The 133,455-nt window shown below is 34.1% G+C and overlaps 11 protein-coding genes across 15 annotated transcripts; 8 read left to right on the top strand and 3 right to left on the bottom strand.

Moving 5' to 3' along the window:
- Positions 1-16,725: 16,725 nt before the first annotated feature.
- On the top strand, positions 16,726-18,286 carry LOC116768022 (probable ribosome biogenesis protein RLP24). The gene is made up of 3 exons (XM_032658641.2): positions 16,726-16,885; positions 16,969-17,291; positions 18,064-18,286. Exons 1-3 carry the CDS (start codon positions 16,805-16,807, stop codon positions 18,230-18,232), a joined length of 573 nt encoding a protein of 190 aa, XP_032514532.1. The 5' UTR covers positions 16,726-16,804; the 3' UTR covers positions 18,233-18,286.
- Positions 18,287-18,882: 596 nt separating this feature from the next.
- LOC116768004 (neither inactivation nor afterpotential protein G) lies at positions 18,883-22,785 on the top strand. The gene is made up of 11 exons (XM_032658615.2): positions 18,883-19,053; positions 19,375-19,577; positions 19,668-19,886; positions 20,034-20,246; positions 20,347-20,510; positions 20,606-20,766; positions 20,880-21,001; positions 21,321-21,504; positions 21,827-21,968; positions 22,228-22,389; positions 22,607-22,785. Exons 1-11 carry the CDS (start codon positions 18,927-18,929, stop codon positions 22,737-22,739), a joined length of 1,830 nt encoding a protein of 609 aa, XP_032514506.2. The 5' UTR covers positions 18,883-18,926; the 3' UTR covers positions 22,740-22,785.
- A 1,286-nt stretch (positions 22,786-24,071) lies between these two features.
- On the top strand, positions 24,072-25,096 carry LOC133319372 (retinol dehydrogenase 11-like). Its single transcript, XM_061523502.1, has one exon. The coding sequence runs from the start codon at positions 24,169-24,171 to the stop codon at positions 25,054-25,056; it is 888 nt and encodes a 295-aa protein (XP_061379486.1). The 5' UTR covers positions 24,072-24,168; the 3' UTR covers positions 25,057-25,096.
- Positions 25,097-25,992: 896 nt separating this feature from the next.
- LOC116768018 (retinol dehydrogenase 13-like) lies at positions 25,993-27,192 on the top strand. Its single transcript, XM_032658636.2, has one exon. The coding sequence runs from the start codon at positions 26,064-26,066 to the stop codon at positions 26,976-26,978; it is 915 nt and encodes a 304-aa protein (XP_032514527.2). The 5' UTR covers positions 25,993-26,063; the 3' UTR covers positions 26,979-27,192.
- Positions 27,193-51,699: 24,507 nt separating this feature from the next.
- Positions 51,700-55,465, top strand: LOC116768023 (pro-resilin). The gene is made up of 2 exons (XM_032658642.2): positions 51,700-51,967; positions 54,631-55,465. Exons 1-2 carry the CDS (start codon positions 51,950-51,952, stop codon positions 55,096-55,098), a joined length of 486 nt encoding a protein of 161 aa, XP_032514533.1. The 5' UTR covers positions 51,700-51,949; the 3' UTR covers positions 55,099-55,465.
- Positions 55,466-60,140: 4,675 nt separating this feature from the next.
- LOC116768002 (chondroitin sulfate synthase 1) lies at positions 60,141-92,076 on the bottom strand. Its single transcript, XM_032658612.2, has 6 exons — positions 90,852-92,076; positions 65,852-65,992; positions 63,592-63,772; positions 63,083-63,240; positions 62,403-62,604; positions 60,141-61,951 (listed from the first exon to the last, which is right to left on the bottom strand). The coding sequence occupies exons 1-6, from the start codon at positions 91,611-91,613 to the stop codon at positions 60,801-60,803; spliced, it is 2,595 nt and encodes an 864-aa protein (XP_032514503.2). The 5' UTR covers positions 91,614-92,076; the 3' UTR covers positions 60,141-60,800.
- Positions 92,077-95,495: 3,419 nt separating this feature from the next.
- On the bottom strand, positions 95,496-99,173 carry LOC116768007 (uncharacterized). Its single transcript, XM_032658621.2, has 2 exons — positions 97,439-99,173; positions 95,496-97,039 (listed from the first exon to the last, which is right to left on the bottom strand). The coding sequence occupies exons 1-2, from the start codon at positions 98,921-98,923 to the stop codon at positions 96,914-96,916; spliced, it is 1,611 nt and encodes a 536-aa protein (XP_032514512.1). The 5' UTR covers positions 98,924-99,173; the 3' UTR covers positions 95,496-96,913.
- Positions 99,174-99,459: 286 nt separating this feature from the next.
- Positions 99,460-108,081, top strand: LOC116768011 (poly(A) RNA polymerase gld-2 homolog A-like). Of its 2 annotated transcripts, XM_032658625.2 has the most exons (9): positions 99,460-99,808; positions 99,879-100,144; positions 101,555-101,698; positions 101,903-102,199; positions 102,435-102,566; positions 102,772-102,900; positions 104,556-104,670; positions 104,810-104,934; positions 105,349-108,081. In XM_032658625.2, the coding sequence occupies exons 2-9, from the start codon at positions 99,892-99,894 to the stop codon at positions 105,483-105,485; spliced, it is 1,332 nt and encodes a 443-aa protein (XP_032514516.1). In that variant the 5' UTR covers positions 99,460-99,808; positions 99,879-99,891; the 3' UTR covers positions 105,486-108,081. The 2 variants fall into 2 exon arrangements, with proteins under 2 accessions (XP_032514516.1, XP_032514517.1); XM_032658626.2 differs by lacking the exons at positions 99,460-99,808; positions 99,879-100,144 and adding an exon at positions 101,065-101,226.
- A 3,016-nt stretch (positions 108,082-111,097) lies between these two features.
- LOC116768001 (zinc finger RNA-binding protein) lies at positions 111,098-121,744 on the top strand. 4 transcript variants are annotated; one of them, XM_032658610.2, is made up of 19 exons: positions 111,098-111,247; positions 111,425-111,561; positions 112,324-112,505; positions 113,149-113,287; positions 114,029-114,086; positions 114,415-114,794; positions 115,294-115,589; positions 115,810-115,929; positions 115,996-116,070; positions 116,255-116,443; positions 116,668-116,753; positions 117,122-117,338; positions 117,423-117,546; positions 117,958-118,052; positions 118,870-118,965; positions 119,342-119,494; positions 120,005-120,100; positions 120,477-120,582; positions 120,894-121,744. In XM_032658610.2, the coding sequence occupies exons 1-19, from the start codon at positions 111,195-111,197 to the stop codon at positions 120,962-120,964; spliced, it is 2,673 nt and encodes an 890-aa protein (XP_032514501.1). In that variant the 5' UTR covers positions 111,098-111,194; the 3' UTR covers positions 120,965-121,744. The 4 variants fall into 4 exon arrangements, with proteins under 4 accessions (XP_032514501.1, XP_032514502.1, XP_032514500.1 ...); XM_032658611.2 differs by having other exon boundaries at positions 113,993-114,086; positions 115,387-115,589; XM_032658609.2 differs by having other exon boundaries at positions 113,993-114,086; positions 116,255-116,431.
- A 1,401-nt stretch (positions 121,745-123,145) lies between these two features.
- LOC116768024 (immediate early response 3-interacting protein 1) lies at positions 123,146-123,904 on the bottom strand. Its single transcript, XM_032658643.2, has 3 exons — positions 123,714-123,904; positions 123,457-123,558; positions 123,146-123,289 (listed from the first exon to the last, which is right to left on the bottom strand). Exons 1-3 carry the CDS (start codon positions 123,799-123,801, stop codon positions 123,234-123,236), a joined length of 246 nt encoding a protein of 81 aa, XP_032514534.1. The 5' UTR covers positions 123,802-123,904; the 3' UTR covers positions 123,146-123,233.
- Positions 123,905-126,615: 2,711 nt separating this feature from the next.
- LOC116768009 (snRNA-activating protein complex subunit 3) lies at positions 126,616-129,538 on the top strand. The gene is made up of 6 exons (XM_032658623.2): positions 126,616-127,133; positions 127,222-127,438; positions 127,748-127,852; positions 128,050-128,211; positions 128,394-128,576; positions 128,826-129,538. The coding sequence occupies exons 1-6, from the start codon at positions 126,715-126,717 to the stop codon at positions 129,150-129,152; spliced, it is 1,413 nt and encodes a 470-aa protein (XP_032514514.2). The 5' UTR covers positions 126,616-126,714; the 3' UTR covers positions 129,153-129,538.
- Positions 129,539-133,455: the final 3,917 nt, after the last annotated feature.

Genomic DNA, 133,455 nt, shown 5'->3' with positions numbered 1-133,455 from the left:
CTAAAATATACGAATATATATATTGTAGCCCAGTGTCACATCTTAAATGTGCAAGCTATACAGTTTATTATTTACAACTTAATCTCCGCCAGTATATCAGGTTTTAGGTAATTTTGAAGAATTAACAAATCGAAGAGATCATACGTTAAAATCAATAATAAATCAGTTTCAAAGGGCTCGTGTTGTAAAAGTGAATATTAATAAAGTTCACGATACTTACAGTGAATTTAAATTATACCTGACATGAGATTTAAGTCATGAGTAGAATAGTGTGTATAAGAGATTTTATATTGATACTTGTCAAAATAAAATTATGGACATTCCTGCGATGGACATAGTTTGTTATTATAAATTATAATATATTAGTATGGTAGATATATTACTGAAATCTTTTAAAATGTCGCCTGTCGCCTTTATTCCATCAGACAAACTCCTACGTGTTTTCATCACACAATAATCAAAATGTAATGCCTTTATTTAATAAAAACAGAAACTATCACAGAATTAATTTTATTTTAAACTATCAATTTTAATTTTATTCAGACAATAGTAAATACATATCAAGCATAAAAGCGATATGAGAGACATATTTTATTAAAATGTGATTATTTTATGATAAATAAATAATCAGACGATAGCGTCCGCTAGGAGAGAGAAATAATTGGTACGTTTGGGAAATATAACGAAGTGATTGTTATGCGCATAATCCGATAAAGTATGCAGCCTCCGACTGATACATAACAACATGCCTACAATAATGAGATATACAACGATTTAATATATATATATATATATGAAATAAAATCTGTATTCATAGCCTTTATTTATCAATAGAGATCCCGCTTTGATGTGTCGGTCAATATTATAAGTTCTGATTATTTTTTCTATTGCTATTTAAATATGTTATGTCAAGTCATGTATTTGTTAATAAACAAGATTTTTTATAATCACATTTTGGAATAGAAGACTGGGAACAGCATAGTATTGGAACAGTCTGCCTGCGTCTGTCTTTCGTTCGAGTTTAAAACTTTTTGGGAATTTTCAACAAAAGGGTGATAAGCTGATACTGAGACAGTGTGTTTACCACCTACGATTTCATTTCCACCTTCCAACGAATAAAATGACAGTCAAGCCTTATGCGGTAGCCCTATAAAAAAAAATTGATACAGAAAGGACTAGGAAAACAACAAACCACACGCGTACAATAATGATTGAAATATAACGTCGCCTTTATATGTCGGACAATTTACTAACGTGTTAAAAGTATAAGACGGTTGTTGACGAGAGGAAGACAGCTTAGTCCGTAGTCTTAATAAGGTATAGGCAGAAAGTCCACGAAATCTGGACATGATCCAAACAGACGTTAAAACACTGCAAATAAAATGTAGCTCCGTCAAAGTTGTTGTGGGTTCTAGGAAGACTATTGTAATTTTATAAATAGAGCCACGGACATTTATTTTTATATTGCAGATATATAAAAAAAAATAATTTAAAGAATTCGAAGATCGATGTTGTAAATGCTACAGACACATGTGCTCGCTTGTAGATCAAGTTTGATATAAATACGAAGGTTGCTATATCTACTATACCTTAAAATATATCTCTACTCAATTCGTAGATTAAAAGCTGATTTATAAACAATATACATACGTTTAATATAGACAAACGACATTTATATGGTACCATAGACTGTCATCCCACACACAAGCACATGCTCGCACGCACACAATCATGTACTAAACAAACTGGCGGTAGTGTTCATTTCGGCGCAGGCGCAACTCCGTGTAATTACGCACACCGATAATATCAAACGCGTTTAATATCGTCTCGGCCAGGGTTGACACCGTCTAACAAAATATATATTTAATGATACCCTCGTTATTAATATCATATATCAATTATTTTTAAACCTATGCTATTTATTGTTTATACTGAGTTAGTCATAATTATATAGTATTTATAAAATCTGGTTTACCACAGCTCGGAATCTTTAATATTTCTTAATGTAGGACGCTTTTTTTAGTATCTGTATCTTTCAGTAGTGGCTCTGAATGTAGCATTATTTACAGAATTACGATTAATATTCTTTTGTCTCAACTTTACGGACCATTTTGTCTTTCTCTATCCCTTGGACACTTCGGACTCAGCGCGTACCAATTTTATCTATTTTAATCATCTTCGACCTACCGCTTTTTTAACCTTTGTTTCTTAAACTTATAAAATGGAGACGATATACTTCCATACAATTATTTCATTTCCAGAACCAACAGTCCCATTAAATATGATAATATGGAACGTTCTTCATTTGTACGCGTCAATTTAAAAGTTAGCTAAATAAATTAGGGCCCGATAACACTGCCTGACTTTCTATTCGGCTTGATTGGCCGGCGTATAAATAAAACAGATATATTTCAGCACTAGACACCCCGCATTACTTGAATACTCGGACTGATAAAAACATTGTTACCGGACTATAACGAACGGTCCGGTCTCTTAATGATCTTGAATGTATTGGATAATAAAATTATTATTATAGTTATATAGGTTGTCACGCATTCATTAACGATAATGAAATTTATTTACAAGTATTTTACAGTTTATATATAAAATAAATATTATTTTTAATTTATTTATTTTCACTTAAATTACATTGTTGACGAAAGCTTTAATAAAACCTTTTTTTATAAAAATACAATCATTAGACAAAAAATATTTACTGACTGCGTCGTTCTCAAAGTCATATATGTATGTTAGATCCTTTTAAATATATGTGAAGGTGCATAGAACAGCATATAATTATGTACAGTCAGTAGAATACTTTATATAAACTTAAACAATTGACTTGCACGGTTGTACACCTACTTACAAATCCAGTATTCTGAATAAGTGAAACGACAATCAAAACATTTAAAGTAACAAAATAAAGTTGTATTATTTTTCTAAATGCCTGCTGTATAGAAGACTAAGTTATAAATAAACACGCCACCCCTGATCAGTTTGCAATCATGATTCGTGATTATGAACATCCTTCTACAGCCGACATGAATATTTCATGAGAGAGTCTTGTTAAAAACGCGTCAATCTCCCATTCTGTTGGTTTATCGTCTCCGCAAATGATAGTGTACTTAACATTACACTTGCTTATTCACATATTGATGTACAGTTAGATTAAACATACTTCAAATATAATATTAGATGTTGTTAGAGAGTTTGAGATGTGACGAACGAGCTCGCCACTGGTGATCTTTTTCTTTCGGAAATATTTATTTAAATATGGAGAACATTCAAGGAAAGGATTTTTTAACAACGTTTAACAATTACAGCTGTTTTTTACAGTATAACTTATAGTTTTTGAGTGAAATATATTTTGTAATCCTTTCTAGATTTAAAAACAAATCCTTTTTTTCTATTTATTATTACCTCATAACAACTAGTCAAACTATTATGTTCTAAGCTCAGAGATAACTTCAAGCAGAATATTTATAGGCAGATTCGGCTTATCAAGAATACAAAATCTATAAAATCCTACCTCAGGCTAATTATAATAAACGCTACATGGAATTATAAATCTGGAGCTAGTTAAATAACAATATCACAAAAAGGTTACTTCCAGGACGTTCCGCTGAGAGTTGATGACCTTGAAATGGCTATATGTATTTTATCGTTACAAATCTGAGGATAACTAATATATAATAAGCAACTTTAATGTGCAGATAAACAATTCAACACAATATGTTCCCCTGAACAAAGTAACGCGATTCTGTTGTTCGTGACAAAAAAAAACTGTACCTAATCATAAACACTTTGACAAAGCAAAAGTTAGCTCTCCAATATTAAATAATAAATATGATAGTTAGATAGATAATTAATATGATAGAACATGAAAAGGAATTTATTTATGAGAGCCTAAGTATCTCGCCTGTTAGCTTTTAAGACGGTTTTAATTTAGATTCAATATAAATTAATATGCAATGAGATTACCGGCCAGTCAGGTGCGAACGGGTTCCGTGTGACAAGTCAGCTAAGTGAAGACGAAAGTTTACGTGCAAGCCCTTCGCTAAATGAATGAACCTCTCAAACTTATACACTTAACACAGTTTATACTTTGCTTATTACAATATTAATAGATAGAGGAGGGATATTATAAGTCCAGAATTATCCCCGGTTTAATCTGTACCTTGTTTCTTTTAAAGATTAAATTCGTTTGATTTGATCTGTACATTTTTACTGTATAATTTAATTATTTACCAGATATATACATAACTGTCACTACGCAACTTTATAAAAATAATACGATATTTCTGTAGAGTAACAGTTTCCTATTATTTTCTTTATAACACTTACTTTTAACATTGATATTGTTTTATCTAATTATAATTTTTAAACACCTTAATAAGTGTTTTATTTATCCAAATATATGCTAAGATATTGTCTAATAGACGTGATATATCAAGCTTTCACGATTTCCGTACAACAAGTCGTTTGTATAACTATACGAGTATGTATAGTATTCGTGTTTCATGTATAAATAGTATATGTATGTATATCTATTTTAAGACACCCCACCAAGTACCAACTGTTAACAACATAGCTTATATCGCGATCATCATTTATTTGTCATAAAGATTGCAAATTAGCATTAGTGTTCAGACGAAGACAGATCATTGGCATAGTTTCAAAGACAGCATTGACCGGTTCATCTCAGATATTCCGCTACTATTTTATTGTAAACTAAAATAAAAATAATTTAATTACGTTACATTCGCGCCGTGTCGCTTCATTGTTCTGGCTTTTAGAACATTATTTCTGACTAGCACTTCTTTGAGACTTTTAGGCTTGGTAACAGAGATTAATAAGACATTATAATTAAATATTTAAGTAATGTTAAATTGAATTTTATATAAACGGAGACGAATAAAGAAAGAGAACTTTATCAAGAGCAAGAGGTTTTAAACTTGCGTCTTTATGCTTACTGAAGTAAATAGACGTTAAATTATTTTTAAGCTTTATCACACATTTCGTTATCAAGAGACTGAGACCAACAAAATCATAATTTTATGTGTATCCACATAACATAAACAAAGTCTACAGTTGATAGAACCCAGGAAGAAGGATTTTATTAGCCTTCCGTTGACGGACGAGTTATAGGTCTACCTGACACTAGCGAAATCCACACACCAAGGGACTGTTGAAGATAGAGAAGAAACCGGAGTATAAAAGTTATTCAAATAGAAGGTACTTAGGATTTAATAATATCTAAGACTGTCGCGAGTATTCATTTAAATGAAACTAATACTTTTCGGATTATACAAAGCAAATTTTATTATTTTAAGAACTACATAATCCCGACGTTTCGGTTACTTTTCAGCAACCGCGATCACGGGCAGACGAGATGTGAATTTTACTTAGGATTTTTCATACTCTTTTTCATGAAACAAAACTCACCAGCAACAGCTACCAGACATGCTGCTCTATGAAATCATGAGACCGGCATGACATGGCATAGCTTCACCAGCTGCGATCTATTCATAGGCTAAATCCATATTGTAGGATATTACATGACCAATAAAATTGTATAGAACAACAATAACCGTAAAAAACTGTTACATGTAAACAAATCATCATTGATCCCAGCCTATACAGCATGGCATCACGCTGGGACACGTTTATTGAGAACTTCGGTTACCACTGACCAGTTCTAATATAGTATTTATTGTATGTTATACCCGTACAGAACCAGATCATCCAGTCTGAGAGACTCAACGGGAATTTTACAGCCAACTTGATAAATATTAAGAGATATGGAAGTCCAGGGGGAGACGTTTAATATTAATACAGATAACAACATGAAGATATCAAATATTTAGCAGAGAAAAAGAATTCTCTTACACATGTTATATGGAGAAAAGTGAATATTCACATAACATGCCTCCTTACAAAATAGTCACGAGATAATTATATATTAAAGAGACTAAGTATTAGACGCAAATAGTTTGACAGATTCCATTAATGAAGGCTCAAGCAGTTACCAGAGGTTATTAATAAGACTGGATATATTCGGTGTAAGACAATGTTTTCTTTGGACTTTTTTGTATGCACTTAAGTATTAATTCTGTCTCGTTATCCCTTGTAATATCATTCGTCTGACCGTAAAGGTGCGTTTGAATTTGTTCAACCGTTTTTATATTAACCTGATCAAATAGACAAACGAATACTATGAAGCACAGATAATATATAATAAATTAAATTAATATAAAATAAATTAAAAAAATAAAAGGATGTTTTTATGTAAAATTAATATATATAATTACATTCTCTTGTACTAGTACAGTTTTTTTTTAAATTAGAAAATCGAAAATGTAGGAAGATTTTATGATGCATAATCTTCAATCATTCAATCTTCTTATAGAAGAAAATATAAACTAATAGATAAATAAACTCAAAGAGCAGGTTGACATAATATTTATTGACAAAATATTACAAGTAATAAAAAACGTTGCATCATACAATACTTACACATATTTCGTAGAAGAACGTAAAAATATTAACCAATTATAATATCGTTGGCAGAACCTTCAACAACAACGAATATTTATTGAGAGTTTGTTAAAAATATATTTATATATATATTTAAAAACACGTCATTAAATCAAAATTTATTACAGCCGTATTAAATTCTCAGCTGCGAAATATATGACTGATAATATTTAGAGACAACATCAAAGGAACTGCCGGCTCGTTCTTGTGTTTGTAAAACTATTGTTCTATATTAATTCATAGTTCGAAACAGATTAAAAAACTATTTATAAATACTCTTCTTAATAAAGAAACATACATTTATATCAATAATTAATAACGTATAATAATGACTGACTTTGTATCAGAGGGCGTCGAGAAAAATATGATTACGGTTACTCTGAAAAATTTGCTAAACCATTCGCTTTTTATGACCTAATAACTTTGTGTTGGTATAGTACAGTATTATAATTTAAAATACACAGGACGCGTGTTATATACAACGACGTCTCCTTATATAAATTATTTAATATCTATAAAATCTGAAATGAAGTAACATTGTTGAGGGCCACATGTTTTGAGTAACCTTATTGCGATCCGTGTGAACCTTATTAAAACAAGAAAAGACTCAAATTTCTTTAAAGTAAATTGTTGGTATATCTTTGTATCATAATTATGAATCATATAATATGTTACTGCACTCTAATCTCTTTAATGTGATTGAAATATGTCTTCAGATATTTTTATCTAACTTGTAGTCTTAATACCCCTGAATCGGACAACACACGAGGAAAACATATTGATAAAGTTAGCTAGAATGTCGTTTTTTATTCCTCCCTATGGATTATAATAATATATTTTAGGTACTACTATAGCGAATAAAATTTCTAAAAGTCTAAAAAAGTACCTGTTTCCTATATATATATATATTTATTATATCCGACAATACATGATTTGTTTTGATTTTTCACTTCATTACTTACTTGTAAATAATTCTATTCTATAACAAGATCGGCTCATAGTTACATGTTAATTTAACGTAAAACGTATCGAAAACTATTTTAAATCGCGAAAACTTCAAAGAAACCCGTTGAATGTTTTATTAAACAGTCCTGTGTCACAACTACGGTTCTTACATTGGCCACTGAATCTAGCAGGAAGTGTTAGACATCTTAACTTTTCACTGCCAGCCAGCCGAAGGAGGTAAACAACGGTACAGTTGTCGCAGACTGGCTTTTGCTTAACACATTTCACAATAAAAATATTAATAAAAATGTAACAGAATAAAATTTCTAAAACTGTTATAACGTAAACGAATTAATTCAAATACAACATTTAAAACCAGAATCATGGAATAATTCAACATAATTCGCAATCGGTCTAATTTCTAAACGCTTATATTAAAATATTCTGAACGTTTATTGTAAATGAAGTAGATATATTCGAGAGCTGTGTCGAATATATCGTAAGAAATGCAGACAAAATACATTGCACTAGAAATAAAAGTTGTGCTAATTGTGACCGCTACAATAAAATGGTTGATATATGAAGCGAGCTCCACTCGGAAACTAATTAACGAGACGGCACCGTCACAACATTGGCTAATGAAACGCTTTTACCTGACTCTTTTAAAATTTTGAATAGTTCACACACTAAACATATCTTATCTCGAACTTTTGTTCGCTGATTCGTAATTTATACTGCAATGCTATGATTTTATTTTTAATAAAACAAAAAATGCAAACGTCAATCCCATTTTCTTTAACATTAAAACACTTGGTATTCAAATACAAATTCAAAAAGCCAGATCCTTTAAAAACAGCGTATGTACGTACACACATGATTTGTCAGACGATGTATTACTAATTCAAACCAAGTATTTCTTTCACGATTGTACATAGAAAGTTTCTAAGTAGTATTTACCCTCTTTAATGAAGGACTGTGTACTGTTTACGCTTATTAAGTAGAGATTTTGAGCTACCATCCGATATTCCTTCACTCATGACGTTTGTTGAAAACCATAAACATAACTGTGTGTTAATATTGTCTCCGTCGCGAATAAAGCCTATATAAACTCACCTTTAACTCAAACCCAACATCGACTCAAGTAATAATCAAATAATATATTTTTTTATTATTAAGAAACAGAATTACTTAGACTTTAATTCGCCGAAGAAATAACCCTATACTAATGCCATGTTAAACTAAATATGCAGCTTTAAATACAAACAAACATTGCTCCATAACAACTCCATCCCGCGACCTCCGGGTTTTTAATCACAGCCACTTTGCCAAAAACGCCATAGTGTCACCCAGCATATATCTTGCATAATGTACGTTGCAAAAGATATATCTTAAAGTCCCTTAAAAGTTTTCCACGTCAGCCCGGTGAGTCCGTTCGTTATAAAACACCAACAATGTTAATTGGACACATTCGTCACATTTTTTATCTAATTAGCTGCGTTTATATAATTTATTCAATATTAATTTCGTCGTGTTATTTTCGTGTTGTAACGTATACTGGGCTTGACAAGAAACACAAGAATATTAAGCGATGTGTTCACAGGTGGCGTTTCTGAGAAAGTTTTTATAAGTCTTGCGCTACAAATCTTTTTCAGTAAAAATATATGAATTAAGCCTTAACTAACCTTAGACATACTTTTCTTATATGAATTTATGGACCTTTGTATTAATTTGAAATTGGGGTGACTGTTTTATCTTTGACATATGCAATGACTGTAAATATATGTAGTGATGGTATAAGCTGTTAGTTTTATACTTTAGTAAGGTAATTTTCTAACATTAATTTTGATCATCTCCATCGGTCAATTACTCACGACTCCAGTTAACACGTTTGTGCACTTAACAAATTTGACTATTACAGTTAGTTATAGCGACCATAGCCGCAGTATTAGTGGTTATTTAATTCAATTATTATTTTAAGTGAGAACGTTAACCTAGTTGGTTGCAAATGAGAAATAAAATTTGTCTCGAAGCTTGAAAAAAAATAGGTATTAATAGGTTTAAAACCGTTACTAACATAATATATATCTGAGATAATACTTTGAAGATGACAAATATAATCAGTGTTTAATCAAACGCTCACTTCGTGATAGTTCTGTTTGTACCAAGTCTGAACTTCAAATATTCATGCAAATAACATAGTTATCTTTCATGTTGTCATTTCAATATTTATTATATCTACTAACATTAAGAACTAAACTTAATTTCAATTAATGTATTCCTTTCGTATAGATCGTTTGTTTGCTGTGTGTCCCTCCTTATTTAATATTCCACCTTAATAATCTCACTGTTAACATGATATCAAACAGTACTCACGACTTGTTTTATACAGTCAAATAATTTTTGTTATAAAATAGGATTTATTGAATAGAAATTAAAATAGTAATTAATTGAACTCACCCTATATAATTAATATATTTAATTCAAACACGAACTTCGTTAATACCAACCGCGAACTGAACACTGTCAGACGGTCACTTCACAGGGACACACACAGCATCACACAGCACAGTAAACGTCGAGTCTTTGACAGTCAACTGAACTGAATTTCGGAAAAACAGTTGTCCGGAGCGAGCGCGCGCGCTGCGTTCGTACCTCCAACTGAGCTTCCCAGTTCCCAAGCGAGACCTTTCAATATCTTTTTCATTTATTTTGAAACCCGCTTCTTTTTTTATATATATAACACGAACGCCGCTCTTAATTTGCGGATGTCAAACATGACAGGATAATCCGCGGTTCCTAAAATTGCTGTTTTTCGCGAAAGCGTAGCGTCCGTAAGTGTGGAATTCGCCTAACATAATTAACTCTATTAGTATGTTAATGTTTAATTCAGAGACCGCTAATAACTTATTAATATAGTATATAAAATAAAGTATATAATATATGTATCTACGAATAATTTATAGCCGTATGTTAAAAAAATTTAAATGAATCGATTTTTCGACAAAATCATGAATCGCTATTCCTTAAAGAAATATCGTCCGTCAGTGAAACATTTATTATGCATGGAAAACAACATTTTGTTTTCTCATAAGAGAAAGAATCTTAATTAAAAACATACTAGCGTAACGTATTGTTATTTTAATTAAATTCTATCTGGTCTTTGAACTAAAAAAGAATTCACAAATGTGAAGTGTTAGTAGTAGGTAGACTTTAAAATCTATGGAGAATTATTTTGTATTTCAAAAAAAGAACACGTTTGCGAAAAAGAGAAATGGAAAATATCATTTGAATATTAAAAAAGCCTTCCATAAAAGGCGTCAAGTCAATCAAGAGGCCCCTGAAGGCAAACCATTTATTCGCGATTTATTAAACAATTTAATCTCTAAGTCTTCGTAATAAAGACTATATATAACTCTGTTAACGGTGCCAATCTGATTTATACCCTTAAATTGCAGCGCTGAGTGCTCTATTGAGAAAAATATACAAATATGATATATAAGTTTATTTTGAGTAATTCGACTTTCAAGTTGTTTTCATTCAGAAGAGGTTTAGGACAAATAAATATTGATAATAATGCTTTTAGGAAAAAATGTTATCTCAAGAATAGTTTAAAGACTTCTACTGTATATTAAATAATGTATTTTATTTTCTGTATCGTCACCCGACTTATAGGTTACCTTCGTAATGAGTTACAGACGACGTTGAAAAGCTGTTTAAAATTTGTTTTACAATCACGTTTATATCGAGCCTGACTTCGTTTTATAATAACGTATGTGCACAAAACAGACTTATTAATAAAAAAAAAACTGTATTTGGAAAAAAGAATTACATAACGACCTCAAATTAACGTCCAGTCGTAAGTAATTTGATGATTTAACGAAAACTATTGAAAATTCCCGCTGCAAGCCACGTAATAAGAGAGTCTGTTTTAATACAGTAAAGATGCGTTCATACAATCATCTTATTTTCGCATAACTGTTGAAAACATTAACATTAAAGCTAAGAACCTTACTCGTCGGTATATGGTAGAAACGCGCAAAAATTTATTCGTCAATATGGCTATAATCAGAACATGCTTCGGTACATTATTAAATAACTTTCACCAAGTTTATTGTCTTCGATAGCATGATCTAAAATCACGATCACCCAACCCTTGGATGAACGTGGTAATACGAGCGGAGTGTCGTAGTCATTATTGCTAGTTTTCAGCCAATTTCCAGAGGAAGCCATCCTTACACAGCAGACGATTCATCACCGTCTCGATTCCACTCGAAATACAATTCAATGATCATATCTATAAATTCCACGTTAACAGCAAGGTCGCTGGCTGTAACCCATTTGTAAAGCGGATCGGATAGCTTGACCCATTTATTGAGGCGACCAACGTCACCTCGGAACCTCCTTCTCACGTTACCAGGTTTATTATCTGCGTCTCTGAGGTGGTCGTCACGAAAATTAAACAAATGAAATTTTTTATTGATTAAAGCTCATTTAACTCTGGCTTACTCGCATGGAGGTTGGGACTTTTTATAATTCTATCTAGTCCCATTGTACCCAATTCTATGTATTTAAATTTATTTTCCCATTATTAACTTATTTAGTTTATATTTTAATAAAGAAGCAATTAGAGCTTTATCATCTAAAAATAAAATAAGGAAATTAAAATAAAATTATAGACTCATATTACATCGAAGTTATAATTATCATTTAGTTTTTTAATATTAAAACATTTTTTAAAATTATTCACTACGGACTTATTATTTATATAATATTGAAATGTTGCCAGCCCTGTGTTATGTATAAATAAACATATAAATTTATTGTAATAGCTTTCAAAAGTTATGTTCACACAGACACGACTCTTATTATATTTGATTTTATACAAAAAAAAAATATACATTCATAGGAAATGTGACTCGTATAAAGCAATCATATACATCTGTATCTTTTAATTTGGAAAAATATTACTCACAAAGTAAGAACCGCTGCTATAATGTGAATTCATTATCGTTACAGCATTCTGTAAACATACAACATACATGTACACGGTATATTAAACCTTGTCAGCACAGATAAGTACAACAAACGGTTGTTCGTCTGTCCATTGTAATAAACGATAGTAATTTTAATACAAATATCCGAGGTGACTTTAAATATTTCTATCCAAATACAGGGAAGTCCGTGTAAAAACTGTAGTATATAAAAGTTGTCTTAAAGTTAAACATACCCACAGCTTCTTAAATTGATTTTTAATAGATAATAAACTATTTAATAGCAATAACACTCGTACACTAACACTTGGCAATGAAATTATATTACGCATTAATTTTCACATAAATCATTAGTTGTTTTTAGTTTTACTGTTACACATTATATATAATACTCTCAAGTATCTGATTAGTAGAAAGAATTAAAGATATATTCATTTAAGAAGGTAATGCTTTGAGATGAAACGTAATAATAGAATTTGGGTAAAACAAGATTTTTTAATTATAAAGTTCATTTCAGTAATAAATGTTATCGAACTATAATATAAGCAAAGAAACTCCTGTGCTAGAAGTTTTAATATATTTGTAGTAATAATTAATATAGCAAATATTTTTTACGTACATCTGTTACGAACTAGTCTGAAACTAAGTCCAATGCTGTCAGTAGTGTCGGCAAACGTTTAGAAAGTGAAGGAGATCAGCCCTCAGTGCTCCTTGCGGTTAATGACGCATGTACAATCATAAATTATGCGTTTACAGATTACTGTATCGTTTAAACTATACGAGACGGATACCACACGATATATCGTAACGTATATATTAGACTATATTTATTTAATTTCATACAATATATTCAATAGCAACTAAACCCTTTTATTACTAAGAGGTGAACTATTTGGTCTCCATATATATTTTGCTCCCAGGGTACATCCGTGTCGTTACCTGTAAAGTGCATTGTAACGCTACTTCAAAATGCGTTCAAATCAACTAATGCCGCGCTCACCGTAATGCACTGTTTTGTTACAAATCAGCTCCTTAACGAGACTACTTACTTTCCTTTATACTCATGAATACTATAAATAATTGTACAATGATTCAAATATTTTTGGGTTACACTTAAATGTGTAGTATTAAACAAGCTCGGTTTTAAATTGACTGGTTAATGTTGGTACTAGCCAGTTGAAGGTATGCTACTAGATAGTTCCGTAAATTACGCTAATATTTTACAGATACTTAATAAATATGATTTTTTTTAAATGATTATCTTTTCCCACTGAGTTTGCATTATTTTGCACTGATCCATAGGCTATCAGAAAATTAACTCAGTTAATAATGTGATAACGAATAATTGTAGTGTTTGTTTTTAAAAACCACGTTGAATGTGATACTGTAGCAGATCATAGGCATTTAACTTATATAATTTTCGTTGAATTATTTGATTAAGGGTACTTTAATCTTTAAATTATAATAAAATAACGGGAATAATAAAGGGAAAGAATTTTCGGACACTATACCTATAGTGTAAATAAATTTTTCAGTAAGTTAATTCGAGCCAAAGCTGGGATATGAGCCTCTGCTTCCCTGTATTGGGCCGTATACCTCTTACTCCGGGATCGACAGTAAAACGACGTATGTTAAATGATCAAAATAACTATAAGACACAATATTCATAAGATAATAATAAGATATAAAAAAACGAGAAATTTAGTGCCTTTCAAAGAATTAATTTCAGTACTATTTTAACAGTCTTTGTACAAGCAGGTCGTATGTAATTCCCAAGTCACTGTCTCAGCGGACACTATAACTTAATGTGTCATTGTAACAAGCATCACTCTGTGTACATACATCTAATATTCATGTGAGCGGTAATCCGTTATTTGGCGTGAGCAGATATTTCAGACGGCGCCTCTGGATCATTGTATCTTAGATGCATCCCAAATCGAATTCTTTAACGTACATCTGGATATATAAATGGACGCCATTATTAATTCACAGGATTCTAAGCGATAAAACTAGTGCATTAACGACCGTAATGCCATGTCCACATTAATCAAAACATGTATCTATATCAAACCTGTCAATTGAAATGCAAATGGCGTCCGATGGGCTCGTCACCTTGTTTGTCACATTGACGGATCAAGTCGTATTTTTACATGCATAATAACGTAAGTTTTGCGAAAGAAAAAAAAAGTGCATTACATTTACATGAAGCGCTCTCAGAATGTTTAATGTAAATAACTGCAATGAGAAACGATACTGCATTCCATTTTGTGGGAAATCGGACTCATTCATTCCGATCTCATTCACTGCTGTTCGTGTGAACACTTATAGTATTCTTAAAGATATTGTATTCTATTTACACTAATGTTATTTTTGTAAATGGTAACTCAGGATCTTAATTTCAACTCAATATCAGAATACACCGACGAAGGATCATCGGAACTAAGATACAATTTCTTATTCTTGACCACACTGCTGCTTAGTAGGATAATTTAATACTACAACATATAACAACGCAATAGCGGTTATATTTTGCAAAAGGTAGAAACAACGCCCTATATCATATGCGAAGTTTTAACGCGTGGGAGAAAATAATGGAGCAGAATTATTAATCACAAAATAGCATAAAGCACTTTGGTTTCGTCTATCTTTTTATATCCAAACTTCTTTTAATATAGTTGTCCGTAAAAAGTATAATGATTGATAATGGAGAAAATAATCTTCAAGCTGAACAACTCATAGTTAATATATTAAAAATGATAGAAAAGATGTAACTGTTTTCAATCTTACTATTAATGTTATTGAAATGCAAACGCCAGTTACACGGGCGTTTAATATAAATTTAAATTGCTTTTACACTTTATCATTCAAGTGAATATGTTTGAACATATCATCAGTTAAAGTAACGTTCAACCGTGCGTCACACGTCGTTCGACTGGAAACCTAGTTTTGATATTCATAATACTAATTTATGTAAAGATTATAACTTATTAAAACATTATTATGTAACATTCAACTATTACGCTTTTATTTCATACGACATTACAATTATAAAAAAGAAAGCGATTGATGACATCTGCGGATGCACAATCATTAACACTTGTGTGGTCATCATTAACATTTACTTAAATAAGAAGCAAATTACATCCGTTAAATTAATTTAGGTAGATAGAATTATAAAAATAATTAATATAGCCATTAATTATAAATATATTATATATTAACATGGAGTAATTTAATTAAAATTCACATCACAAAACACAAGAGATAACTTCTTGATAAACGATCTTCAGATATCACGGTCGCAGATAATATTATCATATGCATTAATCGGACCACCGGCACTGATTAATTAACATTTGAATTAGCCCACTAACAGCCGAGTAGGAATATGATTTGAGTTTAATTGTGACTTATATTCGCATTGTGATTCAACGAATGAAACAAATGTGATATTGTTCAGCCATGATGGTTTATGTCAAAATAATTATTCACAGATTCAACAATCAACATAGTGCGAGCGAATATAATCTATATAGTATATATAATTTGGATATAATAATTTCTATGCTTTGTATAACCGCGTTTTGTTTAAAAAAAGCTCTCTAATGTACAAATTTAATAATTAACACTGTTCGTGGTTCTCATGAAAACGATTTAATTTCTACTTCCTCCCATGTATGTGGTTAAAACATTGTTACTTTTACAAACCGATTCATGTAAGCAACGTACATTCAAATTTACCGACACTCTCCTTAATAGACCCAAATATAGGAGAAACATTACACAATATTACATAATTATCTCCATAAGGTAACAGTATTTGTAACGGTCTATTTGAAGAATACAAATATCTTATATCAAGTGTACTTAGCTGCTTCAAGTAATTAGACACTTAACAACCAACGTTCGGTGTAAACATGCCGGTATTTTAGGAAAGCTATAAATCGGGCAGTCAACTGAAAAGTTAAATTACCTATCTATTTTGTGGTATTTCGGCTTACAAACTTCAAACTTGTTTAACTACTTCGAATATGATAACGATATCATAGTACAGGTACAAGCGACATCTCTTGTTGAATAGAATAGATAAATATAAAAAAATCACCAAAAGATGGCTCTCTCTCTGATAAAAATATGTGTGTTTTATAACAAGAATACTTATTTGCAAGAATAATATTAATTTATACATAATATATATATTTTTAAAAGAAAAAAAATTAGTAAAAACTTGTTACGAACCAATAAATGGCAATAGTGACTTAAAGTCAGATGTCAGCCATATTAGTTCTTTCTTGACGTGCTGTCAAACAAACTAAACAGCACGTGTAAAAATGCGTATTGAAACTTGTTATTTCTGTTCATCCAGGATATATCCTGGTCATGGTATTCAATTCGTGAGAAACGACTGCAAGGTAATTTATATAATTGTTGAAAGAGACTTCCGGTTACGGCGTTTAATATAGCTCGGACATACAACCAACCTGTGTTTATTTAGATTTTCAGATTTTGTCGATCAAAGTGCCATGCCGCGTTTAAAAAGAAGAAGAATCCACGTAAGACCAAATGGACCAAAGCTTACCGTAAAACTGCCGGTAAAGAATTGGCGATCGACCCGTCATTCGAGTTCGAAAAACGCCGCAACTCCCCATTGAAATACAACAGGGAATTATGGGCAAAAACAATTGAAGCTATGAAGAAGGTCGAAGAAATTAGACAAAAGAGATCAAATAACTATATCATGCAGCGACTAAGGAAAGGCCGTGAAGTCGAGTGGCAAAGAGATGTTAGAGAAGTACAGAGAGATATATCACTTATCAGGTATAACAACATATTTCGTAACATAACACGTATATTATAATATTATAAAAATTATAGACATTAACTAAACAAAATTCATTTATTGATATATTTAAAAGTGACTAGAATTTAAATACTCATTCCCTATAATAAAATACAAAATATCTCATCACTTTTCTGAAGCTGTTCATTTATAAGCAAACTTGAAGTTAAGCGGTTATTTAAAAAACAAAATATTTTCAGATTAAACTGTTACTTGAGGCTGAATGTGTTTACTCATATTATATATATGAATAAAAATAAGTTGTAGGCACATCTGCTTTGAATTTTAAAATATTTATGTCTTAGACATTCCGACATAATTAAGAAACAATGACTACATCTATATGAAGTTGGTAAATTTAAAAAAAAGTGACCATTATCAATATATGTTGAGCAATATCTCTTATACATATAAATACTTTTAGCTATACAGACAAAGTTGTAGACACCAGCTAATGTATTACTATGATGCAAGAGTACTTTTTATTGTATTAATTTTAAAAATCCATCCATTTTTAATAATATTTTTAATTAATATATATAATCAATGGAAATATAAACAATGTCTTTATACATACATTTATTTTAAATTAACATTTCGTGTGAAAGAAAAGCTGGCACAGTGTGTGAGGATAATAATTTTGTTGTAAACTATAACAAAAATATTAAAGACATTGTCATCATAGTACCTTGATAACATTTTATAGCAATGTGAATTTTAGTTTTTATAATTGGGCAATTTGTTCTTCAGGTCCCCCGCGGCTGGGCTCAAACAGAGACAGGCACAGGAAGAGATGGAAATTGAACCCGAGACCATTGAAGTGGTTGATGCTAAGGGTCGGAAACAAGTCATTGAAGCACCCGTTATGGTGCCGGCCACTGGAGATATGATCGAAGACGGAGGGGATGTTGAATTATAGAGTACAGTGTTGAAAAAATCTAGCGATAATATTAAAATAAAGGAATTGAATACCTTCTTGTATTTTTTTATCCCTAACATTAAAATCAGAGAACTTATAACTTGTGGTTTGCATCTTCTGATACAAATAATTTTATGATTATTTTAAGTTTGTGTATTTTTTATATTAATTAAATAACAGTTCCATAACGATCATCTTGTGTTATTTTGATAAAGAACATAAGTACAGGACCTTTCATAGTAGAAGAGTTAGCAAACGTTTTGTATGAAATGTTTGCTTCGTATAAATAAAGTATCGATTTTCGCCATAATACCCTAATCCCCTTAGGTTCCCTACAGGAGTGCTCAACATTTTGAAATTTACAAAACCATTAAACAATTTTAATTCTACTAAAGATTGCTGATAATGAAATCGCATAATTTAGACTATTGGCATGTTATTTAGATATTATACACAATATTTTCAGTATCATATTTTATTAATATGAACCTGTAAAATAAATAAAAAAATATTGTTCAAATAATAAGTATATTTGCACGTAAAACACGAACGTCATTTAAAACATATACGAGGTGATTTTTGAACCAAGAGGTTTCAGTTCTCTATTTAATTCAATTAGTGGCAGCGTGGATCACGTAGCAGTAAAAGCAGTCAATGTTCTATAAACTGTGGTGATGGCTTGATTTCAACCACAATGACGCTGTATACATTATTTGTTAGTGTTTTAGTTGTATGCGTGTCTTATCTCGTGTATCAAAAATACTCCAACGTAAATGTCAGCTTTGTACAGAAACCCGAAAAGCGATATGATTACATCATTGGTGAGCTAATTTAAACATGTGCCTGACCCACATTGTTATATAAATTGCATAGCTTTTTTTGTGATGGAAATTTATCCATTATTTATTTAATCAAATCAAATCTGGAAAAGTTCATGATCTATGTTTTAGCCTTCGCTAAAATAGTAGGCGTTCGCTAAAATCTATTGATTATTATTTTTTTATTACGGAATTAAAGTGCTACGAGAACTGTCCAAATATTTTTGTAACGTGGCCCAAAACTGATTCAATTAATGTCATAAAAATACTTGAACTTTTCTCGTATCTATCCTCTATACTTAGGAACGTTTTGTTTCTATTCAGTCGGCGCCGGCACCGCTGGTTGCGTTCTGGCTTCCCGACTATCTGAAGATCCAAACGTCAAAGTGTTACTTATTGAAGCTGGGGACCACATGGGTTATTTCACTAAAATACCACTGACCTCAACTGCCGCACAGCTAGGACCTAATGATTGGTCTGTACGAACTACGCCACAGAAATATTCCTCCTTTGGGCTCATTGATCGGGTATTTTATATAGTATACACTTATATGTAATTAAAAATGTGTTACTGGGTTCTCATTTATAATTGTTTAAACTGTTATCAAATATTTTAGACCCAAATAATCCCACGCGGAAGAGGTCCAGGAGGATCTGGACAGATAAATTTCCTGCTTCACGGATTTGGTTTACCCGAGGACTACAACCGTTGGTCCCGCTTGGGCTTTAAGGGGTGGACGTTGGAAAACTTAAAACCATATTTCATTAAAGCTTTCGGGACCTACAAAAGCGAATTCGACTCAGATATGTGTCCACCCAAAGGACAATGTTCGGAGGTATTTATATTAGCTCAGTAAAACGTAATACGGTGTAAAATCCAACTTAGTCTAAACAACTATCTATAACGTAGTTCTTCCTAATGATAGACCAGATTTTTAAATGCCAAAAAATTATAAAATATTATATCATTTTATTTCCTAAAGGCTCCGATGAAGCTGAAATTGATCGATGACAGTAACGAACTGATGACCATCTTTAAACAAGCCTCATTGAGTCTCTCTGACAAAACAACACTGTTTAGAAGAGCCACGGCGTCCATTAAGGGAGGATCAAGATATCAGACATACAGCGCCTATTTAAAACCAGCACTCAAAAGACCAAATCTACATGTCCTACTTAAAACACAGGCAATATCAGTAAGTTTCAGTATTCACATCTTTTATAGTCATCGGGAACTATTATCTTAACGTATTCATTTAATCTGAATAAAGACGAATCAATTGATTGCACATATAGATACGTTTCGAGGATCAGAAAGTTTCGTCTCTTTACATTTTGGAAGACCATCGAAATCTGGACAATATATTTGTAAACAAAGAAATAATACTTAGCGCCGGTTCCATTAAAACACCACAAATCTTAATGCTGTCTGGTATAGGACCAAGGAATTTAATGAGAAGGTAAATCTCAAATATTTCTTTTACAAAAATTCCCTAAATATTTTTCCCTAAGCCAATTATGAATGTAATAAAAATATGTATGTATATTATTTTAGGCTAAGGCTAGAATTGGTCTCAGACAATGAGTTCGTGGGTCGCAACCTGCACGATCATTTTAATGTGCCTATCTATGTCAGCATAAAAAAACCTATCAGTATTACTTTAGCCAAGGTATTTAGTGCCAGTACCCTTTGGAATTACTTTTGGAACGGAGACGGTAAGTAAAGAAGATTTAAATAAACAGATGTCTTTAACATGTTAAATAAGTTTTAAAATAATGGCCAAAATTTACATAAAAATACTGACGGTTTGTTTAATTTTTGTTATTAGGTTATTTAGCCTTTCCTCCTGTAGCTGGTGTGGAATATCGTAACTCTTCAGCTCTGATGCTGTTCTCAATGGGATCTTCCAGTGAGAGATTGTTACGAGACTTATCCAACTATAAACCTCAGGTATAATACACACAGAATAACACGTAATTAATAAGTTGAGTAATTTTAATATTACTTCAACGGATTTACTCCTGTGTATCATATTTCATACTTAAATATGAGCGGATAATTTTATCATGTTTTGTGAGGATTTTTTTTATGAATATGTAGGTCTTCTCTCATACTGGTCCTAAATAATGAATTAAAAAAATATTTTTTATAAATCATAACCCTGGAGGTAAATGTTTCCTAAAATCATTGACAGCAGCAGTAAAACAAGTTAGTAACTTCAATTTATAATCATAATTATTTAAATCTTAAAGCTTATATAAAAGTACAGGTTTTCCGTGAAACATTTCCGTTCCACAACGACACCAGTAAAGAAGGCTTCATGTGGCTGGCGTCCTGTGTGTCACCTCGGAGTCGTGGTCAAGTTACAGTCACGGACCCGAGCACTAGTGTTCCGCCGGAAGTTGACCCTAACTACCTTCATCGAGAATATGATGTACGATGCATTATTAGAGGTGATTATAATTACATCATACATACAAGATTACATAGGACCTTTTTAACAATTTTCAAGATGTTAGTTAAGAGAGAAAAAAATGTTTTCATATTAAAGAGTTGAAATTCCTTTACGATTTACGTTATAACATTAATACAAATTTTATTTTTGATTTCAAACTTTTTAAAAGTTTAGTGCAAAGCAAGTTTAGTGCAGTAAAAAAGTAAAGGACGATTAGAATGGTGAGGCGTGAGAAGATTTCTTCAAAGTTTTTTCTTGTGTTTAGGGCATTCATATCTGGTCAAACACATGTTCAATAACATTCATACATATCTTTGTAGCGATCAGACGAGCGGAAAGATTGGTATCGACAAAATCATTCCGAAGTATCGGAGCGAAAATCCACTGGCCGAGATCAGAGCGCTGCTTATCGTTGTGGACCTACACGAAGTTGGAGCAACTCGGACTGAGGCGAAGAAAGAAGTTAGGAAATGCTCTATTACTTGCTGTCTGAAATTTACTAGTTGAATCTCTATGTCGAAACGTTAAGAAGGAAAAAATATTATTGATTTTTATTAATCAAATTAAAAAATTCTTTAGTTTTAATATGGTTTCATAGGGTACAAGAATTATTCATCTCTGTGTAGCTCGGGGTCAAACTATTTACAGCTACAGATAATTTGTGGCAACATCTTTTTAATCTTAAAAATTTGAAGATTTTTATGATCCTCAATCTATAAAGGATAAAAGTACCAGGAGAGAAGCCACGCAAGGAGATACCAAAGCAGAAGCCTCGGAGTCCCCCTGACGCGTACCTGGAGTGTATCATCCGGGAGGTAGGAGTGACGGGACACCACGCGGGGGGAACCTGCGCCGGGGGAAGGGTTGTCGACGATCTGCTCCGGTTAGTGAAAACTACACGGTATTAAGCGATAAGTTTGCATGCTTAAACTAATTACGGAGCTTTACCTGTTTTTCGTTCATTGAAACCCACGTTCACTTTACTATCATTTGCGTAGATTTCGACTTATATGATAAAACAACTTTATTGAACATTATATGATAAAAACTTCACTATTAAATTAATAGAAATTTATTTGAGCTATGTTTTAATATTTCAGTGTCAAAGACGTCGAAGGTCTCCGTATAATGGACGCGAGTGTTTTTCCCGCGCCAACATCGCTGTATCCAAACTCAGTAATAGTCGCGATGGCGGAAAAAGCAGCAGATTTAATAAGGAATACTGTAACGTAGATGTTTTTGATGTGTTCTTAATTTTTAATATCAATAGAGAGGTTTGTATCAATTTAGTTGTTTAATTCAATCAGCCTTGAATTCCATATATTAATATCTTACTCACAAGGTTGCGTTTGTGTTGAAAGTAATTAAATAAAAAAATATACATTTACTTCCTACAAGCCCAACGTGTTGGAAAGTTGAATTATTACGATCACTAAAACTCATTAAGAATTTTAAAAGCTTGATTCAATGTATAAAATGTGAGTTTTTCTATCAACTGATTTAAAATTAAGTTTAAATCATAAGTCTATTTACATTTCGTAACACGATTCGATTGATTAGTTTCAGTTGAGTTTAGAAAAACGTACATAAATATAAAAAATATCTTGTGTCCATAATAAATATATTATTATTAGGTTAAATTCAAATTCACGTTTAGTCTAAAATATAATAATTGTATAGAAAATGAAATAATGGACTTTTTTCACTATTTACATAATCAGACAACAACAATATATAAAGCCTTCTTTCGGTGGTACTAATGAAATTTACTTTTAAATGTATGAGGTATTTTAGTTTAGAGCAAAACATAAACAACATTTAGTTAGGGATCACATTGTACAACCTAAATCCCTATTATATTTTCATTGTATCTAATAACGACTCACGATGACTAATAACAATTAAATTATTTTTAAAACTGGCTTTGGCCAGTGTATTTTCATAGAATGGAATTTATATGTAGAAAATTCTTGAACCATAGTTTTATTGATGAAAACACTAGAAGCAATATAACAACACATAACATTATAAATTGTTTAATTAAGTATCAAAGAACTGCGTAAAATAGTGTCATACTATTTGTTAGATATTTTCAATCCTCATGCTCCTCGTATCATCATTTTAATTCCCATTAACATTTTTTTATATATTACTAAATTAGAAACAGACTACCGAATACAAAAAAACCTAATATCAATGCACAAAAAAATTTAAAAATACTTAGAAAAGTTAATGTAATTAAGAACTCTAAGCGATTCTTAAGACGATTAAAATCAAAAAACGGTACACTTAACTTCCCAGGTTTATTCAATTGTATATTATATATACATATATATACATGTATATATGTGTGTATGTATATACATGTTTATCCTAAATATTTCAACATTTTTAAAGCTTGAGAAAATATAAAGCAATTTGTTTTATATATATATTACATTTAAATATAAAGTTAATAATTAGTGTCAGGCAAAGGTGAAGAAACTGATCGAACTAATACCTACAGAAGTAATTTATACTAGGCGCAGTCAGAATATAAATGAAGACTACAATGGCGTCCACATGTAGTGAAACAATTATAAACAAGTTAGCATTGAATAACAAAGTTCCTGTATCTTTTAGTCTTTCGATTGACTTTGTGGTGATAATATTAAATAAAGTCATGTGTGATACAAATGTTCGTCTTGATGGAAAGGTCGCAGTCGTCACTGGGGGTAGCTCTGGAATTGGATACGAAACAGCTAAAAACTTGGCAAACAAAGGAGCCAGGGTCATCATAGCCAGCAGAAATGAAACTAAATTGATGCGGGCTAGAGACAAAATAGAAAAGATATCAGGGAACGGAAATGTGTCTTACAAGCTTTTGGACTTAGCTTCTTTGACATCAGTGAGGAGTTTTGTAAGCGACACCATCAACACTGAAGAAAGGTTAGACATTTTAGTCAACAATGCTGGGGCTGTGGGACTCCCTGACAGATTGACGGAAGATGGCCTTAATCTTACCATGCAAGTAAATTTTTTTGGTACATTCCTACTGACGTATCTATTGCTGCCTCTGTTAAAAAGTTCAGCACCGAGTCGAATAATAAACAGTTCAGCGTCGTCGATGTACGTCGGACATATCGACTTCGAACAGTGGAATGATATTGAACGATATACTCCCATTGAGGTACTGGCCAACTCGAAACTAGCAGTGACTCTGTTTAGCGCAGAATTAAGTGCAAGGCTAAAAGAATACGGGGTGTCTGTGAACACTTACGATCCCTTTGTTGTTAAAGATACTGATATATTGGATAATCTTCCAAGTTTATTAAAAAATATAACCCAGCTATTTGTGGATATTGTTGGACAACCCAAGGAAGACGTTGGAAGAGAAATCGCTTACTTAGCATCCGATCCACAGTTTGAAAAAGTCAGTGGCGAGCATTATAAATTCTGTAAAAAGTGGATAAATCATTGGTTAGTCGATGACAGGCATCTGACGAGAGAATTGTGGGAAGTTTCAAAAAAAAATGTAAATATATCTACTAGTGAAGATTGGGAAACATGAAAAATATTATCAAATGATGTATAAAGATTTATTTCATTAACCAATTGTTTTTCTTCTATTATGTTAATTTAGTTTTATAACGTTTGTTACAAACAGTTTCCGAAGGTAACCTACAAATTATACAGTAGCTTCAGAAACATGTAAAGTCAAACAAAAATTTTTCATTGATTAATGTTTGAATATAAAAAATGGCATAAATTTCTGATGAATATATAGTTAAAAGCATATATAAATAAAACTATGATTATTTCTTTTAAATAAAACTGGATAAATTTAGAAACATAAGTCAAGGTCGTACAGATAAACAGTTTTAAAGAAATTAAATACATTTATAACTCTACTATTTTAATATTGTTTTGGCTAATTTGAAAGTTAGAGATATTTCTGCATAATGAAGATGACAACAAAAAATAAATGATCTAAAAAATCTTGTGACCCTGAAGTTTCAATCTCTAATGATTTACTTTACCTTGAATGTATAGACATTTATTTATCTGCTTAATTTAGAAATTAATGATGACTTCCGAATACCATACTCATATGACGTTAATTCAATTCAGCCTCCTCGTCTTCAAGGAGTTTATCCAAATATTCATAAAGTCCTCATCCAACGACCTGGATCTAAATAAGAATTAGTAAAAACATGAAGTTCATAAAGAATATTAAAACGTTTGTAAAACTTAAAAAATTTAATAGACATCCGAAAATACACCAAAAAATTAAATCGACATCACCGAAAACACGCCTCTATTTTAATTGAAAATAATATAGTTGGAACAGTAGTGTATTTGTCCATAAACTTGAAATACAAGCCATAGTAGAAATATATTAGTTTCAATACAACTGGTTTATTTGCATTATTAAGCATATATTTAGATTTTGTCATTATTAAACATTTTTAAAGTTAGACTAGTTCGTAGTTAACAATCTCACCAAACTTCTTATAGTCAAGTTATATAATAAAAGTCAGTGTTATTTTTGCTGTCTGTGAACACGGTCCGGTTGTGATGCGGGTCCAGGACGACTTCGCAAACTGTGAGAACAATGTTCGTATGGATGGACAAGTGGCCATCGTTACTGGAGCTACTGCCGGCATAGGGTTTGAAGTTGCCAAAAATTTTGCGAAAAGAGGAGCCAGAGTCATAATAGGCAGCAGGAACCCTGCTAAAATGGATAAAGCAAAAAACGCAATCATACAAAGCTCTGGAAATACGAACATTTCAACCAGAAAACTCGACTTCGCCTCTTTAAAGTCTATTCGAAGGTTCGCAAGTGCAATATATATGAGTGAACCCAAATTAAACATACTAATCAACAACATCGGCGCCCTCGGCTTACCAGATCGACTGACGAAGGACAAACTTAATCTGATGATGCAAGTTAACTACTTTGGGGCCTTCCTGCTAACCTTCTTACTATTGCCTTTATTAAGGACTTCAGCCCCGAGCAGGATCGTGAATGTGTCGTCTATAACTCTACTTCTGGGTCACATTGAACTCGATCATATGAACGATGTTGGAAGATTTTCAAGCTTCGGAATGTATTGCAACTCAAAGTTAGCAGATATATTGTTTACTGTTGAAATGAACAAACGGCTACGAGGCAGTGGCGTTAACGTGTACAGTATGGACCCCGGGCTGAGTAAGTCTGAGTTCTTCAGAGATTTTAACGACACAACCTTAAGAAATGTTTTTAATGCAGGCATGTTGTTATTGGGACGCGATTTAGATAGGGTTGCTACAATGCCAGTGTTCTTAGCGACAGATCCGAGAGTCCAAAATTCGAGCGGTAAGCATTTCAGAGACTGCGCTGAATTCTACAGTTCGTGGTTTGCTGAAGACGCTGACTTAACTCGGAAACTGTGGGAGGAATCAAAACGATTAGTAAACATCACCACTCAAGAGGACTGGGAACTTAAATAGGGAGAAAAGACATCCCACAATCAAAGAAACAAACAAGTAGGCTTTATCATTAATTAAATAGTGTCATTAAAATGTTTTTAAAACATTATAGACTACGTTTGTGTTGTGTTTTATAATAAATTATATTATCATAAAATAGTATATTAGCGTAAGTAACATGTTTAAATTATATTTAAATAGGTATTTATAGTTATTAATTTTATAAGGTAATAGTAGTACCACATACCAACATGATTTTGTTATATCAAGAGAAACAACTCCTTGTGTTATACAAGCATAATTTTAACTGTTATTTCTCAATGCATGAAGTGTGAATAAATAGAATGAAAGTAAACTTTTCGTGTTTTTTTTCCCAGCATAAGGACGAATCGTCCTGAACGACACTATACAGCTATACAGTACACAATCAGAATTTACTGTAAATACAGCCGAATTTATAATTTGCCATGGCAAATTTCGTCAATATAATACTGTGCAGAATACTATCGGATGCTGAGACGCCATATCGCTGATGTTATTGTATAATTTCATAAGAAACCTTCCTCTCATACGAGAACTCAGCGATTCATTTAGAAGAAAAAATATTAGTTAATTACTGCGCCAGCGACTGCATAAGCCTGAGGTTCACTTAACTAACTTAACTCTTTTTTTTTACTCCACCTTGACTTATTACTTTTATTTGCGAACCGAATGACATACACCTCTTTTATTCGTGGAGCGTGGATATTTACATTGCTTATCTTTAATCGTCATATTGGGTAGACAATTACACAAACGAACTTACCAACCAACCACCGTCTTGGATTCTTCTGCTTCGGTATAGTCCGCAAATTATAGTCTTTCCCATGTTCCGTGTACAGACAAAGGTTCGTACCAATATCACTATAGATACATACATTGCTGAATATTGTTCTATAAATTAATTGATGTATGTATTACTTTGACTGATAGAAGCTTTGTATAAAAATATAATAAAACTATGAATTTAATTTATTAATATTAGTAACACTTTATTTTATTTTTGCAGAAAGACATTGGACACTGTAATAGTCTATTTTCATTAAGAGTTTTTTGGACTGGAAGCATCTTGTGTCTTCCAATTTGAATTTTTTTTTTTGAATTTTCTATAATAGAGATATTCTTAATTTATCTAAATACACAGTAATTATGTTCGCTCATAACTTCCTTGCCAGTTAGTACAACTGTTTGGATACACGTGACATATCAAGGCTGAATAAGTTCTTTTGGTCAAATTACAAGTAAGATTGTAAACACAGTCCGGGAATGATCTGTGAATATTTTATTTTATTATGATGCGATTTTAATTTGTTATATTTTTTGTTTCTGTTCGCTAACATCTTTAACAATACGATACATAAAACTACTATTTTTTGTGTCAGCTTTTTTGCAAATTATTTTTAAATTACATGATAATTTTATGTACCAATTGATATAAAAAACCTTAATGACCATGTACACTTCTCCATCAATCTGAATATAATAAATTTCGTAGGGCATATTAAACTGAGGGATAAAAAAATCTCGTCAAAACCAGATTGAAACCTAAAATGATAAATAAAAGATTGTCTTCGCTTCACTTTATACTTTGAACGAAAAATCAGGACCTAAATCTTACAAGACCTAAGCCCTCCTGAACAACAGAATATCAGTTTCTGTCCACAGATTTCCAAGTCAACATCAAACAATCTCTACGTGTCAAAAGTAAAGAAAAAATTATTGATTTTTTTTCATAAAAAACATAAAAGTATGATCAAACCATAAAAAATGTTATGCATAATAATTAAGTTATAATAATTATTGTTATATATTACTGTAGTAATAGTTTTGTATATATTTACAGAGCTAATCTATCTGTCACTTGCATCTCATTTTTATAAAATTATGTTAAACTTTTTTAATCACTTTGCCAAATGTTAATAATTTCTTTCATTTTGCAACCAGGTCTAAATTTCTCAACTAAACAAAGAAAAACGTCTATTGAGCTACAAAAACAAAAATAATTCAATCTTAATTTTTTGATCCATAGACCATAAATACAGTCTGATATAATAAAACACTATCTATCTCGTAGATCAATCAAGAAAATTGTAACATTATTTAAACCTTACATTGATAGCAATAAAGTTAAAATTAGCATGCTCAATTTAGAATTGCTGATAGCATATGACTAATAAATAATAAATAATTATATAGTGGGTCTTTTTTGCCGCTGAGAATTACGTTCTGGGTAATGAACTGCCAACTGTTTTATAGATCTCTCCATACTTTTCTCGCGTCTTCATTGTTTGAGATAGTTGAGGCGATTAAAAAATAGGTTTTGTGTTTTTCTAAATGATATTTAGATTTTCCATTTTGTGACCTGTTCTGCCTTCATTGACTTGTTTTACAGAAGCTGTACACACAGTAACAAAGTAAGAAGGCCAAACATACGGATATATTAAAGTATTTTATTCGGCAAGTCGAGAATGCTAAATATAGAACCATGCAATCAGTTTAGAGATGTAGAACGACTGGTTAGACAGGAGTTTTTTTTGCATACCATTACCGCTAAAATGACGCACCTTAATTCATAATTAGTTCCTAGTACTGCTAAATTCTAGAAATCATACGTGAAGCGGTTAGTCTTTCCGTACCCACAGTAAACAGAGAAGTAACCACAAATCAGCGTTCCATAGTTTTTGTAAAAGGAGGCACTAGGGCTATAAAATCAAACGTTAAGCTTTACTGAATCCTTAAAATGGCTCCGGGTTAGACTGTAATGATGGATAATTATGAGAAACAATACAAAATCCCAGAGGATATTTATGAGTTGGCGTCCAGACCAGTATATTTCTGATTTTAAAGCGCGTGCTGTTAATAGAGCTTTCGGTTCCTTGGGAACCAACATCGTCAATGACTATGCCATCAATGATCAAGGTATCTCACAGTATTTAAATAAATTTGTAAGTTAAAGAGGACAATGCGCCTTCTATAATAATATGATCAAAAGTTTCTTGCCATATATTTTGAAGAGAAATGTTTATCGTAGGCGCTTTTCCTCCAGCTTACTTTACTGCAATGATGAAGACTAGCATGTTAGTTTAATATATATGTAGGATTGAATACAAAGTCGTTGTTTTTAAAAATCATGACACCAGAATTAGTTACGTCATAAATGTCTAGTTGTGTCGGTCTTGAGCCTTTTAAGCTTTTGAAAGACACCTTGAAGGTTTTTCGGCGATACCTTTATTTTGAAGAGGTCCGACGACTGCTACTACTCTAGTAAGGATATATATAAACTGTACCCTAGTCCCTATTTTTTCCAATAAACAATCATGGTTGTGACTGGGCGTGATCGCAGGTTGCTATGCATGTGAAAGGTAATAGTTTTATCCACCCTTAATTATGAATTAAGCAAATACTGGGTAAATATAAACTAACTAACTTACTAAACTAACTTGTTGTTCTTTAAATGTAAAGAAGAATAAAAGCATGCACAGGCTGCAATACCATCCGCACCACCTTGACAGCTGGCAAGTCAATCACAGTGCGTTTCAAAAGAAACTTTCTGCCACGCACCACTACCCTGTGGAATCAGCTGCCCCACGACGTAATTCCGCTTCAGTAGAGCTTGGAATGCTTCAAGCAGAGAGAGTACCGTTTTCTAAAAGGCTGGTAACGCACTCTGGAGCCTTCAGGCTCCACGAGTGTTCATGGGCGGTGATAACGGCTTACCATAAGGTGGCTAGCCTGCTCGTTTGCCCCCTATCAAATATAAACAAAAATCTTCAATGAACCTTGTAAATGTAATGTGGATAATTGTTTTCTTTGAACAGACTCGACTAGTAACTCATCTGTCATGATCTCAAGGACTGTGACATTTTTCTTTATTTATAAAAGAACATCATTACCAAAGTTAACTACTGAAGCAGAATATATCGAACAACAGAACAATTAAAAAGAAAAACAAATCGAAAAATAAAGTTATGACATTAATATAAAATCATCTTATCTTACGTTGAAGAGAGGGGGGTCTCGTCAACTATTACGAATTTATTTTTCTGAATGAAACAAAAAAAATGTATACTATTTTGGTCCATTTAATACAGATTTTACATGCTTAAAATTTAATCTTAAGCGTGATCGTAATACGTTTAAGTTCTTTCCCTGTTTCGATTGATTTCTAGTCTTAACTAGTAGATAAAACCACTAAGCATTTTTTTTTACAATAATAATCCAACGCGTCTACGTAAGAAACCCACATTTTGAAAAATGTATTCTGTACAACAATGTAAATGGGATGTATTCCGTATAATAAAAGGGAATATGCATAAAATTTAAAATGGCCTAAAATATTTTTTTCTCGAATAATTAATATCGTCATATTATAATGAAAAGGTTTTTTTCTTATTTACTGATTATTTAAACCCCTAAAATAATATGCAAAAAGTGCAAAATAAGTTTTTGTGAAAAAAATAAGTAATTTAAACGTGTATTCTTGTGTGAAGTTTAGTTTAGATTTGTAGTGAATTTATTTTGTGAAAACACAATCCGACAATCTACCTAAAATAGATGCATTTATGATGACAGCATATTTTGCATCTAATCAAGATTTTTCAAGCAGTGATCAGAGGAGTAAAAGCTGCGAGGTAATTATTATCTTTCATAATATATTTAAGACCATAATATATATTTTTATTCATAATCGCACACAGCAGTTTACTTATAATACACCAAAACAACCTACACATATCCAGTTGTCAATAAAATTACTCTGAAACTTTTTATTTTTCGTCTATAAAATAATAATAAAAACATTTTTTATTATAAAAGTTCACCGAAGTATAATCACTTCGACTTTGTGTGTATCCGAGATAAATATATTATGATTTAATGTTTATAAATTGATACCCTAGTTACGTGGACTGTTTTTGAGTTTTTATAAGTACTTTTCTATTTCAGGTCTTAACGAGAATCTTACGGTGATTCAGCAGTTGGATACGTCCAATTAAAACGACATGGAGACATATGTGTTGTTAAGTCATAAAAATTTCGTAAAACTACATCAGGAATGTAGTTTTTATAGAAAGTTATAGCTACTGAACATTTCTTATACGTTAGGTTAATTTTAAACCGAATTTTTTAATGTTCAATAATAATAATAATAGCTTTATTTTATTCCTTACAAACTATACAATTTAAATATTTTGGTTGTGTTAGTAACTGTTTGCTTATCCTAATTAAGTAAGGACCGCTCTGGTGGTAAAAGCCTCCTCCATTTCTCTCCAAATGTCTCTATTCTTGGCTACTCTTGCCCAAATTATTCCAGCCGTGGCAACTATGTCATCACTCCGTCATTTGACCGGCCTGCCTTTGCGTCTTTTTTTTTGTATAGCGTACCAATTTGTGACAATTTTGGACTATTTGTTCCCTGGTGATCTTTGTCCAGCCCACTGCCATTTTTGACTCATTATTGCTTTAGTCATGTCCTGTACCTTGGTGATCTTTCTGATGTTTTGGTTTCTCACTTTGTCGCTTAGCTTTAGACCCAAAAGACTCCTTTCCATGCTATGTTGGCAAACTTTAACTTTGTGAGTCTGTTTAGCTGACATCGGCCATGTTTGAGAAGCGTAGGTGAGACAGGGTACCAAACATGTCTGCATGGCTTTCGTTTTTAGTGAGACCAGAAGACTGCTCTTGAATATCTCTTTCATTGCCCAGTATTTTTACCATGTTATATTGATTCTTCGTTCTACTTCTTTATCATTGCATGACTTAAAATATATTAAATGTCCCAAGTATGTGTAGTCTCCGACGTATTCAATTTCTATTGACTCTCACTTTAGCGGTATAATTTCATTATTTGTCATTGCCTTAGTTTTCTCCTGGTTAATTACGAGACCTACTTTTCTGCTCTCTTTGCTGAGTGACTCTATCATGTACTCCATTTCCTTTGGGTCTACTGAAAGCAGTATTACGTCATCTGCGAATCGCAAGTGCGAGAGACGTTTGCCATATATTTTTAACCCTCTATCTTCCCAATCTAGTGTTCTGAAGATCTCTTCCAGTTCCGCAACCAATAGCTTTGGAGATAAAGGATCAACCTGCTTCACTCCCCTTCCAATTTGAAAGGCTGAGCCACACTTACTGATTTTAATTCTAGCTTTACTCTTATTGTAAATCTCCATCAATATATTGATATAATCATTGTTTACTCCGAGCCTTGATAGAGCTCGCCCAATCGCACTATGGGCTATAGAGTCAAATGCTTTCCTATAATCATAGCTAATGCAAAACTTACTTTTTACTATATCACAAACTTACTGGAATAAATGAAGTATGCTAAAATTAAAATAGTATTCACAACAATCTAAACACGATTCAGGTGATATATTTTCCCTTCTCACCACCTTATACCACCGTTTTCGTATTTTCGCATCACTTGAAATACGAAAAAGCACTTTGTCGGGTGTTTTTTCGAATAGTATTTGTGCACTCCGGTACTATACAATACTTATAAGATAATTTTTTGGCTTCCTCCATGGTTTTAAAGTTATTAAAATTATTAATATGTACGAAGTAACTGAAAAGTTCACAGTAAAGACCCACTGGATGTGTCGTGTGACGTCACACAAAACGTGCGGCGTTTCAACTGCTCAAATTTTGTCAATGTTTTAAATTCCATTTTTAAAAATATCTAGAGTATTTTAAAGCCTATTTTTTCTCTACGTTATAAAGTAGTAAACTATTAATTTAAAACAAAAAAAAACATGAATATCTCCTATTGTAGGTACTTAACAAAACAATTCACCTTATGTTTTACTAAAATTAATAACATTGATGAAGTGGATGATTTGAAAACAATTATAAATATTTCACTAATGACAATTGAAACTAATAGATAATAAACGAATACACAAAAAGGAATATCTTTAAAAGACGAGCCTCTCGCTGTTACATAGTATATATTTTATTTACAAAACGAATTGATGATCAATGTTTTTGCTCATTAAAATGTCGTAGGTGTCAACTGACTTTATAAAAAAAGCAAAATAAATTTTCTATTAATACTTTTAACACATCTAAAGAAACTGTCAGAAGAAAATTTATTCCCTGACAAGTAAATAACACGAATTCAACATTTTTAAATAAGCTAATATTCTGTAAAGTCAATAACTCAGAGTATTCCGAGTGCGGTTTGTTTATTTGTGATGCGCAAATCATTATGTCAGTCACAGTGATCTCACTTCCGCGAGAATTACGCAAATATATTACACCATGGTAGGAGTCACAAGATTTAGATATTAAATAATGCATATTCAACGACGAACCGCACATACTTATAATATTCTTTCTATAAATCTGAGCTTAATGGTGAAGCTTCGTGCTGGGGGACAAAAATAATAATATACTAATTAGATTTTACAAGCGACCCCACATAGAACTGAAATCGCTCGAGCTTATCATTTGCGGTACAGCCGTGGAGCGCTAAAAGGATTCTGTGGGGAAACGGGAAAGTTCTTCGCCGCCGTTACTGCCGTATGCATTTCTAATATTTCTTACATACAATTCAACTTTGGTCTATTAGAATTCATATAACAACACCAGGACTTTGAAGAATATTTAAACAAATATTTAACTTAATCAAAACAAACAGATTGTGTAAAAAGATTTTTTAAATATTGATTTCTTAATTAATAACGAGTAACGTTTGTCTAACACAGTAATGGATGACCAAATTTCAATTAAATAGCAAACAGGTTTTTGTTTTCAGATTGTGTTATTCTACGTTGAATCATATAGTGCAGAATCTGGGATTATCCTTGGTAGAAGGTCATGATGTCAAAGGTTTTGTTAACACGCACAGTTACTCAGGGTTACACTTCTTTCACCATTTGGAATAAATATGGCCGAATTACGTTGATGTATAATTCATTTTCCACCTGCATTTCACAGTTGCTGGTGGTTCTATTGACTTAGACGTTTAATTGCCAATAGCCCTATAAAAGAAATGTAATAGAGAAAAACAACAAGTTCCACGGGCTATTCTGATCACGGAAACAAAAGAATAGTTACACGAGTAGAAAACGTTTTATGTGGTAGCTAATATAATTGTCGATGGACGCACGGCGTGTGACACCGTCTCGCTGAGCTTACATGGCGTCTATATCATTATCACTCAACTGATGCAGAAATAAGTTCCTGCACGGTCAGAGATTGCAGCGATCCCTTTTCATATCGTCTCCTTGAATTTAACAAATCAATATCTTAACACTTGACGAACTCGAAACATCATTGCGGCGATGTTTTTAGTATATCATTTTCTAGTTGCAGCAACTAAATTCATTAGATTAAATATTTTATAATTATTATTAATTATTAATTAACGCTCAATTGTCACTAAATCTTACAACTAATCTCACCTCTAATATAGATACTCATATACTTGAGCCTTATCCGACTCATCGAGTCTAATTATAGTCAAGCACCTGTCTTAATAGAAATTTACAATGAAAACGTAGAAATATTTGTAATGAGTAATCAATCAGGCTATTGTTGATAAAGTTATAAATACGAATTTAATCAGTTTCACACATAACAGAATAATTTTCAATACCCTATTAATGTTATCAAAACTAATAATAAATCACAAGAGCAATGGACTTACTAATAGGAATTATGAATTTGAATTTGTATCAAATTAATAGCCTAAAATTCATGGAATTTGGGAAGCGGGAGTTGATACAGCTTCAACTGCTGTAAACGGATTAGGAACTTGCATATTGAAATGATAGTATATATGTCAAAGTGTGTTGGAAGTCAAAAATCACGGTAAAAAAATGTGATTATATTTTCTCATAATGTCCAGGGTCCTTCGGAACAGGGTTTAATGTAATGAACTTAACTTTGATTACAAATGAAAAAGCGGCGTCGCTTTAAAAGAACTATATCAATAACATTTGTATGATATATTATGAATATGGAATAAAACTTAATATAAAACAAATACATAACTATACAGTCCTTGGATATATTAATGGTTATAACTAGACGATTATTTTCTTTGTAAGAAATAGTCACAAAACAGTCGTAATGTAACAGATCGCCTTGAACATTTTAGTTCAACGTGTTAAAATGCAAAACGAATCATCCGATGTTGCAGGTTACATTAAAATTCATCCTAAAGAAAACTAATGGCCGCCAGCAATTTAGAATGCTGACGGCTGTAGTTCACACGTCACACATTACCGAAACAATAGCTGTGGACTCGCAGGCCGATTGATATAGGATCATTTTATCTAACTATATTAAGTTAACAATTCAACGGTCTTACTTTAATCCAAATATCAGGATTTAAAATTCAGATAGTAAAAAAAATCATCTAATTATTACGGCACATGTTTTTATGATATCAAGTTTGTTTACAAACATAGTACGTAGTGAATCCCTCAGCAGAGGTCATATGGAAGCAGGCTGCAAAGGTTATTGTGATATAAGAGAGTATCAAACATGTAATTTTCTAGAAATAATTTTTCTTAACTTTTATTATATTGTTATACCTGACACGATAGCTGTAACGATGACAAATTAGAATAGTTTTTTAAAACTACTCTTCTGTATTTTGATTCTTTATTATATTTTCGTCTTATAATAAATCTTTACAAATATAAGTTTCATTAAAAAAGTGGTTATAATAAATCTTTACAAATATAAGTTTAATTAAAAAAGTGGTATTGAACTAGGTATAGTTCAATACCACTTTTTTAATTAAACTTCTGAGATATTTTACGTACTAGACGTCATTATTACATGTTTGTTATTCAGACTAAAAACAAACCGTTTCGCTTCATTAATACATAAATTACCTCATGTATTAAAAAAACGAAGAAACCGTTAGTATTAAAGTTGTCGAAATCAAAGCTTACTAAGGTTACTCAACAATTTCGAAAGACGCTGTGTTTTATTTCCAAGAGTAATTAGCGATCATTACACGACAATGGTGGGAAGCTCTCTTATACTCTTATATAATCCTTATCTTATCTTTTTGTTACACAATTCTGGACATATGAACAGCTGGGTTTCATTGCGTCCCTTATGTAGACTTCAGAAATTATCTCATATTAACATCCACATCAATACATCTCTTCATTATTCCCGTAAATTTTCTGCAACGGAATGAATTACGTCTCACTTTATATTTAAAATGTTTAAGATTTATTGTCACTTAAGTTGAAAATGTTTTGTTTGTTAATATACGAAAATAATTTTTAATTATAATAATGTATGTTACATATATGTCAAGCTGCTCATGAATATAATAAACTCGGCCACGATTCTCTTTCTATTAATTTATGATCATATATCGACAAATAAAAAACTGCAGACAGTTAATTGAATACGTGATAAGACTCGGAGGTTACGAAGAAAAAAATGTTTGGAAATCAATGAATTTCGTGTCAATTGCTATAACGATTAACTTTTACTTACGCGTTTGTAAATTAAAAGGTTACGTATAAAGGAGGCCATGGGAGCACGTACATCACGGATATTAACGCACACCAATCTCAATCTTAGGTTTCATTGGAAAAGCATCAAAATTGAAAAACAAGGTGTCATTCATATGTGAATATGCTCCCTCCGTACGTATAAATAAGAATGTCTTCTGAACATCACGCGTTCGCAGATCGCAGTAATAGAAAAATATTTTCTATACAAACTATTAATATTATGATAACTGGCGTTGAAAGCATTTGGTTGAAGACGTTCGAGCACAATTAATTATAATTAAATGTATCCGATACAGACGTATGAAATACGAAGTCGAATACACGATGTCATAAAATTCTTAACTTTAATATTTAAAGGTTAGGACGATGATGACTAGCGATCATTGCTTACTCTAGATTCAAGAACGATTCAGATCATACAAGGAGCTGAGCACCACAGACGATAAGGCACCAAGTCAGTCACAATCAGACATAGGAAACATCACCTGATATTAAATAAATACACAAGGAACAGTTCAAATGACTAAACCTGTTTAATGCGTATTTAAACATACGAACCGATGTTATAGTCGGCTAATTACACCTCCATGGTGGGACCAACAATAAACGTATTACTAAATAGTTAGCCTTAAATGAGTTTGAACATACCATTCTTAATATTGTGAATATGACAACAATTAATGACTAGTGAAAGACAAGTTATTATTCCGTCGAAATGAACAAAAACGAAATACATTATTAACTAATAGATTAAGTATATAAGGCAGATTGATTTTTAGTCCCTTAATAAATACAAACAACTAAAAAGTAAGGTGAAAGAAAAAAAATCCATATTTATCGTTGCTTAATATTTATATTATCTCTTCTAACTCCACTGGCCCTGCTTGTTATACCAATTTTTTTACCAAAACCCTTGATAGTGTCAACAGTAGTAATCCACTTCGTAAATCAATAGATCACCATATTGTTATTGCATATAGCCTCGTGTCAAACTCGACTTTCACTGTCATTGATAAAAAACCTCTCCGTATTAAAATATATAGGGTTTTCCAATAGGGACGCTTGAACTTTGACAGCTGATTGCGGCCATGTTGTTTGAGTGACAGCTGTCAAATGCAGTGTGTTATATTCATTCCGTCCTCCCAAACCACCATGGCAGGTTACAGTGTCGAGCAGCACGTGCAAATCATAAAATTGTTTTATGAAAATGGGTCTTCAGTTCGAGCAACGTTCCGCGCACTTCGCCCGTTTTACGGTCGCGATGATCGTCCTGCCGAGTCGACTATCCGTCGATTGGTGGACAAATTCGAGTCAACCGGGTCAGTTAACAATCAGCCGGTTCCCGTGCGTCAACGTAACGCGAGATCTGCCGAGAATATCGCCGCTGTGCGCGACAGTGTCCTCGAAAACCCGCGGCAGTCAATTCCGCGTCGCGCACAGGAACTCGGCCTTTCGCAGACGACAACTTGGCGAATTTTGCGTTGTGACTTGAGCCTGCACCCGTACAAGATCCAGCTGACCCAAGAGCTCATTGTTAATGACCATAGACAGCGCCGTGTGTTCGCTGACTGGGCATTAGAGCAGTTGGAAGTTGACGCCGATTTTGGCAAAAAAATCATCTTCAGCGACGAGGCGCATTTTTGGATGAATGGCTATGTCAACAAGCAAAATTGCCGTATTTGGGACGAGACCAATCCACACGAGGTTCACCAAGTGGCAATGCACCCGCAGAAAGTGACTGTTTGGTGCGGATTTTGGGCCGGAGGCGTGATTGGTCCGTATTTTTTCGAAAACGATAATGGTGTGGCCGTCACCGTCAATGGTGAGCGATACCGGTCGATGATAACCAACTTCTTTTGGCCTGAAATCGAGAATATGGATCTGGACAACATGTGGTTTCAACAGGACGGCGCTACGTGCCACACAGCACACGCTACGATGGAAGTTCTGCACGAGCAATTTCTGGACATGGTCATCTCGCGCGGAGGCGACGTGAACTGGCCACCGAGATCGTGCGATTTGACCCCGCTGGACTTTTTCTTGTGGGGTTTTCTTAAGTCGCAGGTCTATGCCAACAAGCCGCAAACCACCGATGCCCTCAAAGTCAACATACGCCACGCCATCGATCAAATACAGCCCGATTTGTGCGCCAGAGTCATCGAAAATTGGACCTTTCGTGTGCGCGCCACCAACCGAAGCCGTGGCGGTCATTTGAATGATGTCATATTCCATACATAATGGGGTCGATAGACCTTAAAAATAAAAAAAAAATTTCGCAAATATCTTTCCTACATGTATTTTTTTTGCATTTCAAAGATCAAGCGCCCTTAATAGAAAACCCTATATATGTCGGTTTCACTCAACACTATAGTGGTTCGTCGTTCAAAACTTCTTCAAATCTCTATCCCCTTGATCGTCTGTATTAGATCTTTTGAAATGACAAAGAACTATGAACGGGAAGTATAAGAAACAAAGATGTTTGAGAATACATAAAAGGACATTAAAACTGTGTGCTTAGTCTACTTCAGTCTTAGTTTTTCATTCATAAAACTTTGCACATTGTATTAACACAGATCATTAAACGGGTAACTGAAAACTTTTCGTATGCAGTGCGGCGATTCAAGCTTGGAATAAGTACACCATAACAAGGCGTATCCCGCTTTGTTCGTATCAAAAACAATACGAACAGTAGTCCTTTCACTGAAATAGTCTTTGAATTAAAATAAATTCACACTTGGCAGTCAATTAACCGACAAAGCCACTGATTATTTAAGTGACAATACACTGATAATATACAGCTAGTAGCGTTGTAATGACATATCAATTTATGTATTCATCTCGACATAGTTAAATGTATGTACATAAAAGATTCAATAAATATAATAAGATATATGAATATGTCATGTGCACGCGTGTCATATTATGACATGATATAATATAAAAAATTATTATTAATATTAGTGAAAGTTAGTTTATTGCAATACATAAGTATTTCGTAATACCTACAGCTATCATATAAACGGACAATTTCGAAGTTAACCCTGTAATGTTTTATCTGATAGTTTGTTCGTCGTACACTCAGAGAGTAGTGAATCGGTTTTGGGGATACGCTTTGATTTTTTTAGAACAGAAAGATTTTAAAATAAAAACAGTAGAAGAGAGAAGTAAGAGACTTTAAAAACTTAATCAGTACTATGTACTATGTTATAGTTAATATGTAGGAATATATTATACTTAAATTCATATATCAAGATATTTAGCACCAATGAACTTATGATAATAATAGTGAGTATTTAGTTCTTTGGTTATACATAATTGTATATTTTACAATATTTCATATTCGATTAGAAATCACAGTTTCCTTGTTAAAAAAATATTAATTAATAAAAAATAGATACGACTTTTATTTCATAAGTCATAAATTTTTATAAGTCTGTTATAAATAAAGAATAAAGCCTCATAAGTTTTACATCATTTGAATGATTAACAATAAAAAAAACTTAAGAAACGATTACAACATTCTCTGTATACTGGAAACATAACGGTTATAGGTAAAACTTTGAAGATACTTCGTACTGGAATACCACATACTGGATATATATTGAATAAACTCAAAATACTAGTCTGATATCTTTACGACAATCTAAACTTCTAAAGGATCATTCAAGACAATTTTCGAACACCCTGTATAGATGTTTCGATGTAAATAATTACATTTATTTTAAAATAACTAATTAAATCATTAAGAGAGGCCACGACGCTACCTCGACCCGATACTTATACTATTAACTAAAATAAGAATGTTACAAACAGTGTTTTGTAACAGAACACAGAACTCGCAGCCTACATCAGAATATGGAAGATAAAAAAGAATGACCCGTCTCATGAGCTTTGTTTGGCAGAGATTCCATTCTTATCATTCCATTTTTTTAATTATAATTTTAACAAAACCATATATTTTTGTAATTTTCTTAACGGTGGTATGAACCATAAATATCTCATTTACTTTTAAGTTTAAATACTTTATATAATGTTTAATTATTTCCTTTTAAGATAAAAATCAGAAAACTCTTATGAAATCATAGACGACTTCAACATTATGGAAAATCAATCTTTTGTTTTGATAACACTTGATAAGCACTTACGAAGCCAAGGACTATGAAATCGTCGAGTGCATGTCGATAGAAAGGAGACCCGTGTGAAGATCAGAGGCAATTCACTGTTGAAAAGTGAACGTACTCTAATGACACGGGCCTTGGAACGTTTAGAACTTATCTGTCTTTTTTATTTCAATAAGAACATATCACAAAAAACACTTTTGTTTAGTTATCTTTATATAATTCTGAAAATCTAAAACAAAGGTTGCTAAACACATAGCTTCGGTTGCCAAATCAACTCTAAGGCGCTAACATAAAAATATTTCCACAGACAACAATTGCGATATTTTATATAATTAAATATATTACAAAATATTAATATTTATACCAAACTAATATATTGTTATTTCTGCAATTCGTTGCTTTCGATGTGTTAAATTTTATTTTATAGTTCATAACAAACGCTATCATTTTATAACCGTCCCAACACGTGTGACGGTAGACGCTACTCGTCGTAAGTCGTTGCTCAACTTCGTAGACCGTGAAAAGAACTCTAATGTTACTGATTGTGCAATTTTTGCGGTTAGTTTTTCAATTATATTAATTTTATTTTATAAAATTTCAATCGACAATTTTTTTTTTTCATAAATAAAATTAGTGACTGGTTTTAAATCTTTGAGAATGGATGATACAGTTATTGTTCATAATGATAATATTTCAAATTTTTAATTAATGTATCAAAACATTAATATTATACTTCAAACAAGCTATGTCGGTACTTTTAAATTTATAGGCTTAGTTTTAAAATGCATTCGGTGACAATTATTCACACAATTTATAAGATTTAGATTTCTTCATAAAGACAAAGAAATAATCAGTACATTTTCGATATATTTTCAATCTCAATGATGTGTGACGTGTGCTGGACAAACAAAAATGTTCCATATTTTATAAATAGTTCAAAAGGTCCTAAACATTTTACAATCATTTAATTTATAAGGATATCCCTATACGATTTTATGGAAATCTTGCATTAATAAATGCTAACGCAATAGCAAAACCGACGTACTAACTTACACATTAAACATGTTTCCCGGTCAATATACGATTTGTTAACTCTTATATATGTTATGGAGATTAGTTCCTATAAAAAGCTATTTATATTTATATTATATATTTAAACTGTTTTCAATATAATTACGAACGTTATGTTTAGAGAATGTCTCAATGCAGAGGAGACAGTGTCTATTGCAGTACAGGTCGTGCATCGAATCCTCGTCGCCACGGTCAGCGGGAGGTCAGTTTTGTAACAAGCGATGTAACTCAAACATTTGAACTCGAACCCAAGGTCAATGGGAAGCCGTTAATGGAATAAGCATTCGAAATACAAAAAGTATTTGAATATTTATAACGGATTTTAAATTCCATATATTCTCCTTTCCACAAAAGCAATAGACAAAGCGGGGCTAAATATGTTTTGATTAGGCACTCTCAGGGAAAACTTACGTATCATGTCGCAGATTAAATTAATATATGAAAAAATAAATTTTCAGAGTAATAACAATAATAATATAAAATTTCCTTGACAAAGATTTGATTCAACATAATATTTCTAAATGTCCTACGCGAGGCTTGATCATTTGCCGCTTCTTTCATTAAGGTTACTAAATACGCACATATCAAATATTGTGTAAAATATCTCAATTGTGTTTCTAAATTTCAGTTACATTTAATTCGTATTACCATATAATTTATCACTTTTATTTTTTACTACTCTACCATAGACGATATGTTATGGAATTCTTATAAATTTTCTAGGACAGAACAAACCTACCCACATACTCTTTTCATTGTAATATTTAGACACATGTGTAAAAGAAATAGTAATATTTAGTAACCCAAGTGAGTCGAAATATGCTAAGCAGTTTGTACTGAATAGTCTTAGCTTTAATATTAATGAATTTTTGATGGTACTAAACTCCTGTAAACGATTGTAATGACGGCTGACGTAATTTTTTATAACTGTAAAACATATAGTGTGCTATTAACATACACTAATAGTTATTGTCATTACTCAAAACAATAGTTCAAGTAGAAACTTTTACACAACTACCCGCCTTCTGAATACGTGGCATTGAAAATATATTCAAAGATATTTATATCAGATACTCCTGTTAATGTAGATATTCTCGTCATTAACTACACAAAACTTATCGCAATTACAAATTAGAAGACTAGTCTTCCAAATCCGCTAATAGTATTTACTAATAACAGTAGTGTTAAACACTAAGTAACTTCAAATCCCGACTAAATATCTAGTCTGCACTCGCCGACAGAGAATACGAATTAATCCCAACTTATAAATGTGAAAGCGTCACTAGCTGTCGTTACTTCATGTCAAAGAAGATTTTAAAATTTTATACCGAATTGATTGAGAGCCGGATGTAATTATTCGTTAATGGACGATATGTGTCTGTTAAAAAGTTATTTATAAATAACGTAAAGAAGCAACAAAAGTCACATTAATTTTTACCTTCATTTTGAATGTTTATTGTAATTTACAAATATCTAAATGGTTATATCTCAGACACGTTTACAGCTGCTTGTGAAGGATGCGATTGCTAATAGTGTCTTGTGATACATAAAAAACAGGATGTTTAGTTTAGCGGTTAATGTGTACTGTGACGTCATCTAATATCAAGTTACTACGTGAATGTACACACGATATATTTACGATATTCTGTACGCTTAGTACAAGTTAATATTAGTTTATATTCCTAGTATACACGGAGCGTTACCAGTTATTCATTCAGAGACGTTTTATTTCGAGTCTGAAAAGGACATATTATTATAGGACGTATTATGTGTGACTGCATTTAACTATTTTGCTTTTCCAAGAATTTAATCTTTGTTATTGATTTTTCTTTTTTTATGGATTCGCGGAGTTAAAGAACTTCAAAAGAATCCAAAAACAATATAATAGTTGTTCTCCTAATTTATTTTATTTATTTATTTATTTATTTTTCTAGTTTCTTAATTTTATTTCATAGAAAATTCCTTCTTTTAAGATAAAGAATGAGACATGTAGATCTTTTACCTACTATATCCAAATTCTATTTAATAAAACAATATTCTTTTAAATAATGTTCAATAATAAATAATGATAAAACTAGATTTATGTCCATCAACGAATTGTTTTTTTCTAAAAGTGTTGTAAATTTAATAATATTATTTAAAAGTAACTTAACATTTCTGAAACTTAATGTACTTCAATCATAAATCAAGTGTTTTAAAGAAACTTCTTAAATAATAATAATCGTTTAATAAACCGATATGTCTACAAGTCTTAAGTTGCTTATAGTTTATACTTATTTACCAACTAAGACCTCTCGGCTCGGCTCACGTCACTATATTAAATGATTGAATTAGTGCCTTCTGTGCTAATCAAATATTTTAACGTCGTACCGATTAAGGTATTCACTGCCTAACCTTACTTCATTCGATAATTTTCCATCCAATGCCCTTACTATGTGTTTAACTGTTTACTATAAACGCAGCGTCCATTTACAGCACGTAAATTGTCTTAAAACTATTTGAAGGTTTACGGTTCGTCGAGTAATGGAGCTGAGATTATATGAAGAGGTTTCTGAAAGAAAAACTTAAATTATTATACGTTAACTATATTAATAGTTTTTCAAATAGATATGTATAAATAATTATAAAAGTTAAGCATCTTCTAATTTGTATTGAGGACTTAAAGGTGAGAATTATTTTGGAAACTAAAGAATGGTTTGATCTCACTTGAGCGGGTCTTTGCATTCCCTTAGATCATATATATATATATATATGATATTTTGTTTATAGTCATTCATATTTCTTAACGAACTTCAGTGACTGAAACAATAAGGCCGTGTATATTAAAGTAATAAATAACATTTTATTAATATGTGAATCTGTGTCATGTCTCCTTTAAAACTGTGTGAACATAAATCATCACGGGAAGGCGGAGTTGTTTATCTCCGTATAGATAGTCTTCCTTAATTATTATATTATTGTTGATTTACAGCTGCTGGCCGTATATTAAATTGCATTAATTGCACCAGTAAATCAAAATGTTCGTCTAATAATTTTCAGATAAATATCGGCGATATTAAAGACGAATGTTTAAGTTAAAGAGTAAAATCAATAGCAAATAACTGTCAATATCATAGCAAATATTTTGGTATATTACAGGAGAAAAAAATCTTTATATATTTTTTGGACCAACATGTCATAATGTATGCCCTTTTTTTTGCTCTAAGTTTTTCAATTGAGTAATATGTCTCTTTATATCAACTACCTAATTGTCCTATATGTATATATATTATCTATGCTCATAATACAATCATATTTGTTTTTTATTTACAAACATTTCTACGATGTTTGTAAATTTATTAAAATATACTAAGAACCAGATCTAGAAGCGATCGAAACACATTTCTCAATATAATTATTTATATTAGGTAATATTAAATAATAGTCTATATGGGTGAAGTTTATTGTTTCTGTCAAATCTAAATTTAAAATAAAACTCAAAAATGACAACATTTAAAGTTTTCAGTAGGTATATTGTTACCGTTTTTTTTCGTTTATTTTTTGTGCACACTATACATTTATTATAAGTGTTTTTTAACCGTAATTTTGATTAATGTATATCTTGTACAACTGTCATTTACAACTATTCAGCTACGATAAAAATTATAATGAGATCTAAGACTTTCGCGAGTTTTATTCATTTAGATGAATGGGCAGACATCACATGTCGTCTGCCCGTGATCACGGTTGCTGAAAAGTAACCGAAACGTCGGGGGCACGTAGTTTTTTACAAAAATAAAGCACGCGTAGTATATCCGAAAAATATTAGTTTCATTTAAATACAATAAAAATTCTAGACAATAATCATTAGTATTCAAATGCAATCATAAGAGATTCTAAAGACGTGCTATTATATTATTCTTTGAAAAATGACTGTCAAAGAAGTTTTTTTTGGTAAAAGTAAAATTGAAAGTTAATTAGCAGGTGTTTAGTAATAGACGAATATCATCACGCTGGTCATGATACGGCAGAAACTTTGAGTTTTACATAGATATAGACACTTACATCTATTAAAACGTCTGTACATTTCAATATTTAAAGATTTAAATATAAAGAAAAATTAGGATTAAACTTGCACGAATAAAATCTATTTCAAATGTGACAAATATGTTTTTGTTATTAAAGTTATATACCAAATTAGCGTCACCTCAGATGCCATTAAAACCTCTCTGTACGCCATAAACCCGTACGACCTTTGGCCTTTCATGAGCGGGATCGTGGTTCTCGCAAGTCCACGAATGATATTGCGTCATCACCTGACCATAATAAGTAGTGACCGATGGAAATAATTTGAAGCTCTCGTTAGTTTTTTGGCGAAATTCGAGAGCTAATGCCACAGCTGTGATTTACTGAACAGACATCACGAATGCACTTCCTCTGGTTGGGCCATGTGTGGAGCGTAAAGTATTTAATAGGGTTAAGCCACTGAAATATTTTTGTTAATATTTCTTAAGCTATAAGTTAATCATTTGACCTATATATCTGACGTCAAAAGTAAGCTGACATACACCACCATTCTGTCTTCTTTGTAAGTAACAATAAAGTTTTGGCAGAGTATTCTTTATAAAACATAGCAATTAGTGAAAAATATTCCAAGTAAGCATATTATGAAAGAGGATATATGAAATAAAAATATTTAACAATTCGTATGATCGCCATGAAGAATGTACTGTTACTGAAACATTATTACAATGGCTATTAAATTTTTTGGGGCAATTGCTTTTCTAATGTTAGAGCATTATTTTTTAATTGTACATCTCGGGTCTAGAATGTAGGTTGTTTAGTTAATGGATTTAAAATGAACTCAAAAAGCCTTTCTATACATTTAGAGAAGAGAATTAAGAAATTTTCTAATGCTAAAGCATAAAATTTAAAACAAAATTCTTAAGATTAAAAAATGTGTGCACAAGAAATCAATATCTTTTGTTTTCGCTGTTCACCCTAGTTATTGATTTTTATTTATAAATTCAACTGTTTATTAATACCAGATTACTTAAGAACACGCTAATTCAACAAACAGCCGTAAAATGTTAGAAGAGATTATTTAGGATCCCACGTGTCTTTAAAATTACATGAAATATACAAATTTTCTTCATATTCTTTATTAAGATTCAAAATATATCATCACCGGTTGGTCATATATTTTTTTTATTTTTTTTTAAGTCACATCGTTGTAGCGTAGTAAATTTGTTTTTTTTTTTTTTTAATACAAGATGGACGATCAATTTATCAAAAGTTACTGTTAATTTAAAAATTTTACATGATGGTCGAAAGTTGTATAATTTTAAAAATTAAGAGTTTTTAAAATAAATCTTTTTAAACCAATGTAAACATAATTTGTTTTAATATTTTTTGTCTGTGTATAGTGTGACGGGTTCAGAATGAGGACATGAAAAATATGGCAAGTTTTAATTACAATCAAATCAAAAATAAGTTTCTAAAATGAAGGGGGTCAGGTTTGTTACTATACTCGCAATTATTCCGGAAATTATGACAACAAATACCTCATGGTATTTAATACTGATACACTTATGATATTTTAAGAGCACGTACTGTTTTCTTAAAATATATTATCCATAAGTTAATTTACAAATCTATTTGCTACGCATTCACAATTTGGTGTCAAAGTAACTAATCACAGAGAAACGAAAATCAACGATAAAAATATTCCATTGAAACCTTGTCCGATTATAACCTATTGGCTTACTAGAACTGTATATTTGTTCATATTAGAGTTATTTTATTTTATAAAAAAAGACTATTTTATATTGTAAATAAAACCGTACAATTAATTTTAACAATAACGTTATTATTGAAATATTACGACAACTATATTCGTTAAATATTTTTTTAAGCTATGGCTTCACTCGCACTGGAAGACCTTAGTTAAATATAATAAGGGCAGCCCTGAAACTGTCATTTGTATTTAGGTCATTTTTATCTGTCAAAGTGTCAAGCTAAACGTCAAACAGAATTAACTGAACGGCTAATGTTACTTGATTTTTGTAGAGATACTCAAATATCAACAATCAATAGTATTTTCACACTATACCTCATATTAATTGCAATCAGAAATTTATACTGGTATTGAATCATCGATTGTAAAGTTTATTCTACTATAGAATTTTTCTGAAACTTATTTAATGTTTATTATAACTTATGAAAGGAGGTATTTCGTTAAAAAACGGTTTTCTTAGAATTTCATAAACTGTGCCAATTCGTGCATTTTATTTGAAGATCTTTCGTTTGTTTATAACTATCCTTATTATAATCTCTTATAAATCATTCATTCATATTATATTAATAGAAATTATCGAATAAATTTCTGACAAAAATTTAAAAATATGCAAAGAGATCTCATAAATGCTAATGTCCTTTCTAATTATAGTGTTGAAACCGCTTTTGTTCCTCCATCGTAAGGCTTTTATGATATTATATATAATGTTCATTAAAACGATTTGCAAAATACAAAGAGAGTAAAGGAACGGACAAAACTTGTTTAACGACCGTTCAATGTGAACTGTTTTAATGTCAATATTTCATTTGTTAGTGACGTATTGACAGGTTCGCTCTTTGACATCGTTTGACATCGTTTACGCCATAGTTATTAATGGTCGCTGATGGTGTATAAATATTAGTTTTTGATTTCAATTTAAACTCACTTTAACACATATACTTGTAATCCGACCAGAGACAGTTTTATATATATTATAAAAAATATATAAATATTTCTTGACTATTAAATAAAAGTAATATTTATTTTCGGATTATACTACGAGTATTTTATTATTTTAAAAAACTACATCCCGACGTCTCGGTTACTTCGAAACAACCGTGATGCTCCGTGATGCTCCGCTCTTGCAGACGAGATGTGAACTCATCTCTGGCGTCAATTTACCAAATATGGTGTCATTAAATTATATTTATATAAATATAGTGTCATATAGAACCGTCGGCTGGTTTTATGTCTTATAATTAGATTGTGAGATTTATCATCTCACAGACTAATTATAAGACAATAAAAATATATATATATGTAATAAAAAAATACTCTAATTTCAATGTATAGACATAACGCACTTTATCTTATCCTCACAGAGATCGTTACTTCCTAATGTTAGTAAGGTTAGTATGAATTTATATCAATTAAAAATACTTTAGTGTTTGCTATTAACGTCTGAATACAAGTTTCTTCGAGTTTATTATTTACCGGTAGTTAACTAATGTTACTTATGTTAAGCGTATTACAAATGGGACGGGTCACATCCATTACAACAAAGTCTATTGTAACCCTCACTGAAATATCAATATACGAGAATCTTATTTAATACATTTTAGACACTGATTTTCAAATGACTGGCAAGTGTCAGATTCAGAGACTTCTTGCAACATCGCAACTAAAAAAAATGCAGTCAAATTAGAAGGTCATCGCTGTAACTCTTAAAAAATAACATTTTGTAAAATTCTCCCGCGGTGTCGCTCTAACGTTTCTAGTTTTCTGTCGAACTTATCTATTTAAAATGTCTGAGATAAGAACATGGAAATTTCTTCGAACTTTTATTCGAGTCGGCTCGGATAATTTTGTATAATCGCATAATAAATACGAACTCATGAATATTCGGTAAAATTTCATTGACATTGCTGATAAAATCAGAAATTATAAATAAAAATTATATAATTGTTGTTGTTTTCTTAAGGCTAAACTAAATGATATTTCATTTAAATGATGACTTTCACCACTTATGTTTTTTTACGAAGTTTCGTTGAGTTTCTCCCGGGCCGATGCTAACATCGGCCTAGCATAGACTAATCTAACTCTGATCAAATTGTTACTTTAATTTTTAAACGGAAACTCTCTTCCGTAACGACTCAAACCCGAAAAATTGGTCTAAATTTTAAGGATCCTATTTATTAAGCTTTTTTTAAACCGACCTTTCAAGAGAAATAATCTATAGTCTATGCTGTTATTTATCCAAAAAATAGTGTTTATGCATTTTATTTTAAGATAACAAAAAATATAACGTAACTTAAGAAATTGTTTATCTTAGAAAGATAGACTTTACGAAGTAACTCGCGTAATAACATCCCTTGGCACTGGTTAACAAGCAACAGAATTTTATAAAAATACAAATTTTATTTGTTGTAAATATTATATAAAAACAAGCATAATAATGTGATCATGTACTTCTTACCTTGCTAGACGTTTCGGCCAATTCTCACTGGCCGGTCATAAGATGTTATTAAAAAAATATTATTTCCAAAACATATTGTTTCAGAGCCAGAGGGCACGCTTCTTAAAGAAGTAAAACCATTGCTTTATAATAACCATATCTAATTACTGTCGCAACGATATCTGAGTTGGTTGCAAATGAAATACACGCGAAGTACAAAAAGTATAATCCATGTTGTAAATCAATATTTCTGTTCACGTAAGTCCTATGAGTCAAGTAATGAAATAACTCCGAACAGGTCTTCGTTTGTCGTTAACGTATAGTTAGTAGCCTATTGGGTTGCAGACTTAGGTTACCTAGAATAATTACTGGGTTCCGGGTAGGCGGTGGCTTTGTACAGACGTGTGTTTTAAATTTTAGTCTTGATTGTTTTACTTTAAAACTCGGTTTGGAAGGTAAAGTAGACTTAATTGTATTTAATTGAGAATCACGTTTCTAAATTCAATGTAAGGAGACCTAGATATTTGTAATGAGATATGTGAACGGCACAAAATCGTGGTTAAAGTTCATAATTAAGCTTAGGACTCATTTGGTAATTGCCTCGTATATGTGATCTGCATCTGATTGAGAAAGTTTAGTAACATGTATAGTGTTTATTAAATATAATAGAGTCTGTACTAACTTGTACTGGATGAAAAAATGAACAAGTTGCTGAAATTTACTTTCAAAATTAAAACTTTTACGGGCATTGTCAATGAAGTGAGATGCATTTCTATGTTTTATATAGTCTTCTTTCTTAGAACGAATGTTTCCGTAATACATCGATGTGGGCTACAACCTTCTGATACAACCAATGACCCTTTACCAAAAATCAGCAAAAAAATCGCATGGTGCCCTCCAATTATACAAACTTCCTACAGTGGTGGCATCTCCCTTGGTTGCGCAACTTGCTCTATCCTTTCTCCGCCCCACCGCTGGCCGTGTTCACTATATATCAGTGTGATATCGTCTGTTGGACATCACAAGTTCGTTTAGAACCGTAGTGACCCAAACTAAGCATCATGAAAGCCTTCGTAGCGGTAAGTGTAGTGAAGTGTGTAACAGTGAAGTGGCAGAAGTTACGTTCTGAAATCATACAAGTGTCACCTGTGTCCCTAATTATTTTGATGATTTCCGAACGTTCTTCCTTCGACCATTTTGACAGACGAGAGGATAAAGTTTAGTTGGATGTCAAAAAACAAAAAAATTGTATTTTATAATAATGACACAAAAACATATCCTCTGTTTGTCTTAAAAAATATAAATATAAGAATGTAACAATAGACACGAAGTACAGTAATAAATCAAAGTCGGATAAATTTAATATCTGATACATAAAGCGATGAGAACCAAAAAAGATCGATCGAGAGGAAACAATAGTCTGTTTATAAGATATATTTTACTCTCGTTATATAAAAACCGTCTCAGGTCGTTAACAACTTTGAACGTAAGGTATCATATTGAAAAAAAATGCAGTATTTAGTAGGTACATTCGTAAATTTAAGAGAAAATTCTTTCCTTAGATACAAATTAAATAATATGAAGAGTAAAGATTTTATATCAAAGGTTACAAGTTATATATTCTGTGTAACAATTGTAAAGTTCCCTCGAATTACGCAAGAGGTCGGAGTCTATCGCGACCTATCCACTGCCCTATTACGGTTATTACTTCAAATTACCATTCACTAATAAAACTACATTAAAATCAAAAATTTCTCAATCATATTCAATGTTAAGTAAAAATATATTTTGCTACTTTCATTATTTCTCTTTTTGTTCTGGCTCCGAAATCTTTAAATAGAAAATTGCAGATATATAAGTATACAAAACACAATGTAAAATATACCTCTCTTCTTATTACGATTAAAATGTATGTAAACACAGCAAAGTGTTAGTCATCTCTCTCGTTTGGAAAACAAATAAGACATAGACGTCCTTATGCATTTCAATGGAACACGCAACGCAGTATTCATAATATACAAAGACATTGTCCTAAATGAAATTCACTACAGCTTGTTTTCTATGAATCTTATTTAAAACCGCCAAAAAAATATTCTATAACTATTAATATTTTACAATATGTAAACTCTATAAATCTACTAACCAAGTAATTTTAATTACGTCTGTATAAATAGGTTCCAAACAAGCATGAAGATCCGTCACCCAAATAATACTAGCACACATCAACAGTCGTCCGATATGTCGTGTCGTAATCGTCACGAACTCCGCACATTCTAAACACGACCGCGCTTTGAATTTCTCTCATGACTTCTACATGCATATATATTTAACAATAGAAATAAGTTTCATTACTTCATTCGCGCCCTGTCAACTTAAATATTGTACTCACGTCTTAATCTATTGACAAACTAGCCAACGGATACGTTACATTACAAAACTCCATACATTTCAATAAAACTAAATTAATTAAAACTTCATTTATAAGCTTCTTATTAAAATATTTTCTCACAATCGGGTAAAGTAAAACAACAATGGAATTTTGTATCAGTAGGAACGAAACTGTCTCATATAAATTAAAAGATTGTCTCATGTCACGGAGATCTGCAGAGTTAACCTCCGTGACTTCCCATGATCACGGAATAGTAACGTAACCAGCAGATGGTATCTAACAGGTTAAATAAACTTAACATCGACAGTCCGATAGACACAATAGTAGAGGAGCTATTATATAATAAAATAGACTCCAGTTTGCATACAAAATTTGTAAATTTTTATAAAACAGCATGTTCCGAGAAGGAGCTCTTATCCGATAATCATCGTGGTAGTTATGACCTATGACAGAACTTTCTCTCCACGTTTTGTTATTATTTCGCTCGAAGCTCAACGCGGCTAATGATAGTAATCATATTCTATAATTCTTTCGTATTAACGTAAAACATGTGACCCCGTGACATTCACTTTCTAAATCAGCGTCGGTATAAACAAAAAATTTTCCATTTTAATAATCTAAGTTAGAAAGTTTATTTGAAATGCGATTTTGTCGATTCTAAGAGCTCGGCAGATATTAAATATTTATGAACTGTTATCAGTGTTACACCAAAACAAAAATTAAGCACATTGTTAAGTAAAATTATACTCAATGACGGACGAAAGTCTCTCAATGTGTTTACTTAACGAGAGCGCTACGCGCATTTACAATGACACTATAAAGAGTTGTGACATAAGAACATAATTAAGAAAACTAATGTTCAAAATAATGAAGAATTTCACAAACTAAATTATGAAGACAAAAACTATTCTAAACTATTGAAAATAAGTGTATATTGTAACATACACTCTTTATAATAAAAATACCTTTACGAGTAGACAAATAAATATATTTATAGAGACAATATCAAACATTTTGACACATACGTGCGAAGTAGTTCGTCTAAGTAATAATAAAACATAGAAAGCAAATGGCTACTTGACTTGTAATGTTTGTGATACTTAACACTAACATAAAGTTAAAACGTTAACGGCGAAGTTAAAGTATCATACAGACAACTACGGTTCATAATGAGCTGTGAGAGATAACGCTGAATAAAACTATTATAAAAACAGTTATATATTGAACTAACTTGGAAATATAATCACAAGTTATGTATCACATAACGTTAAGAGAGACGCTTCATACCGTGATGAAGTAATGAAAGCTATATTTATCTGTACCGGCTGTAACAATTTGAATGTTTGTCAACAGTGCATAGCCCTTGCCTTGGTGGCGTGTGTGAGTGCCGAGGCTCCGCTGGGATACAACTACAACCGTCCGTCAGGCGGACACTCGGGAGGTATCAGCGGAGGCGGCGGCGGATACCGCGCCGTCTCCTCCGGATACCAGACCTCCGAGGGCCAGAACGTGGACGCTCAGCTCCTGGAACAGATCCGTCAGATCCTCCTCAAAGAAGAGGCCTCGTCGGGCTCAGGCGCCAGCGCTCCATCATCATCATACGGCGCCCCGTCCTCCTCGTACGGTCCCCCCTCCTCCAGCTACGGCGTTCCGAGCCACGGCGGCCGCGTCGTCGGCATCAACCTCGAGGGAGTCCGTCAAGCCATCCAAGTAGCTCAATATGAACAGAGCGGCGGCTACAGCGGCGGCGGCTACCCCTCCGGCCCCTCGTCCTCCTACGGCGCCCCCGCCATCCCCTCAGGCAGCTACGGCGCCCCCTAAACGCAACAACCCCAGAACGTTACCGTTCATTTATTCGGGCCCGCCGTTCCATCTCCGACCGCCCGAATATTTAATCCAATAGGTCGATCGCCACGTACAATGTAGGTGAGGTCGGCCAGGCCTCCGATCCCGGCCAACGCTTGCGACTGTGCACGCTCACGGGTTATCCAGCTACCAGCCAGTCGGGTTGGCCATCACCTAACAAACAGACTCATTTGATAGGTGATAGACAACACCGAAGTAGCTCGTAGCTGGGAACGAATCCAAATCTTGTATAAAGTTTATCGATAAGTTTAGTGTAATTTAATTTTAAGCTTTGTTTTTTTTATTACAAAAAAGATAAATACATTTTGACACCGTAACAAAACCGTGGTCTTATTCATATCCCAAAATATATTATTTTCTATATACATAAAGTACTTTACAGAAATTTAAGATTACAACGAATAACAGTTTAAAAAATACTTAATATTTTAATGTTGAATCACTTCATTAATAAAAACATCAAATAATAATCTGATAATTCTATATGAGAAAAATTACAAAAGATACGTTAAGGAACATAAAAATGCTAATAATATGAAAGTTTGAATTTAAATAAACATTTATTCTCATTTCATTAACACATGAATAATAAACAAAAAATAACTCGACTCTTCTAAGGCGTTCAACTTTCAAAACATTCGATGCTTAATTACTTAATAACCGACTGGTGGTTTCTTTTGTAATAATGTTTCTATATCTGTTTCCGGTCATACAGACAACTATAATTTGACATGTAACCAACAAAAACCCTCTAACACTAAGCACTTTCAAAGACCTAAGTAACCCGACCCGGTTACGGCATGTTCACAATCATCATTACGTGGTTCAGAATAATCTCTCGACCCCATTATAAATCAAATATTTCATCAGCACAGTCGGTCCATAATGACACTCGCTGTGAGATCGTTACATTATTATAAAGTATAGTTAAGAAAAGGAGCTGTTTCAAAAGCAGAAATCTCCATTACATGCCTACACAATAATACGTGTATTGAAAATCTTCTTTGACTTCGAACTATTACAACATGTAGTGACATTTCTCACGACCCTTTATCTTAATATCCCACGCTGTATAGAATGCTATGAACAAACTGTGCCATTGATAATTCACATCTTGACATTAATTAAGGTATCTAGATTTTAATAATCAGTAAGTACTACGAATACCCAACCACATGCACCACTAGGTTCCTAATGAGAATCAAATTAATGTTTTTGTGACAGAAATTTCATTTTGACGACATTACTTTATCAAATTACATATTTATTTTTTATTCACTCATCTTTTCGTTTATCATCTTAGCTTTACGCTCTCGAGTAGGCTATATGGAGAAAAGAATTTAATCTTATAAAAACAATTTAACAATTTAAAGAACGTTCATTCTTTATAAGGTTATTAACTTTATTTGATTCTTAAAATGATATTCACAAATTATTATACCACGACTGACGAGACTCAACAGCATTAATAAAGAATACAAAACAAAAAATCTTTTACGAATAATTCAACTAAAATTATACAGAACACTATTATTAAAAGCCGATAGTTTACAACGAAGCCTCCAGTTTAACGTTCATACGTGACACAGACATCGTTCTGTATTGTAGGCTCATCAAAGAAAATAATTCCACAGCTAAGTGATTAGTTGTAACATCACGCGAGCTTGCATCACAGCACGGATCTTTATCTCCTGCCTGATATCGCCTCCAGCAATCCGCGTTCTGTTATCGCCCGGAGGATCGACTGTATTTTTCAGATTGCGGAATAATTGGCACTCATTGTCCGCTGCACTGTATATTTTTTGGTGCCTGGTCTTAGAAGAGTTTTTATGTAATCTCTTAGACACCCAACTTAATGTTTCTAAACTATATATTCTATTTATTTACAGATAACGCAAAAATCTTGAGCTAAAGTTAAAATACTCATTCAGATAAATAAAATTTCTTTCTATGGTTTATAATAGTCATATCTTTATAGCGACATCTTTGTATTTTTTTTCTTGTTACTCTTTATTTCAGTTTTCTTTTCGCGTAATTATTGAGACTGCTAAGCCGTTTTAAACGAAACTTTAATAAAACGTTAGAAGAGTTTGAAGAGCTATATATGTAGGATGACAAAAATTAAGTTGTAACTTAGCTAATTAATAATATGCACAAGTGTTTTTTTTTAATTCCGTACACATTAATCGTCATTTAAAGATTATCTTGGCACCCATGAGGCACTTAAACGAGTAATCATAGGCCGAAAATACCTAACATCATTTAGGAAAATTGTTCATACTCTTACATTATTGGACCAAGATATCTGAACCACCGCCAGGAAACTGGCTATCAAAAAATCACGACACCGGCTATGAAAGAATCACGATCGGAATTTGTCGTGAAATTTATAGACGAGCGGATAGGATCAGAAAACAACAACAAGAAATATTCCCAAGAGATGAAAAAAAATCATTTATAATTCCCAATTATAATTAAGTACAAGCTCTATCTCATTTCTTATACTTAATATTACCCGAGGGACATTGTTGGCCATCCATAATTTTATGCTTCAAAAAGGAATCGCTATTTTCAGTTTCGTTTAAGCGCCTTACAAATGGCTATACATAGCGACAAGCGACATATAATGGGCTTCACGCTATTCAGTACAAACGGCTTATTGACTATATTTATAGTCCGACCTACAAACTAAGTCATAATAATATTAGACGATAAGAAGCATATTTTCTCTCGTAATTATTTGTCATTCATTCTATACTATGAACTAAATGACTTAGAACATTGTAGAGGCTCACCTTGCGATATAAAGCATTCTCGTGAGTTAACTATTGCTAAATAATTATATTTACTCAGTATAGGAAAGCATGTGACTAAATACAACTAAATCGGAACACAGCAGGTTGATGATGATGTTGGTGTTGCCAACAAACACGTTGATAAATATGTATAAGCAATTTATATGTGATTTTGTGTGGCAACACTGGCGAACTGATACATTCACAAAGAGAAAAAATCCGTACACCTTAAATTTGTTTTAAAGAATATTAAGTAAATTCGTTAACTATTGTTAGAAGTTCTGAAATATATTTCATACGTAGACTTAACAATAACTAAATCTCCCTCCTGTTAATTTAAAAACTGCGAGTAACAAATTTAAATGTATATTACATACGAGTTAACAGTTAGCTAATCAAACCTTAGTACTGTCGTAAATAAAAATGTTTGAAAAGGTAAATGGATGTTAGTTTTTAATACTAGCTTAAAAAAAATACTTATTTGTGAAATATCTGTTCTAACAAATCTATATTATCAGAAATATTTTATAATAATTAATTTATTTTTAAATACGTACGTAAAGCTAAGAGTTAATCTCTGTTTTACAAAGCTTGTCAAGGATACATCATCTGTTCATTGGAAGTGAAGCGTGCGTCCTTTCATCGAGCGAGCGAGGCTCCAACAACTCTCGTAACGCAAATGCTTTATTTTAAATGTTTCCATACTTTAATTAAACATTCCGTTCCCTCCTTACATTTTCATTTAAATTTAAATTGCAAATTTTTGTTTTATAATTACACCTAATTAAGTCACTTAAAATCTCCACCACCCGTATTAAAATTAGTTCGGACTGAGTTGCATTTACTTTATATTGACATATTTGTTTCAAAAATGTAATAAAACTTAGAAATAAGAATAAAATCGATTTGTAACTACTTTATAATGTAAGAAACTAATGTTATCCGGTCGTAAGCAATCACCATGGAAATGCAAACTTTTAAAGACTGCAAGCGTTTGATAGAAAAATTTCCGAAAATTATTCCATCTCGATAGATTAATATTTTATTGAAATGTAATTTTTTATTTCATTGTACGTGTTACAGTGCGGTGTACATGATATGAGATACTTTAATGAGAAACATATTCATTTAAAAGACTAATCAATACACATGCCACTGATTATAATTTTCATGAACGTCAGTCAGTCAGTGCAATGTCAGTATCGGTGCTTCCCTACTGACGTGGGCTGTTCTAAGCGCGCCTGTCACTTTATCCCCACTCCTGAGTAGTATAGACAGACTGATGTAATGAGACATGTTACAGCTCGACGGGAACAAAAATTCGACGAAATGAAAGTTTACCGTTAAAAAAAGGTAGAGCATAACATAACAAAGAAACATACGATTTTTTTCTTGGAAATAAACGAGGGAATCCCACTGAATCAAGAAAAATTTCGAAATATTGCGTTTTTGATATCTATTGACTCTAATGTAACCAATATCCACATATTGGTCATAATGCGAAATAGATAAGTTTACCTTCACGTATAATCCACAGCATATGTGAAGGTAAACTTACCTATTTAAAACACGTCAGTAGGTAGTTAAGTAGTTAATTCATTTTCCTTTAAGGTGTTTAAAAATAGAGAAATTGATACTTTTTTCCTCTATTCTAAGATTTTGTCCCACGTCGTTGTCGCAATAGGGCCATGGTTGGCACCATGTTACTTAAGAAACATTTATTTTCCCGAAATTGGTCATCGGCAGTGGTATCGCACTTATAGACGTTCAAAATATTGTCGACAATGCTATCGAAATTGCACAACGAGACCCAGTGACTCACGGGAGTCTATAATCGAGCCGGTTCTTGACTCATCCTGGTTCACTGGAAACTTACTGCTACAGAAGAACTAGCGTTACAGACGCGGTCCCAGCACCCACATTACTATCGCTGATGAGGGTACTTCACGACCCGCATCTAATCTCTCTTCGAGTGGTTACTTTTCGACCAACAAACTTAACAATTTAAACGCGCTCCATAAATGTTTTCATTTCGTTCTATACCAGTGCTTTTTTCTTCGTATAAATTCAACCTTCTACAAGCGCTTCGGCCGCGAGGCCGTGGCTGACGAACAAAAGAAATCGATTCTTTTGCAGTTTTACAGAAGACACTCGAGAAGACCGTGAGCATCCGAACACAATCGATAAAATGATGAACACGAGTTATATAAAAACGTTTTTAATATCGTAAATCACTCGTCGACATCACAATACTAACATTTTCATTTAAAACGAAACAATAATATCAAAAATTGCTTCCATTTGTCTACTTACACTAGAGTATGGGCACTGAGTGAGCACTGACGTATTTACATTATATATAATACTTATTATGACCTCCATGTGCGGAGCCGCCGAGGACGGCGCTCACTGATGACAAATTGTTGCCTGAATTTTGAATACAGCACAGCAATTTTTTTTTTAACAGATGTATCACGTCCTTATAAAAATGTACACACGTGTTGGAAACTATGTCTGTGTGTGTTTATGTTAAATGCTTTATAAAATATAAAACGTATCTTACGCTGACGTCACCACCATGGGTCGAGTATTACATTTGCTAACAAAAGAACAATAGGAACCTTGTATACAATATATAAATGCGTCCAAAAATATTGACTTCCGTATTATAAAAACTACTACTAACATGGTCCTTGTATAATAAATAGCTCCCTCTAACATTACTGTACAAAGAATGTAACAAAATATCACTTACACTAGCGCTATCGTAACAGTTAGTTAAGTCGTGGCAGAGCTGCCGACACCCGCCCGCCCTGGCTGGTTGACAAGTCCACATGTGCAGTGACCACGGGCCGGGCGGTGCTAGCTCGCTCCCTTCTCGTCTCGAGGCCACAGTAGTTCCGGATGGTTCAACATGTAGTAGTACATATGCTTGTCACTCCCGTACGTGGAGGCCTTGGTCCCCAGACACATGAGGAACTGGCTCTTCTCTAAATTCTTATCGCAGTCCACCGAATGGAAGATGTGCACGAGGGTGTCGTCGGCGATCCGGAACACCGTGAGGTTGGATTTGATCAAGGTCTCGAAAAGCTGGACGTCCTCCAAGCCCCAGCCCTTGATGTTGAGGTCGAAGCCCCCCACTCTCATGAAGTCACACTTGTATATCCCGAGTATCCCGAAGCCGTACTGCCTGAAGTATCCGAAGTCGTCGGTGATCTGTTTGCTGTACTTGAGGTCCGCCAGCTGGGCCGCCGTCAACTGGTCGTCTTTGGCGACGTATTTGCCGAGGTCGCTCTTCATGACCAGCGTCTCGCCTTTGAACTTGTTGTAGTCGTCGCCGTAGACCACCTCGGGGTTGTACTCGCTGAACACGATGGGGAAGTAGACCTGGTGGTACTTGATGGTGTTTATTCTGATCCTCCTGAGCGACACGTGGTTGAACATCATGTCCACGTCGACGAAGAAGGCGAGCTGGTCGTCGTCTATCAGCTCGAGCCCGGCGCTCAGCGCGGCTCCCCGGGAGAAAGTTCTGGAACCCATGGACACTAAGCGGATGTCCTTGCCGTACCTATCTTTGTAAGTCGTGATCAACGCCTCCGAGTTCTCGTAGTCCAGTGGCTTCTTGCTGTCCATGTACAAGACCACTATGAGACTGACAGTCTCGTCGCTCCTCAGCACTATGTCCTCGTAGTTCCTCATGAACCTGTGGAATATCTCGGCTCGCCCCATCAGCGGCAGGATGAAGTGTATCCGTCGGTCGTAAATCGGGTACTCGAAGTCGTCGGTCCACTTCAATATTTTCGGGAGGCCGTTCCTCAGATGCGACAGACCGTTTTGGAAGGCTTCCCTGACCTTTATCCTGTCCAGCAGACTGCTGGGGCTGTCTCTCTCCGTATCTTCCAGGTCCTCGTACTCGTGCCGAGAGTTCCTCCCGTCCAGGTCAAGTCTCTCCAGTACCCGCGGGTCCTCGGCCGGCGGTGGTTCGCCCATCGGTAACTCGCGGATTTCCGTAGCTGAAATATAGAAACAACAACGCCATTAGGAGAAAAACTTTTTTATTACTTAAGTGAATGAAATAAAATCGATTTTGATAAGAAATCCATCGTCATAGAATAGTTTTTAAAACAAGTATCGTCCTTGGTTTTACTCAAAAAAAACCTTCCCACAAGGTATACAGTCAGCTTTCCCTTCTTTGCTTCATTTCTAAACATACATATAATGAATATTCAACATCTTCTTCTCAAGTAAATTTTATTAACGACTCGTGTCACCTACTTCAAAATTTGATCAGAACCAACAGACGTGAAACTATTTACAGTAAAAGTTAGTTTCGGCATCGGTTATTGTATTCCAACAATCATTTTATATTCTCTAATAACTATCCTTATTACAATCTTCTCGATACCATCAGCGTAGCCCGTAATCTGGTGACCCGGTCCAACTCTGCATAGTGTCAGTACGTACCGGCGAAGGTCTGCTGTAGGTAGGCGTGCCTGCGGACGGCGGCGGTCATCTTCCTGCCGCGGTACCTCCTGTAGTGCAGCAGCAGATCCAGCACCGTGTCCACGCCGTGGAGCGGCTGCAGGCGGACGTACCCGTACAGAAGCTCGTTGAAGTCGATGACGCGCCCGCGCTGACGAGACGGGCCGTTGATGATCTCCATCACCTTGGAGAGACAGGGGGAGACACAGACTTTAGGCAGGGGTGGAGACACACGACACCATCACTGTATACTTTGATGGTGTATGGTGTTTGCATACGGTTGTGATCGAGCCTGAACGACATGAAGGACTATGGTGACATAATCACCCCCTATTGCTCCTCATCTCAACTCACCTCATCGTATGTCGGTGATCAGTCACAATACTGAATATATTGGAAATTAATTAAATAACTAAAGATGGGAGTGTAACGCTGTTCATGGATACGAGCGGTCTCGTAAAGAATTTTCTGAGCTCCACACTACGGTAAGCAAAAATCAATATAATATATAATATTATAACAGAAGCCGTCATTTAAGTCTAAACTTATGAAAATGGCTGAACTGAAAAGTAGGACAGGATCAGGTGCAGCAACATGTGTCTTAATATATTCTCCTAATGATCCATCATATATACAGTAAATAATAAAATCTTACGTCTCACCTCTCTAATAATATCGTCTATAGCCTCCTTGAGAGGAGTTTCTATTCTCCTCTTGGGGTTGGAGTGACTGATGGAGTAGATGGACTTGCTGATGAAATCGAAAGGCACTATATCTTCCGGGTTGTCCGCCTTGAACCTGTTGAAGTCCACGGGCGCTCCTGGAACCGGTATAACACTAATATTGACATATAATTTATATAATATTACAAAAACATATGCTACTAAACAAACGTATATGTTACATCAATATCGAAACTATTGAAAGAACATCGCGCGTTTGTTTTAAAGTTACGAAAAATGACGAGCTCTTAAGGGCGAGTGTTGGGATAAAAGAATTAAACTCATTTCATATTAATATTTCTAGATTTTTTACTTTTGGTATATTGAAAACATTAGTTCCATATTAAAAATAATTCATCAAAATTATTTCACATAACGAAAATAGTAAACGTATTTTTTTTTTTTCTTTACAACGTAAAGTCAGCCAGTGTCGTGAGTGTAAATCCTACCTAATATCCGATTGTTTCCTAAGTACCCCGGCTCCCCCGTCTTGGCGGGGAACAGCGGCACCCCGGGCTCGAGCTCGTAATCCGACACTTGATCCATCTTTACGCCCAGCTCGCGAACTGAAGAGGCGATGTCTCTGTGGAGGTCCAACGACTGCTCTCGGAGGCTTTGGATGTGAAGATTCTAAAACACAATGAAACATATTACTGTAGTCTGCGACAGACACATGTACCAATAAAGAGCAGTCAACGTTTGTAATATCTAAATTAAAGTGTGAGAGCTGTTTCTATAACGTTGTTGTAATGATCTCTAACAACATCTACATTGAGTTCCTTATAAATCTATATATATTAACAACTAATAGCTCCGTGTTCACAGCTGTCCTTGTTTGTAGTCTATCGTATATTCTTTTGTGTTCTTGTCCAATGCTCCCGTATCCTCACACTGATCGCACGTGGCTATTGACACCGCATTATATTGATACCGTTATATGAAAAATATCAAATGATAGTACTCATATTATAAACGACAAAGATTGTCTTGTTTTTTTTCCACTTCATCTTTATACTTGCGAATATACTTAAATGAAAATACAATAAACACGCTCATAAATCAGCATAAAACACGCATTAGGCACGTCATAAAAGTTATTTTGTTTAAACTCCCTAACTGATAATAGATGGCGCTAGCAGTTGATTGAAGTGTATATATTTTTAAGCAAATATTATGCAGTTCCATCTTAACCCAATTGCGAAATCACACTTAGTCACTAACAAAAAATATACATTTAAATATGAGATATTACGTGTTCATGTTTTATCTTTGAAGTGAATCCTTATCGAACTTGACACAGATACAGTAAAATCAAAAACTAAATTGTTAAGATATTTTTTTAAATAATTTTTAAAGCGCCAACAGTCTTTTAATACTTGGAATACACATATCACGTCAAATGTTTCCTCATGATACAATAAAAATCATTGCTATTGAAAACAAGTGCGATTCTTTATTATAACTTTGTTATTTCGAGAGGACGGTCAATATTAACTTTCTATTACTGTAGTTTACTATACGTATATTACTATGAGTCTACATGCTCAAGACTAAATACTAATAGTTCAGAATTTTTCCTTCCGATATGAGTCTACGATGATACAATCACGTGCGGCGATATATGAATGAAAACCTACCTGTATTTAGTTTCCCGACACGGACAGAAATCACACTAAGCGTAAGAAATGATCACCCTTTACAATATAATTAATTTTAAATGGCATGCATAAGGCTGATAAATTAACTTTAAAATTACATTATTTGAACAATCTTTCGATAATAACCTCCGATAAATGTAAGAAAATTCTAGAACAATAATAAATCCTAAACAATAGAAGCCGTTTTCGTGTGACGTCATATCCACACGACCTGCGGTTCAAGTCAGGCTCTCGAATAGATTTAAACAGCTTTAATAATTATGAATCAGTAAGTACTTAAAGTTATTTCACGTGCAATCTTTATCGTGCCAGTATCAGTCAGAGATGTAGACAATACTAAAATGGCAAACGTACACAGCGTGTTACAATTTATATATATTTAATACAATTTATATGATTTATTTACAAAACCTGTGTCCCTTTTTTAAGACATTTAAACAGAAGCAACGTATTTTAAATTTAATACTTTCACAGATAAAAAGACATTTTGTCTGTCAGACGCAGGTTTATAGGTGACCTACGTTTGACGTCTGGATAATATACCTAATATTATTTAATTTATGTAATATATTACAATTATTGCTATGTATATATATATAGTAAGGACTTTCAAACAAACTTTTATTTTGTCATTGGGCTGTGTTAGTCAGTGGAATATATGAGACTGTTATTTGCCTTACGATACGTTTAAAAAAACTGCGTGGGTTAGTGGTCTTTAGTGACTTATATAACTTTTTATTATGTAGATTATCGAATATTATTATTAAATGGAATCACTATAATGATTGTGGAAATGCGGATAGTTTTATGTCCCTTTCTTTACTTTGTATGTAGAATTAATTAATTTGTATATAGAATTCTTTGAATGTTCTATAGGGATGTTTCTCAAGCATCTGTTCTGGGCGACATAGTATATTTTAAAGCTAAGAATTTTTGATGTTAGTTTTGTCCAGTGAATTCGTGTGACATAAATCTCAGCGTTACATTGACGAGCTACTCGTAAATTGCCAAAGTGACAAGTTCTCAATGACATGATCGATAGTGTTGTTACCTTAAAGTATGTGTGTAGTCGGTACATCTGACGATGATCTTTTACCGGATGTAGCGTGATCGCTCGGTGGATCTCTCGTTTCTTCAGACGGCCGGTGTAAGCCGCCGCGCCGCTGCTGTTATGGTGAAGTATGGTCTGCATCTGAGGAGACAGGAGACGTGAGGGTGATCGTTACAGAAGCATCAAGTAATCTAATGTAGATCGGTATTATAGAGGAAGTCTTAATGTTTTTGCTTTTTATAATAAATATCAAGAACAAGTGTTGAGAAACACTAATAACTATATTATTATTATATCAAAGAACAGGAAGTAATCATTGTAAGCGATTCGTTACTAATTAATTGATTCATTTACCGCTTGAACTTCACGTGTCACTGAGATGTAATTATAAATAATAATTAGCGCTGCAATGTCGTTTATCTTAACCGGAGAAACGGCTAAATTAATTGATATCTTCCATTCACATTGTACAGCTGATATTGTATTAAATGTAAGCGCATTTTATTTTTTATTTTTTGTACACTTAATTTTTTTTTATGCTGGCAACTCCCGAAATACTGATAAGGTCTTAAGTCAACGCTCGAGTATTGCGAATTGTAAGCTAAAGCAGTTATAAGCTATACCAATAGTACCTTTTATACCAATATTACCTTTCGTATTCCAAGACAATGAACACAGCCGTAATTAAGCATCCGTTTGACCGCGGCACGGTGACACTATTCTCGATTTTAATTGTATTAACTCAGAGAAATTTCATAAAATCGTATAAATCCATAAACGCCGGCAAATACAGCGACGTTGGTATTCAATTATTCATACAATTCAGTTTCGTAGCAGCTACAACTAGAATAAACTAGTAATAAAATATAAAATAACCTCGATAAATACCACGAGCTCTGATAATTAATTTATATATATATTTTATTCCTCGGGACTTAAATAATGAAATCTTTTTAATGTTCTCTCATGCTTCGTAGAAAGTTCGTTATAAATTCCAGTTGAAATAACTGTCAGTTATTCGACAGTTTACTGTCATTTGTTCATAAAATTCGCACCTCTATGTTTACAAAACTCGCAGAAGTCTAAAGAAACGGTTTTAATTATACATTATTTAGTCATAATGGTTTTAAGTATAGAGATGTTTAAGTGAGAGCAACCTTTACTCAGTCCCTCGGGTCTGATAATGAACTGAGCGCGGGATTATAATGAAAGGGGATATATACACGCGATATTCCTCACACAACTTTTTATTCGGGAGTTTTCCTTTGGATAAACCAAATTCGACAAATAATTATACTAAAATGTTATCGAAATATTTATAATAAAAATAAAAAAACTTGTTTATGGTCTATGTATGAATAAATTAGTCCGTTTGTAACCGACAACATATGATTACTATACTTAGAAAAATAATATATATATATATATATATATATATATAAGAATATAAACTAATTTTCTAAACAGTTTTTAAACGGTTGATTTTTGTTTTTATGAACTAATTATTGTATCGAAGTGTATTCGGACTTTACTGAACAGATATTTTGGTTCGAGGTCAATATAAACGTAAAACATAAATAATAACTCGTTCCGCACTAACAAAAAAATAGTAATATAAGTAAATACACTTGTAATTTTCTTCAAAACTAATGCGGAACCGAAAGTATCAAAGGTGAGATATTCCTGTGTTATAAAACGTTTCATTTATTCTTGTGTAAATATTGCTCGTTTCTTAATAAATTACGATCAACATTACAACTAATTTATGTTAAGCTACCTTTGGTCCGCCGCTTCGTCGAATGGATTTCCGACTGACACTAAGACACTGTATAAAGTGTGTCAAAACAACAGGTATTGCAAGCAACAGGGCACGAAACCTACATAATATGTCACGTGACTTCATTAAATGTAAAACAGGAACTACACTGACTCCCGGAGTATCGAAGCTATATTACAGTAAAGTTTCATCATAATCTGCAAAGTAGTTTATGTGTAAAACATACATACATCCTCACAAACTTACTCACTTTGAATATTATTAGGATGTACTAGATGTCAATAACTAAAAAACAATATCAAAGCGTTGAGTTAGTTAGTTAGTTGAATTAAAATTTTTAATCCCATCTTTTATTCAAAATGCCAAAATCTAAATATTCGAGTTTATGAATAGTAGGAACACATTATAGGATCTATATATCATAGAAACGTGAATTTAATATTCTTGTAAGTAATATTCTGTTCGAAAAAAAAATTTTTTTTTGACAACAAACTGTATTATAAGAGATAATTTCCTTTGAAGTTCATACTAAACTATTTATATTATATTTTACTTCGCCTTAAATATCATTAATTAAAGCAACATAAGTATATAATGGAAAATCCCTCAACTTAAACAGAACGGTACAAATTGGCGTCTGTGTTTTAAATGTTTTATATATAAATAAATTTAGATTAACCAGGTAACCAGGAGTTGACCTAAAAAAACGTTCGGAAAGTATTCCTACGAACAGATGGTTGTTTACTAATTCAACTTCAATGAATTTCCGAAGCTACTTCTCTGTTTATTTTCTAAGAACACACGTTAAACGCCAACACTCAGTAGTTCTGTCCAATTCGGTACAAACTTCATTCTCGTTATGACACTTATTAAGTGTGCTCATCATAAGTATACTTATAATGTTGTAGTGCAAAATCAAACTCTCGAACAAAACACTAACATTAATTACCAAAAAAAGATAATTGATTGTACAACGATCCTACGAGCTAATGTTTGGTAACAGTTTAAAAATGAAGGCCAACGGCCGACATGATTCACAAAAAATATCTCTGTTAAAAGTTCACAGACTCAATAAGAACAGATTTCAGTATATATATAATAAACCTTGTACATATCTATAAAACAATCAAGTTACGTTTGCTAAGGTATTTCTAGATTGATAATAATCTGAGTGAAAATACATCATAACATTATTTAGTTTGTTTAACTCAGAAATAAAAGCCGATGTAAAACAGATCAATAAAATTTTTTTAATATAAGGGACCTTCTAAAATACAAGAAAAAGTACCCTCTAACTCTGAACAGGCGCACAGATATATATATAACTACCCTACAGACTACCGACAAGTTAGTATTAAGTTCTCTTTATTTAGAATCTTGTAAACTAAAAGTAGCAGTATGTTTATTTAGGATCGCCACGTTTTTCGCACTAAATTTAATGTAACTCCGTCAATGTACAGAAATACGCGAAGGAAACAGCAGCGTGGCACGAGTGAGTAACGCACGATTATAATAGTAATGAAAGAGGAATTGATACAAAAATATATTCAACGTGCTATGACTGATAGCAAAGAGTATCCGTGAACATTTTATTTATGACCTAAAAGCTAAGGCCTAACTCCATTGAGGAGACTTCGAATACTTGTACACTTTCCCACTAAGATTTCACCTTACCTAGGTCACTAAACCGGTCTAGGCAGCCAGCTCTGCGACCGTTTGATCAGTCGTCCTGTTATGTGGGAAGGTTGAGCAGTATTAAAATTAAATGATAAGATATTAGTTACAATGAATTAATTGTTGACCGTACTGACTGACTCTGCAACTATGTCATGTAGCAAGCGATATGTTCTCAGATCACTTGATTGTTTTAATGTATTAAATCAACCAAAACGACATTTGACTGCTGCTTATTGTTAGTTTTAGCTCATCGCTTGAATCGTGATGTAATGTTTGTCAGTCAATAAGACTAGACATTGAGATATCTCAGATTGACACACAGATGTTTGTACCAAAGGTATGTATGTAGCTATTGTACATATGTGTTATGTTTTCCCTGTTTCGTCAATTAGAAATAATATTTTATTAATCATTAAAATGCATTTTAATTTCTATGACATATATGAATTGTGTTATGTGTATATGAGGCACAATATTCTGAATTGATTGAATCATGCCAAATATGCAATTAAAACAAATATTATATTATATACTATTATTGAAATATAATAAAGTTATCCGTGTCAGTATCTCCAGTCTGGATGCATTACTGTTATCGTGTTACGGAAACCGCTGAGAGTTAATCAATACAGCAATCGAAAGTTATTGATCACATCGTAACCATGAGCGCCTAAACAATCTAACTTTATGAGACTTTCATACACACTTGGTTTAACTGTGGCTTTTAGATGTTAAATGTTTAATTTGACTAAGTATACAGGTATGTGATTTCTTTCACTGATTCCTAACGATGAGTCCGTGACGTCACTATATGTGTACATACTCCTTATTACAATTCATTACAAACAATAACATACGAACGAATGATTTTTTTTTTTAGTATAGTTCGTCAATGCTATACCTCTAATGAAATGTCAAGGAACTAAATAATACATTAAAATACAAAAATAGACGACCTATTCAGTATTCAAATATAATAAAATAATATTTTTATCGTTAATCGAATGTCAAATACTAAAATAGTTTCATAAGATTCCGCCATGCAATAAAAGTGATAATAAATATAAGATTAAAAAGTATTTGATGTCGTCGGAGTGCGTATCGCTATCAGTCGCAGTCTCCTTGATAACACTGCTTGAATTGCAAGCTGCACGCTCTACGTGTGTTTGTCAAATATTAACCTACCTAAATACGCTCCAACTGCGACATACTAATTATATCTGTTAGTATTACATTAATTATTATTGATCTTTGGCTCTGTTCCAATATTAAGGAAGGATAGACAATAGAAAGCTTATAGTGAAGCTGAACCATCGGAAGGGTTTTTTTTTTAATGAGAAAGGTGGCAAACGAGCAGACGGCCTACTTGAGAGGCTGTGGTCACCGACACTCATGGACATGGACATGCGCTGCCAACCTTGATTGTTAAGGAAGAGTGAGGGGTAGGAATAAAAAGATGGCAGAAAAGGGTGGGACAGGAAAAGGGCAACCGACTCTCTCACTCATCGGATTAAACGCAGAGATTAAAGACTACTTCTTGTTTCCGTGATCAGAATAGCCCGTGGAACTGGCGGTTTACCTCAATTAGATTTTTATAGGGTTATTTGAAGTGAAATATCAATGTCAACAAGTCCGATACATAACAATAGGTAATTAAATTATACATTAAGGTATTTCATAGATATTTTTGCTAAAAGTTTTGATAAGCGATCGCGCACGTACCGACAAAACCGCGGAGTACATTTGTCCCAACTGTTATTCCATAAACGTAAATATACTGTTTATTTTATGATTCTATAAAAAAATAAAAATCCGAAAACTAACACTGGAGTTACGTATTTAATTATTTAGAATAACAGGTTTATCACATTACTGTCAAATCCGTTATCGATCATTCACAAGGCAACTACAGAGGTTATTAAAATGAAAACAACTTAGTACTGACATGTCATCAAAGGGATATGTGTTCAAATTATCTTTGGCGAAAGCCTTTAATGAGGTCGGTGCGATCAATCAGCAAGAGAAACCAGCAGGCAAAGGGGCCAACTGAGCTCCACGTGGGTAAATAAAGAAATATCCTTAGAGGTATTTAAACTATTCATACATCTGAAGTCAGGCCGTAGTCACAAAAAGTAACGCTGAAAAAAATGAAGGACTGTTATATAATTTGCGAAACCTGCCTCAATAATACGACGTATTCGTTTCTTATGTTCGAAGTCTCTGCGATATTTTTATCTCTTACAAATTGCAATAATAACGATAATAACAAGTCTTCATTCATTAGTCAACGTTGTCTGGTCGACGAGGCGTTTATTTTAAATAGTTATCTGGAACAAAGGCGATCATATTTTTATGAAGATAAACTAAAATTACAAATTTCGCGATTATCTTATCAGCTCTACCCATGTTCTGATAACACACTGACGTCGGCTCTACTAATATGGTCCGACTAAACTAACGTATTAAAACATTACATATAACTAAAACATTTATACCAAACTGAAACCAAATATAGTGTCTTCGAGAAGACGTTATCGTTCCGTAAAATAATGTAACAGTTAATTTAAAACAACGTTTTCTCTTTTTGGCAATTGATTTTCATAGACTTTTACTCCTTGAACATTGTAAGACAAATCTTCATAGATATAAGAGTCTCAAACAGTTCAATATCCGTTGGGACGCTGATAGATCACATGAACGGATCATCGTAATGATCCAGTGCTCTCGCAGACAAGGAAACAAGCTCCAGCATCAATCATAAGATGACGGAAGCACCCACTTGCCCCCCCGCGATACTGAACATCGCACGCGAGGAAACGCCAATCTAAGCGACATCCAGCCAGCCTTGTCTTAGGAAATATTGAGGTTAGACGAGACGCTTTATCATACTCGAGCGACGAGCGGCCGACACCGCAGGACCGACTGGGCCGGCTCTTAGTGTTGACGCCTTAATTATAGTTATTCAAATTACCCGGGCGCACACAAATGGTTCATATCCCGCCTCGGCGTTCATGAACCACTGAAGAACAACCTGCCAACAGTTATATTCCAAACGTATAATTTCATTCCAATCCCTTTCTATTTTTTGCATAAAATGTAAGCAATTTTACAAACCGCGCATTTGTAATAGAAAGTCTGATAAACGAGGCATGTTCTGTTAACGTATTCTCAGAAACTGAGATTGTGTGAAAGATACTATGAAAGTGAAAAAACCAGACACCGTTGTTAAGTTTCTAATACAGATAAATGTATTATATAAATATAATTATAAAGCTTTATTTTATAAAATAGGTACATCGCTCGTGTACACGCGACCTGCTGCTTCCATCAGTGTATCGCGATCATCTCAATGGTAACGGTGACTTTGTATCCACTTACAGATACGCTAAAAGATTTTATGGTTTCCAAATCACATGTCATTTTTGAGTCAATCACGACAAATATACGAGTAATATAAAACAGATTCATAGCCTTTGTCTTTAGGAATTTTCTCAGGTATATATAAAAACAAGAGGTTCTCACAACCCTTGAGAGTATTGCAAATTTCAAGAGGATAAATAGTAACCCAGTGAAATTACAGTATAATAATTCTTACTACTGGTAAGTTTTCCATTCATCTCGTACATGTATGCTTCTACGATCGAACCTATATCAAAATAAAAAAAAATCCGTAGCTTCGTCTGTGGCGGGATGAGATCTTTATTCATATTCTTTTCTTACTACAGGAAAGGAGATATCACGAATCAAAATCAAATTACAGTAGTCTCACTGAAAGAGTTCAGACTGATAAGACACGCTCGAAAAAAAATCTAAAGATAAGAAGTCTTAGGTGTGAGATTTCATCTCTGTTATAGCTGTGCATGGGAAATAGATCAAGTGATGTCAAGTTGTGATGAAGGGAACCGTTACTTGTATTAGTGGGTAAAGACCCAAATCATTACGAGCCCCATATAACCAAGCCGGTCAAAGATTTTTCTGACGTTCAAAAAAAGGAAAGATTTTTCAACGTTCAGAAAAAGGTAGTTGATTTTATGAGATACCAATTTTTAACCACATTTCAAAGCCAAAAAATCTATTCAAATCAGCAACTAACTTCTTTAAAATTCCTGACAATTCTTTTATCCCTACTTATTAAAACCGTTTAAGATTTAAAATAAACGGGTCACTCATAGTTATGACACAAGTATTGTACTATTGCGGATGTCATTCAGGACAAATATATCTATCGATGTTTCTAGTGTATACGTTATTTTAATTAACTTTTCATGTACCGCCAAAGATTACGGAGACTTTGTAAATATTTTGCGATACATTAGCCTTGATATTAATGTATAATATATATAGCACTATCGTTATATATTAATGTTTATATAACAATCAACTGATTTATAGCTCTTTATCTGAACATGATAAAATCAACTAACAATTCTACTTTTTGTTAGTTATAATAAAAAAAAAAACAGATTTTATTTAAATCATATATATTTTTTCTCGATTTAAAAAAGAATCGTGTTGTAATAAGGAGGTTTCTCCGACCTGTCGTTCTAGTGTTGGCTGCATTACTACTAAATGGGACTTATAAATTGAATAACAGTGTTGCAATAATAATAATCTTTTTAAATAAATATGTATATATATTTTTATAACTCTAATAACAATTAAATCATTTTTTTAAACAAGGCAACATTACATTTTATATTAAATAAATTCTCATATATATTGTTGAAGTTTTCAAGTATCATTTCACACACCAATTACATGTAAGGAGTTGGTTGTAATTTTTTTCTATTTCCAGACTAGACACAAGTGAATGGTAGATTTTATCTCGTTATTTAGTCTGCGGAGCTAGGGATCATTGACCGCCGACAATTATTGGCAGTCTTACAATCTATAATAATAAGAAGTTTAAATTTCAACTAGCGATATAGTAACTACAATGCTTATATTTCCTGAGCGGTTAATGTTAGTTTTATTGATATTAGAAATCGATTTTAATATCAATTATCGTTACAATGTTATATTTATCGATCTTTTGTATTTCGTAAAGGTTACTTAAATCAGATAACTGTCGGTGAGAGCGTCAAAAACAATTGTCACATAATGGGGCCACGTTCGAATCTATTTCTTATTATAACTATTGCTTTGTCAAGTTAAAGAAACGTGTAATGATAATAAGTAAATAACAATAATTATGTTTTTAAATAAATTCAACCTATATTAATTGATATGCCAAAAACGTATAGATTGGCATTATAACCGCACAATAACTATGAGCAATATAAAAAAATATTATAAAACGAAACATTTTCCAATTCAGTAATATCTTTAATATTGTCGTAGTTCGACAGGTATTTAACATTTAGGATGTATGTGTGTATGTTCGTAAGATCTCCGCTCTCTCCTTAACACGCCGTACCGCGCCTGACTCAACTAACGACAGATTCATCTCTCGCACAACCTGCTCACAACGTCCACGGGAGTTGTGCAGTTCCAATACAGGCCGTGCTGCTGTATTCACGTGATTGTAGCCCAGACTCCTATACATCGCGGAATTAAGTATTACAAAAAAACAAGTACAAAATTACATTTTGTGACCAATTTGAATTCTATTGCTTTTTTTTTATTTATATATAATTTTATTCATAAAACAGGATACTGAGTGTACAACAGTCAAACAGTAATATAAAGTTTATTTATGTCAAGCTATCACGATGCACAAATATTAAATGAAAACAAGTTTAGAAGTAGCGTTTTATGTGTTTACTAAAATAACCAAACGAGATTCTATCAAGGTCGAGATCAGGTTGTACATAACACGCATCACATACATCACACACATCACATATGTACTTTTATTTACAATTCAGCTAATAGTTACTAAGTGTCACGAGAGACGAAACCTCTTAGCATTCTATGGATTCACCGTGCGGGTGCCGGGTCCATCGCGTTGCAGGGAGAGGAGCTTAAACAGTGCCTGACACTTGCGACCCAGGTGTAGGTTTAAGGGGCCCCTATCTAACGAGTTAAACGCTCACCTCCACCGTCCAAGCTCCTCTCTCTTGCTAACTAGATTTGAAATACATACTTAGTTTAAAAATATGTAATACGTCGTATGTGGCTTCGAGCATTGATTTTCTTGAATTGAATGTATTTATCACCTGATGGGACTTAAAAAGTATAGCTTGAAATATGTTAACAAGCAAGTAATCTTACATGCCTATTATATTTACTATAAGATGAACACTAATCTTAAAAACACATAAAATGTTCAAAACTAACAATTTTTTTCCTAATCTATATAAAATCATGACTATCAGTTATCGTACATAATAATACAATTAAACGTAATTTAATCATAAAAATTAAATCTTGTACTTCAACGATAGCTAGCAATTACCTTTGCGGCGTCGGTATCATCGTGACGAGCTCATAGTAGTTTAATATGAAACTAAAAACAGACTCAGCCCTGGAAAGGGGAATTAAAAACGTGACTTGTAATGTTTTAAGTATTTTATAGACCACATTATCTATGGTGGTTAGGTCTCCGTTGATGCAAAATAAATAGTGATGACCTTTATCAAATAACGCTCTCTCTGTGCCATTAAGGCTAACGTTTTACCTATCATTGACTTTAAGCTTATTCCTTTGGCGACATTCTTCAAACTGGCATGTACAGGCGAAGATTTATTCGCTAAAAACTACATAAACTACTGCATACAGTTAAATGAATGTACATATAACAGAATAACATATAACTTATCCCTTGTTTCCCTACTAGTCCCGCGGGAATAAGACAAAATAGTGAGTCTACATAAATGATAGATGGCGCTAGTGGTTGACTACTATATCCAAATCTTTTTATTAAACCTAATTTGTTTCTTTTGAAACCCCAGACTTGACAAGGACGTCGTCACGGGCGAATATGGGGCGTTCATAAAATACGTGAGATGTTCAATGGGGGGAGGTGGTCGAGTCAAATCTCATCTAATCTTACGTTGAAGAAAGGGGGTCTCGGCAAATATCACGCAATTTTTTTTCTGAATGAAACAAAAAAAATATACTATTTTCCTCCATTTAATCCAAATTGTACATGCTTAAGATTTAATCTTAACCGTTATCGTAATACAATTAAGATTTTTCCTTAATTCGATAGATTACTAATCTTACTAACCTTACAGGAAAACATGAATCATTTTTTTTTTTACAATAAAAATTCAACGCGTTTACGTAAGAAACCCACATTTTGAAAAATCTCACGTGAGATCGGGGTATGGGGGAAGGGGAGGGGGGTTGAATAAAATCTCACGACATCTCACCAAGGTGGGAGATACAGAAAATTTAAAAAAAATATCCCACGTAATTTCTGAACACCCACTCACATAATAGTATTATTTATAATAGTTTATTTCAGAAACAGCATATTTTTTTCCTATAAATATAATAAATGCGTTAGTTTGTGAGGATGTATTTATATACATATGTACATCTATATGTTCTCTCCTTTCTGCATGAACTACAGAGAGCATTTCGATGAAAGTTCCCAATGAAATGTTTAAAATATAGTTTATTTAAATTCAATGAAGCTCCCTCCCGAATACCAACCAATGTCACTCAATAGAATCGTCACCGCTAGCAGGTGTACCTAGTTCATATAAATATACATTTTTAATTTCTCTCGGAACCTAAGTCGCAGATGATTCCGCAGGCATTAACTAGTATTTTTATCACTTTAACATCGCTCCAATTGGCCGCGTGTCGTTGACTTTTAATATAATATGTTAAAGTGACGCCATTGTTACATTAATTACGCTAATTTAATATATCTTCTTAAAACACTATCCGAATATCATTTATGAAAATTAGTTTTCCTCTACCGCAATAATTCCACATAAGACAACTTGTTTTTTTTTTCGACACATCGAACATATTTCTGCAACAAATTTATTTAATATTTTATAAAAAAAAAAATAGACGATATTTTTCATATGGCTACATAACAGAGGAGTCGTATTCAGACGAAAGTTTGGTGGGTAAAGCAACTGGGACGCGACATTCCAGGTAGCAGATTCGACTTTTGCTGGTGTCGATGACTCTTTCATTCCGTATTTTCTATTTTAAATATTTAAATGCATACATTTATGTTATTTTTCATAGAATAACTTATTCAAAGTACATCAAACATCGTTTACTAATCATACATACACGTATTTATGTATGACTAGTGCAAGTTTGAATACTATAATGTAGAGAGTTAGGAAGGAAAAAACTATCAAACGCTCCGAATCTAGTGTGTGACGATTCTAACTTATTGTAAACATTCTGTTTGGTTGTGTCATCATTATATCCGCCCAGTCTGTGAACCGATGACAATCACGCTATACTTTTGTACCTTTCACATTCACCACAATCTGTGTTAAAATAAATTTTATAAAAAAATCAAATCATTTGTTATGAAAAAACAAAAGAAATGCAATGACGTTAATACAAGTTGTATATCGTCGAAACGTTTAGTCATATATTTTATTTAGTTCTCATTAACGTTATTTGGTAGCCGGGCATCTGCCGGGGATTCTTGGCACACCTAGCCCCACCGTTACCGTGACCGCTACCGTAGTCCGGACTACGGCTGCCGGGGACTCGGGGCCATTCGTTGCATTTGGTCATCATGAGGGGGGAGTTGCCAATACTCGCCACGCTTGGCAGACGGGTTGGCGAGCGCAGTACAGGTGACATCTCAAGTTGACGGTTTTGGATTTTTTCATCAGTTATTCGTTTGCCATTATATATATATATATATATGTCATGATTTAACGGTGATCCATTCGTAATAAGTGTACCGTTCGTTATATTATCTCGATGTGTGATTATTAAATTCAAATGTCTACAATATTGCAGGAGTCATCGTCTTAGCGTCATAGTAGGTGGGCTCTGTAACTCCGTGGGATTGTAAAATGATTTAAAATAAGATACAGCCACTTGACTTTTGAAAGTATTCAAAAACGTATGTTATATAAATAAAAACAAAGCTTAAAATTGCTTACTGGTTAAATATTATATAGTCCTAAGTTACGATCCATTGTTTAAAGGAGATCGTTCAATACAATACGTAATAAATGTTCTATTATAATATATGTCAAACACATATATTATTTTTTTTTTTTGCCAAAATCATGCCACATGGTTTCTTAGACCTATAATTGCCAGAAACGCATATCCCGCACAAGTAACAGTAAGAATGTTTAAAATTAATGAACATAAATATAACAAAAAAATCTATTCATTCTTTGAATACATATAAATATACTTATACACCTACACATAAAGTATCTTAGCTAACTAATTATGACGTACGTATTGGAGGGGAAGGGATGCAATATGGCCGTACCCTCGAAAATATTTTTGTCAATTATTTCGTAAAATATTACAATTAAAATTTGGATTATTTGGGAAATATAAATAAAAGTATTCATCGTATTTAATCTCAAAAACTTAGTATGTATGTATTTCCTAAAGATAATATTACACAACTCCCCGACCTCACCTGCTATAAGTATAATAAGTTTTTATATATTATATACCATATATACGGAAATAAACATGTATTTAAAATGCAGTTTAAAACGAAATTGAATATATTGTTAGGAGATCCCAGATACAACTAAATCTATATACTTTTCTTCATAAGATAATTGATAAAAACAAGAACATATAAATTAATTCCCATATAATCAATAGGATATTAATTATTCCATTGCGAATCGGTAAGTTCACTCTGGAGACACGTCAAATGAGACAATATCGTGTGACGCTCTCAACGAACGATCCTCGGGCGACAATAAGTTTTGCATTGTGTTTAAATATTGACCCTAATAAGACTGAGCTGACTCCGAGCTACATGTTATTTGTCCTTAATAAAACTGGTTCTTTAGCTCCGATTCGTTTAATTTTATATATCAAACTGATTTCGGAACATTCTGACAACGAGTGTAAAGGATTTAAAATGTCACACGTATTATGTTTTGAAATAAATATAGTGATGAGAAATGAACAACGTCTTTTATTTTATTATTTGAAATATAACTTTATTGTTAACGAATGTTCATGACGTATGTACATTATCGTTAAATTCTTGCAAAATCTCTAAATTCCAGCATTGAGTCAGCACAACAAATATGGCGCGATATTGGTGTTTGCTTTCACTATTGATACCACGATTTAATAATTTTATTGGAATTTAATTGACGTTGTTATAATTAAACTAGTTCATATAACGCGTCTTTCGCCGTATCATTTGTTATGTTAGTGAGGTTTTATTATATCCAATAAAATAAACTGCACTAAACACGTAGTTATTAATTATTATAAAATCGGTTTTAAGTTATCTATATATATGTAATGATCTTGTAATATAATTTTCATCAATCAAGGATACAGGAAACAACTTATTATTCAAAAGTCCATATATTGTCGTCCATAACATTCGATGACTTTTTCACTACACATGTCCATATAATGATGAACGTAGCCTCACCCTACACACTAAGTTGACTTGCACAGAACGGCGCATTTCCGCGTCATATATTAAAAAAAACTCGTATTTTGCAGATAGAATTAAAATTGCTGATAATTTGGAGTCTTTTAAACATAAACTGTATACGAAAGCCGACTTTATTTACATTTATTAAGATAAAAAATGCTAAAACCTGTAGTCACATGATATGTTTAAACACTTTATTATATAATAAAAATATTTATACTATTGTTACTTTAAGCGATTTTTAACAAACGATTATATTTTATGACAAAGTTTTTTCGCGTGGTAACACCACATACAAAACGTTTGCCGTATGTCACTGTATAATCTCACAAATACTATAATGTGAGGGAATTTATAAACGAAAAACTGGAAACGCTCCGTATGGAGCGTGACGATGAATTAAGATTAAACATACTGATCAAATTACTGTCAAATAGAGGACTGTTAACTGTAATGTGTACATTGAATGACATATAGTGTAAGAATAGATTATGTAGTGTGTAAATCGATTCCATAGATTATCAATTATAAATATATTTTATAACGTCAAATGTCAGAGTGACACTTGTCATTCGAGAGTGGCAGGTGTCCCTCTGACATAGGACGAGTGGGTAGTTAATCAACACATTTAAAACTGAACGGTCGATATTAAAAAGTGGATATTAAATCTTATTATATCAAAGTAATCTGTTGTTATTTATTTGAAAATCGAGTTGATCTTTCAATAGTTTTAAAATGGCTAGATTCACTCATCATTATTTTTCTTAATAATATTTCTTTTCTTTATAATATTTGAATATTAAACCGAAAATTGTGGAATTACTTAAATAAATCTAATATTTTAATAAAATTAATAATTTGCTTTAGTTAAGTTTTATTATTTCTCTCTCTTATACCGTTAATGGATTTATACAAATGTCACATGCTTTAAACTGGACTGGTGTGGTATTTGGTAAAAAGTCGAATGTTAAAGTTGACACGAACAAGACGAGCATAAAATATTTTTATATACAATGCGTTAAAAATACGTTAATTCACTACAAAGAAACTCACCACCGTACTTTGGACATACATATAAACTATATTATGTGGCTTTTGCCTACGAATCATCTCTGATGAAGACAATATATTATAAAGTTCACCTGTGTCGGGTGCAAGCTGAATGTCAAGCATAACGACATCGCCATACAACTAGCTGAAATATTTTGAAACAGATAAGGAGAATAAAATATTCCAGTCAATTTAATGATAACAGGGATATAAAATAAATCTTTTTTGCTTGAACCTTGTTGTTTATTTTATTTCACTCGTATGTTACTATGCAACACTGATTATAGTTTTCTGTATTTACATATAATATTTTCCTATATCGTTTAGCAGAATTCAATATAACCCCAGCCCAGCTGGTCCCAAAGTCCTGGAGGAATAAAGATTTGAATGGCCGTTAACGCTGTGAAGGTCAAGTGTCACTCTATACTATAAAAGTCTATACAAATTAGAATTAAGTGTACTTTGACTAAATGTACGCCTTTGTTCAATAAATATTTATTTTCTTTACCTTCATAAGCTTTGATGTGTGAGGAGTTAAAATTACTGGTATTCTGATATTTATTCATTTGACATTTCGCATTAGTTTGCAGTTTTGCTTCGACATTAACTGAGACCTAATGGTTTATTACATAACCGAACAATGCCCTACATTCTTTATGTTATTCCGTCGTTCACGCTACCTTTATATTTGTATGAAAACAAGACGTTACTTTTACCCCGAGTTCGGATCAACACTACCACACGGAGCGCTTCTATGTTACACTCATAAATCCTTGCTCCTGATGGTATTGATAAAGGTAAATCTTAAAACGCTCAGTAAGTAGTGAGAAGATGCAAAAACCGGTATAAGGGTTGTACACACATTCTACACGGGGGAAAGATACCTATAACGAATGTAAAGTTTATATCTAATATAATTTAGTGTCAGAACGTCTGTTTTCTTTAAAAAATATAATTTCAGATAAAGTTTCTCATACTTTAACTACAATTAGTTCAATTCATTAATATCATAACACATTAAGGTATTTATTATAACCTATGTTCAATAAATATTATATTCATATTTAATACAACCTGCAGCGTCTTCTGACGTTTTTTATTTATGTTTGTTGGACGAGACCTTCTCGAATTGCAATTACCCAAGTCACACATAACATAATATATATATATATATATATACATAATTACACTATAAGTCTATCTGTTGTTGATAACAGGAAGATGTATCGACATCGTATTTTCCATGTTTTAACTTAGCGAAAATAATGTATATCTAGAGACGCTAACTCACATGAGGCAACATAATCGAGATATACGCCATACATGCTTAGTACCCTCACTGCGGCACCAAGATGTCATCACAGACAGTTCCTGTATTATATTAATATAAACTAGTTGATTGTAGTATGTGCGAGGATTTATGAATGAGTAATTCGAATCTATACACGTTTCATTTGGTCATGAAAACCCATGGTAAGGGTGAACATTTTTGACAAAAATTCTATCATGAAGACTAGATTTTTGACAGAATTTTTATCAAAAATGTTCATTCAGCACAAGATGAGTGTATCCTCAGTATAAATTATCATGTTTACCGTCTCCGTGACGGTCAACTGAATACTGACGATAACACCGAATCGAACGAACGGCAACGAACATATTTATATATAGAAATAATAGATCTTCGATAACGTATAACTATGAATGATAAAATAATATTAATTTTGTAATATGGAAACTGGTTCAATATTTTTTACTAAATATTATAATTCAAACCAGATGAATTCCACTTATTTTTCCAGGAGCACCAGGAGATGAGTCATGAAGATTTATCTCCTCATACACCAGATGATACTAACTGTAATTCCAACAAACCCCACACTGATTACATTCCTCGAACGGACTGTTTAACATATTTTCGGTATAATTCATGTTTATATCGTAAAATATTATCATAACCATATAATCACTTTGTATGTCATGATATCACTTATACATAATTACGAATTTATTTATTTAAATTAAACTAATATTTTTCGGATATACTACGCGTGCTTTATTCTTGTACAAAACTACATATTCCCGACGTTTCGGTTACTTTTCAGGAACCGTGATCACGGGTAGACGAGATATCAAAAATAAAGCACGCGTAGTATATCCGAAAAATATTAGTTTAATTTAAATTAATAAACTCGCGATAGTCTTAGATCTCATTATCTTCTATTTACATATTATACAAGAAACTTCAGTTTATTTCTCGTTACCAAAAGCTTCCTGTCCTGTAACCGACTGAAAAATCCATATTAATCAATCGAGCTTTCTTCGTGAAGTCTGCTCTAAGGTCGTATTCCTACTTTCATTCTTCTGAAGACAATCCAGCTGACCTGGATTCATATCTTTGCAATTTCTTTTTCATTAAATTACATACGTATTAGAACTAAAATAATCACTCTACAGACAAATATAACTCGTATTTGTGTTATGTTTTTTAAAACAAAAAACAAATTTAAACTCTTTATTTATCATACAAAGTTGAACATTTATAAACATTGATAGTTTTTTTATCGATATCTTTCATTTTATATATATAATTCACACACCAACGATCTTTCTAACTAACGTAACCCCATCCACCCGTTACTTATAAGGTAGTTATTGTTTGGAGTCGTGATTTTTCTCTAGAACTTGCAGTCCACTGACGTCATAGTATACGACTCACTACTACATATGATATTAACATTGTGACGTCAGAACTATGTCAACGTTACTTTTATTTTTGCCACATCTTGTTATAGATATTTTAAACGAATGAATTCCTTTAAAAAGTAACCGCAACGTTTGACACTTAGTTCAAGATACGTCTTAAACGTACACCGAGAAACAAGGTACGTCAGGGTTCATGATAATTTGTTCCTTATATAACAACGAATCAATAATTATATAATACAGCTACACAAACATATATACGTACATATATAAACGTGTGTGTGCTTTCTGTGTATGTGTGTGTTTATTTTCAAATTATAAAATATCGTAATTAAAAACTCGGGGGGAGTTAGTGCTCAGGCTATGCAAATACAAAAGATTTTTTTTCTTTTATTCCTTAAAACGGGATGGGAAGTATGAACCAAAGTTTTCGACATTAGTTTTAAATTGAGGACTTGATTGATCGTGAGAAATCTGCTCTTGTGTTTATAGGAAATTTTTGATTTAATCAAACACTGATATAGAATTGATTCATTTACTTAATAATATATTCATAAAACATACTCCGTGTGTTATTTCCAGGGTTCCTTCTCGTACTACAATGAATTCTATAATTAGATACGAATCCTAAAATAACTTTACAAGTAGAGCAGTCATTCACAACAACCCCTATTTAAGACTAATTATAGCTTCGTTGGTTTGCACGAAGGATATTGAGATTTTTTGCACCAAAACAAAAATGTAGAAGAAGTAAGAAGAGACAGTCTTGTTCTATAAAAACAAATAACTTCGAAGAATTTCCCCGAGCAGTTCGCGATTATACGGATCAAAGATGTCAAGTGACGTCGGTAACTACAAAGTAATCGACTTCATTAATAAATGTAAACATACTCTTTATTTGTGCGAATATCTTCTCTTTAACATTTTTTTTTTTGTTTCACATGAAGACAGATAACAATAGAGGGAGCTAACAAACAGCTCGAAACACTTTTAGCGAAATTTAAAGACGTAGTCGCGTAATGAGGTCTAAGACTTTCGCGACTTAGACGTAGTCGCGACTTAAAATCAATTAAGAAGTTCAAGCTCATTATGTATGGCAGCGGAGACATCAAGTATCGAAACAATAAAAGAATATGAAAACCTGGCTATAATAATAATTCAAAAAATATGGGAATAGTTACAAACCTGGTTAAGATTTCTTTAGTCGTATTATAAATTTAAACCTTAAATAGAGCACTACATCTCGTACATTTTCAGTTTGGTATTAGCGCAAAGTGGTGTAGCGCGAGGTGTCGCTCGACAAATCGCTAATAAGAATCACCGAAACTTTGGTCCTATTTTAAGTCGCTTGCACTCACTGCGATCATTAATGGCAATTAGGTCAGGTCTAAATGCAAGCGGATTGATTGAAATCATTATGCATTGACCAGTTCTATATCTGGTTTACATATACATACGTGTGAAGAAAATATATAAGAGTGGTTAGGGAGACTGGAAATTATGTACATTAGGGGAAGTTACACACCAACGTAACACTACGCTAACCTGACAGTTACAACGTCAGACTTCAGACTTCATGCTTTTTGTTAATATATATTTTTTTGTATTTATGTCAAAAATTTATGATAATGTCATTCTCATCTCGTCTGCCCATGATCACAGTTGCTGCTAAGTAATCGAAATGTCGAGTATGTAGATTAAAATTATAAAAAACGCATAATACATCCGAAGATATATATATTTTTTAAATGATTACTCCCGAAGTCTTAGATCTTATTATCTGTATTTTTATAGAAATCCTCTTAATAAGAAAAGCCGTGTCGTAAGAGTTAGCAAAATTTGATTAAGTAAATCATTCAAATATCACTTACATTATAAATGCGTAAGTTTCTGAGTATTTAAGGAATTGTGTATGTATTTCCCACAAAAATCACTGATAGCATTATAATGAAACTTTACAGTAACATAACTTTGGCATCGAGAGTACCCGCAGGATAAGGACGTAAGAGCTGTATTTCACATGAAGTCGCGAGTTACAGACGGACACACTATATCCTTTTATCTCTGAACCCAATTTCGAAGGTCACTTTGACGAAGTCGCGAGCAAAAACTAGTTAGGAATAAATTTAGTTCCGCAACGCTATCTTGTGAAACACAAAGTGACATAAGAACTATTCTATTAGGTTTTAAAAATTATGACAAGTTTGGATTTATATTTCTTACCTACTTAATGTGTATCATTTAATTGTGATTTTTTTTTTTAAATTACAGCCATCCACTTATGACACGTTGACTGATGGCCGTCGGTATATTTAAACATCAGAATTATCTGGTTGCCAAAGACATTGATATAGACGTGGAACACGATAGAGAAGGGAGAATCAATGGCTGTTTCATCGCAGGAGCTCATGTTATTATGACATACAAGAGCATAATTGTTATCGAAAATATTAATAAGGCGCTACTAAAATAAATAAAGCGGGCAAAGTCCAGTTCAGAACCATGTGTAAAATTGTATTGTCCTTGTGAAAGCAAGTTAATGACAAAGAATAGCTGCTGTGAAACAGGTCCGGCTAGTCTTGATCTGAATATTTCGGCGTGCATTATAATTACTTTGTGTTGGCTATTTTTACGTGCAAGAGATCGTCGTAACTCAACTTCGCTGTTATTTGACAGGCCGAACTTTAAACCTTCAATTAATGTTTTGGCGATATTAAACATATATTTTTAGTTTGTATAATGGCAAAGGAATTATTTGCGTTTATTCAATTACATATCGATATACATGGAATTTAGTATAGAACACAAGAACACGGGCTCAAAATAACTTTAAAATGTAAATAATAAATTGAGAAGACAATTAATTCCAAGAGGTATTTGGTGTTTGAAGTGAATTGGGTTCATTTAATCGTGAGCCAGTTGGCGAGGTCGTTAACACGAAATGACGTGGATCCTCAGAGACCAAGACCTTGGACCAGCTACCCAAAAATACTCTCATAATATACATTACACTTGCATATTGTTTAAACTCGAAATATCAAACTCATTACTTACAAATTCATTCACAATATGAACAATTACGTAATGCTTGACGTATTTTTAGTTTTTACGTTACGTCGTAATTTACCAGAATCTGACACAAAGTTTAATTACTATTCAGTTCATTGGTCTCCATTTAGTATAGAATAACAAGCTGACAATTACTCGGTAACTGTAAATAAAACTAACTTCCCTACTGCATTATAGATATTATTTATAAAGACTTCTTAAGAACTATTTGTTTTTGATGAACATATTTCTTATAAAAGTGGATTACTTTTGACTTATTAAAATAACACGATACGAGACAATAAATAATTCATACTTTGGCTTAGGATATATATTATCATGTTTCTAGAAATATTTTACATATTTAATCTATGAAAAAGGAAGCAATAAAAGCCGGGATATACTATCAACACATCTAACACGAGTGATTTACTATCAATTATCGAATTATCGATAATTTCATAATTTTAAAACACCATAAATTAATTAGGCGTATCATGAAATCCTTGAAAACATCGATAAAATGGTACGATAAAAAAATCAATTTTCCACACTGCTCACTAGTGGTTTTTGAGAAACATGTACCTAGGATCTTTCCAATATCTCTTGTCTGTGTATCAGTGACCAACAAAGAAGCTGATCTAATCTCTTGCTTTCCTCAAGTTTCAGTTTTCTGCAAACATTTTTTTTTTGTGTTCCTTTACACTCGTATATATTGTTAGCGATTTAAAATAAACGCCTAACTAATTTTAAGCCGACAATCACCTTTTGTGGCATCTCCTTTTATTTTAAAATACGAAAGATTTTATAGACATTGACATATTGTTCTGTGAAAAACTATACCGAGTATTAAAGTTTAGAAACAAAAACAAAACATTAGTTTAAGTGAATGGAGAGGTAATAAATGTTGGAATTGGTATTAACTTTGTATTTACGAGCACTTTAACGATAAGGGAGTAAGTATGAGAAAACGTTTAACAATCACCGAGTCCAGGAACGTATTGGATATCAAAATATGGAGGGAATATTTTTTTATTTAGATTTTAAATATAAATCAGAATGATAAGCAAAATAACGAATCTTTGATACGTCGCTCGACCACAGAGTAACCTGTGTACCAACTCAAGGACGAAATGAAACAAGACGATAGTATCATAGACATAAAGACTTATAAAAGATTTTATTAAGGTATTAAATAAACATGCTGGATTTTAAGCAAATTGTAAAAAAAATTTGAAGAACTTTATAGATTTTTTAAATTTTAAGCGCACAATTATTTATAAGATTATCATAAAGAGAGCAAGTAAAATGTTAAACAAAATATGTTTTTACTTAACTATTCTATAGAGTTCTGTAGTATTGATAATTAAGAGACATCGTACGATAAAATACTTGTACTTGAGCACCCTTCTAGCGTATGAAGAAATCAGCGAGGAGTTGAGATTTGGGAAGGTAATCTTATCATGTGCCTTGATACCGGACTGAGGTTGTTACCTACATGCCAATATTCTCACCGCAAACATTTGTATGACGAAAATCAGAATAAAATTATTTTGAAACACGTCTCGTATAACTATAATAATGAAAATTATTTCTTAACTAACAAATTTGTTAATAAATGTTTAATTACATTATTAGGCCTCCCTCGTAATATACGCGGCATGCGTCGCTTGCTTTAACTCGAAAGAAGTCTCAATCGACTTATAAATAATCATGAAGTCGAAGAACAGGTGTCGTTAAGTTTGTAGGAACGTTATTCTTTATATTGACCTTTAATTATCTAGAGATAAAATCTTATCTTGAAAAAAAAGATGCGAAAATTAAATCAATCAACATTCTTTGATAAGCATTCCACTTGGGAATTTCGTTAATTTAAAATGTTTCAGTTCGTATAAACTATAAGATGTATGCAGACATAGTTACTACATCTCTCTTTAATCTATTGACAATTTTACGCGTGTGTTTCATTTCATAGTTTTACGAATCATTTTCCTTACAATTTTTGCTATTTTTTTAATATACTTATAACACATTTATAATTTCTTTTGAGGCTTTTGTTTTATAATATATAATGTTTTATATTTATATATTTGTATGTACACTCTTCCCCGTGACAGACGGACCGGTTGCATTTGGCTTATATATAAGAGACATTGACCTTAGCTAACGGAACCTCGCTAAATGTACCCGATTTCAGATGACAATTTCAGTAATAAGGCTTTAACTGAATAAAAAACGACGAACCCGTCACGTGTGGAGACTGTACACTGTACTATCAGAAGTAGCCAACATCTGGACATACTTATACATACAATATACAATCATTTTAAATTATTAATACGATAGGTAAAATTAATATAAAGATAATTATAACTTTATTCATTTATGAAAAACACCTTATACGTAAGGTTGCCTTATATGTTTAGTGACATATTAGTTTAAGAATAACTTGTTTCTGCGCCACTTTGAAAGCATTTCGTAACAGATCAGAGAAACTAAAAGCAGTTCATATTACATTACATTCTATTAGCGGTTGACTTGTACGGGCTCAGTTAAACACGCTCTACACGACGCGACGTCTGAACTACAGAGGTCTATTTCAGCCACGTCCTATTAAAATCTGAGTATCAAACAATAATTATTAATCAGTTTCTATGATATCGTCTCCCATTTTAATTACAATTTACCATTTTCTATCTGTTCTGTCTTGCGCAGGAGTGAGTGATCTTGGGTGAGTTACGAAATTGTGTGCGTTACTGTGGTGTACAGCCGGTTTTATAAAAAAAAAAAAACAATTAATAATTTCGTTTACAAGTTGCAACATAATGCGATTTTTTTACTGTATATATCAACACTTGCATTTGAGTTTATATTTACAACTGATATAAGGCCAGCCAAGTTTAAATTCGCGGCGTTACGCTAACCACAAGTTTGCAACGTGAAACTCAACGCAGACTTTTTCAAGTTAGACATTTAACAAATATGTACTGTAGACTTTAAGTTTGATAATTCTTGGTAAGTTAATTGTTCGAGTCATTAATGCATGTGTCGATTTCAATCTTTCCCAGCGTTTCTTAGTCTCACGACACAGAAAGAGAAAGTTTATTATAAAAAATAGTATTTTTCTTATCAATACTAATTTATCGTAAACATATAATATATTAGATATAATTTTAAACAAATCACTATATTATTATACGTCTGTTCGTCGCAAGTAAGACTAAACAGTCTATGGCGCACTTGCCATATCTCTTCCGTCTACTCCTACTGTATTGGATAAAATTATTCATGATTTTATATTCTTTCGTATTATAATTTATTCAATACACCAATTATAATATTATAATAAAATTCATAATTAATTTAGTGTTCGAGAACAATACTAATATCGAACAATAGTCATTCGTGAAGAAGTATAATAAAATGTTAAATGTAAAACACTCATTTCATATATAAAAGATCTTTAAATAATGTAACGTAAACGTGTTTAATAAGCCCTTTCTCCGACTAAAAGCGAAACATAACTCGGAATACCGCTAACTCGAATTAATAGCTTGTTCACATTTTATTGTATGTAGGTGAAATAAAGCGTGCGGCATCTGTACCAAACGAGATGAAGTGGCGCTCAGCGTCACGCTACACGCATGTAATACTGATTAATATAATGAAACTATTACTTAAGGAGACACTCTTATAGCAGTGTATCTATAGATAATATACGTACTGACTTACTTACTGACATTCTGATAATGAGTCAAACTTAACGTGTTATGAATTAAGTCACGATTTCCGTAAAACATTAGCTACAAAAAATATTAAGACGTCAAACAAATAGCAAAAATACATGAGATAAGACGCTTTTGTTCGTGTTTCAATGTTCACCAGCTCCAGCTCCTACTGTCGTATTTGAATACATTATACTTTAACCGGCAATAAAAGAGACATATACTTTAAGTCTTTATGTTATCTGTGGCCCATCAAATTATAATACAGATATTATACAGAAAATATTGTCTAATTATAAACTAAAAACTAAGGTCATTTAAACATATTAAAAGAAGAAGTAATAAAAAAATTTTAAACTTAATATTCCGTTATCATAATGACAATTTTTTTACTTGTGTGCCTCGTTTTATTGTCGCGCTTTTAAGATTTTATTATCATAACTATTTTTTGTTTTAAATAATGTGTCTCGTTCAACTTACATCGTAGCTCCAGGTGCAGGATACTCCAGCGAATTTGGCGACACAGCGGCCGATCTCGACGTCCTCGTGTGTCGTGTAAAGATGCTTCAGACAGTACTTCACGTGAGGAGCCACTCGCCGGAGAGTCTCCCGCGACATCAGCACTCCAGGCCCTCCCATACAGAAGTTCTCGTTGTAATCTAAGGCCAAAGCGTCCCTCTCTGAGTTGGTCCCTCTCCCAGCTTGCCCTATAAACTGCGGCTTCCTACTGTCCACGGATCTCAAGAACCGCCCCAACTTGTCACCTCTCACGTAAACGTCGTCGTCCGCACGCATGAACCACTCGAACTTGTCACCGTAATTCTCGTACATATACAACAGCATCATGAATGACTTCTTCTGCGGAGGATAACTGTCGTCGACGTTCCGCAACGACACCAGAGGCAGACCCGGGGCCCGCGATACTTCCGAGCTAAAGAACGCTAATCTGCCTGGTAGGTCTTGAGCCCAGGTTTCATAAACCGCTCTGGCCCTAGTAGTCAGATACTGTTCCGCGGTCATCACACCGACAAACACTAAAGTTCTGTTAGAATTTTGTATATTTTCGTCCGGTTTTAAATCTATTAACACCAGGGGGTCCGGAGCCACATACGTCTTAGCCGCCACCGGACAAGTTTCCACAGACCGCGAAGAAGTCCTCAAGCACAGTATCAAAAAAACACCCAACGTGACTCCGGCGACGATGCCGGCCAGCAGATGCATCCACTTGCTCCTTCGCGGCATCGTAGCAGCACTGCTTCAATTAAAGCACCCAGTCTCACCAGCCGACCACATGTGTGCATTCCAGGAATAGTCTTTTTATCCCTTTTTCGTCGGGGGTAGACATCAGCGAGCTGCTTTGACGGGATTTTGCCGCCCGATCACATGTCGACGGAGTCGTGAAGGCGTCATGCGATATCGAATAATAAATACTATCGCGATATCGCGCTCTATATATCAAATTTGCAAAAATTTTATCGGCAAAAATAGTGCGGTAAGTCGCAACGCGTGTCGTAATGCGAGACGCTCATTTTACTCTACGTTCAAACCCGTTCTGAGTTTTGATCGCAGCCGCTAGAAACACGATATAGATATGGCGGTAACTTAACACATCACACCACACGTCTCACACGGCCGCCGTGCGCGGTGCAACTGGTCAGTGGACAGTCACAGCAGACCGCCGACCGTCCGACCGTCGAACTTCCGAACGTCTCAACTCTCAAAACAAAATTCAAGCAGCGGTAATTCGGACTGTCCGCGCAGACCGACGCGTGCCATCTCGCTCGCACCCACAGCAGTAGCTATGTCCTTCCTTGTCTAAATGCGTTGGATTCGAATGAACCCGTCCCATTCATGCAGGGCAATGACAAGAAAAATTTAAGATATTAGACAATGATGTCCTAAAAACGTAACGCGGCCATTGTCTGAAGTCAGTTATTGTGTTGCTGTGTCCTCGAAGACTAAGAGAGGATCTGCGTTTTGAGTTGTGAGGCGTCAAAGATCTCATAAAAGACGGTGGCGTGATCAGCCGCCGGGCCGCTTATTTGCATACAAGAAAATTATACGACGTCCGGCCGTGTTACCGATAATTGTAATTATCTAAACCATATAAAATATAAGAGATCATCCTCCAGTTACTTGTAGCTATTACCGTTTTACAGAAGTTAAATAATAAATAATGCACGTAAATATTTCACCGTGAGTAATTAGTTTTTATTTTATTTTATATAATCTCTATGATTACATATAAAAATGAAACATTTACTTTATATGCATTCGGCAAAGCAACCAAGGTCAATATGTATATCGGCTCGCATCAGCTGACCGTATTAACATATTACGTGTTCCGTACTCAAATGCGCAAAGCGTGATTGCTAAAAAAAATCATATATATACTTTACATATGTCATCAATTAATATATTTATCGGCATTTTTTTTCGTGTTCAATAATATTAAAAACTCTGAATCTGAATTCAAATAATTTTGCAATAATTTTACGATCCAATAGTTTCGCTTGTATTATGATTAAATAAAATCATGCAAACATACAACACTTCTTGTTTTACTATGTTTTGTACAATATTAATAAATTTCATTTTACTTGTGAAATTTTTAATTAAAGCTGTGTTTTTTTTAAACGACATAAATATATGGGAGACGTTTTATATGAGTGTTTCTGTGGGCCGCCTAACATGTTGAATAAAAAATAAAATCAAAGAAATGCATCACACGTGTTGACGGCGAGACGTATGCAACGTCATTTGTTTGACAGATGGGATGGCCGATGGTGCAAGGCCAGGAGCTAGTTGGCGGGGTCGAGACACATCTCGGGAGGGAATTAAGGGCGCCTCTCAGGACCGGTTCGCTTCGATTGATTTTTAGGTCAATGTTGAACATTATAATAAATCAACAACGTACCTGAACCGAAAGTAGTTTAAAGGAATGCAAGCAACCGATTATCGTAACTAAAAAAAAAAAACAGAAAATTAATAAACGCATGATGATAAACTTTATAAGAAGGTCGCCTCGCATGAAATTTAAAAAAAGAATGATAAATTATGTAACTCATGTAACGCAATTATAAATTTGAAAGAACGACTTAAGTGTTGTTAATAATGCATTGATTTTACGTTATGAAGCGTTTATGTCTCTATACTTACGTTGATTTGCTGAACTAGAATGTAAGTAATGTTTCAAATTAGTTACATTTCATGTGCCGTATTCAAACAACTATTTACTTATAATTAGTTTAATATCTACAGCACGAAACAATTAGCATACAGCGGTCAGATGTCACGGTTATTATATAGCGATAATCTTAAAAATAGATTCATTAATTCTATAATGGCAGCTTCTCTTGGAATAAATACGTATATATATACATATTTGTATTTTTAAATAGGTTTTTATTTAAACAAACAAGGACAGGTGTATCTATTTCTTCCGCTCTTCTGGTGACGCTGTCAAAGCCGTAGAACTGACAACAATATTCATTACAAAAAAAAAATCTATTGGAGAACTTTTATTGGCATCGCGTAAGTTTAAAAATAAAAAATATGTTCACTGCATTTCTTGACGTTTGTGTCGTTACTTCTAGCGTCATAGAATACAATAAAAATATTTACATATCGCGTTTTATATTTTTTTTAAAGGTTACGTTGAAAGTTTTTTTTTAACCATAGCGTGTTTTAACAAAATAAAACAAGTAAAGTATTAATTATCACCCTCTATAAGTTATATAGGAATAACAAAAAATAAGTATATAAATTAAAATGGTTAAACATAAAGAAACTGCATTAGTTTTTGTACAATAAAAATAAATATTGATAACAGTAACTAAGGTTCAATTTATTTCATAAAAATGTATCAAATTATCTGAATAATAAATTTCAAGGCTCATACAAGTAAATAATAATTACAAACAAGTATTACATACTTGTTTCATTTTAAAGTTATAAGTTATTTCACCAGTTTTTAATGGTAATTACAAAATTACCAAGTTGTTGAAGGTATTATATTGGTACTATGGAGGTAAAGATATATAGACTTCTATGAAAATATTCTTTAAAACTCCAATAAAGACTACACGCAACACACGTCAGACGAAATATTTGCGAGTTCTGCCACCGAAAGACGTTAGACCCTTTTTTCAACACTATCCCCCCGCCCTCCGAAAATATCCTCAATCAGGCCCGTACTCATCCGAAACTATGAACAACGACGTCAAAGGAGATTGCCATGCCGATGCACTTATAGCAAAGTAAAGAACATTTATCTGAAATAAGCTTTAATTATTAGCCTAAGTTATAATTAACAAGAAATAAAATTTTAAATAAATTCGTACAATATTAATATCTGATTCTCATCCATTATAATGAATGGAAATTGAAAAAACAAAAAGCAGTAGCATAAAATGCTATCAAGTAAAATAATTAACATTTGATTATTAATTCTAATAAATTCGGTTGTAATTTTTTATTTGTCTAGAACGAATATAGTTTCAGAATTTTTTTCCTATATAATATATCATCGCCACCTTTTAATGTTACTTTTAGTACCCTAAAACGATCGGATAACTCAATCAGTACGTAAACTTTACACAGTACTGGATAAACCATATATCTACCTAGCAAGAATAGCAATTGATAGGAGTCCACTTGAAATAGGGCCCCAGCATTTTCAAACTCCCAATTGTTATTGATCGTAAATTGCTACATAAGAATTAAGACCATAAACTCGTCAAGACATATACGCAGAGCTTCTACTTAAAATCAATCGCATAAATTATAAATAGATATAGGTAAGAACATACAGCAAATCAAAGGCTTTTCAAAGAATACATTTTTTCTAGTCTAATTTACTTAATCTGAGACTGAGTTTACGGAATTACTCCTAAAAGGTACTTACATGATGGTTGACACTAGTAAGCTAGTTCTTTCTAAACTTTTTTAACTATCACTTACTATTTAAATAATATAAAGTATTTCACTTATTGTCCGATTGCACATGGTACACGATGTTTACAACCTCAAAACTGTGTTAAATAGTTTCAGCAAACAGATGTTTGCTAGGAATTACTAGCAATTAAAAAAATTAAGTAAACGTATTGAAATAAAAACAGCGAGTGAAAATAACTTTTATTATAGTTTCATTTCTGTGAAGCCGTACAATATAAAACCACGCCCTACGCCCAAGCATCACTAACAGATTTAAAATAAATTAAGATACAACATTTGTGTATATTACATAATCTATAGAAAAATATTCTTTTTATTTAACTAAATGTTACAGACTACGAGCTAGCGCGGCAAAACTACCACAGACAAATAAACTTTCAAATGAACATTCGTTTTTAATAACAATATCTTTTTCATTCAATGTTAAATCGATGCATTCGATAAATGAGAATCCAATAGTAACATTCCAAACACTGTTTCGTTCTCATATGTACAATACATACATTTATATATTAAAAACATGACTTGAAGTTTGAAGTTGTCGTCAGCACTTAATAGAAAATTAACTTTCATTCAAGATTTAAATAGCGCCGTCTATTATAAGTAAATTTTTTAATTCCATTACTAAATGTAGTACACGGCCATTCAGCCAGATACATTTATAAGTACATAAATAGCTAAATAGTAACAATATTTATGACGCGTAATATTCGCATTTATCTTGTGACTTCTTCAAAGATTTTATTTCTGAATTGACTTAAAATTGTAAGTCTTCAAATCGTTTGTTGTGATTTAAAAATTTTTTTTACAACTTTGCAATTAGTCACAGACTATGTCAAGAAAACTTCTATCACATTCACAATCACTACAGCATTTGGATAAACCAAATCTAATAAGTTCTTCATAAACTTATACGGTAAATATTCAGACAAACGTATTGAATAAATTTAATGGACGATTAAAATTATATCTTAAGATATATCTTATTTTATTTACAATATATATCTAGTTGTTTATTTTCACAAAAAATCTTTTCAAAACAATATCAACTAAGCATCACAAATCATTAAACTAAAGTGCTAAGGCAAAGTCGTGATAAAATAAAAATGGAATTGCATAGAGTATAAATAATAAATAAGTTCTCGGGAACGCTGAGACGTCACATATCGACTCTATGTAAGCGTAATTGTTCTAAATTAAAACATCTGACCATGGCAGTGTTTTTAATATTAGGCTCCCCGACATTATTTAGGTTTATAACATATCGAAGTAATTACCAAAATGTCTTTTTTAAGACTTTTTTACTGCACCTTTAGAATTAGAAAAATTGAGAACACTTCAACGGCGACTTATTCGACAATTTTCACTTTAAAATATTTAGAGTAGTTTGATAAATACGTTCATTATTTATAATTTATCATACTATATTCATAAATGCACAATCCCATTTCAAATACATTTTCACACTACATACAGTTTAGGGGATCATAAATTTAAGTTCATTAAGCTGAGTTATATCCAATAGTTTAAAATATATTTATATTTCATTTTATACATAAATATCTTTACAATGGAATCATTAAATATTAAGAAACTAGTTCATCGAGCGCCTTGTCCCTGTTGAACTCATGTTTGGAGAGGGCAGCCAACACACGAGCTTCAGAAAAACCAAGGTCCATAAGCTCCCCGAGAATAAGGAGACATTCTATAACCTGGAATACAACAAATATGAAATAAAATACATATAAATATAATAATATTATGAAACAAATAATTATAATGTACAATATTTTACTCTGTTAAGTATTTTTTACACAAGACCCCAGTCCAATGCCCGCTCACCCAACAATTAATGTCAATTTATGTAATTCTGCAGAGAACATTTACATTAGTCTGTTAAGCAAAATATGTCCCACCCACTTACATATTGCTACCAGATATACTAAAGATATAAACAATCCTCAATATTGTTGTTCAAAATAATCTGACAAAAATATTTTGTTTACAATACAACAATAGGCAATATAAAGTTTGATATTAAAAATCTAGAATGAGCAACCACAGCAATAAGATAACACAATTGTCATAGATAAGAATTCAATAACAGTTACCTTTTTATCATTTTCACCTACAAGACTACACACCCTGGCCACCCTGTCCAATGGAAACCCCATGCCCTGTATCTTCTTGCACATGGTTTGCATTTGCAGTGGAAGTTTTTCATATGGATTTGGCAACTTTTCTATTTTTCGTTTCCGTTTCTCCTCCTTCTTATCACTACCAGATAAAGATCTTGGAACAATGACGGGTGCTGGGCTCGCATTGTATGACCGGTCAGTGACCCTTTGTCTTTCTGAAGCTAATTCTTCATTCAATTCTTTAACAATATCAGGCACACTCCTTGATCTAGATTTTACTGTATTCTGGGAACTTACTAAGACAGTTTCTTTAGTGTCCGTCATTTCCGGTGTATTTACTGTATTGGCATAAGGTTGTTGAACCTGGCTATAGGGCAAATAGTATGGTTGAGCACTATATTGAGGATCAGTTGGGACTTGAATCTCACCAGAACCTGATGGCAATTGACTATAATAGGGGCCAGCATATGTCTGTGTTGGGTTATAATATTGGTAATTTGGCATATATGTGTTATCTACGGGGATATTATCACAGATATGATTCGGATGCACATAGTATCCATTTGATACTGCATAGTGTTGTGAGGGGTAAATAACATTGGGTCCTACTATTTGTTGTTCAATATAAGATTTCTGTAGGCCATCTACACCCATTTGGGCTTGCGTGGCACAGTTGGTGTAGCCATATGCTTGTCCAGGGTATGTCTGGGCTGCGCAGCTTGTTGTTGACTCCCTCTGACTCTGTAACACCTGGGCTAACAGCTCCATATCATTTATAGTCTTCAACTCAACATTATCAAATGGACTGGATGTGTCATTCTCAAAATCTTTGTATGTTAATGTGTTTATGTTATGATTGTAATTGTATGGTATTGTGGACATTTTTGTCTGTATTTTAAATTCTTGCAAAGGGTCAGGGTCATCTAACAAACTATTATTAGGATAATTTGATTGCACTTGTATGGGCTGAAGTATGTGCTGAGAGTCTTGTATAGATGGGGCAGGATATTCTATATCTGTATTAATAGCAACATCAGTTTCAGGGCTATTGTCTTGGGTAGAGAAAGTATCACAGTTTTTTTCAGTTTTATCATCAGGAGACAGAGCACTGATCTCTTCAGTACTAGGGTATGACACCTCTGAGACACTCAGTTGTTTCAGTTTCTCTTCTGCCTCAGCAGCAGCAATTGCATCCAATTTTTTCTGTTTCGCTTCTTCCAATAACTGAAGTCGGTGTTTCCTTTCATTTTTCTTTGTCTCTTTCGCACTTTTAAGCTCTTTAAGTTTAGAAAGTACATTACGTTCGAACGTGGAGCAATACTGGACGCTGTCTACAACACTCTGGGCTCGCAGTGGACACTCGAGAACACTATAAGGCAACTCGAATCGTGGTGGCCGTTTATACTTTTCAGATATCTTTACGGGTACACCGTCCATAAAGTCACCGAAATGAGACATATCAAAGAAAAGTTATTAAGGAGATTGACACGAAATCACAATATTTGTCGACTTTTCGCACTTTTAAGGTTACATTGTTCATCTTAGACGTCATCACTATAAGTGAGATTTTGCTTTAAAGATTTTAATTACAACTGCGCTTTAGAACCTTCATTATAATGTGTCATTGAAGGAAATTACTGAAAAATTTACCATATTAAGTTATATTTTTAGAATAATTTTGACAAATATTCGTTTTGACTTTTGACGTCAAATTAAGTGTCAATCTTGAAATTGCATTGCAAAAGTTGCAAGGTCGAAATTATCATGTGATCTCAATTCGGATACTTGTCAATTACGACATCAAATTGTAGGAATTCTAACTAAAATATGCATACTTCAATCGTCAAAATATCGTCAGAAAAAAGTTTTTATATTAGTTTAAAGAATATATTATTATATATTGAGACGAGTAACTGGCAAAAAATATTTTTTTTTTATAATTTGAATTGGGAATACTTCATCACGTGTAAATGACTCCGAATGTAGGTGTCAGATGTCGCTAGTGCTGCTTTTCTAAGTCATGGCGGATTTTTTCATTAATTTATAGATTTGCCGTCAATTTGTGGGTAGATTTATTATAATCGGCGTCGAAATAATTGAAGCTCGCTCTGTTTGTACGTCGAGAGTTAAGCGACAAGCACGTTATACTGAACTCAATACAATTTGCAGCAATCGCCATCGACATATTAAAAAAAGACGTTTGACGGATCGTCTCGAATTTCGCTGGGATAGTAAATAAAATAAATTTATTATATTTCGACGTCCAGACAAATATACCGTCTAGCATGACACAATAGCCGGCCATAAACCCTAGACGTCATCAAATTAACTGCCGGAAAATAGGTAAGTTGGCGTTATTAAATATAATATTGTCGCAAAGCTTTCCAGCTATCCTTTAATTTTTTTCCTTCAGTTACCGAGCCATAATGAATGAAGGTGCTCCACTGGTGTATGGTAGCTGTGGCTACGAGGGTGGAGTGTACATGGTAGCTGGGCAAATAGACCGTAGTCGCTACCCAGTGGAGGCGCTGGGTGTGGGGCGCTCAGGTCATGGGACTCCTCGCCGATGGCCACGCAAGGAACGCTCAGTCAAACCAGAGAATACTGCATTTTCATATGACTCGGATGATTCCAGCCAGTCCAGCAGCGCCTCCGGATCAAATAAATCAAGTGAAAAAGGTGAGTCTTCTCTCAGTAATACTTGATAATTTTTTTTTTCTATAATTAAAGTAATTTGTTTTTCGGATTGAAGTCTGTAGTGTATATCACGATGAATAAAAAAAATGTTGGATTACCCTCAACTTTAAAAAAAAATTAAACTATCAAATTTAAGAAAATATTAATTGTGTTCATTTAGGATACATCTGTTTTGGGTATTAGACTTTTTATAGACAAAATAAGATTTGTAACAAAAATTAATCAGTCCAGATCTATCTTTGGCCTTGTCACCTTCAAGATAAATGATTATAGATTTGTCTGTAACATATAGTTTGTTGTTACATGTAACATAATTCTGGTCCCATGGAAATAGTAGAATATTAATGACATAGAAATCCATATATACTTAATAGTACTTAAATATTTTTGTATTTCGCTGTTCATATTTTGTCAGTGATAATTAATAATCATGAAATATTGAAAGCATAGTACATGCCTATGGGAATATAATGTAGTTTGTTTTGCTTCGAAAGGTCAAAATGTAAAGATGATTTGCGGCACTTGAAATAAACATGTTACTTAATCAAAACAATGTAACATTTATAACAAATGTATAATAAATTTAAAATCATGTATTGACTGATAGCAATTTTATTTATAGAAATAAAGGTCCCATTAAGTAAAGGAAGATTAAGTCATTCACATTGCAAGAAATTACTCAACAAAATTAGTCAGCATAATATTACATCAGTTCTTAAATGTGTAAAGTTGTTTTATATATATAGTTCTGGGATTAAAATAAGATAAAATTATCTGTACAGAATTTGACAGTACTATCGGACTAGGCGTATCGCAAATTATCTTAACAGTGTGTGTACGACACGTAACGAGTACGTCACGATGTCGGAATGTATAAATAATAGATCGTGTTGAAGTGACGCTAACTAGAAGATGTCTGTATAAAGACTAGCGAGTAGGTCGCGCCGTGTGAGACGATTTTTAACACATCACGTGTGAAGTGCGCTTGTTTACATTTCCCCGATTAGTTAATACGCATTACTTTAATTGTGTTAGTGTTATAACATACACTATGAACGCGTCGAGTGAGTGGACTTTATATTTTTATTTTCAAGTGTATATAATTTGGTAATTTTAGTTTCCGTGATTCGACATACTATACTATATTTGTTGGCTTTGAATATTTGCCGATTTACATAGAACTAGCAAATATCTATAGGTATATGTATGTATTCATTTATTTTCGGATAATTATGACTCGATTATTATTTGTTGATTATTTATATTTTACGTCTTGTCTGATATACTGTCAATTTGACGTACATAGTGTTGGATTAATTATAATTAAAAGTAGTAACTTTAGGTGAAGGACGTTTTATATAAATACACATGTGTGTGTGTGCGTGTGTGTAGGTGAGGTGCCCGTCCGTGGTGAGGGTCGTGAGTGGCGCGGCCGGGGTCGCCGGGAGCCCCGCCAGCGTCGTATAGCGCCCGAGCGCTACCTGGCCGCCTCTTACCCCTTCCAGGTGAAGTTCACACCAGACAACCTCCTCAACGGTGAGTGACGCACGACTGCTCGGAAGGAACATCCGCTTTGGAGATCATATAACTATTGTATCTATCAAAAGATTTTTATATCTGTAACCCTCAACTTGAGCTCCACAAATTTAGTTCTTCATATAGTACTAGCAAAATACGATCCAGCCATCGTTTTTATAACTGGAAACCATGACTTTTAATAGTGTTGAATGTGTTGATCAGGTTCGGAGTGGGACACGCTGTCTCAGGAGATATGGGACAAGTTCGTAAAGTCCCAGCAGACGGAGGAGACGTTCAGGAAGAAGATGAACCTGTGGCGCTACCTGTACATCAGCATCAAATCGATGTTCCCGCGATACGGGTTGTACGTGGTGGGCTCCACCATGTCGGGCTTCGGGCTGGACTCGTCCGACATGGACCTCTGTCTGCACGTGCGGGCGCTGGCCGAGCTCGAGCCCCGCGCGCACGCCCTGCTGCATCTCAACTACATACTCAGCCACATCAGGAGCTTCGACCCCGGTTAGTGTGGTGTATTACAATATAGTACGAGACTAGAATTAACGGGTTATCATTGATAAAGTACGGTGACTAGTATCAGCTCGAGCTACGCCGTCGCGGGGAATGGTAGAGGATCACTATCCAGTTTGAATGAGCGGTCGACCATCCGGAAATGTTCGATATCGCCATATTAAGATGTAGCAGCCGGGGATACGAGTGACGAGGATTGGTAAAAGTTGTATCGTATTAATTTCAGGTGCGGAATTAATTCAGGCGAAGGTCCCCATACTGAAGTTCCGCGACGAAAGAAACGGACTCCAAGTGGACTTGAACTGTAACAACGTGGTCGGCATCAGGAACACCAACCTACTGTACTGTTACTCCAGGAGTGAGTGGTCCGCTGACTAGGAATATTAATTAAATTCTCAATATTTAATGAAAGGAAAAACATGGTGAATGTAGATATGAATTTACAAGGCAAAATGCTTGAAAAGTTAATCTCTATTGATATACTAGAATAAAATCCATTAGTTATAAATAAAAACCGACTACCAGGAAACATCTCAGTAATGGAATATTACGATGTATTCCAGTGGACTGGCGCGTCCGGCCGCTGGTGGCCATCACGAAGCTGTGGGCGCGCGCTCACCGCATCAACGACGCCAGGAGACGCACGCTGTCCTCGTACGCGCTCACACTCATGGTCATTCACTTCCTGCAATGTTAGTACTACTCTATAAGCTACGCATGCTATACAGCACTGACAGTTAGTTGGGAATCGGTCACGGCTGGGACTCGATACGAGGTCACAACACAGTGAACATCATCCATTCGACGAACCTCTTTCCGTAGCCGCGCCAGGCAGTGTGAGTATCGAGTCTTGGTTATCTGAGTTAGCCTTATTCATCAACATTTGTTAGCAGCATGTCGAGGAACTCTACTCCTTCTCTTACACTCCCGCATCATTCATCCTGCCCTTAGATACTTCTAACCATCAGTGGCATGCACAGAGATTCGGGGTAGGGTAAGCAGAATATTTTTGAAAAAAAAAATACCAATTTGCATGATAATTTCCTCCTCTAAAACATTGATAATAATGAGATCTTACGCAAGTATTCATTTAAATGAAACTAATATTTTGGGATCACTGCGCGTAATTTTTTTTTAACGGGCAGACGAGATGTTTGCCGTGATCACGGTTGCTGCAAAGTAACCGAAGAGTCGAGAGTATGTAGTTTTTAAACATTGATAATAGTATATTGTAATAGTAAATCATTGATAACATTCGCGCATAAAGTTACACTAGTCCGATCAGAACGAACATCTATATATTTTATGAATCTCTCAACTGCCTCTGAGCCACGAAAGTACCTTAAAACTATTACTATTTGTTCATCACCGCTTTATAGAAGTTATTAAAATCGGAATATCCAGCGGAAATCCAAACATTTTATTATTATTATATGAAAACAACAAACAAGGAAATCACAACAACGTATTTGTGTGTACACAACCTGCCAGCTTATTAAAACTATCATAATACTTTTTATTTAAACGAATAACATTACCTTTCTTTTAGTTTACTCTCAATTGATCACACGCATTCCCTTTGTAATTATCTTATTTTTATTATCAAACGACAATATGGAAAATCTACTCGTAATTAATTTCGATAAACACACATCACCAGCACAGAGCTCACAGCTATAATTTTCCATAATTCGTTAATAAATTCACTACTTACTAATTAACTAATTAAAACTTATTCACTTGCACTTTGAAAGACAAGTGACAATATTCAATAATAATAAAATGGCGAAAAAAATATATGAACAGTTTATCGACCAATCAGAATCCCGCTTCAATTGACAATTAACGCACTTTCTATGAGATTTTAAACGAAAAAAGGAAGCAGTGTCTCTCGAATACAACACATACGTAGGTTTTACACACACATGCAAACATTTTCTCCATACAACACGGGATTTGTAGATCGTCCTTGAGATCATTTGTGAACAGTTGAGCCTAGCGCCGCTCTGGCTGCATAGCGGCGCTAGCAGTCAGCAGCGGCCGATCGAAATGTTTCGTTTCATATACTTTATAGATGGCACTTTTAACAAATCGTGAATCAAATGTCATGTTAAATGTCTGCAAACATTTGTATTTCGTAATGTATGATTAAAAGTATGTAAGTAAGAATTAAACAATATAGGTTTAATTGTTATATGGGTAGGGTATGCTGTGCTTATTTGCATCTATGGTGTGCACGCTATTGCTAACCATACTGATAAAATCATTTTTGTACTTACATCCAGCAATTATTATCTGTGCTTAAGTACCTGGTAATACTGAACATATAAGGATGGGTGTGTTGCAGGCGGGACCAGTCCGGCGGTGTTGTGTCGCGCGGGCGAGGCCAGGTCGCGGGCTCAGAACAGGTGCTCGCTGGGGGAGCTGTTCCTCAACCTGCTCAAGTACTATGCTGAGTTCCCGTGAGTATAGACAAAGAACATTTTAACATTGACAATTAAATATATGTATGTCGTAAAAAATAGATGGCGACACTGCAGCCTTAGCGGGTGTCGTGCGACTTAATATACAATGTAACTCATAACTTTTACCATTGTTTAGGTACGAGCAGATGGCGGTGTCGGTGCGCGCAGCTCGCCGCGTGCCCGTGTGGGAGTGTCGCGCGCGGGCCGCCGCCGCCCCGCCGCATCACTCGCCCGCACATTGGAAACTGCTCTGTGTGGAGGGTCAGTGCCTACTGTGAATTCAGTAACAGACAAACATACCCACAGATAGACTACAAGTATATGTTATACTGCACTTGTAACAATGAGACAATATAAAGTGTCCCCTTTAGTGTATGTCTAAAATTTTGTAATTTAATTTATCGTTGGATAGTTTTCATCTGCTTTAAAATTTAGCTCTGTGTTTGCGCTGGTCTATATCCATCAAATCATTAGAGTTTGGTAAATTGTTACAAGTGGCGCCATCATCCGTGCCTTAGAACTGTTTTTATGTCTGATTATAATTCATTATAATAGTGAACCATTATAATTTTATAATGGCTTCGTCTATTTTGCTGGACGTTACTGGAAGTAATGCTCAATATTGACTGAAATTGTACCGGGAACACTATGTCATAAGTTATTATTACATTCCAGAGCCGTTCGACCTGACCAACACGGCGCGGTCGGTGTACGACCCGGAGACGTTCGAACAGATCGTGAGCACCTTCAGGTCCAGCTACACGAGGCTGGCGCGGGGGCTGCGACTCAGAGACGCCTGGCCGCAGCGATGATACTCACTGTGTGTGTGTGTGTGTGTGTGTGGCCACTGACGCCTGGTGGAAACACTTACGAGCGAGACGGTCGGACTGTTGTATGGATCCATTAACTAATATATTTTTGAAAAGTCGACATGAGTGAGTGCTATATGAAACGATGAGCTAGGAGACGGTCCCAAACAGAGCCGGTACATAGTGAGTTAGTTCACGGGCTGTGACATGTGACTGGACCAAGGAACACGACGAGATATAGCATGACGCATGGGACTCAGCTCGGAAATTACAAGTGACCACGAATGCAGCTCAATACCGTCTGAGGGACACTCGCCGGCCGCTATGTATGAGGTCCGCTCAGGCGGGCGGCTCAGCTGCATTAGTCATCGCCTAGTCAGTATGCCCTCGCACGGCATCACACTTGATAAATTTAGTTCCTCACATACGATACGAGTCCACTACATTAAGGCCATATTGTTTTATATTTATAACGAATGCCACTATGTTACTGATATGTTTACACCCCATAGTGCCATATTGTCCAACACGTTATCTTCGACCATCACACGTCCCGGGACCTGGGTCGAGTCCGGCGGCGACCCCTCGCGCCCGTCAGTTGTCGCGCAACACTTATGTAATGCAAAGTCGCTTCGAAGCCGCGATACTGACGAGTCGCTTCGCTGCGGATGACCTTCAGCCGACCCGTGTGATGTTCGTTGTCCGAGCGGCCTCGGTGCGTCCCGTTCCTTTTTAAATATTTATATTGTTTATTTATAAGTTATTTAATGTAAATAGTGAAAATGGAGAAAGCAAAAAAAAAAAATATTGGGATATTTTAGGATTTTATTGTACGCTTTATGTATATAGTGTGTGGTGAGTAAAGAGTAAATGACAAAAAATGCTTCGAAGCCGTGTTCGAGTGAGGCTTAGTGCCTGGCGTCCTTGGGTCGGTTGAGTCGGCTTGGTAGGGCTGTCGGTCGGCGACGCATCTTCGGGGCATGAGCCGTACAAATACTATGAGAGAGTCCGTGTCCCGGACATGTCTAGTTAAATTCCAGTTTTAATGTCAAAGGGTGCTAATTATACGTTAAACCTAGGATAGACGTTGTCAGCGATGACAAATGATATGGTGCTATATTTTGGGTTGCCTTAACTGTGAAGTAGTCAGCTTGCGTGTTACACTGTGACGCTCGACCCGGGGGTTCCTGGAGGTTGAGGTTAAATATGGGAGATGCATATCTTATGATTATAACTGAAGATTGTACAATTGTTATATCTTAGCTTTGAGGAATTCTTTATGAGACGTTGTTAACATGTACACCAACCGAGAACGTCGGACCATAGCTAGACACTGCGAGCTGCTGCAGACCTAACAATAGCTACGTGATAGGTTTCAAATCTGGTCTTAGTTAAAGTTTGGAATAAATCGAGACGCCCCCTCATGACTCGATAACCATCGCATGGGACAGACTCTTTGCCTGGCGAATATATAGGGATTATTAATATAAGTTTTATATCGATTTTATGTATGAAACACTTTGCTGAGCTGAATATTAAAGTACAATAATTAATTATTAAAAATGAATAATCGTAAGAAAACTGTTTGTATAGTGTCTCAAAAAAACTGTTAATTTGAAAAAAAATTATATATAAAAAACAAAAAGTTTAAAAAGAAATTATCAAAAAAAAATCATTAAAAAAAAATAAAAAAAAATATGTAAAAATCCAAAAAAATATATACAAAAAGAAAATTTTTACTTTGACTTTTATCAGGGTCCCAATGATATCATGCATGTATTGTATTTGCTTCCATCTTAAATCCTCAGGAAGTTTGAGATCATTTTTGATGAGTTTTAATATGATGGCTTTGCATTTGTCACTTGTTTTACACATATAGCATTTCAAACCAACTATATATTATATATAAATATATATCATATGTATCTATGTATTTTATCCGTGCCATATTTTTTTTAACAGCATTGTCTTTTTATTATATTTTTAATCGAAATTAAATAGAACGCAATTTAATGTCAATAGCAATGAAATAGTTTTTTTTTTCACGAAATCATTTTTAACTGTAATTCAGACTCGTAATGAATATGTTTTTCTTTGAACATGAACTGGCTTCTGACCAAAGCGATTAACTCAAAATTTAAAAAGCCTTATACAGACTTGAAACAGTTCCGGGTTGTCACTGCCAGGTTGGTGTGCATTACGGAATTAGGCAGGTTCTACACTGTGTCATTTTCGATGTTTCTTATGTTTTTGCTAAAACATTTCAATGAAACTTCTATAATATGTATGAAACCGTTTGTTGTTCATTGAAGTAAAATGCAATATGAGGACTGTAATGTGTTTATTGCGTTCTGAAATGTACACATTTGGTTTAATAATAACAGGCGACATTTGTCTAGCTATTACCCCGCGGAATGTTCCCATTACAATACACACCGGGTCGTCTGTTTATTATGTGCGTATTATGTATGACCGATCCGTTTCATCTCGGTTGTGTCTGGACTGAACACTTGTTGCATTTTATTTGTCTGAACATGAACAACTATGTACAAAGAAATTATTGTAAAAGTTGAACAATAAATTATATACAAACTGCCAATAGTTGTTTGATTCCTTAATGATTTTTTATAAACATGGTCAATAATAACGACTAGTGATTATCGATATGTTTGTTGCCAACGATAATTTTTATTCCAATTTGGCTGTTCACTTAAGAACTCTGAAAAAATTAAGGTTTCATTTTTCAGTCCGCACAAAAACGGTTCATATAGAAAGATACGCCTTGACACGTTTAAAGAATAAGCTTTCAAGTCCCATGTTTCAATTTCAAAAAATTCATGGTCTACTTCGTATCACCTTTTTAATTTTTATCCTGTTCCTAGAGCTGGGCGTACGATCCAGCTGTTACAATCCCTTTTCAACTTATACTCTAACTTCACTAGCATGTTTTGTAAAATAAACATGAAAATTACCGGTAACCTCACGTGATGTTTCCTGTATAGACACACGAGCCTCTGGCGACCGATTCATCGTGATATGTGTACACTCAATAGAGGCTGAAACCTACAAATACCAATACTGATGCCGGACAGCAGCGCCATCACAGAGCTTCCAAGCACTATGTTCACCAAAACGCCTGAAGAGCTTGGTGACTAAAGTAAAATCCAACAATGAGATATAACTTAGAATCGAGGTACCCAGTTCTTAGTTGTCACAATATTCCTGGCAACGACACGTATCATGGGTAGGGTGTGATGAAAAACGACAACGTCTGACGTATGTGTGGATATTATCCGGCTGAACGAACACTGATGAATTTCAATTAGAGATAAAACAAATTTGATGGCAGATAGTGGGCTAGTGGGTAGGACCAGGATAAAATAAGAATAGATGCAATCATTTATTTTATTTCCACGAAGGACACCAATTGACCACAGGTGGCGCTGGATTATAAATCAAGAAATCGTTCACGCCTAATGTCGAAGAGTTCGGCTTCAGTACCTTAGCCGTACCTAGTAGCCAAACCTTGTAATAGAGGTGACCAACGAAACTGGCGAAAGCTGTGTCATATTAAAACCTTTTATATTATCAACAATATTCAAGAATTGCGAATTATAGGTATGGTGTCTTATAGGAGATAGCTTTCATTATTTTCAATCGTAGGATTAATGTCTCGATAAAGGTATGTACCGACCTAATATATATATTTTATCACCTGACAAATCTCAGAATAGTTTAAGCTCTAAGGCACTATAGTCACCTCTAAATCAAAAATTCTAAATGAAGTTCAAAATATAAAAAAAATATATATACGGATCTTAAACACCTCCACCTAGGATCCAAAGCTCGAAAAAACCACTTAAAAATCTAAAACATCACCCAGCAACCAGCTCCCCGACATCGATATCTCTCAGCCAGCTTGTTAATAAAAAAAAAACTTAAGAACTGATCAAAACAACAAGTACTTCGGTTCTGAGAGCTCTTACAGAGGTCATCGTTCCGTCGTTTGAATTGGTAATACACCGGATGCATGAAATTGAAGGTGTGCAAACTTATCTCAAAAAAGTATAAAAAATAATACCCTCTTGGAGAACTACTAACCGATAGCCCCCTTTAATCTAAAAGTTATTCTCGAGAGTTGAAACGTTGCTTCTTGCAAATAAATTTAATGATTTAAAACTTAGTGGCAGGGTAGATTTTAAAATGTTTTCCATGTCGTAGACCTCATACACAAACTCCGACAAACTATACAAAGACCAAGGAATGTACCCAACCTCTTGGCATTGTGTTTCTGGACGGTAAAAATGCCTCCAACATAATCATAACTTTTGCTGTTCAAGAGGCCTTACCCATACATTCAAGAATGATTATTATGATGCTTCTACGATGTCTGTCCAAGTAAAAGGACAGAAAAGTCCGGTACCATTGCATTGAATGTAATAGAGGGAAATTATCTGACTAAAATTATTTTATAAAGCGTTGGAGACTGTTTTACACACACACACATGATTTGAACTGAGCGTGACATTAACGTCAACGGACAATTTGCTTGTTTTTACACACTTGCGATTTGCTGATATTATCATCATCTTGATAAGTCTCTGACCGATGAGTAGGTCAGACAGAACAGCCTGAGTGATTGTTTAAGATAGGCTGGTCTCGGGATGAACCTTGAAAAGACTAAAGTTAATGGCTTGTGTTCTCAAGGCTAATGATTCTGAAAGGCTCATATTGAAATTGTGTAAAAGACATCTTAGCCAAATAATCTAGCTTAGTGGCACAACTTGCAAATAGAAGGAATCAGAAGAATACGTTAGGTCGAAGGAGACTAGTACGCCATAATTTGGAGTTGTTAATCCTACAAACTCTCAAGAGCAGAAGTTTAAAAAACATATGTCTTACTACTTTTGATACTCACAGTAGATAAATTGCATAAATCCAAGGACTCTCAGCGGGCTATAGGGCGTGAGATGTTGGGAGTTTCTCTTGCACATCCAGCTCAAAATAAAGTCATACGCCAGAGAATTAAAATCACCGACATCTCACGCAGGTTTAGTACTTTAACTTGGAAATGGGCCCTGGCCTGGGGTGACAGACAACAGACAAAATATCATTCATCGATGATACACAAGCTGGGAAAAGAAGCAATAAGGTCTTGGCTTGTCAATTTGGTAATGGTCTCTTATTTAAGATAAATAGGGTTTTATTGTTGAAGTTCAAGTCGAATATTCTTTTTCTATTTGTGATATTTTATAACCTATTAACATAAAAATATGTATTTTTCACATGAGATTATTGATATATTAATAAATTTATGTACCTTTTTGTTAAAAATTTATTTTTAGTATTTCAAAATTCACCTAAATGTGAAGGTAGCTGTCAACGCAACTTAATTTAGTATGTATAATTATAAGTACAATAATAAGGGAATACAATATAATATATACTTACTTAAATTCTTATTTATTTGGCCAAAAGATTTTTACTACAGTTCTATGTATCTAAAATTTTTACTAATATCATTAAAGTACAATGTAAAAAATTACGTAATTTTTTAATTTGAACGTTTCTGTAGATGGTTATCCGTTTCCGTTTCTATAGTCTATGCTGTCAATCCGCCATAATAGTTCTATCAAAGACAAAACGCCGGTCTTTTATTTCTCGTTTTCCGCCCAGAAGAAAGTGAATAAATTTTTAGTGGAAAATTAGTAAATGATGGCTGCAAATAATTATTTTGGGTTTACCCATGGAGGGACCCAATATGGGTGAGTTTTATTAATGTTTTTTGCTATTATTATGATATTTGTGAAAGCTTAAACTAGAACTAATGAAATGCTCACAATTTCGTGTAATCAAAATGGCGTCAGAACTGTATTGATCGTGGAATTTTTGTGGAAAAGCCGTGATTTTGATTGTTAAAATGTTAGTTTGTGTAATTTTAGTGCGGCCACAGCTAGCGCAGCTTACGGCGGCCAAACGGGGTACGCCGTGGCGCCTGCTGCGACCGCCGCGACGTACGGAACACAACGTGCCGCAGCTACAGGATATGATACTGCGTACCAGGCAGCAGCCACGCAGGGTGAGTCGTTACTCATAATGCTAATTAATTAGTCATCCTTTATTTGCTTCTTATTATAAAACAGCAAAAGACAAACTCCTAATAGGTTACAGTAACGTGTTCTATTTAAAAACAACTCGACGCCCCACAACTGACAAGACTTATAATAACAAACTAACTAATCGTAAACTACTATAATAGCATTTTGTTTTTCATTTAAGGCGAAGTAGCAGTATATTAAATATTAATATGAAGTAAAAAAATGTAACAATTAAAGAGAGATTATTATTTACGATGATTTTGGTTTATTACATGATTGAATTAAGTAAAAGAACAAAGCATTGTAAATATAAATAACCCATTCAAAATATATATTTCTTAAGTATTTAAGTAAAGTAAGTAACATGGTCTGCCTGTGATTAATAACAAATGACGTGACGTTTATTGCTGTTGATTATTATTTGAGGAAAATAATATTTTTGACTTTGATAACCTCTTCACAAAAATTAATTACTTATTTTATACTATGCTTAAATAGTCTTTGGATTATAAGTGCCAAGATTCATGTAAATATAGTAATACAAATAGTTTTACAAGATTTTGTACTGTAACATGCAAATGGTAACTAAACTTGTGTGTTGAGTGAACAAAGTTTACTTTCAACATCATCATACAGGGAAGTGATGTCAAGAAATATGTATGTATGGCCACACTGTGTGGTGTATATATGCCTCTCATGTAAAAAATAATGTTAGTAATGTATATAATATCGATGATCTTCAGCGGCCCATGCCCACGCCCACGCTCACGCGGCTGCTGCGGCGGCGTCGGCGTATGACGCGAGCAAGTCTGCGTACTACCAGCAAGCAGCGGCCGCCTACCCCGCCGCTGCTCCCCCACAACCACAACCCACATATGATGCGGCGGCCAAGCCGGCTTACTCTACACCCGCAACATATGCGCAGGTAACAAACAAAATTATGAGTAATATAATATCTGGAAGTCTGAGATAAATCTGTATATAGAAGAGGTATACTACATGCGTACGGCACAACCAACTGTATTTAGTGTGTTTAAAATATTGTTAGGAATGTAATATAGTAACATATTTATACACAGTATAGGAGTGTGTACAAAAATTTCCATTCACAACTTACACACTCGGAACATTGGTTCTATTTATTATATGAAAGAAAAATTGTTTCCCGAATTCTATTAGTGCTTTGTTTATGGCCGATGGATAATGTGTCATAGGATAATGTATATCATTATCAGTAGTATACATGTATTGTTATAATGTATTCATTTTAAAGATCCCCCATGAGTCAGGTTAACTAAGAAAAAGAAAATTTACTTAATTTCCATCTTGTGGATAAATAAACTATACCACATCATATATTCCTCATATAATAGAAATTTTTCTGACCACAGCTGTGTTGTTGCCATTGAACAACTAGAAAATATTAAAAGGATCATATTACACTGTTAAAATATGTGTCAGTGGTAAAATCCCTTCTGTATCTATTGACGGCACTGTGTTTGCGACAGTTCATGTGAGATGGTATTTGTTATGTGTGTCATATCCAATGATTGCTTGTTTTTCGTCAGCCGTTGGTGACTCAGTATGGCCAGGGCGGTGCTCGCGGGGGAGGCACCAAGGCGGCGTACGGCAGCGTGTACACCGCCACCACCGCCGCGTCCTACCCCAGCCAGCCCTACACCCAGCCCGCGGCACAACCCGCCAAGCGTGAGTATAACACAACACACTGACCATGAAATATTTCTTAATTTATTGTTAATAATATTAGCCCAAAATTATCATTTTCATTGTTATTTAACATGATTACAAAATTTTCAATGTGATAACTTACTGATACATAACAATAACAATGTAAGCATTCCAACACCGAACACTACCTGTCAGAAACGCGTTGAAACTGCTAAAGACAAACACTCAAACACAGTATTGAACTAATGAGATAATAAAACTATGTATTTGTCAATCTGGAGATGAATCATTTTTCACAATTAATTCAAATGACATTTCGCTTATCTTCTAGTTTTCATGTCTCTTGCTTCTCTTTAAGTAAAATACTCTACTTACTATAATTCTGTGATTAAATATTCCTTTCATATAATATGTAGCCTACTCTCTGTTTGATTGTTTCTAACACTGATTTTTCATAGTTACTAAAACTCCATATTTCATATGTATTTAATACATGTATTATTTTGAAATTATATGTGTATTGGGTGTTACTTACAATGATAAAAAGATACGAATTAATTACTAGTAAATACGCGATATCGCCAAGTAGTTTAAAGTCGAAATTAATTTTTTATTGATGATAGATTAAACTTAGTAGATTCCAAAAGAACCTTTGACAGTTAGTGAGTGAAGTTTGAGTGAGATATTGAAAGATTTAGAGGCGATCGCGCTGTGTTGTTGTAGAGACGGCTAACAGGGGCACCTCTGCTTATGATACAGCTCTCTACAACGCGGCGACCATGTATGTGGCCCAGCAGAACAAAACCGGAGGCGGAGGGTGAGTAGTCATTGTACATTATCACTGTAACGTATTAGCGAGTACACACCTCGGTGTCTTTGTAAATTTTGATGACGGAATTCGGATCGCGTACCACATTTATAATTTCAAATAAAAAATAAATATATATATATATCAGTGAAGACTCAATCATCATTTTGTTCATATTCTGTTAGTTGTCGTAATGATATCTGATGAGATTGCATGAGCAATATTTATTTAAGTCTTATTTTAGTTAGTGCTTAATTTTATTTTAATATTCCAGTCTAATCATAAAATATATAGGCATGAAGTTCGAACGATGTACATCACTAATTGTTCTCTTCAGTGGCTGGAAGAACTATAAGGCCGGCGGAGCGGGTGCGGGCCAGGCGCGTCGCCCCAAGCCGCCACCTAAGGCGCAACAGCTCCACTACTGCGACGTGTGCCGCATCTCGTGCGCCGGTCCTCAGACATACAAGGAACATCTCGAGGGACAGAAGCACAAGAAGAAGGAGGCGGCCGTTAAGCTGGCGGCGGCGGGTGGCGGAGGCGGCGCGCGGGCCTGCGGGGCCTCGGCGCTGCGCTGCGAGCTGTGCGACGTGACGTGCACCGGCGCGGACGCCTACGCCGCGCACGTGCGGGGCATCAAGCACCAGAAAGTGGTGAAGCTGCACACCATGCTGGGCAAGCCCATCCCCTCCACCGAGCCTACCAAGCTGCAGCCCGGTGAGTCTGCTGTGTTCTGTCTGTCTCTTTGTTTCGTTGTGTTGATGTTTTTCCGTTTCTTTTAGCTGAGCATCCTTCCCGTGTAGGTCCCTGTTTAGTTGTTGGATGTTCGTCCTCCCTCCTCAAATATGACCTCCGCGGTGTGTCGGAGCTCATATTTGTGTCCCACGAGCTGACTCCCCCGAACGCCACAGTGACATATCTGTATGACGCGGTCGGCAGTTTTCTATCACGAAGTCAAATTTTCTCATCGAATTTTAACACTCGGTACAGATATGGAGTGTGTGTCGTGTGGGCCTTTTTTATTATGTATTTATTGCACGTAATGTAACTTGCGCGAGTCGACTGTCGACGATGCGTTCACAAGTTTCTCTAAACTGTTTTAAATATTTTTCTTTTTACGTTCGCCATTAAGCTTCTATCGTAGCTCAAAGTAGAAAAGGCCCATATACAAGTGACATCGACGATTTGAGAGAAAATTCGACTTTCCCACCGCTAGCCAAAAAGACGGTGGCCGGCGCGCCCAAGATCGCGTTCGTGGCGTCCGGGGGACTCAGCACCGTGGCCGCCGCTGACGCTCGCTCGCCCGCAGACAAGGACGACGACAAGGATGACGAGCCCGAGGCCGAACCCGAGGTGCAGCCCGTGGGGCAAGACTACATCGAGGAGATCCGGGGCGACGACGGCAAGGCTCTCAGCTTCAACTGCAAGCTGTGCGACTGCAAGTTCAACGACCCCAACGCCAAGGAGATGCACATGAAGGGGCGCCGGCACCGGCTGCAGTACAAGAAGAAGGTACATTTGCGCTCACCGACATTTAATACTAACCTAACATATGTATGAACGATGGCCACTGTGATTACTTAGTAAAAGGTTTGAGACGCTCGTTGAGCCTGGGGGGTGACCGCCAAGAGTTCCGAGAGTCAAATGATTACAAGCTGCAATGAGTTTGAAACGTTAAAATACATTAAATAAGATCATTATAACAGAATATTAAGATCTTCGCCCGTCACAGGTACAACCCGACCTGGAGGTGAAAGTGAAGCCGTCGATGCATCAGCGGAAGCTGGCCGAGGCGAAGGCGCAGCGCATGTTGGTGCGTGACGAGATATGGGCCAGGCGACGCATGCACGATGTACGTATACAACCATCACGATAGACACGCTGCGTGACTCGAATGATGAAACGTGACCTTCCACAGGGAGGGGACGAGGACGAGCGACTGTACTGGGAGGGAGCGGACTGGTGGAGGACGCCGCACCATCATCACCACCATGTGAGTACACCGACACTGACCATATAAACAAAAGGAACTTGTTTTACTGGAGAAAAAAACATATCCATCATTGTAACGAGAAATAATAAACGTTGTTGATAATTGATACACATTAGAAAGCCATTAGCACCATATGATAGTGTGTAGACTGTAGTGCTTGAATTTAACACATTGTATACACCAGGGCATGTCTCTGGGCTACGGGCCAGTGGGGCGGCGGCCGGAGACGTCGGACGACCGGCACGTTCTCGCCAAACACGCCGACATCTACCCCTCGGAGGCCCAGCTGCAGGACATACAGCGAGCCGTCTCTCACACCGAGAAGGCGCTCAAGTCGCTGTCGGACGCGCTCGCTGAACAGGCACGTCCTAAGGTGCACACTATACACTAGCGGGCCGACCTTGATCTCATTACTTTAATTTTGAATAATGCTCTTATTGAAACATAATTTTGGCTTCATATTACAAACTACAATCTTTCAATTTCTAAACTTTCATTAATGAATTTTACTTTCTGTGATGTCAGATAATTTCTGTCATATAAAGAAATCCTGTCATGATAGACGTCAGTTATTAGTTTATTCTATTACTATTACAGGGTCAGCCATCAAAATCACAAATCAAGCAGGAAGATAAGAAGGAGGAGAAGGTGGAGGGGAAGGAAGACGGACGAGACAACCAACTGTGAGTCATACAACACACACACACTGGAGACGGGGTTGAATCACCATGGCATGAGTGGGGAGATTATATTCAGATATTCTTCACACAGACAGACAGTATCAAACAAGATTTGTGATTGAAATACTTGAACCAACTCCCCATACCTAGTTTGATGATGGCAATTGTGGTGAGAAAACTGCAGCCTGGGGTTTCAACCGTATCAAAGACAATACTTTAATTAAAATAGGATACAGTGAACCATCCCTCGACGCCAACAGCATTTGGAAAAGCAACTAGAATATTCTATCTCTGAGTTTGCAGGATTCTATATATTGCTATATTTTGTTTTCGACTTTTGGTACATCAGGACTAACTGTGTCCTCCTCCAGGTTCTCGTTCGTGGCCGAGGGCGAGGCGGCTCCGTGCGCGACCTCTGGCGCCGCGCGCGCTTTGAAGGGAGTGATGCGAGTGGGTCTGCTGGCCAAGGGTCTGCTGCTGCGAGGAGACAAGGACGTGCGTCTCGTGGTGCTCTGCCACGACCGACCCACCGTCACGCTGCTCAAGAGGGTCGCCGCCGACCTGCCTGCGCATCTCAACAAGGTCAAGGTGGGCAACCCGACTGGTGTTCAAAATATATAACCCCATTACCCATAACAAACATGTTACTATTGTTTGTGTGCGTGCTTCCAGGGTCCGTCTGAGGAGCCTCGTTACAAGGTGGAGCTGCAGGCGGCCGAAGGAGCCGTGCAGGTGTCAGATGGGAACGTGGCCGTCAGGGTGTCGCTGACCTCCGCCGTTATGAGGGAACCGGCCGGTGAGAGGGGCGGGGGGTCCGGGGCGAGGGGAGGGGGGAGCACTGAAACTCAGAACAAACTATCTATTGTGACAAGCGATCTTTGCTATATAGTATACATGATGCTCTCTTTGAAGATAATTTGTTCGAAGATGTTGTGTTGAATTATTTTTAGGTGTGAGTAGGATAAGCGGCGAGAGGAAAAGGATTTTTGATCATCCCCCCGTATATCACGTGCGTTGCTCTCCGCAGTGGTATATCGTGTCTACTGAAACGGAGCAAACATATTATCCTTCCCTATCTGTCGCGTCCATACCTCGTGTGTGTGTATGTGTAGGGCGGTAGGCGGTAGGCTATAGGCTGCCTCCCCATGTTTGCCCCGTTTTCGTCGATGTGTTGATGGTCAAACACCCTTTGTATTGTTGTCGCTAGAGGGTGGCGACATAAAGCGAGACGACAAGGATGTGCTACCGCGGCAGAAGTGTTTGGACGCGTTGGCCGCCCTTCGGCACGCCAAGTGGTTCCAGGTACATTCGCCCACATTACAGACGTGTGCGCACTCCCCACTAGACGCTAGGCCGGGGACCCACTCCGCCGACGGAACTTTGCATTCATTAGTCTTTTGTTCATTCTTATACTTGTGGAATTGGAGATTGCTTTTTAAGGTTACATTCAAAGGCGTCAACACTGGCACTATATTTATTTCACTATACGAATATTTTGCACGTATACTACTGTGAGTGTTGATTGCAGCTAAATGTTAAATTGTATTTTGAACGAATTGAAAAAAAAAGAATAAACAAAATGTACATGTAATTTGCCAAAATCGCTTCTCACTAGTGCCGATGACGGACTTTATGAGCGGGAGTGCGCACGTATATTTTAGTCACATGTTTATTTTTGTTTTATCATTCAGAAGTAGAGTTCGATTTAGTTAAAGATAAAAAAAGATAATTGAAAAGATAAGTTATGACTCCCTTGAACATGTGGCTACGAGTGCTGGTCTTGGAACGAATCAGCGTTTCCTCGCACTTTGCTAGCCGCCGGGAGCGAGTAGCGGCGGGGGGTCACTGCTCACTTGTTATATTGCATAATGAAATTATATCAGCTTTAAAAAGATCGTCCGCCTACTACCGAAGAAACGAAACTTAAATAGAGGAAAGGAACGATCAGACAGACGTTTGAGGTCATTAGAGATAACTATAAGTAAGAGCGCAAGTTTCCTTTCTTCGTTAATACACGGACGGAAAGAGCAGAGCCAGCCGGCCCCCCGGCTACGGGGTGAGGGTGTAGGGTGTGGGCGGGTGAGGGTGGAGGGTGAGAGTGACGCGAGGGTGTGCGCAGGCTAGGGCGGCCAGTCTGCAGTCGTGCGTCATCATCATCCGCATCATGCGGGACCTCTGCCGCCGTGTACCCAACTGGACGCCGCTCAACCCATACGTGAGTACTGATCCCACCTACCCTCTTTGTTGAAATATGTTTCTCAAAACAAGTTTCTCTCCGATATGTAATACTTAAATATATTAATTTGATTTATTTTAAATGAAAATAGCATCAATAATGATCCAAAGCTCTATTGATGATATATGTATGTATATGTCGGCCCAAAATCGCTTTTACTCGTATCAGCATATAGTAACAGTTAACGAGCAAGCTACCTTAATTTGAAATATATTTCGTATTCATTCTATTTCTTTTCCCACCACTTCTTATGAAATGTAACTTAATTAAAAACGATCATGATTTAAATTTTGTTATACATAGAATATCTTAGATATTTTATTATTGAGTCACGTGTCCGGTCCCCGTGTCCCAGGCGATGGAGTTGCTGGTGTCGGGTGTGATGCAGTCGGCAGGGGGCGCGTTGTCCCCGGGCGAGGCGCTCCGCCGGGTGTTGGAGGCGGTTGCGGGGGGCCTGCTGCTGGAACACGGCCCCGGCCTGAGGGATCCCTGCGAGAAGGATCTCGTTGTACGTATAGGGAGGGGTTTAGTGCAGACAGGCATTCCATCAAACAATATAAAAAGTGTAAACGAAATCAATGTTCCTGATATTATTAACAACATTTTCCAATGTAATTTCTTGAACTATTACACTTCTAGTTCGTGAGAATTATTCTGTAAAATCCAAACGATGACAATCTAAAATACTATAATTAATGAACTTAACGAACAAGTGAAAATCTTAAATACTATTTTATTAATAAACTTAAAATTCTTATATGTAATATAAACTCAATATTTAATTTCTCGCAAAAAAATATATCAGATTTATCAGCGTGGTTAGCCCACTGTGCGTTACGATTAGAGCGTTCTGTCATTACATATGTACAAAACAAGCACAGCATAACTCTTCAGACGGGAATCTTCAGTATTGTTACGACCCATTTACGTAGTTTTATTAATATGTCTATCTAAAAGCTTTATAACACCTATGGCCTTACTTCATCCGCCTTACCCCTAATTAATTCGTACGTCTCAGGACGCGCTGGGTAACTTGCCACCACAGAAGAGAGAAGACCTCACAGCATCAGCGCAACAGTTCCTGAGAATGATCGCCTTCAGACAGATACACAAAGTGAGTTGACTTCACGACACACCTCACACATGTATTACAGTAATTATTGTAACTATTCTTATTCCCTCGTGTACAGAAATAAATAATCATTTTAAAATATATGTTGTATGTATTCAAAACTTTCGTTTAGGATTAATTATTAATGTTGTTCTTTTATTAACATAAATAGCACTTAGGACATGGCTCTTCATAACTTTTACATTGTTATAGTTTTAATAACAAAAAGAAGAAAATATTCGATAACCGCCATTGTCCACGGCTTTGGTCACATTTTTCGTTGTTTGCTTATAAATTGTTAACTATAACAAGCAGTCATTGCTTGTGTTTTTCGTCACTGCCCTGTCGGTACACCGTGTAACAGTAATGTAACCTGCAGGTGTTGGAGATAGAACCTCTTCCCAAGTTGAAACACACCACGGGCTGGAAGTTCCCCCGCAAGCGACGCCGCTCCGCCGCCGACAACGAGTCAGACGCACCTAACGGTACACTAGTCATTAGTACAATACTGAATACCTACTATAGTAGTGTTCAATGCACGTTTATTATTTGAGAAATACAGACCAAGTTATAGCAAAAAAAAATTCTATCGTTTTTTCTGTTCTCCTGAAGCGATTTATATGTTTGTCATTTCTTCACTCTGTCTCTTTAATAAAGTCCTTTGTCTTGCTTCAATAAATTATTCTCCTTAGAATATTTCCTGAACTCATTATCATTTTGTTAGTTGTAACTGAAATGTGCCCTTATAAAATACTGTCTGAAGATTAGTTGTTAATGTACAACTATATATTTACAGGTGAAGGCAAAGTAGTGAAGACGGAGGAAAAGGCGGACGCCACAGAGACGAGCGTCGCCGCCAAGAAATAATATGTACGAGGATAAAACTAAAACGCTGACTAAGTGGATATGAACACACTGAGAGATGGATATAGGGAAATGTTTATATTTATTTGAGAGAGTTATTTTCTACTATAGTGTTAACCAGCGCGACCCGACCACGCCGGGCCGGGCCGGGCCTCCTCACCTGAATATATTTTTGTGTACACGTCACGTCACATACCTATGTAAATATTACTTTTACGTCACCGATCGATCTGTCCAACTACGTTATATCGGTTTAGTCCAGAGTTAGGTAGTAGTGTAACGTAGCTAGCGCGACGTCACGGAACGTCTATAATTATAGTTATTACAGTTAGTGTAAGGCGAGATGACAGGGAACGAGACAGTCCGACGGGCGGCCAGCGGCGAGCGGCCGACCGAGAGGCGCGCGTCGGATCACACTTATATGTTAATATTGATATAGGATCACAGTATTCGACCTTAGAGTGTTTAGTTCCTTCGACCGTTATTATTTGTAGGCTAAGGACCGTATCTATAAGTCTGTATAGTTTTATTGATCGCTGCGAGTCACGCGTCTCATATTTTGTGATTCTTTACCCGCTGGTGTCGCGTTAATTCTAAATTAACAATTGGATTTGTGTGATGTGAGTTATAACGCGTGTTGTCGGAGCAGGCCGCGACTCCGCGAGCCTTGATCTCTGACGTTATGGGAGTCTGTTTGTTTCCTATTGAGGAATATTCGTTTTTATATCCTTATCATACGAGACTACTTTTGGATATTAATGTCAATAAAGAGTTAAAACTATACATTATATTTTATTTCTTCAATTCCCTGGCGGTATCAAAAACGTTAAGTCCCAAAGGTAACGAGAGATGTGCTGTGTGTAAATTCAGGATAACACGATTTATGGCCACTGAAGTTATTTGAATCAACTTGTATCTAATTATAAAGGAAGCTAGTGTGCTCCGGACACAGGATCTGTAACATGACATATCTGTATTATATCCCCTCGCCCACATCACTATTGCCATTAATTTCGTCATAATAATACAGAAATTGATTCTGTGTATAATATCTACATAGGCAATATGAGACTCATCTGGAATGTCTAATAAGTTTTTCTATTTTAATTAATTTAAACTTACATATGTTATCTTAGTAACTTTTCTATGATAGAAATTAGCGAAGAAATTATGTATTTCGGTATCCAACTTGCTTTTTATCCGGAGTATAATGGTGGTTATTGCCGATTCACGCTAAGACACCAAGCCCATTAACACTGGCATAAACAACAACAACAATTGTTAAGCAGACGACAGAAGAGTTGATGTTCTCTTCGCTGGCCGAACAAATATTCCCCTCAGCTAAGTGAAAGAGAGCAGTGCCTATGCGCTTCAATTCAGCAGATAGCAGGTTTTCAAATGAAGTAGGGCGGCCCTAATTCAGTTAGTCTCCAAGAAAAATTTACTGAGTGTGTCGCTACGACGACCCCATTTTCTTTAGTTCCAAAATTCTCCTAAATGTAAATTAATGTATCCTTATTTGGTGGACTTATATATAGGGCGGTGTCCAGTTTAATTTTTCAAAGACATTTGGAAAATAAAGATTTATTAGCTGCCAAAAGGTAGGAAGTAGGTACATATGTACTGAGTAGAGCAAGAAAGTATTTTATACAGAGACTTTTTTTATACTATACAAAGCTAAGGTCCCCACTGGGAGGACTTTTCATCTCATCCCTTGGAAAAACAGAAAAAGAAAAGGAAAAATTATAACCACTATACAATCTTATTATTTTTATAAACTACACTTATTGTCAAACAGGTCTTTTAACATAGCTTTTAATTAGTTTTTTTTTTGTTGTTTAAAAAACGGACAATCCCCTAATGGTTGCATCTTCATAAAGTCACCATATTATTATTATTGGATAAAAAAACATAATTGTTATTAAAAGAATATATGGCCAGATTACTAATGAATTACAATCACATCATAAGCATAGAGGAGAGGCGGTGATAGATTACACCACTGGAGCCGTAATGAAATTAAACGATTCAAAAATGTATTTACTTTAGTAATACCGATATGTAATTTTAATAGGATAATGAATAATAACTCAAGATAAGTGAACATTCTTGTGGGAAGAAATCAATCAAAATATTGGAATTAAAAACAAATCAAAGTCTTTGGGTATAAGTAAAACAAGAAAGTTACTTTAAAAAATTATAATTGCTTTAATATACATTTATATTTCACCATGCCGTCACAACACTGCTTATTGTAAAGATTCTGGACCCATTATCCTAATAGTAACTTGAAAATTATTGTTACTATGTTAAACGCTATCAACGGAACTGAAAAGATGTGAAATAAACTTTATTCATTATGTTCATCAATTTAAATTATCTTTTGAACTCACAATAAAAGTAAACATGGTGTGAAATATATGTTTAGTGTTAATTTAGATGCAAATGTGTATGCTCATTAATACAATTTAGTTTAGTTATTATCATATACTTACTTCTGGTAACTGTCCTTATTGATCTGACCAAATTCAAGATTTGAAATTTAATTGACGATTGATCTTCGAAGCCTTGGTTGGGACCGTTGGCACCCCATCCCACTGAGAGCAATCAAAATAAACAATATGAATAGAAACTATCTATGTAACAATAAAAACTTCAGATTTCTAGAATAATTACTATTAAAGACTTTTAAGAAGATTTCTTGTAATATTTAACAGTTTTGTTATGTGCAGTGAATTAAAATTGGACATACTTTTTTGCATAAACCTCTCTTCATGAAGAACACACACGGCATTAAGGCATAGAAGGGTAGCTTCAAACAAATTCCACAGAGATAACATTATAAGATATTCATAAAGATTTCCTAAAAATAAATGTAGTTAATTAGTATTGACAATTTAAAATGTATTTGTTGTGACTTGTGACATTAAATTGACAAATGTTCATCTTATACGCGACAATTGTCAAGTCTTGAAGTCTACAAAAAATTATGTAACGGATACTCGTCCAAAATCATTATATAAACAAAATATTATGGTGAACATTATATGTTTAAATCAAATTATTGGTGGACAAGAGTAGGCTTTGAAAGACTTTTAAAAAACAGACATTATTAATGAAATGAAAATAAATAGAGTCTGTACTAATTTTTATGTAATTTAATTAGTCTTTAATTACCCCACATTGGACAGCCTTTACTTCTGGGACTACAAAATTTAATACATTTGTAATAATAATCAAACTTAATTTTAGTAAAAGAAATCCAATATGTCATTGACTCCTTTGCAATTGATAGAAAGTAAATTTTAATCATCGTCGTTAATTTTCCTATTAATGTGATCGTAGTCGATCCTATGGAGATTGGGTTTCTTGATATATTTTTTGTAACATAGAAATCCCCCTTTTGCAGTATATGTGAGTCCTATAACAAGTGGACGATGCAAGCGAATAGAAGTCAAGAAAGTAAGAGTTTATTAGACACTCCAATCTCCAGCGTTGGTGAAGATCATGACAAGAATGTTGCTTCTTCTATTGGTAATGTTTTTATACTGCTGAAAGTGCTTCACGATTATGAAATTGAACTGATGATGATAGCTGAATTCCAAAAAGAACTATAGGTAAAATTCCTGTCAATACAACTCAAATTGAAGACACATAGAACTCCTATAATGGCATTAGGATAATCCAAAATCTTATTCATATTTAAAAGGAATATTGTATTAGGAAAGTGGAAATTATAAATCACTAAATTATGTGTGGTTCCTTTGAAACATACTTCAAGTTTTACCCAGAGGTCATCACATACAGTTATTTTGTTAATTACGGTAAAGAGTACTCCACTTTCATTTCTATTGGACGTGACGCTTTCCGTCACCCGCTTGTCAACAAGAATAATTACCTCGAATCTGAGAAACGGTTTTCTGATAAAAATCCTGTTTATGAGGTTTTAACCCGCGAACATATGGGTAGTAGTCAGTAGGTATATATCTGATTCATTTTACATTATCTAAATAAAGCATATACTTAAAAAGGTCATGCTTTATTTTATAGGCATACATTTAAATATGAAAGTTAATCGATTTTTTCTACTTTTGGTGTTTTTAGATGAATATTTGAAGACGTTTTACATTGTCTGACATCTATACATCCATTCATATCCCAATTAAATTTGTATTCTTTTTTCTCAGGCTACAATCCGATTGTTGCATGCTGAGACTTGTTATCTGGCGAAAGATGCTCCAATACATAAATACGTCTTCTTTCATCTCCGATACCTGTATGGGCTGTGCACAACTAAGCGTTTTGATGTAACTTGTTGAATTTAATAGATTAAAGCAGAAGATTATCACGTTATCGTGGAGAATTAAATTGGACTATTTAAACTAGACCCAGGGTTTTTGATAAGGGTAATGTTTATGACTAAATCATCTTCCACGTTACATCCTGTAACCGCACCCAATAACTCATCTATCGTAACAAGATTTTCATTTTTATTTTCACACTGTAATTTTTTAAGCGCATGGCGGGCACTCTGATCAATTTCGTGGACCCTTGGGACAAGCTCGATATTGATTGGGTGTAATCTGTTATTGCCTTCCTTTAAATACTAGGCATCCTCAGAAAACATTATCAGAAGCATGTAAAATTTGCTGTAAAGTCTCTCGACCGTAATAGAACATGGTTAGTAACTTTTGGTTGTAACAGGTCAAGTGGGTGATTAATCGTTGCTCTCATCACTTACAATAATGTTTTGAATATTGTACAAACAATATATTATAACACCTTTTATATCACTAAACTGTGAGCACTTTTAAAGGTATTCACGTATCTAGAGCAGCGTTTTACCGATAAAACTAGTTATTGATAGTTTTAGAAAAATTCTATTTTTCACTTTATTTCACTATATAGTGTAATAATATTTTGAATATTCTACTTTAAATGCACTTACCTGTTGTAAGAGTGCTGAGAGTACTAGATTGCCTAAAAAAATTATAAAGAAATTTTTAACTACGATAAGCAAATAAATGCTAAGTTTCGGTAATGAAGCTGAATGTTTTTTATCAAGAGATTAGAGAAAGACTGTCCGCACTTGCAGTCTTCCTTGCATAAGATACGGCTGCGAGATTCAGAAAACAACAAGCTGATGTAGAGAATAACTTGGCAAAACTGAAAGAGCAATGGAAAGAATCCAAAGGCAACGATATAAAAACATAAAACATCTAAGATGGTGGTGAAAGTGACATATGCTACGTAGCAAAATAAATAAACTGAGCAAATAAGTAACGTTATGGTTGCCAAGAAAAGATATCAGAAGACAGATCCATCCGAAAACAAGGCTTCTAACTCTAGGACTATACTGTACCAGAGTTGCAGAAGATCTAACACAATGGAGAGACCTGACGGAACCCAGTGCTAAGAGGCACGAAGAATTGCGATATATACTGAAAAAACTAGTATTCATAAAATCAAAATATCAAAATGAGTCATGTGTCGGTAATAAAAGGATTTTTTTAATTGTTTTTAATGTTTTTTGATATAGTTTTCATAACTACGGATAATAAATAAAAATATGCATGCTGTGAAATAATTCAAAGGCTTAATGTACTTGCAGTCTAAACAAAAAAATTGACATTGACAGCTATTTGAAATATTTAGGTTTCGGACTTCATTGAAACTTATCCGTTGTTTTGAAAACATAACATTGATTATAAATGGAAAACTCGGTAAAGTTAAACAAACACTCTTAACAAAAAATGGAAATTAATACTACTACAGGTGTCATTTCTAACGATGAACCCGGAGGCGTTAAAGAAAATGTTGAAAATGAAGGTGATTCGGTTTCCTCGCAAAGTACATCTTCGGATTGTAATACGAATAGAGAAGTCTTAATTAATGCAGCAGCGGATTGTTATATAGACCCAAATCTTAAACGGAACGCTAAAGTTAGCATATTTGGAGAAGATAAAGGACCCAAATTATATCCAGTCAAGGGTAACGTCGTAACGCCCCCAATTATATCAAAAAACCTACCAGTAGCTTTTCAATTCATGCCAATATATAGTAAATCAGCTTCCAAAGATACCATTGATGAAATACAAAATAATAGAGTGCGGGAATATGTTGGCTTTGATTTAAGTGATAATGAGTACGAAAAATTAGAACACTTCTGCAGGTACGATATTATTGAACTATATAATATATTTATTCGTAGAACTATACTCATATAAGAAATGTTGTAGTAAATCATATTTTATTTTCAGTCCAGAACACTTGAAAATTGGCAATGAAATAGTGATGTCAACTCGTTATCCCATTCAAGGTTTGTTACCATGTAAGGAAGTAGATCCAGAGCCGAGGGCTGGAGATAATCTGTGTATATTAAAAAAACTGAAGCTGAGATTAACAAAGGATGTTCGGAATCGCTATCCCAATAGAATGAAGTACAGAGCTGTGAGACTACTACCATTACCGAATGAGGTATCAGAATTATCTGACCATTAATATTAACTTTCTTGTTTACTATACTATACACTATATGAGGTATTCCTCTAACATGACCTTTGATATTATGTAGAGAAATTACATATTTTACATTATTTTGTTTGTACTACATTGAATTAGTAGTTGTCATTCTTTGCTTTATCTCTTCACAGTGACTATTTTAGCAACTTTGAATGTTTTTGGTGTTTACTATAACCAATATAAAATATTTGATAACTTCATCAGATAGAAATTAATAGATCATTTATAAAATTCACAGATTATAATATATTAATATTGTTCCAGTCAAATGATTACAAGATATCTTTGTCTCCGCTGGAGCCGGGCAAGGATCTGCTGTTTCATGTGAGAGTTTACCGACCCTTCACTTACAGCGGCAGAGATCAGAATGTAAGGACTTAGTCAATAGAATACGAGTAAAAAAATATCCAGTTATATTATTCTTTTGCGTTAAACTGCATGATTATTAATATTATCTTAATATTATGAACTAGTTTTTTTACTAAACTTATTTAGCCTACAATACTTATTGCCTTTTACTTATTTGTTAATTGTTTGATCCTTTTATATTTTTAACTTTGTTGAAGGACAAGAGGTATTCTCGTCACTCATTGTTCAGTAGTGACATGATAATGTTGGGGAGACAGAAGTTGACGGTTCTCAGAGACAGGATAGTTTGTGCCAATGATGTCGGGATGAGAGTTGATGTATCTGATCAGCCGGATGAACTGCCGACTAGTTCTGCAAGGGTAAGATCAGAAATTTATTGGGAATTGAGTTATTGAACAACTTGAGTAATTTGAGTATTTTAGGAAACTTGAATATCTTACAAAAATTGTAAGAACACTCGGAGTAATTTATGTAATAACCTGCTGTTGCTCAAGTATTCATTGTAGTTAATATATACTCAATATAACAAAGTTTTTTCCAGGATCTGTTCCCGTCTAATTTCCTGTTCATCAATAATAAGTTCTATGTGGACACGCGGCCAGGGTGTCGCGACCTGTCCGAGCCGCTCAGGCTTTGGGCCTCCACTAGAGGACTCGGGGTCTTCGACCATACTCACATGGATGTAAGGCTGGATGAGCTGGAGGTGAAACTTGGACATCCAGAGGTAGGGGTGGAGGGTGGAGGCTAGATGATAATAGTGGGGAGTTGTAGGGATATAGTTTTCATAGTAAAATTTTTTGTTGTGTATCAGGAATATGAATACTAGAACTTCCAGCAGGAATTCTAGCGTCAAATTGTTTGCTGTGAGACTATTTAATCTGAATTACTCTAGAAGACAATAGGATCTTGTAATAACAGATAGTAAAATTTCTTGATACCTCCCGATGCTGACTGTAGTAACCATATTTGCCAGGTGTACGTCCATCAAGGTAACTGTGAGCATCTGTTCACGTTCTCGGAGATCCGACTCCTCAACCCGACCGATCCCCAGAAGTTAGTATACTACCCGTACTCCACGGCCGTGTCTCAGAACCAGACCATATACTGTACCACGTGCGCTGAATTTGGCGCCAAATGGATAGTGACCGGCTGTGAGAAGGTGCCCTTCGACCCGGCGTTCTTCTGTGATACTTGTTTGAAAATATATTTATACAAGGACGGAAAGAAAATATGTGATTTTAAAGCGTACGCCTACAGAGGGAACGACCTGAACCTGTTGAAACCACCAGCTGCTGTGTAGACCTGGAGTGCGGGAACATTCATTGTCATGGAAGATGAACATACCATTAATATGAATATTGCGTCTGTTAAGGGTCCCAGCGAGGTCTCCGAGCTGATTGCAACCAAACAGTATACTTATTTATATATTACATGGTGATTGTCACTATGCTTAGGCCAAGTCAGTACCGTCTCCATACAAACGAGGCGTGTAACGTTCAATAACCCACTTTAATACTATGACGTGTGAAGGTTTATGAATGAAAACTGGAAACGCTCTGTATGCAGTGTGACAATGCTCACTTGGAGTAAGCACAGTGAAAAGAAACATTAGTCTTAAGTACTACAGTGTGTACTTAAGTACTTAGATGTGGTCAAACAAAGTTCTGTGGTATTATAACTAGAAAATTTTGTTTTATTTATCCCAAGATATGGAAGATGTAGAGTAAAAACAGTGGTTTCTTTAGTTATCTGATACAGCATTAGAAAAATATCAAAATCCCACGACTCAAACTTTGTCTTAATTTGGTACATATATTAAAATAAGTGTACCTGTAAATTTCTATAGATATATGTGAAGTAATGCTTTTGATAGTTTGATGATGTGCATGTGTGCGTGTGTGAATGTGCATGTGTGTGTGAGTCTATGAAGTGACTCTTATATCGGAAGACTGTAGAATGAGTTCAGTAGTCACGAGATAGCCGAGAGATGGTTAATCAGCCTCTGATCAGATTAGCAGGAGTCAGCCTCGTTAACCTACATACCGCAACGTGATGATGTCATCGACATGAGGATCAGCTGACAAAATATATAACATTATATAATTCTTTACTTTTTATACTTTTACATTTGACTTTTCGACTTAATGATATAAAGTCTTAACACTATAAAATCACCCCCAGTTCTTAACCTGCCCGAAGAGGTTTATATTTTAGACACAAGTCTCATTAACAGGCGTGATCCTTCTTTTACCCTTGATTTTTAACTTCACCTAGAAAGTAGAACGTCTTACGAGATATAAATATGTAAATTTTCAAACATCAGCATCAACCCAGAGCTTCAGTGACGACTAGGCTTGCTGCTGATTAATTCTTTCTACTGTCAATGTTTTAGATCTCCGTTTTAACTTAATTTTTCCTAATAAATTGGATTTCTTTTGGGCGGTCCGAAACTAATGACTTATATTTTGCCTCATGACTATTTGGAGACAGGAGGTGATTCCAAACAGGCAACGGATCTTCAGTTGTCCCCCGTATGTGGCCGATGCCTATGAGGAGCCCTTTATTTGTTTGCCACTTTATTTTTATAAAAAATTGCTAAGGGTGTGTCGTAGGAATGGAATTTGTCGAACGAGTCCGTGAATCATTAGGTTTGTATAAGAATGGTACAAAATGCTTCTAGAAATAATCTTGACTTAATGTTGTTATCATCAATAAGTACATCATGCTGATGCATTGTGGACATATTAATTTGTGGCCAAGAAACTATATGAAGGATATATTAGTCAAATAATGATTCTCGAGACGGCAAATTTAAGAGAAGTAAAAGAGGTTACGTTACAAGTTATTGTTGGAATTGTTAATTATTTCAGTTAATAAAAAAAATTGATGGCTCTTAAAACATATATAAAGTTAATCATTTTATTTTAATATGTATTTATCAGGTGGACACGTGACACGTGTAGAAGCGACAAGCGCCAGATATATGGCTAATTAGATTTGTCAGACTTACTGTGAATTATTGATGAGCGTAATAAAACATTGCTTCATAGAGAGGAAGAAACATACAGGCGCATAGCACCTGACATAACGTGAAAACTATTTTGTAGATTTTAAAACATAGGAATACCTACTATAAATTGCAAAGATAAGTTTCGAGCGGGGCGCTTTTTCACTTACCTTCCATCTTTGATTTAAGAAGGAAGGAACTTATAACTTCAAATAGTCCTAAAACACAAGGGACACCGTTTATACTGATCTTATTCTATATCACATTTGTATACTGCTGTCAGTTTTATTGTTTTGAGTCAATATACTTCTGGAGTATGTCGGAGATATTAATGGCACTTCAATGCTGTAAACGTCCAAGGCAAGTAAATCGTTTATTAGATCTTACTGCACTTATGTGATATTATTTCCAACGAGTGCCACGTGAGACGTTCTATCTTCATTACGTTGTAGGAGCCGAGATGTAGGACATTTGTGACAGATACTTCGTTTGATTCTCGCTGTAATTTACACTAAAGACCACACATCACCTCACAAGTGCAAATTGCAATCGAAACTTATGAAAACACCTATTATTTTTAATGACCAGCCAGAGATATATTAATTTTGAAGCTCTACAACTTATATACACATTACATGCCAACACCAAGTATTATGTACTAAATAATGCACGCGGATAATATTCAACCATTTTATAATTGCTTTCATGGTTGCTTGAGGTCTCGTCAGATGTTTATATTAAAATATGTGCTCTTCTTATTGCCTCATTATATTTTTGCGGACACCTTGCGTCATTATCACTTTAAGTTAATATGTTTAGACTTTTCAAGCACAATTTATTTTAAACTAGGTATCGTACCTAAGTCTATTGATTGATTGAGAACATATTTTTAGACATAGTTTGTAATTATTCAAATAATATGGCGAATTTGAGAGAGTAAAGTCTATTTATAGTTTGGTTCCCTCTTTACTGTACTCTATTAGACTTACAATTAGATACATTTTCTGATCGAAGATGATTCTATGTGACGAACTGATAAAGATATTTTTTTGTATTTTAATGTTATTTAAGTATTTAATATGGGTCCTTGGTAAATGTGTATTTGCTTTTTGTTTGAGTATGTACGTTTTTGAAACCGAACTGTGTTTTTGTTTATATCTTTAAAGTCTCAGATATTTATATTCAAATGCCTACAGTATTTAGTGAGTCATGCCACTTATATTTAGAATATCTTTTAATTTATGCTTAACAACGGTTTGTGGTATGCCATCAAACATTTAAAAGACCAAAATAGGTACCCTTTTCAGTAAAACTATATTTTCCTGATGTAACTCATTTTTTTTAGATTACTTTTGATCTGCTGTGGACGTGGGCAGAGGAGATGAAAGTCGTAGTTAGTCTTAAAAAATGGCAAAAAGTACTTTTATTTGCTATTTTCGTGTCCTATGCGTGAACTATTGATTTTTAATAACATAAAAGCGATTTGTGAGAACACTTTTTTTTTAGATATTAATGTTTGGATTTTGAAATGGGGTTCAAAGATAATTGAATACTGTCTCCAAAAATGTATATGGTAACTAAAAGTAACATCCAAAGAACTACCCTACTACTGATCGCGGGGTCTTACGCGGAGCTTTGAGATTCATCAAGTTTTCATCAAAATGTACACAATATTTTTGCGTTAAAAAGCAACAAATATCCATGAAGTCCCATACCCTTTCTTGTTATAATCTTATAGTAGTTTGATGCTTTTCACCACAGGAGTTTTAACGTCGGTTCATAAATTGTCCAAATGCAAGCGTATTCCATCATGATGATACGGATATTAGTAATAACTCTCGAATTTAAACATGTATAATATATAATATATCATTATAATAATTCCTACTTGGAAACGTACTAAATATACTGAAAGTTTGTTATCAACTGTATATGCCCATATAAAGAATATGATCTGAAAGAAAAAAATGTCACTCGATAAGATATAACATTCATTTGTTTAAGATTTCGCTATCTCAGGCAATCATTGTAACGGCGATGAGAAAACAAAACGTAGGTATTGTAGCTATCTATTGTATACATTAACTAACTTATATACCTATACAGCTTTTATATAACTACTATATAAGTCCCATGTCATAAAATTATACCACCAAAACTGTCTGGATATCATGAAACATGATATGAGAGTGTTACGAGTGTGTTGGACCTTTATTAAAACGAGCCCAAAACACGAACGTTCACGGTATTACAGATATAAAATACTAGCATGCTTGTGTTTTTTAATATGTGTACACTTCGTTCACATATAAATTTTTAAACGTAATATAACTTTACTCGAGGCGAAATTTTCAGTCTTGATCAGAAATAGAAATGATAACATGTAAGTATATCTAAAATATATTTATAAAAGGAACAGATACACCTTCTATCTTAAAGCCCTTCACTGTTCCATGGCAGACAACGAAGTTGGTTGCATAAAGTTACAACGCTATTTACATGTTAAGAAAAATCCAAATATACATACATTTATAATAGCCTAAATTTATTGTAAAGTGGCATTGGATTTAGTGAAATTAAAGTTCCACATCTATTT

The sequence above is a fragment of the Danaus plexippus genome, chromosome 19 (genome assembly GCF_018135715.1).
Source record: "Danaus plexippus chromosome 19, MEX_DaPlex, whole genome shotgun sequence".
Lineage (NCBI taxonomy): Eukaryota > Metazoa > Arthropoda > Insecta > Lepidoptera > Nymphalidae > Danaus > Danaus plexippus.
Note: the sequence above shows the minus strand (reverse complement) of the source record. Positions and strands in the feature narration are given on the sequence as shown.

Bases quoted from the DNA above. Each gene is read 5' to 3' on its own strand.
- LOC116768018 (XM_032658636.2), top strand. From the start codon at position 26,064: ATGCGGGTCCAGGACGACTTCGCAAACTGTGAGAACAATGTTCGTATG.
- LOC116768009 (XM_032658623.2), top strand. From the start codon at position 126,715: ATGGAAATTAATACTACTACAGGTGTCATTTCTAACGATGAACCCGGA. The intron at 127,439-127,747 runs GTATCAGAATTA...ATATTGTTCCAG, and splicing joins TACTACCATTACCGAATGAG to TCAAATGATTACAAGATATC. The intron at 128,577-128,825 runs GTAGGGGTGGAG...CATATTTGCCAG, and splicing joins TGAAACTTGGACATCCAGAG to GTGTACGTCCATCAAGGTAA.
- LOC116768024 (XM_032658643.2), bottom strand. From the start codon at position 123,801: ATGTTATCTCTGTGGAATTTGTTTGAAGCTACCCTTCTATGCCTTAAT. The intron at 123,559-123,713 runs GTATGTCCAATT...GATTGCTCTCAG, and splicing joins AGAGAGGTTTATGCAAAAAA to TGGGATGGGGTGCCAACGGT. The intron at 123,290-123,456 runs GTAAGTATATGA...ACATCTTTTCAG, and splicing joins AATAAGGACAGTTACCAGAA to TTCCGTTGATAGCGTTTAAC.
- LOC116768022 (XM_032658641.2), top strand. From the start codon at position 16,805: ATGCGTATTGAAACTTGTTATTTCTGTTCATCCAGGATATATCCTGGT. The intron at 16,886-16,968 runs GTAATTTATATA...GTGTTTATTTAG, and splicing joins TCGTGAGAAACGACTGCAAG to ATTTTCAGATTTTGTCGATC. The intron at 17,292-18,063 runs GTATAACAACAT...TTTGTTCTTCAG, and splicing joins AGAGATATATCACTTATCAG to GTCCCCCGCGGCTGGGCTCA.
- LOC116768007 (XM_032658621.2), bottom strand. From the start codon at position 98,923: ATGTCTCATTTCGGTGACTTTATGGACGGTGTACCCGTAAAGATATCT. The intron at 97,040-97,438 runs GTAACTGTTATT...GTTGTATTCCAG, and splicing joins TAGGTGAAAATGATAAAAAG to GTTATAGAATGTCTCCTTAT.
- LOC116768004 (XM_032658615.2), top strand. From the start codon at position 18,927: ATGACGCTGTATACATTATTTGTTAGTGTTTTAGTTGTATGCGTGTCT. The intron at 19,578-19,667 runs GTATTTTATATA...CAAATATTTTAG, and splicing joins CCTTTGGGCTCATTGATCGG to ACCCAAATAATCCCACGCGG. The intron at 20,511-20,605 runs GTAAATCTCAAA...ATATTATTTTAG, and splicing joins CCAAGGAATTTAATGAGAAG to GCTAAGGCTAGAATTGGTCT.
- LOC116768002 (XM_032658612.2), bottom strand. From the start codon at position 91,613: ATGCCGCGAAGGAGCAAGTGGATGCATCTGCTGGCCGGCATCGTCGCC. The intron at 63,241-63,591 runs GTAGGATTTACA...TACCGGTTCCAG, and splicing joins AGGAAACAATCGGATATTAG to GAGCGCCCGTGGACTTCAAC. The intron at 62,605-63,082 runs GTGAGACGTAAG...TGTCTCTCCAAG, and splicing joins TAGACGATATTATTAGAGAG to GTGATGGAGATCATCAACGG.
- LOC116768001 (XM_032658608.2), top strand. From the start codon at position 111,195: ATGATGGCTGCAAATAATTATTTTGGGTTTACCCATGGAGGGACCCAA. The intron at 115,590-115,809 runs GTACATTTGCGC...CGCCCGTCACAG, and splicing joins GGCTGCAGTACAAGAAGAAG to GTACAACCCGACCTGGAGGT. The intron at 115,930-115,995 runs GTACGTATACAA...GACCTTCCACAG, and splicing joins CCAGGCGACGCATGCACGAT to GGAGGGGACGAGGACGAGCG.
- LOC116768011 (XM_032658625.2), top strand. From the start codon at position 99,892: ATGAATGAAGGTGCTCCACTGGTGTATGGTAGCTGTGGCTACGAGGGT. The intron at 100,145-101,554 runs GTGAGTCTTCTC...GCGTGTGTGTAG, and splicing joins AAATAAATCAAGTGAAAAAG to GTGAGGTGCCCGTCCGTGGT. The intron at 102,567-102,771 runs GTGAGTGGTCCG...GATGTATTCCAG, and splicing joins ACTGTACTGTTACTCCAGGA to TGGACTGGCGCGTCCGGCCG.
- LOC133319372 (XM_061523502.1), top strand. From the start codon at position 24,169: ATGTGTGATACAAATGTTCGTCTTGATGGAAAGGTCGCAGTCGTCACT.